At 39.9% G+C, this 144179-nt stretch overlaps 1 protein-coding gene and 1 long non-coding RNA gene across 21 annotated transcripts in view; both read left to right on the forward strand.

The window, feature by feature from the left end:
• Positions 1–31780, forward strand: part of NRXN1 (neurexin 1) — a 676327-nt gene extending 644547 nt beyond the window's left edge. For 19 of the 20 annotated variants that reach the window (XM_077781934.2, XM_085577093.1, XM_085577083.1 and 16 more), the window contains 2 exons: positions 12451–12538; positions 28401–31780. In XM_077781934.2, the coding sequence (XP_077638060.1) occupies positions 12451–12538; positions 28401–28708 (396 nt within the window). In that variant the 3' untranslated portion in view covers positions 28709–31780. The remainder of the gene's footprint in view (positions 1–12450; positions 12539–28400) is intronic. The other variant, XM_085577079.1, reaches the window with a different exon arrangement.
• A 15705-nt stretch (positions 31781–47485) lies between these two features.
• Positions 47486–106985, forward strand: LOC146768018 (uncharacterized). Its single transcript, XR_014953958.1, has 4 exons — positions 47486–57736; positions 80795–81092; positions 88231–88286; positions 101800–106985. It is a non-coding gene; the product is annotated as an uncharacterized LOC146768018 (long non-coding RNA).
• The last annotated feature ends 37194 nt before the right edge of the window (positions 106986–144179 follow it).

A 144179-nucleotide genomic window follows, 5' to 3' on the forward strand; every position in this document is an offset into this window, starting at 1 on the left:
ATCTAAGATATCTGGGGAGTCTAGTAATTGCATGTTGTTGTAAAGATGTTTAAAAAAAGGGGGAAAAAGGAAAAAAAACCACCTTTGGGTACTAAGGTGCTGTGCTGCAATGCTGAAAGGAGACAGTTTTGAAGTTTCCTTAGACTCATAAAAGCTTGAGACTTGAATGTCACCCTTTGACTACTGTCCAACAGGAGGAACCCAGGGCATGCTGACGATGACAAACTGCCTGGGTGCCTCATGGTGCAGCAGTGGGGGAAGAACTGCAATAGTCTGATTGAATTCAGATTTTCTCACGTTTGCCTGCATCGTTTTGGTCTCAGTTTGCTCTCCTGACAGCAGTACATGGCTATCAGAGGCGAGAGAGCTAAACCCGAGGAGCTGCAGGGTGGTGGAGTCTGCTCTGCAGTCAGACACAGCGAGATGCTGGTGTGAGTGTAGCAGCTGGTTTCCGTGAAGGGACTGACACATCCCACTGCTGCCATTACACCAAGCCCATGCAGCTCCACCTCCCCCTGTGCATGCACAGAGCAAATCCATGGCCTGGCTAGAGGGTCCTGCCCTGCCCTCCAAAGCTATGCACAAAACATTTGGTCTTTTTCCAGCAAAATTTATGCACCTGAGAGTTACACTAGTTTTAATTAACTTCATTTATATCACAGTAACATTCCCATATAGACAAGAGTGACAGACTCAGGGAGTTTAATTATAGCCTTTCCTGACATAGCATGCCTATTTAGGGAGTCAGCTGAATGTTTTAGTTGCACCAGCAAGAACTTCTAGGCACCCATGAGAGTTTTGAGTCTTATGAAATTCTTTTTACTTTTAAAGAGGAATCTTACACTATCGTGTGTTTGCACTCCAGTCAAATGAAATTTCCCTGCTTTGGTATTTGTATTTTCCTTGCTATATTTCAACAGCTCTAAGGTGTTTTGAAAAGCGATTTTAACAGATAACTGATAGGTTCCCACCAGGAAATGGAAAGACCTTGTGAAAATGCAGCGCCATACTGAATAACTGGGGTGTGCATAGATGGTTAATTTCTCATTTTAAATGAGAATCCTATTTTAAATTCTCTGCCATATTCTTCCTAGCTATTGCTCATAATCTAATAATGAAGGTCAAAAATCCAGACTTTATGTGACTTAATAATTTTAATTTATATTTTTTTGGATTACCTCATGGCAATCCTGCCTTTGCAGTATGACTCAGAAGTGTGCCATTCTGCAGTAAGAACAGTGATTAGTATGTAGCCTTAGGCATACTCAAGTTTAAGATAATTCCCCATAGGTTTGGGCTCTCAGTTTTAAACAATATCACAAGAAATTGTGGACCAGATGCACAACCGAAGTGTGAACATTTTGTTTCTCTGTAACTGTGTGGTTTTACACCAGCTGACATTCAAATATGTTATTATTAATCTGTACCAGCATTTTATTTAAGATGGCATCAGATTGTGCAGACATAAGCCATGTGAATTAAGGCTTCGTGTCAGACTTGAGTTCTGGCATCCCCCCGTTTCTGGGTGTTCATTCCCTTTCACACTTGAAATTTTCCAAATCAAATGTTTTGTATCATGGTTTTCTGAGTTCCTTTCAAAACAAACATCAGAAACCTGTTCCACTATGCACCACGGAACTGACAACCTGAAATGGACTGCTGGAGCCCGTGGATTCATCTGGCAGATCTCTGCTTTACACTTGTGTCTTTTAAATGATGGATCCCAATGGGACAGACATCTGCTGAAAAATTGAAGTCCTTGCTAGAGTGATTAGCAGATTATGATTGACAGTGAAAGGAAAGCTGATATCTTGGTGCCAATTCCAATGGCTACAAGTCTGTAATTTTTCCAGTCTGTAATAATTCCAATGATTGGTTCAGCATACTTTATCCTTATCCCAAACTTCCCCATGCCCACAGTTCTCCATGGCTCTCCATGTGCCACTTTGCTGATTTACTGTAGCTCTTTTTCCTCTCATCCTCTCTTACCTTTGTAGTGGTCTGTGTCCCCCCAGACTTACAGCAGGAGCACAGTGTTTCATTTCTCTTCCCAAATCCTCCAACATCTTACCTCAGTTTCTGGCCCTTCACACTTTCACACTTTCCTGGCCCTTCATCTCAGTATCCCATCTTGTCATTGTTCTGAGACTGATTTTTCGTTCCTTCCAGCTCAAGTCTAGCCTATTCCTTCCTCACCACCCAAATGCCATCAGCAGCAATATGGACAACTGAAGAGAAACTGTCTTCCAGGCCTCAGTTCCTCTTTGTTATTGGAAAACACTACCTATCCTTTAAAGCAAGACGATATTTTTAGGTCTCAAACACAAATACTTCCTGTGTGAGACACAGTTTTTCTTAACCTGCATAGATTTTCATAGATGTGATGAAAAAGGGAGCTTCCTGGTCAACAATGTGGTTATAAATAACATCTGCTTGTAAATAATATCACAGCAATCACCTGGAGCATCTCCCAGCTGTGCAGAGCTTCTGCTTTCCTGGAGCATGTCTCTCACCTGAATTTTGACTGCTCTTATGAAATAAAATCATCATTAACAAACCCAAACACCTCTGTGACAAATGTATACTTTCAGAAATTGTGTAATTAATAGTATCTCTGAAACAGTGGCTTTAATGAAACTTATTTTAATTGAAAGGCAATTAGGCATTGTCTTTTTCCAGATTATGTGTAGCTAACTCTTAGTATTACCAGGCTGTACCTACAAAGCGTAGCTCCTCTGTAGAACATTTCTCTGCAGAACTAGTAGGTTATTTCCTCAGTATGTTCCCCAGTCCTGCCATTGTTATTTGAGTTTTTTAATTAAAACTTTAAGATAAGGAAATGTGGGACTTTTTTAGTAGTAGAATTGAGTGCATTACATTTGAAAAGGCTGTGCTTCAAAGACAGACTTGTGGAGAAAACAGCTTCAGTTTTGCTTTCCCTGCTCTGGGGAACCTGTGAAAACCAGTGACAATGGGGATAAAATGTGATAAAGGGTCTAATATCTGGGGAGCAACAATGTGCCCTCTTGGACCCTGAAAAAGTTTAAATTTATTGTAAAACTTAAGGAAGGAAAGTGTTGACAGTGGGACTGGTGCTCATTTTCCTTCAGGAGAGGAAAACTGGACTTGAGAGAGGGATAGTAGCAGATTCTTGCCTGATCAGACTGACTCAAAATAATTTGCCTTGAGCCAAAGATATGCTCAAATGAACTTGAAGAACATGGTTCTTCAGTGTTAAATAGAAGATTCCATATTTCCTCTGTTGTCTCACTTGTCTCTGGAGCAAGATGAGATGACTGGCTTACTTAAATGGCTAAAAAGCAGTCTAGTAGTTCAAGCAGTTTCCTACAAGATAAGAAAGCTTTTTCCACCCTGAAAACATGCTGAGTGAGAACAGAGACTCCATGTGAGTTTCAGGAGGTATTCCTTCTGAAGGGTTTTCCTTGCCTTCCATTCTTTTGAGACACGTAAAAAAATTTCCATGGATATCAGTTGACCAAGATGCTCTTGTGTGACACAATTTAATAGTCAGGGAGACTCCCAGTAAGTAAAACTTTCAGTACTGTAATTGTAAAAAAAATATGAAAGTGTGGTTCATAGTTAGTACCTTTCTAACTTTGCAGTATTTTCATAACTTAGTGAATCACAGAATCACAAAATACCAGGTTGAAAGGGACTTCAAGGATGAACCAGCCCAGCCAAGTTTTAAAAGTGTCCAATGTTGATTTCAGTCGTCTCTCTAACTTAAAAAATTTTGCTAAGAATAGTCTTAAAACTTTTGATTAAATTGCAAAAATACCCAAAGCTCCACAATAACAAAAAAGGCTACACTAGCAGCTCAATGGTCAATTAAAAGCAGCCCCACTTCCCTGACAAAAACTTAAATTGTCAATTTTGAAGGCTTTAATAATACTATGCCTGAGTTTTCTGAGATAAATACAAATGCAGCAAGAATCATATTCCAAAAATTCAACAATCTCTGTACATGTCATTGGTAATACAGGGATATAAATTAAAAGATTTGCTATCACTGTTGTAATGTTGCTATTTAATAAGCACATTCTCTCTCTGAGTTAATATGAAACTGTCTCCTCTGTGTTTTGTGAGTTCAGAATTAATGGAGACCAAAATGTTTACTTCAGCAAAAGGGATGGCTAAAAATAAAATGACACCAGAAAATAAAAGCATAATGCCCAGAAACATTTCCCTCGTACTTAGAGGCAAAATAATTTTCTCGCCTAGGAGAAAATAATAGGATTGCATTTCATCAACCCTATTCTATTCCATATATTTTAGGCTCAGTGCAAATATAAAAACAAAACAAAAATCAAAGCGAGTTTTTGTTGTTCTTGCTGTGGAATGAGCGATGGTGTTTATGGGAGAGGAATATGGATGTTCTGTAAAGGATCTTGGAAAGAAAGAACAAGAGACTTTTAAAGAATTCACAGATTATCTGTCTCTTTCTTTCAACCTGTTTTCATTACCTGGGGGAAATAAGGGTGAAACAGGTAAGTTGAAAAGTAGCACAACTTCCTCTGATCAGTATGATCCATGGCAGAACTATTTGTAATTGCAGAATGAAAATTAGCCAACAAAATTATTTCTGGATCCAGAAATGTTACACCACTGTGAATCTAAAAGTTAGATGAGAAAGGAGTGAGGTAGTGACTCACTTGTTCTACATCCAAGCAGCCATGGCAGCTTTCACAAATGGCGCAGTATAAATAATAGGCATTATGTAATTAGGTGTCCATGGTTTTGGTAACTAGCATGTTGCATAGCAGTGTCTGCTTTCAGGAGATAAAGAGCAATTTTGTGCCACATCTCTTCAACTGTTTTTGTTTTTGTTTTTTTCTCCAGCATGAGAGAAAACTAGCTTTGGGCTAGTTGTGCCTGCATATCCATGCGGATTGCTCCAGGCTCTGGGTCAGACCAAGCTCAGGGGTCAGCCCAGTTCCCAAGGGCCCTGAGAGCAGGAGTGAGCTCCTGTTTCCATCAGCCCCACTGCAGAAGGGAGGGAGAGGGCAGGATGGAGCAAAGGGAGCAGTGAACATGGTAGAGAGCTTATACCTCGCTCATTCCCAGCCAGCCATCCCAAATATTTCCAGAAGGAAGGTCAGAAGCAGTTGTGTCTTTTTACTGTACCTATAGTTCTGAATCAGTCAGAAGCAAGACAGTGCCATACTGTTTTTTCTTTTTTTTTTTTTTGGAAAGTAATTCAAACCCTAGTCTGTTCATCTGGCACTGCAAAACAAATTTAGGTCTTAATCAATGCAAAGATATCCAAGATGCTGACATGACTTCTTGTGCTAGGGGTTTATGATATAAGTTGGCCTTGATGGGAAGGGTGTGGAAGATGGACAATTCACTCTTGATTGCAGCCAGCATTGCTTTGAAGCATTAGACCAATATTCATGGTAAACATCTGTTGTTCCTTGATGCAAATATTAAATTACCTCAAAAAATAACCCTTCTCCCATTCTTGGTAGTCTGTCGCTGTGTGGCTGCTTCTTGCTCTGCTTTCAAAAAGCCACAACTAGTGCAGGATTAATTTTCAAGAAGGGAAGCTCAAAGTAGCCCCCACTGTTAAACAGTGAGTATTCTATTAAATATCTCTTTGTAAAGCCTTTAAATATGGAAAAGTGGCCAGTGAAAATGTACTAATGGAGATGTGTGCATTTTCATTTGTTACCAAGCTGGGAGAGAAACACAGAAGAAAAGCAGTGGGATAATTTTCTAGGCATCAAATCCAAATAGTTTCAAAAGGGGTCAAGAAATGTGATATTTTAAAATAAAATTAATATAGAAATTGCTTTTGGTCTACATCTGTGAAACTAACTTAATCCATATGTTGCAGAAGGTAAGAAACATGACCTGATAGGAAAATGTTTGGATTTTTTTCTTATTTTTTAATTAGTAATACTTTAATTTTTAAAGATTAGTGCAGAGTGCTGCCTGGCTATCTGTCCAGGTTTGCTAGCATGTGGATTTTTCAGTTCTGCTTCTGCATCTTTACAGACAAGCTGAGCAACTCTAAGACTTTGACCCAAGTAATTAACTTCAAATTCCGAGCTTAAAGGCACACAGTTTTGTTGACATTATTTTACTATAAATCTGTTTCTCAAATATGCTCCTGCTATTTACAGCAATTTTGCCCATGACAATTTAGATGTTTGGGTGGAGAAGGGTGGCTGGAGAAAAAGACAAAAGTTTTTATGCATAGAATGAATACCATGGATTTTAAGGTTATTGTGTGAAAAGATAAACTGTCTGTATGTGGAGAGGTGGAGGCTAGAATTGAGGTGACTGTTTTTCTGTGTGGAGCAGGTATGTTCCCATCACTGCTGGGATTTGAGGACAGAGACTGAAGGTGTCCTGCAGGGCATCTGAGGCATCGTCTTGAGCTTTTCACCTACACCTCTGAGATTGATTTCTGCAACACTCATTTCACTGACTGAAAGGCCTTGTATTTGGTTGCTATATCCTCGAGGTTTCTTTTTTTTTTTTTTCCTGTGAGAAGAACTTATTAATCAAGGCTTTTGCTTTCTCTCAGCATCAAACACTGACAATTCAAGAAATAACATGGTAGTATTAATTAGATCAGAGCCAGTTTTGAGAAAGTGTTTCGATTTTCAGTTACTGTATTTTCACATTACGGGGTAATAACATGTCAGCAGTTAGCGAAAGATTTAATAAATATTGTGCATGTGCTTGAAATATTAGCATTTTAATACCCATGTCCAGAAATAACGTTTTTCAGTAGCACAGTGCTGAGAAAGTACTTTTTGGATGTGGGTGGACGAGCAGTAATTGATGCACATGTACTTGTTTGACCTATAGGAGGTTAAATACAGCGTTAGAGGCAGTTGTCTAAACAGCAAATCATCTCGAGCTGATATTACTGTTACATCACTATTGCCTCTTTCCCAGCAAACTGCCTCATGCAGTGGCAGGTTATTAACACCAGATGAGGAGTACACCTGATTAATGTGACATATTCAAGTTTCTTTCCACAACTGTCTCAATAACCAGTCACAAAGACCTGCTTCATACACCGAGAATTAAATTCAAATTATGCAGTCTTGGCTAGAAAATTGTGCAGTTAATCCCATCCTGAAATATGAAATCTGAGTTTTTCCACATGAAGTCTTTTGTGATGTTTCATACCCTGTTGGTTTCTGCCAGCACTCCCATTGATTTAGGTTACTTTATTCCTCCATTTAAAGGGGAAAAAGTGGGGAAAAGGAATATATGCAAGGGATGGTTTTTGGGAAAGTCCCTCTCTGCCTCAGAAACTAATATATCCAGTACAAGAGTACAAAATGACTACTCTATGCTCTTAATATCAACTCCCTTGTACCCTGGCCACCCTCCCCTTTTGCCACCTTGTCTCCTTTGCTCCCATGACCTCACCAATAATTTTTCACTACCTTTGTTAGTTCCCCTCCCAATACAACCATGCTCCATCTTCCCATGCCTTGACCATGCCCTCGACCCTAGCCATGGGTGCTGCCTGCCTCTCTCAGTGCCGCCCTGCCTGTCCTCATCTCCACGCTCTCCAGACATTTCCAAACACGTGGAGTTTCCTCGGAGAGGCTTTGCAGCCTCGGCAGTGCTCGCCAGGCACCATCTGTTCCCAGCATCTCCTTGGCCAGCCACAGGCTCCTGCCTGGCTTTCCTGTGCCTGCTTTCTTTCTGACCTTCCTTCCTGCTCTATGGGAGCATAATTTTGGGAAATGTGCCTGTGTAACTGCCAGCACCACTCAGTAGCATCCTCACCTGACCCTACTCATCCTCTGCTCCCTCTCCCACTCATTTGTTGTTCAAAATCAAACTCAAAGCTCCCCAGAGTTTTGTCATTGCCTTCTAGCTGCCTTTAGCACCAGGCACGATAGCCTGCTATCATTCGGCACCAGAGCTGTACAAATAAATAAGAGTAATTCTGAGTTACGCAATTGAAGTTCTCGTCTAAAATAATTTAAAGAGTAGTCATAAGGGGTTGTGCTGGTTATAATTCATATAATAATTTAGGACTGCTACTTTTTAGCTATTGTGTAATTTGGATTTGCTTGCAGTTCTCATTGGATAAAGTATATTCTTGAACAAGAAAGGAATAAACTATATTCAGAGTAGCTGTAGGGTGCTATGATTTAAAGGAGAGCTGGTGCCATACTACAGCAGAAAATATGCAGGATCCATTATATTCTTAATGAATGCACAGCTCAGATTGGTGATTTAATTTTTAGGTCATATTTCTCTCATACCCTCAGGTATAGTAGACTTCATACATAAAAATCAGAGTAAGTTGGTGTGTATTTAATCACGGTCATGCAAAAAAATGAATAATAATAAAAAATTACTTTCCTGTATTGTTTATTCATTTGCAATTATTTCTTTTAATGACATAGCATTCAAAGAACACTACTAGAAGGGCACAACCATATTTTCTGGTACTAGTTTTGAACCAGGGATAGTAACCTTTGAGGCAGCTTGATATTTATCCATAGCTACAGACTGTCACTGCATTTAAGCCATGACTACAGCATCATTTTTTCATCTGGCCAGGAGCTTTCTTGAAATAGTCACCATTTCCTTCCTCAGGCAAGGTGGCAGATTGGTGATATTTTAAACTGTCTCTTGGCTGAGATACAAATCCCAATTTCTTTAATTTTGCAAGTAGACGTAGCTGATGTAAGCAAGACCAATTCCTGCAGAGGCCACACCGCTGAATAGTTGTCAGAACCAACATTCTGCAATGACTTCTAGTTTTACTAAATATGGGATATATATGGCTCCATTTTTTTATTGTCATGTTAATTTTTTTGATATGTGTACAGATGTCCAAATTTTTGAGAATCCACATTTTACAGTGGACTGCATTTCAAATTGTACAGTCATAGCTCCAAACTGAATCTGAAAATTCTCTGAAAATACACAAATAAAAGAAGTAACAATTAAGAAATTCTGCCTGATCTTTTACACTGTACACCTGCTATTTTAATCTTGTTTTAAATTTCTTACAACTGGAGTATCACCTCTTAAATGAATTTGAACAACTCACCCAAGACACATTCTAATCCAATCATGCATGATGATGATACCAGTTGGATGTTATCCTATTAGGCACTCACTGAAATAAGGGATTTTCCACTGACTTTTAAATCCTTGATTAATGAGAATGTTTGAAGCAGTGTCCTGTAAATTAGCCATAGTGCTAGCAACAATGGCAATTCACTTAGGAGAACTGATTTGTTTTAAATCTTCCCATCCAAATTAAAAAGCATTAGGAAAAGATAATGTCAAGTAAGTAAAACACATTACTCTATCTTGCATTATTGATCTGCACTCCATGGCTGTCTGACACCCTCAGGTCTAAATCCTGCTCTCTCTTCAGGTAAATTTACATCAGTCTGAGCACTTCTGGAGAAAGAACTCCAGAAAATAACTGGACCACAGCATTTAATTTATGTGTTCGCTATATTCTCTAGTGTTTTAACTAGTTCTGAATCCTTTTTTGAATTCTGTCTGGCAGACCAATAGCTTTCATTTGTACTTTGGTCACTGCTATCTCACCTGCCTTTCACAGCTCCTTTGCCCTTTTCTCTGAAAATAGGTCTTAGTAGCAGCAAGGGGCTATTTGGATTTGGAGAAAGGGGTAAATAGAGGCAGGTTGTGACATGTCTTTTAATTGGTACTTAAACTCAAATTCTTCTTTAGATATTTTTCTGAAGAAAAACACTTTTCACATCATCTTATCACTTTGCTTCTTATTCAACTACTTATATTTGATTATTGCTTGTAAGAAAATTAATTTTATACCAAGTATTGACTTTGAAACACACATTACTTCCTTTAATATGCCGAGATATTAATGAGGTCTTTCTCAACATTCTATATTCACATTTATTTAAAGTATTATTCATTTCTGTACCCATAATATGCATGCGTTTTTATCATTCAAGAACAGTTTCTTCTTGTAGAAGTATGAATACTCTTTCTATAGATTGGAATTAGTGTCACTTTATGAAGACAGTTTTGCCACCCTCTTTTAAGTAGCTGAGCAAAGTATCTCTTGGACATGAAAATACTTAAAGTTCATTATTTTTGGTGATTTTGAATTACCAGAATTTTGAATGTACCACAAATTGTACAAAGAAGTACCCTAATCAAAATTCCAGTTAGACCAGTAGGTCTGAGTCCACTTCTTGCTGTGACTGTTGAGTATGCATGTGGTCCTCTCTGTTTAATGGTATTTGTGTAGAGCTCCTCAGTGATCATTGATAAATATTCAGAATTCTGGCTACAGGTCATAAAAGTATTGTATTTTCCAGGGCAAAAGATAAAATTTGACACTGCTGCTTCACTTAGCAAATTGAAACTCTTCAGAAGATACATGATACTTTATGTACTTATCATTATGTTTTTATACCTAATGATTGTGGGGTTTACAATACAGATATTTTCTTATGGGCAGGCTTTGTTGGCTACTTGGTTATTTTTTCTTTATATTTTAAAAAAAAAAGGTAATTTTCCTCAAAGAGGGCAACCTACTGGTTTTCAAGCTTAAATGGTTCTCATCTGGGGTAAAGAAATGGACATTGAAAATTCAAGAGGATGTTTGCAGCTGGCTTTTGTTACAACTTTGGTTTTCTACATGGTAGAAGTGGAGGATAGCTAGAAAGCTTTTTTTGGGATATTTTTTAAATTTTGCAAATCTGCCAACTAATTTTGGCAGTATTTCACATTTACAGTTATTTCCTCTAGCTACAAATTTTCTCAGCTATAAGGGAAGATAATTTTTGTGATTATGGCATCCAAACATAGCTGTTGTCTATAGCCTTTTTGATTAGCTTCAGCAAGTTGTTTCATTTTGTTATGCCTCAGTTTTTTACCTCTAAAATATATTATGGTTATTATTATGGGCTTTTCTTTGTTATGCCTCACATATTAATGAATGTATTCCTGTATCACTTTCCTACTTCAGAGAAGTGCTGAAAGCTTATATTCATTAATATTCTTGAAGCATGACAAAACAAAGCCTATTACTGTAATATGCTTCACTTTAAAACTCTGGTTAGAATAATAATGATAAACAACATTGGTTAGCCTTTGGCCCTGCTGCACAGCTATAAATTTTTTATATCTTCAGATTTAAACTGATGAAGGAAAACTTCCATGCATTTCATGTCCCTCCTCTATACCCATGGATAAAGGATAAAGGAAGAAGGTTTCACATTCACTGAAATGGGTTGTTGGCATATTTATCATACAGGATGCCAAGAATGGCTTTTTGCCTGCTTTTGTCCTTAGCCTCTTGTTTGAATATGATGTAGTATTTTATTCTCTCCATGTATTTCCTTCGGTGAGGTGAACAGAAGTTTGAAATACACAGTTATGATATGCCTTGGCCAAAGGAAAAGTGTCTTCCTAACCTCTTTAGTAATTTCTTGAGAAATGACCAGGTGCATGACAGGTTATATTTCCCTTGTATTATTTACCTGAATTACTGTAGACATTCTTATTACATTTCTAAATGACTGTTCTCAGAGGTGGCTTGAAAAGATATTAATTTTTTTGTGTTGACTGATTGTTTGCCTCAGTGTTTCATTGAATATCTCCTTGTTCTTGCACTGTAAGAAACAGTAGGTAGGAATTCCCCAGTTTTTTTTTGAACTTTTATGGTGTGTTTTACTATACATCCCCTGGTTTGTCTCCTTTGTCTTGATTTATATAATTTCTTTATACAAAAACTTGTCCAAATGCATTTTGGCCTTGGGACCTAATCATAGCACTCACAATACTTCACTTATTCATCATCATCACACTCAAAATCCTTCACTTATTTAAGAAAATACCATAATAATTTCTAGCATACACACATTTATTATTGGTTTTTTCCTTGACTTTCTTTTCATTAAATAGTTTTCAGCTCAGTGAGAGACGTGTTTTCTTATTTTCCTTTTTTTTTATTTTTACTCTATATCTGAGAAAGCAAGTGCAGTTAATGGAGAAAACATCACTACATTTATAATAGTTTTAACAGCTGCACTGCAAATAAATTCATTATTTTGACTTGTATTTTAATGCCCTCAGTGTTCTCAGTAATATTATAGTAGAGATATTGGAGATAAAGAGGGAAGACCAGAAGCCTCCTTCTACTTTCTGTCCTTATTACAAAAAAAAAAAAAAAGAAAAAAAAAATTAAAATGTGTAAGCACCCACACTGGATATCTAACACAATTCTAAATCCTGACAAGTGCAAATTGAAAAGCAAAGTCCCATTAATACAGAGTTGGGGAGTGTCACTGCACAATTACACTTTAAGTCTGGAATGCTCTCGGCATTGCATAAATTCCAAAAGAAAGAAAATAATGAAGACATGCTGGTGATAATCTTACAACATGTTCAGTCAGTTCAAGCGCATCTATTTGACTCTTATTTTCCTTGCAGACTACAGATGACATCCTGGTGGCCTCAGCTGAATGTCCTAGCGATGATGAGGACATCGATCCCTGTGAGCCGAGCTCAGGTGGGTTAGGTTAGTCAACTTTTTTTATTACTTTATTTTCTTTCATATTTGCATGCTCCAGTCCCCCAGAGCCCCAGCTAGCAGGGCAGTCCTTTCATGCATCGCAAGGAGAGGTTGAACTGGGCCCCTTCTACATCTGGTGGTGTTAGCAGAGAGGAAGAGTCAGCTCCAAGACATCAGATGGGAGCACATGTCATGGTCTAAGCAAAGTTATGGCTTGGCTGAGGACCTGAGGATGGACTAGGAAGGGCATTCTAGGGCCCCTGCAACTGTGTTGTGACAAAGAAAGTGCAGCTTTATTTAGCAGGGGGGTGTTGCTATTGTTTGTGCTTTAAGCATTGCCCTTAATAAGATAAAAGTATCACATTGAAAATGTCATGCTATGTCATGGAATCATAGAATGGCCTGAGTTAGAGGGGGCCTTAAAAATCATCTAGCTCCAATCTCCCTGATTTGGTCAGGGACACCTTTCACTAGATCAGGTTGCTCAAAACTCCGTCCAACCTAGCTTTCAACACTTCCAAGGATCAGGCATCCACAGCTTCTCTGGGAAACCTGTTCCAGTGCCTCATCACCTTCATAGGGAAGAATTTTTTCCTAAAATCTAATCTAAACCTAGTGTCTTTAAGTTTGAATCCATTTCCTCTTGTCCTGTCACTATAGCTCGTGTAAAAGGTCCCTCTCCATTTTTCATATAGGCTGTCTTCATGCACTGGAAGGTAGAGTTTAATTCATTTTTGTTGTTGTTAGTGGTATGAACTTTTGTATTGATAGATGAAAGCTGAAGACATAGAATACAACAGTCTCAAATTTCAAAATTTTAATTTATTTTTGCCAAGACAAGCCTGTTCAGAGTGTATGTTTTAGTTGTACCCAGAAACAAGATATTTTGATATTTTAGTATTTGCCATGAAACAAAAACTTAGTAGTGTTTTGGCCATGTATTTCCTACACTGCTGAATAGTGGAGATTTGGTAATAATTCTTCTCTGTGAAATAATGGAAAAGTTTGGGTTGGAAGAGGCCTTTGATTATATCTAGTCCCAAACCCCTGCCATAGGCAGGGACATCTTCCACTAGACCTGGTTGTCAAACCTCATCCAGCTGGCCTTGGACGCTTCAGGGGATGGAACATCCACAGCTTCTGTGGGCAATCTGTTTTGAAGGTTCAATTATACTCAATTATATTTAGTTAAATACTACTTACCATCTCTAAAAATCCCAATGTTTATCATTGAAGTGAAAGGGCTGCAAAACTTCCTATCAGTCTGAAAAATTGTGTTACTCTATATCATTTAAACTAATTCTAGATAGTCCAATGAATTATTCCTGCTTCTTTGTTGGTTTGGTTCAGGTTTTATATTTCCTATGAGTGAGAAGCTCATGGTACCATTTAGATATATCTCAGTTTTCCTTAGAATTTTCCCCAGAATTCCCTTGAGTTCTGTGCTGTTTGGTAGCATGCCCACTGCTAGTTGTGTGAGCTAATTTGGTAATCTTTGGTACTTGCTACTTCACTTAATAGTAGAATTAAGATCTATTTGTTCTGCAGCAACATAGCTCAAGTAGAAACCAATTTAATTTGAGATTAATATATTGATGTAAATAGCAACTAAGAGCCAACTTAGTATGATGCCAAAATATGGGCAGGAGAAACGTCTACATAGCCCTAAGACAAATGAAATTTTTCTTCATATGCACATACATGGTTCCTATTTTAAGTCACAGAGCTTGATACCCACATGCAAGAATTATTTACTTAAACTGAAGTAAAGGCAGAGACATATATGACTTGCCTCAGTGTCTGACAGACATGCAGGATGGCACTTCAGCTCTTCCAGGAACCAATTTACAGATTTGATGACAATACTTCAGGATTATTTTCTTTTGCTTTCCAATTAAAGGATTTCAGAGTAATTTTCCAAATTCCATTAAAATTGAATGATTGTTCTTAAAACTGAGCAGCAGCAGGTACACTCATACAGTTTTGTCCCTCTCAGAGAAATATTTCACTTGCAGAAGTCTCAGACACTATGATCAAGATATACAGGATTTTTTTTTCCATCTCCTTCATTCTCATTTACAAATTCTTAAGTTTAACAAGAATTTAGCAAGAAACTGTTCTGTCCATGAATCAGTGCAGTAGCTCATATGGCTCTCAGCTCATTCATGCCGGTTGTTTCCTTGCTGTACTTAACTCAGGCAGTGCTGTTCAGTAGATAAATTGACATTTAGGAGGGTGTTATTTTATTTTATAAGGTAATTTTAAAACAATATATTGGTTACGTAGCACTAAATAATTTTCCAAATCATCTGGGAATGCAGCTTTAGTATTAAATTCGTATTTTCTCAGGCTTACAGCTCATTGAAAGCCAATGAAATTTCAGAATAATTTTTCTCTGAGGTAGTTTGAGCTCCGGGTCTGCAGTGTTTGGTAGTCCTGAGCCATGCGCAGTCATTTAGCTGGTGGGTGCAAGAATGGGAGAGGTGAAATGAAACTTTCCAACAGCTTATTGTTTCTGTCCAAACTATGGTTCAAGAGAGGGATGTGAATGTTAGTCTTTTAGCAAAAAATTGCCATTAGCTGTACATGCTGGTGTTCAGCTTTCCTATTTTATCTTAGCATTTATCACACAGCTACACTTCTCATTTTTGTTTATTTGAGAATGGTTTTATTGTTTCATTTGTCAGATCCCAACTGCTACTGCTTAAAAAAAAAAACGTGGATTGGCACAGAAATTATGTTCTGCATAATCCCAATTGTCTGGATCATTTTATCTGTCATTCTTCTCATCAAAATGTCATTTGTCCTCCCACTCCCAACTTTTAAAAGCTGTTAATTTGCCTTCATCATCCTTGTCATTTTATCATACTCGAAAATACCTGAGCCAAAGGGGTTACTGAAAGTTGTAACTTCTGGCATATCAGTCTCTCTGTTTTAGTCTTAGTCACTTAGTGTTATGAATAACCTTTTTCCATGAATAGTCAGGTAGGCATTGCTCAATCTCCATTGTACTGCAGTCCCATGTGGGTTTGAGCTGCTTCTAACAGTAGGCTGGAATTCAAGGAAAGAAGCATAGTGTTGTTGGCAGTGAGAGTCTGATGATTGTTTTTGTTTTCAGTTAGAATTGGAGATACAGAAGGATATGTCCCTCCATTTAAAATATCCCCATGGTTCAGTTCAGCTTTTTCCTCCTTAACCATTTTCACAACCAGACTCTCCACAGCTACTCCTTAGTGTCCTCATTAATGGTGGTGAAACTTATCTATCCTATCAAGTAATTCTAGGAGGCTGAACATACGATGGTTAGGGCAATTTTATTTTTATGTTTTCACTTCAGAGGCTGTAGTCTGGCATCCTTAGCAAAAGAATCCACCTCATGGCAAGAGATTATGTGCTCAGAGCTGTGTGATCAACACTTTTCTACAAAGAATTCAGTCAAGGGATAGCCAAAGCCCCTGCAGTTTTATTAACAGAACCATAACTCAATATTTCTGTGATGACTGGCCATAATATGCCTATTTCTAATCAATGTTCTCAGCTCCAAATGAGAGCCTATTCAACAAACAGTTTGAATATGGTATGCCTATATCTCATAGAAAATACTGCTTATCCAGATTTTACTAATTAGTGAGATTTATGCGTAAAATAGGGCTTTTTTTCCTAGTACAAATATGTTGCAGTTTGTAGTGGCTAACAAGTCCCGCTCTGCCACCACCAGCTTTGCTTTCTGTGCACCTGTCTGCTAAATAATAAATGGAAAGATGTAATTTGCCACAAATTTCATATAGGACATAAAAATGTAAACCTGATTAGGAGCTGCTGAGCAGCAATCCCATCATCTTGTCTAGAACATAAAGTCACAAAAATTAGAATTGCAGATTTCATTGTGGTATACAAACTGCTAAATATGCCATAATTGGATGAAGTCATAACAAATTTATTAGCATGCAAAACTTAGTCAATATTTTTTTTTTTTGCATTATGTTTTGTGTAGTAAGGCAACAAGTATTGCTTTCATGGTATCTCCACCTTCCCCTAAATACCAATAACAACATGAAGATTGAGGATGATGATAATAATAATAATTTTTTTAAATAGTTCATATGTACTCAACTTCATGTTATGGAGAAAACAACAAAACCTTTTCATTTTGTAGTCAAGTTAAAAAAAAAATTAGTGATAACCTGTCCAAAAAAAAATAGAACCTGGGACAATTTACTGATTTTACATGAGGAGTTATAAAACTGCAGGTGGACAAATTGCCATTCTTCACATCAGGACTGCTGTTCCAGCCATTGCTGATCTCTGTAGAGAGCTCTGATTTCTGCTGAGTTTCAGTGAGCATTTGTGCTACACAGCTTATTTGTTCCAGTTACTCTGGGCTGGTATTTTATTTGTTAGCTATTATCTAACCACTTCTGTAGCTATTGAAATGTTCCAAAAGGCAGAGAGGTCTGAGCTGGGTCAAACGAAGTGAAATGACTGAGTTTAATGGCAGGGAACTCTCAACCACGAAAAGAGTCTTACAGTTTTAGACAAACACACAAACAGTTCTTTTTCTGCAAATGAATTTTAAATCTTTCTCAAATTTGTGACTCAACAGAGGTTTAAGATCAGAATTATGTTAAAACTTCTCCTGACAGCCCCAGCTGAAATGGGATAAGTAGAGGTTTTGGTGATCTTAAAGCCAGTATATTCACTGTCTTGGAAATTTTAGCAGAAGGTAACCTTCAAAGAGAAAGAGGGTTTTTTTTTCAGGTTCAAACAAGTGTCTTTCAACCAGTGGAACTCCACATGTTCCAACTAAAGAAAATACTCCTTCACCTCTTGATTTGGCAGTTTTTGGCTTCCACTTCCCAGGGCAATGTTTGATTGGTGGCAGATCTTGTCCTTTACCATTCTGTGGGTAAAAAGAATAATCTGAATGGTAGCACTGGTTAGCTTTCCTAGCCCTAATTCTTAGTTCAGAGAGATAAATGAAATAATTTATTTTCCTATATTATTAAGTAAGAATGGTTAATTGGATAGATGCTTCTGGACTGATCTTTGAGCATGTTTTTAATTCTTTCTGCATGTTGGCCAGACTAATTTCATTGCAGAAAACTGGTGACAACCAGAAATCTCCAAAGCACCAGTTTAGCCTAGAGAGTGAACAAGACACTTCTGAAGATGACTCTTAGAGAGCAGTCACTGCTTTGGGTTAGGCTTAGTCCTGTGAGCAGAACAGTGTGGAGCTTTACATGCAAACTTCTTCCTACACATGCATGTCCTCTTCTCTGTGACAACAGATGAAGTGGCTCAGAACCCTACATGCTCAGTCACCTTGTGATAGTTTAGGTTTGGTCCCAGCATTGATATCTGTTTTTCTAACAGGCAGAGCTGTGAAATATGGATTGTGAGTGTTTTATGGTCATTACTAGAAGTTTTGCTTTCTTTTCCTGTCACGAAGTACTGCACTGTATTCCTGGTGCATCTGGCAGCAAGATAACATTGCAGTAGGAGGTGAAGCGACTCCTATAATTTATACATCACTGCAAGTGCCCTGTTTAATGCTCTTCATGGAATTCATTGTGCAAGAAGCTGAAACAAAGCAAAATAAAATTAAAGTTAGTTCATAGGGTTACTGTGTTCATTATGGCTTGAGACATAAAGGGAATATTTGTGCCTCAGTCCAATTATCCTGTAGTTCTATATGCATTTCCAGTGCCAGAAAGATCACTGGGTTGTCTTGAATTAGACTTTTAAAGTGTTTAGCTGTGATACACATAGTCATCTCTGTATAATCTACTACAGGGTGAAAACTATGCTTTATTTCCAAACTTTCCAAGTGTTAGCAATTACCATGACTATGCATAAAAGAACTGAGGGGATTAATATATAGATTAATCTTCCTTGAACTGAAGATAAAATACTTTTCAAGCTTATTTAATTTTTTCTTTAATAAATCATAAAGCCTTCTCCAGAGGAACAGAAAGTAAATGCTGCATTTTTATAAATTATTTTATCGTTAACTGAACTACTTCTTTTTCAACAGGCTCAGGTCCTAGTGCTTCTCACAGTGAATTACAAATATGGCCTTTCTAATTTGAATTTGATTGAAAATAATTTTTTTCCCAAATTATCTAAAGAAGTGAGGTTAAAAATCATGATTGATCCATTGTGTCAATGCTGACCTCTACTCTTGATCAGCTATGCCATTGAAATTTGGGAATACTGAGTAGAATTGGAGGTTCCTAACCAGTCCCTGGGATTTTCATACATGTCTAGTGTCAGACAGAAGAATATAGATGGATACAGGGGAGCTGGCTTTTTTTCATGCACACAGTGGTCTCCTGGAAGTGCAATACCAGCAGCTCAGTGTGCTCTGTGGTAAGAAATATTGGCATCAGACTGCTGTAAATCACACAAGGCTCTCCGTTAACTTGTGCAGGAGCCTCTCCGCTGGTGCATAAATGATAAATGGTTTTCCTTGGGTGTGAACTTTGAGGGTGCATTCACATTCCATGCATGTCCCCGCTAAAGCTGGATCTTCTCACGTCTATAAAACACAGAACAGTTAAATAAGTATGGCTGCTGTGGTTTAATCCTAGCTAGCAAGCATTCACAGTGCAAACACTGGGGTTATTATTTGTGTGGAAACACAAATCTCGATTTCATGCTTCAGACATACACAGATAACACAAAAAGGCAACTCTTGTGCAAAAATTTGACTAAGTGGCAATTTTTAGTACTGCTGTTACACGTTTGGTGGTTTGGAGTTAGACATCTGGCAGAACAGACAAAACCAAGTGGCAACATTTCAAGTAGTTTCAAGAAATGTACTCTTTATGAACAATAATTCAAGAAAAACGGGTACATTACTTAATGTGCCAGAAGGAATGTCCAAAGAAAGAGAAGTCTGTTATTTTTCTTTCTTGTAAAGAGGTAGAAGACAGCTAGTGAGTCAGTGCTGAAGGTATTTACAGACAAAGCTCCAGCACAAGATGCTGCTGCAGTACCAGGACTGAGATTTGTCCATAGAGAAGGAAACCAGGCCCTCCACATCACTCATTCACAAATCCACTGACTTCAGTGGAACTCCTTAGATTTTTCAGTGCTAGGAAATTCCCTAGATATTTCCATGAAATGTCTGTGAATATCACATCCTTTAATTCAGTTAATTGGGGATTTTCTTGATTTACCCTATAAAAATTTGCTTGTATATGAGCAGTTGCCTGACCTATTCTTTTTTATATTCTCAAAAAAAGAACCTGTCTTACAGATAAGGTATTGGATAGACCTTAAAAATTAATTGTCTGTGAGTGCAGTTTTTTTGTCAGAAAGGAAAAAAAATGAAATTTGATCTATGTCCATGCTCTCTTCAATGAAGCAGACATGGTTTTCAAGACTAGTATTCAAGATTTTCAGTAATAAAACACATTAAGCTCCAGTGGCCATCCATGTATCATTAGTAAAGGAAAATAGGTTCTAGACAATTCTAAATATTTTGTTATTTTTTGTTGTTAGCCACAGGAATAAAGATGTGTGTTCTTTGGCAGCCTCCACTATGAGAAAGTTCCACCATTTCCAAAAACAGTGTAGAGCTTTTTAATCTGGAACCAAAGATTCACTGAATTGAAAAGGAGCCTGCAAAACACATTATATTTACTGAAAAAAAATGAAATAAGGCCAAATATAGATAATATGGACATTCAAAAACATTTTCCTCAGGTGAACTTCACACTGGATGAAAAATGTGGAAAATAAGTAAGATAGTAATTGTAAAATTGAGGTTTTCAGAAACAGGCAAGTAATTTACTGACTTGGCTGAGATTTTTTTTCTAATTCAATAAGGAATTTTGGAAAGACAGAGGATTTACTTACACAAGGATGAAGTAGAATGATGATTGAGTCTGGAACAAGTTCCATTAATTTTCATGTCAATCTGCCTAAAAAATCCTAAATTAAAGTGTATAATCCTAAATATTTGTCCATTAAATCAAGTTTAAACTTAGGATCAAGAGTGCACATAGACTGTTGAATAAATAAATGAGTTCTAGTTTGTTTGAAATTAGTCTGTGTGTTACTGGTGCCTTGATTGATGCAACCTCATTGTTTTCCTTGAGCTACATTTCATTTTGGTTTGATTTGCTACATGTAGTGCATATATTTTCTTGCAGACTCTGGACACTATACTGAAACTGTTTCCTATAGCATTGTAATGCATATGCATTGAATTTCTTATTTTTGTGAAGGAAACTGGCTTTTCCACAGTACTATTTTTCATCCTTGTTTTCATGAAAAAGGTAGAATAAAGACCATATCTTGCAAAGGTAAAAGGTTTATAGCCAAAATACAAAATTTAGCATTGTATTGCTCAGTTTCTATGCCAAGGCTTTCTCAGACCAAACTTGATCAATAAGATGTTAAACCACATGTTTCAAATTCTATAGGAAATTTCCAATACCTGATAAGTTAAATCAATATGGTGTTCTAGAGCAGTTGGTGCCTGTCAGCAGAAGGTTCTCAAACCAGTAACTATCATACCAGACTGCTGGCAGTGAACTGGTTTGCTGACCCCTCTGCCAGACAAGGGAAACAAGAACAAACTGTAAACTTCTTGCTGGTCTTTTCTAGCAGCCAGTAGAGTGTGACACCCATTAGCTCTTGCACACCAAGTACTAAGAATGCTGCTACTAATTTTCAACCCCTTGCTCACAGCTAATTTAAACCTGTGCAGAAGCACTGGGGTATTGTAGTGTGTGAGTCACGTAATTTGACAGCCTGCAAAGTGGTAGGAGAATGCTGACAAGTTTGAGAACTAGGTATTCTCCAAGGATGTTGTTCGTAAATGGAAGCAGGAAAAATTCAAGGCAAAAGTAACCTATAATGAGGGTGCAGGTACCTGAAATAGTCTAACCTTAGGCTATCTCCTTCTGACTATATAAAGAACTGAATGAAACTTTCTTCTGCTGTGTTGACATGCTATTCTATATAGGTTTCAAAACCAGCCCTCTCCTGAGGTTAAGGGCTATGGTTTAGATCTGGGACTTCAATGGTTTAAATGTGAACTGGCTTAAACAGTAGCTTCAGATCTAGAATACATCATATGTACCCTTTAAAAAGTTTAATAAAAGGGCCAAATGAAAGATGAAAGAAGTGAGAACATAAGAATTATATTCTAAAATTAAACTAAGCTTTATAGATATCTCAAACTTTTTGTGTACCAACATCATAGACATTGTTTTATAGACTATGATGAGAAAAGCAAAGAAAAACAAGGCAGTCTTATTAATTTTAATAATTTTATCAGGAGAAAAAGAACATTCATTACATCAAATATAATTTATATCCATCCTGAATTCCACTTGTTTTTCTCTTCCCACTCCAAGAGAAGCATATATGGCTTAGGCAGTAATAGGATTCAGGCTGAACAAGTGTAGCTGTTGAATTTGAGCCTTTGGGTAGCAGTAGTTCAGTATTTATAGCAGCTGCACCCCCAGTGTGTGTGCAAGTGTATTCTGGATGTCTTGAAAGCCTGGTCCCTTCTTCTCCCAGGCATATTATCAACTTTGTCAGTAATGGGGTCTGACTTGATGACAGTGCTTGCAACAAATTGAATGCTGTGCTTTCTGCTTCAACATTCAAGCCATATATATATATATAATGTTTGTGGCATAGACATTTATCTCTTCATGTAGTAGTTGCTTAGTGAAGGAGGAAAATCAGGGAATCACCCACAGTTGTGAGATGAATGTGGGTGTCTGCACCTCCAGCTCATTTCATGAGCAAGAATCATTCCACGCTCTGCAGGCCAAGCCAGCAGATTCCTCACGCTTTACAACTACATTTTGGTATTCTGCTGAAAACTGGTTCCTAGATAAGGAGGTTTGGGGTTTCTTGCCTTTTTTTTTTAAATGAGATGACTATGTTAAAAATAGCAAGCAATGAAACCTTGATCTGGCAAAGCTCATAGCAAAACTTTTCCTGAAGTCAGTGGAGCCCAAATGTCACAGTTTTGGTTCAATGCAGCCAATCTTACTGTTAGCTGCCACCAAAAATTTATGTTTCCAGTTCCCCTGCTCTTTCCTTGCTTTAACACTGAGTCTTCAGGGAGCAGGAGCAGCACGCAACTCAGTGAGCAAATGATCCCAGTTTAGCTGTCTGAACTGGTGGCCCACAATTGCAGCAGCTTAGCTCTAGCTTCAAAACATGCTGTCAGTAGTGTAATATTTCTGTTTTGTCTTGCTTTTATTATCTTATTTGCAAAAGCATTCCCCTACCCCCTCCCCTGCCCCTGCCCCTGCAACTTAGGAATACTTCAATTTAAAATATAGACTAACTACTGATTCTGCTAGTCAGTCAAAACTTCTGAACAAAGCACTAAATCACCAGAGAGTTCTCAGAATACATACAAAACCAGGAAAATAACTTATATAAGTTATATATATAATGCATTATTTAACTTATATATATATATATAAGTTATATATATATGTTATAAGTTAAATAATGTACAAAATAAATAAGGAAATATACAAAGCTGAATGACAAATATAGAAGTAAGGAGAGGTAGGACACCTGAACTGGTAAAAGGAAAATGAACCCTTGTTTGGAGAGAAGGGATACTAAAAGAGAAGCAATGAAACTGGTATGTTAAAATATGCTAACAAAAAGGGTGAGATCACAGGGATGAAGGCTGCTAAAAACATTAGGTGATATATTAGTTTACATTCTCTATTTTGGCTAAAATGAAATCTAGTTTTGTGGAAAATATTTTCACAAAATCTTCTTATAAAACTGTGAAATATTCCCCTCAGCACTGCAAAACATGATAACTTCTAAACCCCATTGATTTGGTATGCTCCTCAATTGGCACTGTACAACGAACTACCCTACCTCCCTTTAGACTTGTGATGACATTTTAAAAGGTTGAGAAAACAACCTTCCACCTCTCAGCCACAGGGGAAAAAGAAGTTACTTGCAAAACCTGCAGACCTAAGGAGTTGGTAGGATTTGTAAATGATTCTAAGTCGATATATGACAAATCATTACACTTGGAAATAAGCTCTGCTCATTGCTGAGAGAATGTTTAGCTTCTTAGCAAAGCAACCATTTTAGCTGTGGATACTGTTCTACTGTTAGACTATTTTTATAACAAGCTAAGTTAGTTGATGTCACTTTAGAGGTATCTTAACGCATTATATCCTGGGTTTGCACACCTAAGAGTAGAACAGATACCTTAAAAATTTTCCTTTAAACACAAGTCTACAGCAGTTTTTCACGCTGGTTTTGAAGCTGGGCTGCATCTCTCCCAATTCTGCAGAGGAAGTACTGGGGTTTGTTTTTCAGAGGTATTTGCTATAAAGAGGTGCTGAAATTGCAGCAAGCTCAGAAACCAGTTCACCAGACTACAACAATGCTGCAGAAAATCGACCACAAACAGGTCTACAATGATAGCACACAGAGTGAAAATTAATATGTGTCCTGTAAATAATTGCCTTCATGCCTCATTGCAAATGCAGTAGTTAAACATTTCTGTCTTGTGAGTAATTTCCTATTCACAGTTTGTGGGAAGGCATAAATGTAAAGAAAACAGGTTTGGCATCCTTTTGTCTTTTTCTGTTTTGTTTTGTTTTTCAATCTGCTAATTTCAATTCACAAACACCATGGGAACCTGCAATTCCAATTTTCTTTTTGCAGTATTAATGAAAACTGGGCATTGAAAATAGTTAAAATTTTTTCCCCCTCTAAATCTTAAACCACTTAGAACTACAGTCAAGAATAATAACTTTCTAATCCATTATTACACAATGTAAAACTGAGCTCAATTGCTATTATTTCATGCAAAGCTTTCCATAAGTGGTAGAAGAGGCTTTTAGAACCCAGTTTCTTCTTAGCTGGTCTTTAAGGCAGTACAAAAACACTGGTTCTATGCTGTTGAGAAGAAGAGCTGTGCATCAGAGAAGTTGTTTTAAGAAGGAATGCTTGCACCAGAAGATGACAATCATTTCCTCTCACTGTTATGGCAAGGTTTGAGCATATTTAGTGCCTTTATGATTTTGTCTTGTTCCTAATCAAACCAACCTCAATTTATTGTTTTAATAAATAGATAGTTTCAGGATTTGGGTTTTGGGTATATTTTTGAGACAACTGTTTACTCTTAAAAATCAGAGTAATATTTTATGTCATTTAATCTTAACATACTCCAATGAGGTATTTCAGTTCACATTTATAATAAGATATCTAGGATGAAGTTAATATCTTTTTCATGCTGCAGACACTAAGAGTGGCTGCAGCTGAGTAGCAGACAAGGTTACCTGCAGACACACCTCTACTGCTGTGCCAGGAGCCAGTGGCTCTGCCTGGTCCAGATACCAAGGTGCTGGGAAGAAAACTTCATCCAGTGTTTCCCAAAGAGGTGGGAAGAAAAAGCATGACTTCTGTAAATTTATAATCTTAATTTGTTCTCCACTGAGATCATCTGCCATCCCTTGCAATAGTTCCTGTCTTGCAGGGGAAAAAATATAGGTGAATTCCCCTTGGAATAGACTCCAGTCCTAGTCAAACAAAGGTACTGTTTAAATAGAATTGCAGCTGTTTCAGCAATGTTATGGATGTGGATTTTTTTATTTATATAGATTTCAGATGAAATTAAGGCTGGCTTTTTTCCAGTGGCTCTTTCCTCCCTATGTCTCAGAATAGGACTCTTGCTTTGGTGTGTACTCCATTAGCCCTTCCTATCTAACATGCTCACAGGCAAACCTATATACTTTGTAAAACTTTTCTATTTCCTCCTCCTTAGTTTGTCTGGAGAGGCCCTGCTAGGTTAAAAGTACATTTTAATGTAAATGGAACAAAAATAGCAAGTCCTTTTCCTTGCTGAATTGCTCCTTTTCCAGAAGTCCAAAAAAATGCAACAGATGCTTTGAAATGTTATAAGTTTGAATAACATCAATGTAGTCGTTGAATATTTCTCAGACACATGGGTTAAATGAGATCATTGTGAAAACATTCTTAAAATAAAAGGAAGCCATCAGGTGAGAGGCAGGAATTTAGGTAACATTGAAAAATATACCTTAGATGTTCCTTTTCTCTGAGCAAACTGTTAACTGTCATTTAGTAGACATTAATTGCAAAGTTAGTTGACAATATATGGCCCAAAGGTAGGTATCTTAAAGAGAAAGAGCAGCTGCTACTCCATCAGGTATTGACAGTGTATTCAGGGGCTTCTATTATTTTTCAGACAGAAATTAATTTCCTGAAATCACATACAGTAAGATAAGACCGTCTCATTTTCACTCACTATGGAAATACTCAGTCTTTGTTCTGCACACAATGCATTGTCTCTCATAAAACAGTAAATGACACCCTAGGTGTAATAGAATTTCCATTTACTACAATAGCTACAATGAACTAACAGGATCTAAACCAGTCACTGAATACTTTGGAACAGGGCACCTTTCTTAGTAGGGTGGCATCTGCCCTGAAGTGACAAAAACATCTTAAAACCTTCAAGATCTCTTGTGTCACCATAGAAAATACCAATTGCACCAACTCATAACAAGTAAGAACTTTCAAAAGGATACGAAAAGTTAAAAAACTATTTGATATGGGTTGGTTTTTTTTTAATTTTACCATTTTGCCTCTGTTCTTTCAGCTGAACAAAATGTCAGCTTCTTTAAACCTGTTTGGAATAACTTCCAGGAGGAGGTGTTTCAGCAGTAAGAACACAAATCACCAATAAGTAAATTATGAGTAATACCAGAGAGGAGAAGGAACTTACTCTTTTGCGGAGTTGTGACTTTTTCACTACGTTTTGTTATTCATAGGCCAATTGTAGATGTCTGTAGCTGGTGGCTGCTTTCAATACTAGTTGTCCAAACTTGTTGCAAGTTTTTGGCCAGCGTTGATATTTTGACTTTAATGTAGCATTTTTAAAATCATCATTGTCCTATTATGCCTTTACAGTGCTTAAAAAAGTGACTATAGAGCACAGTGTGCTTTTGTGGACTTTTGAGCAAGACACTTTTCTACACACCTCAGTATAATGCTACCTGTAGGCATGCTCTGATAAAGTTAGCATCATGAATATATTGCAAAACTAGCATTTAATACTTTTAGTTAGCATCTGTATTTTACTGATTGAATTTTTAGCCATGCATAATGGTCCATAAATGCAGTTTCTCTAAGCCAGCCTGGCTCTCCTGAGCTCGGCCAAGGCTGGCAGTGCTGAGGACACACAGCCTCCCAGAAGTTTGGAAATGCTGGTGTAATCAAAGGAATACTGCATATATACAGATAACTTCATTTTTGTCAATGACACTTGTAAGGTTAGAGAGGATCCATCTCAGCTATCACCACTTTAATTTAATTGATTCTATCCAAATATCTGCCTCCCCTCCTGCTGCAAAATTCAACAAAGAAAGGAGAGCTTAGAAAACACAAAATCACTGTGTGCACCGAGAAGGTTTAAACTATAAATTCCTCCTGGAATTAGGGTTTTATTCCTCATGGCTGTGCAAGAGGACAAAATATGCCAGAAAATGAAATAGTTCATAACAAGATTTTCCAGTACGAAGACACAGGTCAGTTCTATTAATTTACAGCTGAAAAGACAAGAATCTGGCCTCAGAGGTGGGTTCTGAGGGGGCTGAGTCCTTGTTGTGTGCAATTTGAGAGGTTTTCTTGGGGCATAAAGCTATCCTTGAAGGAACATCTGATAATGGCATCAATGATGAAAAGAGGGAATGGGAGAAGTTGAGTGAAAAAATGCTCTAAGGTGTAGCCATATTCAAGGAGGACTCTGAAGTAGAAAATGGGAGTTAGGGTTGGATAGTTCTCTAAAAGTACTAAGAGTAAATATAATTAATTTTTAAAAAGTAAAGAAACTATTAGAAGGAAAGGAGAAACTGAGAAGCTTCTCCTGAGGGAAGTGTACAGGAGAGCTGAGGATACCTTATTTGTAGGGAATTTATTGGCCTCTATCAGCCATTTTCTTTTTCTCCCCCTCCATTCTGCCTTATCATCACTGCCTTCTCAATAAAGAGTATGGTGTCACTTTTTGTTCCTTACAGATGGAGAGTAAGAGAGAGAGAAAGAGGAAAATTTTTTCCTCTGAAATATTCATGTCCCTGCATTTAAATTGTGGCACACAAGTTATTTTACATTATTTGCTTAACAACACACTGGGACAAAATATACCTTTGAAGGCTAGAAAGAGATGCTCTTTGTTGTCCTTTTCCTTGTTTAAAAGCCTGAAAAAGGGATGGGCTGCAACCCTAACTGGTTTTAGACTGGTAGAGGGGAGGGTACCGATGCCTTGTGAAGGTTGACCTAGAACAGAGGCTAGATGCAGCTAAAGAATAAAGTAGGGATTTATTAAGAGGTCTCAATAGAACCCCCTTGGGCAGCGCAACCCAAAATAGCCAAAAAAAAAAAAAAAAAAGGACCGCCAGTCATGGGCTCTCACACTTTTATAAGTTTTGTTCCATTAGCATATTGGAGCTAATTGTCCAATTACAGCTTTAGCCCATGAAGTCCCATCCTTCTTGTTTTCTCTCTTCGGTCCACCCTTGTTTATGCTTTTGGGTCTGAGATCTGGATCGGCTGTCCTTGGTCCCCAGCTAGAGAAGGAATTGTTTTGTCTCCCTACTGTGTGAAGAGAGCTTACCATTCCCTATTATGAAGCCTAGACTTACACACTAAAGCAGAAGAGAATCTGAAAAATATAAAAGCTAACACCTGACGCATCAGCAGTACATCGCTAGGCTGTCCTGGCCCAGTGGGTGCGGCTAGAAGGGCATGTGACCGTAGCAGCAGACATGACTGACTGCTCCATGTGCAAACTCAAGGATAACCTCTCCTTTCTTTCATTGTCTACCCACAGCAAACCCCACCAGGGCAGGAGGAGGAAGGGAGTACCCCGGCTCGTCCGAGGTGATCCGTGAATCCAGCAGCACGACGGGCATGGTGGTTGGGATTGTGGCGGCGGCGGCGCTGTGCATCCTCATCCTCCTGTATGCCATGTACAAGTACAGGAATCGAGACGAAGGGTCCTACCACGTGGATGAGAGTCGAAACTACATCAGTAACTCAGCACAATCCAACGGGGCTGTGATCAAGGAGAAACAGCCCAACAGCGCTAAAAGTTCCAACAAAAACAAGAAAAATAAGGATAAGGAGTACTATGTCTGATCTCAACATCTAAAAGAACGCTTGTATAGAAATAGTCTTCATTTTATCTGAGACATAATACAAACTTATTTACTTTACTTTTTATGAAGCACATTCAAAAACAAACAGAAAAGACAGGGAATGCAATCAGAAAGGAAAGACTGTTTTTAAAAACAAGCATTACATGCTCTTGTTTTTCAGAAACAGGAGCTGATAAATTCCCTAACATCCACAGTGTTTTCATTTACTCTGCCTGTCTTTATGTTGCTGGAACGTTTCTGAAAGACAATGATGACACCACGCACTCATAAAGCAAGGAGTATTACTACAACATCGAGGCACAATATGAAAAAAAATCCAATTTAAAAAAATAAAACAGGAAAAAAAAAAGAAAAGAGAAGCTACCTATGATTCTGGATTTAGCCAAAGTGCTAGCGCTTTCTTGAGAAGTAAGTTAGTCTTATTGTCAGAGAAGACTGTCATTATATATGGTGACTCAACAAGCAAACATAAAGAGTTTGCCGTCTGGTGCAGTGAAGCAGTGATTGGAAACTTGCATTTTGAAACAAAGTGCTGGCTTTTCTGAAGACTTATGTAGAAATACTTTCAAAAAGCCCCTTTCTGGTTGTGAGGAAAATAGTATGGAGGCCTTATTTTCAAAAACAAAAACAAAAATCTGGAATATAAGGCACATTTCCACAAAAATATAAAAAAACAAAAAAAGAAAAAAAGAAAAATAAGAGGGCATAGATGCAATCATTGGGAAATTTTCATGCACGCTTAATATGTTATTACATATGTTTATATAAAAACACATCTATATGTGCTTTCTGGACTGTGATAAGTGATGTTTTATAGCCTGTTGTATAGAAAATGCAAACTATATCTGCTCTTCAGCCATTTTTGGTAAACTTAATGTTATAAGTGTTGCTAGGTATAGAGAGTTTTATGACATCTGGAGCAACAGACATTCTTCAGTTTTTTTGCAGCCATTATAAATTGTCCCAGATTTTTTCCCCTTTTTTTTTTTTGATTTTTAATTTACAGTGTAGTGGTTATACAAAGGGGGATGTGTATGAATGTATATAAGAGTCAGCTAATTTTTTTCTTACCTGTACAGCTCTATTATGTTGCAATTAAGTTTCAGTAGTTTGTATGAAAGAAGTGGACTAGAAAGCAAAAATATATCTCTACTGTAATTTGTCTTCTCCCTCCTATCCCCATCTCTTGCTCCTGATATGCATCAATGAAGTTGATCAGAATGGCCAATTTTCCTAGAAATATACATTCATTAATTAGCTAAATATTTAGTGACCTAAACTGGCCTTTGGCTTCCAGTCAGAGCTTCACTATTGGAGAGCATGGTTTGCCTTGTTCTTAGAAATTACGAGAATGATGATTTTCTTGAGAATCTTAGGAAGTATCATATAGTGTTTATCTGGCATTCGTATGAAGAACAGCTACTAGAGCACTGGGTGATAAAAGATCTAAAAATACCCATTGTAGTTATCCAGGCTGATTCTATTGCAGAATTTATCCCTTTCTCCAAAAAGGAAATACTCTTGAGGTGCACGATAGTATTTTTCAATGGTGGGCATTTTGACATATGAAAAAGTATTTTTAGCTATGTTGATTGTGTAGTATTGCAAGACATCATAACCAGACAGATATAAGTTCATTATGTTTTAAAGTGACACAGCTTATCTTGCATATATAAAACATTAATGCATTTTAGTTAAACACATAAAATGTAATGCTGTAATTTACACGTTAAGTTTGGAAGTTTTTTCTAGTAATATTTCATTAGTTTCACAGCAATAAATCATAACATAACATTTTATTTACACAGAAGTTCAAAGGAAATACATTAGACAGAAAGAGGGTAGTTCAATAGAAATCAACCAAATCATCAGAAGGCCTCCTGGGAGGGATATAAATATTAACACTTTACCAACAGGAAGGAGAAATTTAAAATTAGCTTTAAACAGCAGACACAAAACATTTTGTTGTGTGTTACTCACTGATGAAAAAAAGTTGGGAACTGGTACAGCTATCTATCTGGGAGTCAGAGCACTTTAAAAATACATGTAGCTGACATGACAACACCTCTCTTGAAGTTTGCCAACCACATCAAGGTGTGCCATGTTGCATTTGTGAAATGACTTTTTATTTTCATTAGCATTTATGCAAAAAAATGAAGAAAAAAAATCACAAGAAACCACAAAATCCATCTGATGTTAATTTCTTAGACTGTTGTTCACCTGTGGCACTCATCATTTCTCCCACCTTTACAAGACAGCTGTACTCAGGGAATGGCAGGGGCAAAGAGGTCATTGCTGGAAGCAAGAGACTTCAGCTGGAGGGGGGAAAGAAGTTGAAAGCCAGGTGGTGTTCAGATTTCAGTGCTTGAAGATACCTAGAAGAACAAGAATAATCTGTTGACAGGAGACTGGACATGACAGAATATGATTTGGATGAGATGAAATGGTCTTTTCTGCTTGGTATTGATTGCATTAATGAAATAGCGTTGTCAGGCCAACTTCCAGGCAGTTTGGTAGATCAGTCTTTAACTAAATCCATACATCAAAAAAAAAAAAAAAAAAAAAAAAAAGAGAGATCTGCTACTATTAAAATAAAAAACTACAATTTTAACACTGTTTCTGAAGGTTCTCCTTTTTCCTCTTTAATTTCATAATTTAACAAAAAAAAAAAAAGATGGATGTATCAGAAATGCCAGCAAGTGGATTTAAAATTCTTTTTGATTTAAAAGCAGCAGCAACAAACAAACAGATATAAACCAACTACCTAACATAAAATTGGATCCTTTCTCTATAATAACCTAATTTGTTTGATTGAGATGGCTTCATTTCTATGACTGTATTGTGTTGCCTTTTTTAACAAAACACTAAATAACGTGTGAAACTTTCAACCCTAAGACATCAAAGAGAGGCCCAATGCCCCTAACCTTATAGTGCTTTCTGTGATAGATATTTACAATTTTTTTATTTGTTGCAAGGCCAATTTATTCATTATTGGAAATGCTAAGCAAGTGGAATTTACTGTTTTGTTAATAAAAATGTTTCTTAATACAAATGCTGGCTTGTTTCTTGTCTTGCTCTTAGATTGTGAGTACCTGCTCATCATGAGGCTGTGAAAAAAATTGGTAAATTGGTATGAAATTACATTCATGCCAGGAAAAAGTAACCTCAGGGCTCTTTATACACTTCAGTGAAAATCTTCAAGTCTTGTGTTCAGCTGGCCCAGTTAGACAGTATTAATGACATCAATGAATTGGTTTTACACATACTTGCTTAATGTGAAATTTTCTAGTATTTTTTTAATCAAAAAATTTAAAAGTTTATGTTCTCTTCCCCATCTGTATGAAAAAAGAATTCTCCTTTTTGCCATTTTTTGATTTCTGTAGTGGAAGTAAGTTGGAAGGGAGGGTAAGGCAATGGGATGAAAAGTTAAAACATTTGTTAAAAGTGAAAACATTTTCTCTTGTCTAGAAGATGATTTAAAAATTAATGGGAAAATGAGTGTATTTCAGGTCCTTTAAAACATTTCTAGATAATAATTACAAAATTTCAACAGGAGCTAATCCATTACATAAGTGCTTTCCTACTTAGTATGGCATTTAAATTCATGGGCAACTTCAAGCAAACATCTAATCCTATTGATTTAAGCAAGTGTCTAAACTTGCCTAAATGTACTGCTGAATGGGGATAGAGTTAAGCTTTTGGATCTAAGCCCCAAACAAAATTTAATTTTGTATCATCTTAAACACATCAGCAGCTTTTAGACTTCAGTAAGATTTATTCATCTGCTTAATTACGTATAGACTGAAGTATTTTAGATAATTTAAGCTCAAGAATATATGGAGAAAAAACAGTCCCTATCTTCCATTGGTATAAAACACTTTGAAAGTTCTAAACTGCTTTATACTGAGATTAGTTCTTGTGAGAGTACTTAAATAAATACTGAATATTCCATTTAGGAAAATGCTTTATGCACAATTGAAGGAGCTATAACAATAGTGATTTTTGTTCTACTACTACTACTACAAAGAAAACCCCAAACCAAAACCAAAAACAGCTCACATTTAATTATTTTAAATTCTACAATGTCTTTGTTCCTTTTTTTTTTTTAATTTACATTTATACTGTGCACTCCCTTTTACCAAAATCCTAATGGCCTCTCACTACCTGCATCATTCATCATTATCTGGCCACAATAAGTAGTGGCCTCCATCATCAATTATCACTGTGGTCAAGCAGCTAAAAAGCCTTCACAAGATGATGAAAAAAGAGAAGAAACTAAACAATGTCCCCAAATGTGACTTAGAATAAGGGAAATAAAGCTCACATAGGCAGTAAATGACAACTGTGTTTGTTAATTCCTCCCGTGTGACTTCTTTATAGTTCAATGAAACAGTTTTAAATTGGGGTTCTGGATCTGATTTTCATTTGATTATAAAAATTTGATTTTAAGTTCAGTACAGACCTCTTTAGAGGTGCTTAGAATTATTTTGCTGAGTTGAGCACTCTTGTCTGTATAATTTTATTTGGAATGCAGACTATTTGGTTCATTTTAAGCCCCCATTTTTAAAAGTCTGTAAATATTTCAATGTTAAAATGTTTCTGGCTCTCATGGGAGTGGGGATAAAGAGTAATCTACACTGCATTTTATTCAATTTATAAATTGATGAATGCTTGGGTATGATAAAACTGATTGCCTGTCAGCCTCTGATTCATCTGGATGGACTGCAACACATTTGGTTGGTCAGTACTCTTCATGAAACCAGAAGCATCCCCCACAGTTTAAGCTTTGAACTAGAAATTCCAGAAAATATACAGATGAGCTCAGTTTTGTCAGACACAGGGCCAGAACTCAACCAGTCCTTTAGTCCTTTCCCTGCTTACTTTGTAGGTTTCTTCCTACCTGAAGGTTTTTGACAGACTTCAGCTCTAACTTCTGTAAAAGAAATTCTTGCCCCTTGCTTTTTCTTTCTCAGCCAAACACTACTACACAAATATCTTAATTTCACAGAATCACAGAATCAGCTGAGTTGGAATGGACTCATCAGGATCATTGAGTCCAGCTCCCAGCCCTGCACAGGACAATGCAAGAGTCACTCTATGTGCCTGAGAGTGTTATCCAAAAACTTCTTGAACTGTCAGGCTTGTTGCTGTGACCACTGCCCTGGAGAGCCTGTTCCAGTGCCCAACCACCCTCTGGGCAAAAAACCTTTTCCTGATATCCAACTTAAATGTCCTTTGACACACATCCATGCCATTCCCTTGGATCACTTCCCTGGTCAGCAGAGAGAAGAGATTGGATTCTATCCCTCTGCTTCCCCTCACGAGGAAGCTTTAGACCTCTGTGTTCAGAACAAACAGGTTTCCATATGAAATTTCCATTGCTCCACCAGTTGGATTTGACTCTGGTAGACAATCTTTAAAAAACTGAGTTTTTTTAAAGAAGAAAAAGGGTGACATAAGGGGTAGAGTTATTTCAAAGGCTGTGGTATTTTCAGTGGGTAAATTTCATTTAAGAACAGTAATTTCATGCTGGCATACACTTGAGAGATTTATAAATCCAGGTCAGTAATCTTCAAAAACATCCTTTTGGTAAACAATAAACGCATAAGCTCATTTATCAGCAAGCACAGGGACCAACAGCAAGGCTATCAAAATGGGAATGTGTCAGTCTGGTTGCAGCAAATAACACAGGGAAATGGAATTTGGGCAGCTAAAAATAACTGTTGGCACATTGGCTGGACTCTTATGAGTGAGTCCAACTACAAGCCAGTAAGCATTTACTGGATGATAAACAGCAAAATACTTCTATGATAGCACAGTTTGGGATGCAGCTGACAGAACAGAGGCACAGGCTGTGGGGCTGCATTGGCTTTTCCAGGACCAGCAGTCAGATTGCTGTTCAGGTGTCCTCCCAGCTGGGAGCTGGGCAGGCTTCACACAACCACCTGCTGCGCGCCAGCTGAGCAGCCGTTTCCAGAAAACCTCCCTTTTCCCTTTGAAATTGAGATACATTTTGTAGGAATAGTACAGCAGCTTGTTCAGTGGAACACACTGAGCAGCTCCCAAAACATGTCCCACCACAGCCAACATCATCTTCAAGAGAAACTATGGCTGCAGTCCAGGTGAGAGATCTCCACTCTGTTCAGGATTGCCTTGGCCTCGGGCCCCCTCACGATGGGCAGGTGTGAGGAGGGCAGGACATGAGAGCTGCAGGTGTTGGTCTGGTGTGGCTACAGAAAGGGGGGAAATTCAGCCCTGAGGGTCTCACACCCAGAACTGCTTGGGCAACCTGCCCTCATGGCCTGGCAAAGCTAGAGAAGGCACAGGTTTTCCTAAGTGACCAAATGCCTCGAAGGAAAAAAAATGTCTCTTAAAAAGGTGGTGGTGTAGAGAGTTCAGGAATTTCATTAGGAGTTACTTCGGTGTTCCTTTAGCACTTTCTTACCTGTGCTTCACACCAGGGAGGAGAAGCTCAGGCCTCCTGTGCCTGGGGAAGGAGGCCAGGCAGAGAAAACCTCCCACACGCATTAAACTCACCCCACAACCATATGGGATCACTAACTTTCTATGACACCAGGTCTCAAAGGTTTAGACCAGAAAACTGGCTCAGGATGAGATCCAGCAACAGACTTTATTAAACCAGAGGGACAGAGACAAGTTTCAGCAGAAGATGAAAAAATCTTAAAGAAGAAAATGATAATGCAGACACACGCCCCTGGGAAATCTTACCCCATCTGCCACTGTTTTCTAATCAGCCTTTCAGGTGGTTTAATTCCTCTCTGATTACACCTGGAGAGGGAGCAGGTTTGTTACATCAGCCCACCTGGCAGAAGGGTTGTCCTACTAGCAAGCACAGAGCTCACCGGAGTTACCAGACCCTTCACTCTACATGTGAGCTACTTGTACAAAGATGTTGCTGTACATTCAGGATTGCTGGCAACCAATACAAAGACAGGTATTTAGTGACTCTTATTTGGTTTATGGGCAGGTCCAGGGAGCAAGAAAAGGATATCATCCAATAAGAGAAATGAAGGAAAAAACCCAAAAGCCAAGCAGGTATCATCTCATGCTTACCAGCAAATCTCCACGTAACAAGCAGGGGAATTTCAGGTAATTAATTTAAGTCTTGGTGTGTTGCTGGATTGTGCTTGGGAAAGGCAACTTTTTGCTCAGTTTTCCTTAAGGCTAAACTTGTTTGGAAGCTCATTTATACCTGTCTTCAGGCCCTTTTTAGGGAAGTCTTTCAAAATGTTGGTAGTACAAGTATAGCAGTCATCCCCTACAGCAGTGTCTCATCTATTTTAAGAGCTTTGTCTAAGTATGGGTTGCTGGATTTGACTTATAGGTTAGAGTAGATTTGTACTAGCCAGCATAGCCCAGAAAGAATAAATTTGTAGGTCATGGTAGCTGATGTGGTGGACCTGATGTCTGTGTTATATTTCAGGATTTTCTTTGGACCAGTTGTACTCTGGTCACACAGACAGAGTGCCAATTCGAGGTTAGGTTTTTCATGAAGTAAATTTGACCTGCAAGATTCAGTCCCTGATGCAGAGTGCTCTGTGAAGTTAATTGTAGGGAATGGGAACAGCTGAGTTACTTCAGAACTGTATGCCTGATCTTAAATAAAACTTTGGTGTTGAAAACCTCCTTTGTGCATTGGTATATTCCAGTGTGGCTGTAGCAACTCACTGCAAGATAAGAAAAGTAGGGTGTTTTTAGTACCCAGCCCTAGATGATAATTGCTGTAAGACAAAGGCCTTCCCTGTATTTTCACAAGACTCTGTCTTTAATTCTAGCCCTCATCTTCTTCTTTAACCACCACACTGCTACGTTGCATCCCCTCAACCCTTTTCTTCAAACCTAAAGAAATCAATTTAAAAGGTTTGTTTCCTCTGAATAGGTTGAGATAAATGGGGAATTATTTTCAGGTGGGCACTGTCTGAGGGAGCCATGTCACCAGCATTGAAAGCAGCAGTTATGCAATTGTAACTTGGAGAGTATTGTGGAAGCAAACCTGGAGCTGCTGGAATGTGTGAACTGGGAGAAAGGGCTGGGGCAGAAATGGATTCAGCCACTGGTCAGAGAAGGAACTACACTGAACAAATCCAGTCTTTTGGAAACTCTACATCCAGATTTTTCAAGACAGGTCTGCTTTTAAACAAAGTTTTGACAGTCTTCTCTAACACAGTTCTCACCAAACTAAATTCATTCCTGTATAGGATTAATTGCAATGAGTTTGCCAATGTAGTCAGTGTTAAAAATATAATGGGAAACCACAAGAGATTGGGCTACATTTTGAGATGTTTTCTTGTAACTGTTGCAGACAGGAAAGCTGCCATTTCCATTAAGATTGAGACTTCATTGCTGCTTTTAACTACAGAGTGATTGCACTTCTCCCTAGCACACTGCATTTTATTATGAACATTTTATACGAGTATTCTGAATAGTCATCATTAATGCTTTTAGATTTCTAAGTGTTAGGCATCAAAGACTGACAGTATAGACTGGTGCTACAAGATTTGCAAATCTGAGTTCTTGTAAATGACCATATTTGTGTGTAAGTAGCTGCTTATAAGTTTTGCCTAAGTTCTTAAAACCATCTTGAGATGTCTATTTTTATTAGTAAGTTTTGCCATAAATTGATTGATAATTATAGAAAGAAACGGTCTCTGTTAACACAAGTTTTTTCTCAGTAACAGTTCAGTTTAATTTGAGAACAGTTCAATTCAGCAATAGGAATATGAATTTATTGCTTTTAGACATACTGAGATTTTGCTATCACCTAAGCCTGTGGGAACTCAAAATGTCTCTCAGACATTTTTAGATGTTCCAGGCCTTGGTCAGAAGCATTTTAGACCCTGGCAGGCAGCTGGAAACAGCTGTGATTTTGAGTTTGAGCCATGGAATGAGTTACCAACTTTGGAGTTGGAACAAGCAGTCACAAAGGGTTAGATAATATAGTAAAAGTAGTTACAAAACAGAGGGGAATTTTTTTTAGTATTGTACAGGGGGGTTTTACTTTGTACATGGGGGTCAGAAGTTCTAAGATGGAGGAAAGTGGGCTGATCCTGTTCTTCCTCCTTCTTCTTCCTTGCCTCCATGTTCTTGGTGATGTTGGCACTCAGATTGGTTTAGAGTAGAAAAGCAATTTGTAGTACTGGTAGTAGGTATTGGGGGAAGACTATAAACATGTAATACGTAATATATCATATAAAAGATAGCAGCAGCCCTGGGTGGGGAGAGAGAAGAAGAAGACGCCAGACAGTCAGGGTGTCAGGACTGTGTGTATCTCTGCCTGGGCCGCTGACCAACAGCCGCAACCCGAGAACATAATCTGTTAGATAACCAGCAATAAATCGTCTTGAGACCAAACAACAAGAGCCTGCACAGTTTTTCTTTGGAAGCACAGGTTGGAGGAGAAATTTCACCACCACATGGGAACCCAGAATAAGGCTGGGGTTCCCACATAAGCCAATTTAGAATTTTAGAGACTTCAAAAATAAACTTGAATCTAATTCTTGGTGGCAGTTACCACATATCCTGGGTGAAGGTTTGAGTGTTTGTGAAGAAAATTGTGGCAATAATCTGGTGCCTTTCTGGGGGGCAGCTTTGCCACACCTGCATGTGAGCACATCTTTGCATCTTATGCTGTTCTGTTCCCCACTGAAAACATCCAGTGATTACTAATCCCTGAGACCCATTGCAGACACTGCTGCACACTAGGCAAAGCCCCTGTCTCAAAAGCAGAACTTGGCACTAATATATACTTTGAGGCAAAATTCCCATCCATTTCAGTGGGAGGAGGGATTTCTTCTTTTTTTTCTCTCTGGGAGTCCATAGCCCCTAAAATAAATCATAATATTAGAAAGTGCTACAGAGAGCAGATTGAGAGGAGGCTACATTCCTGAACAAACATCCTGAATGCTGAATAAAGAAAAGCCAATCCAAACACCCTAAAACAAATCTGACTTCTTAAGATGGACAATAGGTTAGTGTGGACACATAACTTACTTTTGCAGTCCTCAGTGGCCTTTCATAATTTCCTTTTAGTTTGGCAGATTGGCGAGATGTGAAAGTCCTGAAGTTGCAGCCATAAATAATGCATAAATAATGCAGACCAACAAAATGGGGACTGTGCAAAGAGGACACTGCTTTTCAAAGTTGTTTCACAAATCTCTGCGATGTTATGTATGGTCTGACTGCTAAGCAGGGGGCTAAGACAGCCTGGGATTGAGGGTGGCCCTGAGCTCAGTGCAGGATGGACAGCCCAGCTTTTCTCACTGCTCCAACAGGGCAACGGGGAGAAAGACACAGCACCTCTAGAAGCAATAGCAAAGCACCAGCAATTTCATTTTTATGGGGCGTGCTCACTCTCCACTACAAGGTGATCCCAGAGCTCCACTTGAATCTGATTCATTCACTTCTTTCAAATGCAATTGAACACTGTCAGCTGGAGCTCCTTCACTGAACAACCACATTTCCTTAGTACTCCCACTATCACCCACCAGAAATTTCTGGAATCGGAGAATTACTTATGTCACTGCATATGCTTTTCCTGTATATTTGCTTTTTTGGGGTTTTTTGCTTTGATTTTTTTCTAATGCTGGTAAAGAACAATGGAATGATAATCAATTTTGGGGTAAATCATAATAATCTTTCAGTCTCTTATATGATATAAACAGGTTTCAAATAATTGATCATTAGGATGGTAAATCATTCTAACTGGAGCTTTAAAGTAATCTGGGAAAATTTACACAAAAGGCCCATAGAAAAGTAACACCAACAAGGAACCTATTAATACTGCACAGTAATTTTTTCTGTTGCTACAGTGGTGTCCATTTCAAGGACTCTAAGTACATGACTCAGACTGCAAAGCCCAAGGCTTTCATTAAAATAACAGTATTTGCATCATATGAAATGTTACTGTAAGAGACAGTCACTTCTTCTAAGCTTTTTACCTAGATAAGATTCAATAATTGTCTATTGAATTTTATTAACCAGCATATTGCCATTATTGAGTATGTTTAGAGAACATTAATTTTCCTAATATACCTATACCTGTGTAACGATAAATGTGGAAAGGAATTATAATTTCTGCAGCATCTACTGCTCAGTCTGATCTTGCTGCCTCTACTAGCATGTGCTTGTCCAGGCATAGACACAACTTGTGCATATGAGTACAATTGTAACCCTGCTGGTGTGGGACAAAGGAAGCAGAAAACCAAACTGCAGCAAATACTTCAGTTGCTACTTAAATTTTATGTTTCAATTTGCACTGTTCAGGAATAGGTATCTTCTTGATTATAAAGTTTTCCAGTGTATGCAGTGGGAAACGAAAACAGGAATGAAAGGAAGATGCTCTTAGTTAACAAGGCTCCTGCTGCAAGCAGAAGTTTTTATCCACCACCAAACATAGGAGCCATTGCAGAGGTAGAGTTACTGCGTCAGGGTGGGCCACAATAGGTCTTCAGGTTAGCCCACAGGATTAACAGCCAATGAAATTTAACAGAAGTTAGATATTTGATTCTAGCCTTGTTCAGAGGATTTTATGTCAGCATAACTCTGTGGACTTCATTACAATTTTTTGTGACTGTACCAACATGAAACTGAGCCCAGCAGTATATGTCCATGTCAGGGGATTTAAAGTTGAGACCTTCAACCCCATGCAATGGAGAAAGTCCTGTTTTCTCTTTTTTTTCTTTTTATTTCAGAGGGAACATTAAAGTTCCATTGTTACAGCACTGCAACACAAAGAATGATAGATGTAATCAAAGGGTATTTTATCTTCCTTTTTTTTTTTACCTTATTAGAAAAGTCAGCAGTTCTGCAGAACTGATTCCTGAAGGTGTATAGCACTACTGTGTTACTACAGCAACAGACAGCACTGACAGGACCAAGTTACAGATGAACTGGGTTCTTTTGCAAGATCACAACCAAAATGGTGGCAATAAATCTGCTGCATGTACAGTTGGTGGGATTAAAAGGTTAACAGGATAAATACAATACAGGAAAGCACGTTATTTTACAAAGAATCTTCTGCAGTGCTTTACAGTCGCTTTACAAGTCAAAATGGGTGGGAGAAATTAAATCAACCCTTCTAGTTTTGTTTTGCACTGTTTCACAAAGGCTTGTCCCATCTCGTGTTTAGGGACTGAGGCAGACCTCTGAGCAGGTACCTATTCTACAGGAGCAGAAAAGGATATGTCTGAGGGAAGGACAGGAATTCCAAATAAGAGATAATGTTAACTGCCTCATCTTGGATCAGCTGCTTCCTGCCAAATCACACTGCTCTTCTTTGTTCTCCATCTCCTTAGAGGGTATATATAACAGACACACAGGGGAAAGAGGGTAATCTCACTTTCCTTTTTCCTCCCTGCCCTTCATTCCTCTTCCTCCATGAAAGACATTCTCATCTCTATTCTTGCTGAAGCACCTTCACGATAAATTAGATTTGTTTCAAACCCTGAGCCCATATAGACACCTTAATGCAGTCCAGCTTTCAAAAGCACACAGTAACATGAGCCATTATGATTTGAGCTCTTTAGGAAGGCTGATTGTAAGTTCTATTTACTGGTACCCAGTCCAAGCTAGTGTTTGTGATGCAGAAATACTTTAAAAATTGTGCCAACTCATTTACTAGCAGAAAAGCTGCTTAGACTGGGCAAAACTTGCTTGTAGCAAGAGAGTTTAGGAAGAAATGAGGGATAAAATAACAAGCACAAAGCATTATGTCAGTGTAACTGTATCGAATTTAACTCCAATTACTGATAGTGGGGCTTCTTCTCTTCTGCCTTCTTCTGCACAGGGTGACAAAGGAGCATACCCTAGCACAATACTGCTGTCAGTGGCAGTTTCACATTGGCTTTGCCTCATCAAAGGCAAGATGAAAGCCAGCAGAGTGGCTATGAAGAGCTAAATTACTGAAGAACAATGGCAGTCTGTGTTGAAGTAGGGCCATAGGATTGAATTCCAGAAGCCCTTTAAAGATATTATGTATTAACTGAGCCACTATATCTACATGTGGCTGTGCTTGGAGATTGCCTCAAGACCTCTGTGTCTGAGCTTAAGCAATAATGAATGAGGTTGAGGCTCATGCACTTTGCCTTGACTTTGAGGGGGAAAAAAGCCCAACCTGTGATGGAGAATGGTGTCAGCTGAGGAGATTGGTGGTAACTTGTTAAACCTTTCTGACTCATCCATGTTAAATCTCCTGCCTGTGCCCTTAGCTGCAGCTAACTGGACTTTCAGGCAAGTCAAGAAATTAATGCAGAGACAGAGAAAAAAAAAAATAGTCAGCTCTCCAAACACACTTGGCTAGTCAAAAACATGCCTAGAAAAATTCTCAGTTAAGAGAGACACCTAAATAATTCACCAACTTTTTAAAGTTTTACACTCTCTGTCATTGATTTCTGACTCTGGCATATTCATCATTATATGGCATGTTATTGAATTACTGACTCTCACCAAACTGAAACAAACTGGTCAATTCTTTATGTTCTTAAGAGCAACAGAAAAACACAAAGAGGCTGATCTCTGCATTATCCCGGTTCAACCCCTGTTTTTCTTGCTCTTTCAAACTTTTGCATGTTATTCAAATGAATATTTAGGTGTCAAATACTTCCAGCTTTCATTTAGGTGTCAAAGGCTTGACCAAGTTAAACCTTTCCATAAGTTAAGGTCCTTAAAAGTATGGAGATAAACACAGTGATTCTTGGAAAGTAGAATAGGATTCACTTCACAGAAAAAAGTATGGAGATAAACACAGTGATTCTTGGACACAGTGATTCTTGGAAAGTAGAATAGGATTCACTTCACAGAAATTCCCTGTATATTTAACTATCTCCATGATAATAGTCTAATCTAGATAATTATATAGTTATCTGATAAAAATAAGCCCTTTCAGAGGGTAATATATAAATCATTTTAGATATTTGTTTCAAAAAATATAAATGTTCTCCACTTCCTCTTGAGAGTCTAGACAGCTCACATTACAGTTTTTTTTTTTTGCTTTCTTTGAATTAAAAAGCCTTACTTAAATTATAGCAAAACTTTATTCATCATTTTCCATCTGGAAAGTCTTCCATTATAAATACATAACCCAAGCTCAAAAAGAAAAAATCATTTTCTCCTATTTTATGTGAGGCACAAAGGCTTCTTTATTGAAGACGCATTCATCAAAGGGGCATTCCCTTAATGAAATGCTAGTCCTGTCAATATCCCCAGCTCCCAGTGTGACCAGTGTGCTTCACTGGAGGGCACTAGAGCCTCTCTCTGCACGAGTTCTGGTGGCTCCCCTTCATTCCCAGGCTCCTCTTGCTGATCCTGCTGCTCTCCTCTGTCCTTCATTAGAAAGCTCCTTTTATTGACTGAGGTTAGAGGTGTTGCCGTCAATGCTGAAAAAAAACATTCACCAGCTATGGAAAAAGATTCCAGAGCCCAGAAAAGGTGTCCACACTGTGTCATCGTGTTCTGGTTGAAAAAAGCCTTTTGCTGAGCTGGTCATCACACACAAATTTGCTGAGCCTTAATCTTAATTCCATAAATCTTCCCCAATTCATGATCTTATGTACAGAACAATAGCCAGTCTTCTGGACAGCAGAGAGACCACAGAAAAGCAAGTCTATTTGTTTAATTCTTGTGCATGAGAACTATGAATACACACAGAGCCTGTAATGCCAAGATTTATTTAAACTGGGAAGTTCATAAGGTCTTGATCAAAACAAACATAATTTCGTTCATTGAGCAGCATCACTGGGGTGCACTGAACTGATATTCATCTGATTATAGCAGCATTAAACATTTTGATCTTGAAGATTTAGGATGTTAGAGATTGAGGAAAAAAGCAGAGATGAGGCCCACTAGTCTACAGAGTGCTGGATAGCTTTTTGTATTCTCCTCTTTTTCTCCATTTTTTAAAGCTTCTTCCCTTCTGAGCTTAAATTATTAAAGACTACAAGCTGTTCTGCATAACCTGCAGACACAAAACAATGTAGATATGCTTGTGTTGGTTATACCTTGCTCCATTTATTAAAATACTGTTTTAAGTATATCTGGTTTAAATGCAACTTTCGTTATTTAGGGTTTTTTTCACTTGGGTCTAAGCATTATGTATTATAGAGCAACCTTGTGTTTTTCTGTGCTATAAATACCTCTTTCATGTCTTCACATAATCTATTGCTGTTTACCTCTTAAAGAGGGAAAATGGAACAGATCTAGTGAAACATGCAGTTGCAGGGAAAATAAACATTTATTGTGCATGTCTTCCTCAAACTTTATGAGCTGCTTCAATGTAATTAGTAAATAAGCTAATTTTCAAGATCTTGGCTTTAAAAAACCCCCAAAAAATAAAAGTTTGACAATTGCAATTAATTATTTTCAGAGAAAGATGAGAGTTATAACTTTATAGAACCCCTTTCAATAATAGACTATGACCAGCACTTACTGGTAGCATAAGATGATTAGTAACATCCTTTAAACTTCCAACCATAAAAAGTCAAATGGCATAAATGAATTCTCACAGTGCTTCCTAGAGGAGAAAGGTCTTAGGTCTCCCCTCCTAAAATATAGACCACGCAGATCTAGCTTTGATTTCACTCTGCTGTAGAGCACCAGATCATCTTTCTAAGGCAGCTCATACTTGCCTCTCCCACCACCCCTATCTTGACTGGCCATTTCAAGCTTATTTGCCATTTCTGGATCCCCAAAAACCAGAGTCATCTTCTGTGGTGCCCTGGCCACCTTTACCTCTCCTGTTCTGGTATTCTTTCTGCATCTTCTTGTGTTCCAGTGCCCAGCCAGCTCCACCAGCTCCACCCTGTTGCCCCTTGCTCTCCTGAAAATTTTGACAAACAGGAGCTGTAGTGAAATCACTGAGTAATGGTGCTCCCCAAAAGTATCTACCCAAAGACTCCTAGAGATTTGCCTCTTTCCTTACTACTCCAGAGAGTGTATCTGATTCAGTTGATGAACAAATGAGCTCACTGAATTGTGAAACCAATTTTGGTTCTTGTTCTCTCTGCACCTTCTCATCTCTTGACTGATTGATTGATTGAGTCATCATTAACAGCCTGAACCTTTGAATGAAACCTGTTGGAGTCTTACCACTTTTACCAGCAAGAACAGGCTGCTGCACAAGTTTCCCATATGAAACTACAATTCACTTACACAAAAAAATCCAAAAGACTGAGATCACAGTTCATAAGTCAGTTTAGTATAGAAATCTTGCACTGAGGCAACCATTTGAGTACAATAAAAGAAATCTGTGGATTGTCTTTCTGTTTGTTTTATGCCCTGATTTTAGCTTGTATGACTTCATCTTTTTGCTCAATATACTTCATTTTTTCTGTGTGGACAGAGACAGGGTACTTTTAGTGTGCCTTGGGAACTACCTCATTCTCCCATTTTTTTCTTCTCTCTTTTCTCATCCTTCTCACCACCTCATGTGGCACCACCTTCCTTGGGACCACTGAGGATAGGACATCTTCCCAGGGAGCCATGAGCAGTCTGATCTCATCACCAGTCTGTGGCATACTTGTGGACAGAGATGTGTTGTGTGGCAGAAAACACTGGGTCATTTTCAGAATTCTTGAAAATATAACCTGAGCCTGTTACCTAGCAGATAAAGGACCTACCCACCAGGCTACTGAGGCAGGCTAACCAACTTTATATATGTTTTAATCTCCCAAAATCCCAGGCTGGATTTGAACATAGAAGCAGACTTTTACAAAGGCCTTTTGGAGTACCCTTGATCTCATCTGTTATACTTCAGTGACCATCCTCATTTCTTGGTCATAATGCCAAGGAAAGATATAATTAGATTTATATTTATGTGCTCTGTGTAATATAGAGGGTTATTTTCTGTTTATACTGTTACTGCTTTGGGAGTACAAACAAAACTGATGAGCACATTATTACACCTTTATGAGGGCAAGTTATTCAGTGCATGAATGCTGGTGACACTTTCAGTGCTGTGCTTATTCTGATCAGAATGGTTTAAATAATACATGAACTCATGCATATACATATTGCAGATCATCTCTTTCATTAGCCACCTTGCTAAATTCTCTCAGCTAGTTCTCCCAAGCACTCACATGTTTTTAGGATGGAAGTCCTTTTATTTGTTGCAGACAGGTTGCAAAATCTTGCTGAGATATCATTTTAAATTTGTTTGGCTGTGCAACCTAGTTTAACAAGGGTGGATTGCAGCCTTTGCTTTTCGTATTCTTCCCGGGGGAAAACAAAAAAAAGAGAGAACTTATGTGAAGTGTTTTAATGTATGAAGAAAAAACACATGAAAGGAGAAGTGGAAAATTGGATTTGGTAATTAAGAGTTTGTGTTGGGACCACGGTGCTCCCAGTTCAGTCCCCTACAGTTTCTCCATGACCTTGGGCAAGTCATGCTAATAGTCCCAAGTCTCTGTAAAGTGGGCTCCTTCTTTTCTTTCCCCTATGTCTTGTCTGTTTCACTCAGGTATGGTTTCTGTTTACATCCATTACTCCAAACATATTCAGGAATTTTTATACAAACCAAGTTCTGGTAAAGCAAACACTTTCAAATTTATATACTTGGTGCTCCATTTCAGGATAATAATTTTAAACAAATATGTTGAAGAGTGTATCTTTAGAAAGAAAGCTCCTGCTTCAAGTGATTTTGGGAAGAAAAGTAAGATTCTGTCTTGAGAGCAGAATGGTATCTGTGCATTAAATAGAGCTGGCACAGAGGAATTAATCAATCTCTTACATCTGCTCTAGCTCTGTTTGTCAGGAGAGCACCTGCCCTCAGTGTCTGCAGTGCTTCCACACTGAGCTTAAGTACATGGCTTTGCACTGGAATGGCTGAGAGAATTTCTCTGCCCTTCCTGCCATCCACTGCCTGCTCTTTCCGCTGAGATAAAATGCAAGATTTCATCAACCCCAGCCAAATCAAATTATTATAATTAAATAGAATTTTAAACCATGAATCACATACCAGGACACCGGGGCCTGCTACTGGGGTACTGCTGTTCATCACCTGGTGTGAGTGCCCATCTTCTCCAGCTCGAGGTGGTCCAGGCGCATCACTTCCACAGATGCTGATCTCCAAGTTCTCTGGGGTCTGCAGCTGCACATGGGGGTCGTTCACACAAAGCTGGGCTCTTTCTCTGCATTTTGCAATAACCAGTCTGTGCTGCTGCTCCTCATCCTCAGGGGGGACAGCCCAGGGCACAGCACAGGCCTGTGTCCTTGGAAGTGTCCCTGGTTCATGAGCTCTGATTGCTGCATGAGATACGCCCATGCCCACCTAGTCCTGGTACCATCCACCAGGCCAGACTGACCTCCCTGACCAGCAGCAATCATTGCTCACTCTGCTCTGAAGAGAAGTAGGTGGGGCAGCTCACCTGGGGTTGCTCATCATTTTTAGTGTCTTTTTTGTAGTTGTTCTGTGTCATAAGCCATGCTTTTCCTCAAGAATTTGCTGCTTCAAAGGTGCAGTGACTTGAGCAAAACTGGGGACTAATCCTGTAACTAAGGACTTTCCAATCTCTTTGCTGTCACTGGTCACCCCATTGGAAATTGTACAAAATCTGAAGGAAAAGTTTAAAATGGATCTACCTTGCAGCTTCCTTGCCAGGTTCGTGTCTTTCATGTCTTTGAGAGCATCACTGGCACTGAGACTTTGGTTAGAAAAAATTCTGTATCCAATCTATGCTCAGGATCCTGTTACACTGATGTATCCCAGGAATAAAATGCAGTCCTGCAATCTCTTGTATCAAGAGGGTCTGTGAACCAGTGAATGAATGCCTTAAAGCTCTGCTTGATGCTCAAAATGACCCAGTGTTTGGCCACTTGCAGGGGTCAGAGAGTTCAGAAAGGCTCTAGACCAGGAAATGTTCCCTTGGGTGATTATATTTTTATTTTGAATCATGTGTGTTGTCCTGGTGAGTTTCACACAATTATTTACCTGCACGTTAAAGTGCTCCAAAGAGCTTTCAATAAAGAGCTTCTTATTTCTAGAAGCAGTGAAGGAGCTGTAGAGGAAACGTGAAGACTTTGCCTGGCATTGTTATGCTCAGCACAGGGAGGCTGCTCTAGCTGTGAGAATTTCAGAACAGTTTTTGTTCAGGACAACCTGGAAGGGAGAGAGACAAAACTGATCAAAGACAAAAGCCAGGCAGAGGTTTGTATGGAACTTCTCCTTCTTCTCCTTGTTGGCTGTGTGTCTGCTTGTGCCACTTGAAGCTTGAACGTGAGAAAAGTGTGAAGTGGCAAAAGACCCTAAACAAGAGTACCTGTCTCATATCTTTTTATCTTTGGAACTAATTACAAAGAGTCTGAGGCAGATAATCACCCCAGGCTCTTTTCTAGCTAACTTCCTACCCTCCCTTTCTGTGCAGGTAATGTTCAGGAAGCTCTTAATGTAACAGAGGCTCTGCCATCCAGTCTGCAGTTGATTCATGTCATCCTCTTCAGGCTTTTTATGTTATAAACATTTCTTTCTAATACCTCAAAGAGAAATACTCTAGTAATTATAGCAGCAATTTCCTTCCCTAGCTTTACTGTTTCTTCTCTCCTGTGCAGATTATTTCATTTAAGCCGATACCCTGAGCAATTATAGTACAACATCATTTGAGACGTAATCACCTCTGGCTAACCTCTTCAGGATCCTTTGGATATAAATATGTTGATGTCTAAGCACCCCAGTGAAAACATTTCAGTGAGAAAAAAATAATATGAAGCTTAATATTTCCCAGAAAACTTGGTCAGGAATAGAGCAGAACAAGTGCTTCCTATTAGGGGGAGGAAGGAATATCAGAAGAAGATATTACATTGATTTTATGATCAGAAAGAATAACTGTGATCGTTTATTCCCATCACCTGCAAAACACAGACCAAGAATTTGGCTGCAGCCAGCACTACTGGCTGTAATGAGCCACATCCGAAACCCTGTGCAGTCACTGGGAAAAATGCTGTTGGCTGCAGTGAGAGCTTTGGATGATGATTAGTGTGAGCAGAAGCCCAGCAGTGCAGCAAAGCTGTGGGGAAATCCCTGGAACACACTGAGCAGTGATCATTTGCCAGTAAACAGGGAGCATCAGTGGTTTCCTGGAGGCAGGACATTGCCTCTTGCAGAATTTCTTCCCTCTCTCTGTAGCTGTTCTCACTGGGATGGGAAGGAAACTGGGGTGAAATGGCCAGGGAAGAAACAGTTTTCCCTGCCTTTCTGCTCTGTCTGGAGCCACTGCCTCTGGGACTACTCGCAGCAGCAGTTCCTGTCTCTGCTGAACACCTGCACAGAGTAACTTCTCTATTCCCTGTCGTGGATGATATAACAAAGACAGCTCAAGTCTGGTATTCTCAATTAATGTTTTTGGGGAAAAAAAAAAGCTATTTAACTATTTTGTTTAAGAATATCTCAACAAAAGTTGAGAAATTTAGTGGTGTTTGTGAGTGGGTGTAGGTCATTTAACAGGAAAAAAATCAACAGCAACAAATTGCTTTATCAGGAATGTATTAGATTTTCTGGCTAGTCTTGGGGAAAAATGCAAGCAATCTAAAATAAAAAAAGTACTCAGAAGTGTTCCTCTTGGGCTCCTCTGGGGCTTCAAAGTGCAGTAATTCCAAAACACTGCATTTTGTGACAAAATTGCAGTCTGCATTTTAACAGGGGCAAAACTCAGCATAAATGTATAATCAATGTTTCCACTCCTAAAAAAAAAAAAAAATATGAAAACAAAACTAGAATCAGATTCTGAAGGAGATGGTACAACAGGATAATTCCCAGTGGTGATGTGGTGATGTAAACTCTTTTCCACAGTTACGACTGCTCTGGTGTGCATGCTCCCAGCACTACTCTTTGCAGATACAGGGAAGTTGAGTGGAAGCCTGCAGGATTTGGTATTTTACATAAAAATATTCATTTTCAGAGCACAGTTTAATTCCTTCCCAGGTGGCTAATAACTAAAAAGGGCTGGTTGGGGTGACACAGAGGCCACTGAGTCCTGCTGCTGTCCCTGATGAACAAACCCATCAGCCAGGCTGCCAGCTGACCTCTTCAGCTGAGACAGCAGCTGCTGCAGTGCTCACTGAGAGGCAAAAGCTCTCACTTAGAGGATGCTCCCTAACAAGAACATCCTGCCTGCACTGGCCTGAAGCTATGACAAGGCTGCCTTACAAACAGGCTAAATAAAAGCCTCCTCTCTCCTTTCCCCTCTAGTCTCCTCATAGATAAGTGAGGGATATTTAAAAATCCTTTTTTTTTCCTCTCCCCCTTTATGAACTTTTGCTGTAAGACTGCCAAGCAAGTTGCCCAAGGCAGAATTTAAAGTCTGAATTTCCATTGATGAAATTACCTCAAGGACACTCATATCTGAAAATTCCCCATTGCTGGGCAGCAGGACACCCTGAATACAAGTGTCTAGTACCAATCTAAATGCCTTCAGCACACTGACTTACCGATGCCTCATTTCTTTCCAGGCAAAGCAGGAAGGACTAGGTCAGGCTACATATTAAATCTGCTGCTTCTTAGAAATACAGCCTGTCTGCAGCTGCTTGTTTCACTTGACATGCAGCCTCTTGCAGCAGCAAGACAAATGGCAGGACAGCCCTTTTAGGGCAGAAGGAGTGCCTACTGCTCTTTGTGGGCTTTCATTGGCATTTGGGGGCACGTTTATTTCTTTCTGATGAGTTTTGAACAAACACCAGCATGAGGTTATTAGCAGCACCCCTATTATGTTTCTAATAGTCTTGTTAACACACAGGAAATCGATGCCAGGAAATGTTAAGGAGTGTACAGAGGAAAGTTAGTGCAATATGCTTGGAGGCCCATCCAGATTTTGCCAGCAATCTCTTCTCCAGAGATCATGGGGTTTTTTGTTTATCCTGGGCAAGAGCGAGACAATAATTGATACTGCTTGAGCTCTTTGCCTCTTTTTCAGTTAGCTGTGGTCAAAATGTCCTAGCAATTTGGGACGTTACAGTATTATCTTAGGAGCAGCATTACAGTATGGAAGTGAAGAAAGAAAGTGTTTAAGATAATTATTTGAGATCCAATGACAAAAAAAAAAGGTCCCAATAAAAAATTAATTAGCATCACATTTCAGAAATGTTTTTTGACCCTTTCTAAATTGCAGGCTTACTCTAAGGCTCTTCATCCATTTGTTTCCATTCTGCTCCCATGCTGTTAAAAGTGGACAATAGCCCTCTGCCACACAGAACTATTGCAAGGTACTCAGGTTTTAAGCAGCTGAATGCCACTCGAGAATATTAAAGGAGTTTCCTTCTTTAGTCTCTGTCACCCAGATTGCCGAGTTTGGCCAGCTCAAGTATGTGCATGTCACAGTGGACACGTTCTCCATTGCGATGTGGGCTTCTGCTCACACTGGAGAAAAGGCTCGCGATGTCATTGCCCACTGGGGACAGGCCTTTGCCGTTCTGGGCATACCTTCTGCTGTGAAAACCAACAATGGTCCTGCTTACACATCGCAGCAGGGTGGCAGTTCCTGCAATTGTGGGGGGTGTCACACAAGTTTGGTATCGCCCATTCTCCAACTGGCCAAGCTATTGTAGAAGGCGCTCATGGTACTCTGAAGCGGGTTCTTCAAAAACAAAAATGGGGAATGCAGGGTGAGACCCCGCACAGTCGGTTGGAGAAAGTGTTGTACACCATCAATCATCTTACAGTGCAGCAGAATTCAAATAACCCTGTCATTTTAAATCATCATCTCTCGTTGCAGGCTGCAGACGAGGCACATCAGCCTTGAGCAAAAGTTTGAATGTGGAATTTAGTCACCAAACAATGGGAAGGTCCCTATAACCTTATCACTTCAGAGCGCGGGCATGCTTGTGTGTCCACAGATACTGAAGTACGCTGGGTACCTTCCAAGTGTGTTCGTCCTGATCTGCAATCACAGAGATAGAACCCAATCAATGGGCAACATAGAAACCGTGACCAAACTAAAAGGCATCAAATAAATAGATCATTGAGTAATAACTCAGTTGAAGACAACAGCAACTAATCACTCTAATGATTCCTCCATAAACAAACGCTAATTCTTATTCATTTCTCCTTTTCTTTTAAATTAAGAAGGTAAGATGTCGCCCTGATTCTTAAGATTTTCTAAAGCCTTCTGAGTTTACATTCTGTTAGAAAACTTTCCCACACATTTTCTATAAACAATATATTGTTTTGCATTCCTTCATGGAGGTGGAGAAGCTTGATGTACTAGTAGTTTCTCCACTGTCTTTGGAGAGGTGGCCCATTCACTCTCCAATCCAATGTCACCTTTAGAAAAGTATAAAAGTTGGAGTCAGAAAATAAACTTACTTCTTTACCTTGCAAATAGTAGGTGGCTCGCATCGTGCTTTCACGTGTCCTATAGCGACAAGTCTCCACCCCTGTTCCTTTGGACTCACTCATAAAGGGCCTCTGCCATCCTAAACAAGGAAGATTCAGAAAGCCTCTCTGGCCTCTGGGAGGGAAAATTCCTCATGCTATATCCCTGGAGATTCAGGCAGTGATACGTCCAGCACTGAATAGTAGACTCCTTACATGTATGCCCTCAGTACACTTCTGAAGAGTAACACTTCTCCCAGCATTCCTATTCAGAAGGCATTCGTGAGGCAGGTGTCTGCATTTTCTGAGTATATAAGGGACTCTGAAATACTTTGTAGCAACGCTGCAAAACCCCAGAGGGATTGTCTGTAACCCCCACTGTTAGCACTGAAAGGGGTAGAGCTGAGGAAGGACAAAGCACAGGCACAGGTGCAGTGAGTACACTGCTGGATGTGCTGCTCCTCTCCTGTTTTCCTTGCCCCAATGCTGTCTCATGGAACAATCACTTCATTTTTTTATGCTGAAGAAAAGGAAATGTGACACTGTTGATCAGCACTGCTTCTGCAGTTGGAATAAAATGAAATGAGATCCAATGTACTCAGCTGTTACCTGAGCAAGTCAGACTTACTGACCTTCACTGTGACTATTAAAGTGCAAAACCCTCTGTCTTCCAGCTGTGAAAGCTGTTTCTCATTTCTGAAGTGAGAACAAGGAAAGGAAAAAAGACAGAAGGACAGAATTTTGCACGTGTGATGCCCCTACCTCCTTTTTTTTAACTAACAGTGAGTATTTTACCTCAGTCACTGGTATCACCTAATTCATGCTCCCATAGGATAGAGAAAGCCTTGCTGTTTGCACATGCAGTTCCTAGCAGCCAAATAACTTCTCACAGACACTAAAAATACCTCTGTATTTTCAGCCAGCACCGGGGTTTCTCTAACAACCACAAGTTGTTCAGGATTTGTCAGGCTGCCAGGTGGGCTCTGCCCTGTGCTCACAGGGAACAAACCATTCTGGGGCAGAAGAGTGCAGTGGGATGAGCAGCATTTAGGCTGGTGGGAGAAGCCTCCTGAATGGAGGCACTGCTCACTACCCAACGTCATCATTCTCCTGGGGAGATGTTAATGAGGCTTGCTCACCGTTTCATGAAAATTTCATTTGCTGCACACAGGGTTCCCTGACAGAAGGAGCCATGGTGAATCTCACAGAGGTGGTTTAAGCCATTACAGCCTCCTGCTATGTGCTCCCTCTGCCCATGAGGATTCTCATCCTCCTAGCTGTGGTAGCTGGATAAAAAAGGGGCATAAACCTTGCTTGTAGCAGTTCCAGGTCTAATGTGTTGTATTATACTGTCAATGAAGGTGACGTGCACAGGGAGAGGGTCACACCATGATCACACCCTGACTCTGCTCCAAGTCAAAAGGGAGGGAAAGGGGTTCCCCTTCCTCAAATTCCTGCTGAGTCATAATGAAACCCAGAAACGGAATTATTGTTTTAAAAAGTATTATTACTTTTAACAGCATGCTCTTGTATGTGTCAAGGGACGCTGCAAAAAACCAGAAAGGCTCACATATCCACAAATCCTCAATAAACTCCAAATTTCCTTGAAGACTAGGAACTCCACTTCCGTTGTCAAAATCAACTTGAGTGGCTCAGGCACCTCAGAACACCTCACCTTGGAACAGTCTACTTCAGTCATCAAAATCAGAAGAGTCTGAAGTAAAAAACAACAGCAGTACCACAAACAATTTTCCTGGCTCTTTCATTTAACTGAAACTGCTGAGTCAAGTAAAAATTAGGGCTTTATCCTCTGCAGTGCATGATCCATCACACACAGCTGCATGTTGACTGTGCCTGCCCAGTGCAAGCGTCTCAGCTGCTGTCCAGGCTAATGTATGTCAGCACATCCAGACTTTTAAACCCAGCCTTGCTGCTGTGGCTTAGAAGATGTTTAAAGCTGACTGGGTGCCTAACATCTGGCTGGGAGCATATTACTGACCCTGGAGCTCCTGCAGAGGCTGTAGCCAGGTGGTCCAAGTTAAACATGGGTGGCTCATGAGGACCAGCATCCTATGCAGCTGTCCCTGCTAGGCAGGAGTAGTCTGCTGGGAAAGAGGGCTGAGAGAAGGAAATGTTCCAGGTGTCTGATCTGCATCTGTCACATGGCATCTGAGCTCATCTGGAGGAACAGGGGTGACATCTTCAGGGACAGATGATAAGATTACTACCTGTAGTTTTATCTACAAGACACCTGAACACCTGGGAAACAGCTCCTGAGCCACTGCACTTTGCAACGCTTCAAGAAAATCAAAACCACTGAGAGTCTCTGATAGATCATGTGGCTGGAAGAGCTAATTGGCATCCAGTGGGGTTAATCACACCTCAGCTCCAATAAGATGTCTCTCTTGGGCACTAGGAGCAGTGAAGCTGTGAGCTGTGTGCCTGGCATTACAAGGCTGCCTGCACATCTACCTAGCCACGAATGTAGTTATCTCCCCAGAAGTGAAATGGAGGTGTCATTTAAGCTCCAACCAATTCCTTACAGAATTATGCCAAAAGTTATGTGTCAAGTTTATAAAATCAGATTAAAAGCATCCATATTGTGCTTTGTTCCTGCATAACTATGTTGGTAACTGTTCTGGGAAAGTGGTGCAGTGTTGAATATCTTTCTGTAGTAATTACAATTGGGTATGAAAATGAGCTACATAACAGGGAAGTGCTTTTATCCTGATTCCACAGATGGAGAGCTGAAACACTAAAGGCCAAATCTAATAAAGAATCACAGTGCTGCAGAACCTGCCTTGCAGTCATCTGGTGCCCATATGGAATGCTGAACACTGTTAGACACCAAGTCCCCATTTAGAGGAGCCTCTGTTTATAGGGCAGGCTCATCATCTCTAAATGGGAGCCAAAATAGTCAACTTACTGAGAAAGAAGCTGCTTTAAGTGACTGCTCTTGTGTATCATCTGAGCTGTCCAGCTCTGAAGTGTTATGAGCAAGAGGAGGTGTTAGACTGCACATCTTGATTACCTCATCCAGGTTTTCCAGGAGTTTGTCTTAGGGTCATTGTCCATGCCCTCCTCTAGATGAGCATATCAATGAGTTCCCAATGCTTGGTAGACTTCGCTCAGGTCTTTCAAAAATAAGAGGAGACCTCTCCTTCTTCACAGTGCATTTAGTGCACAATTTAGTGGTCTGTTAAGGCAAGTTTAATTTCCTTTTCTTTCCTGCCAGCACTGAAGTTTTGCTCACACCAGAAATAATTTGACAGCAAGACAAGCAGCAGGAGGGAGTTTAGCTCTGCAATGTGCTACCTGTGGATAATATTTGGGGAATATCTTGCATTCTGGGTATGAACCAGAACCCACTTTGGTGCATCTTGATGAATTCCCCAGCTACAGTGGCATGGATACATTCTCCTCACAGACAATTTCCAAAATTATTTTGGCACAATGCAACAGCTGTAACATAGGTGTGAAGATCCTCATCTGTCCCTCTAGGCAGAGACGGCTCAGATGCTCCTGTGAGGTGACAAATGTGTCTTAATCCCTGTAACCAGGTGCAGAAATTGGACCTGGGAAGTTGGGTCCTTCCATGACTGTTATTTCAGTACCTCTCCAACTTTGGGAACAAGGATTGTGAATTGTTTGCGTGTAAACTTTTCCCAGATTCCAGTTCTGCCTCCTCCTCACTGTAGCTGCCTATATCTCATTTTGGACCTGACCTTGAGTAGCTTATTTAGGTACCCAGGCAAAATCTGTGGCAGAGTTGAACCCAGCCTCCAAAGTCATGATGTATCTTTGGATCTGTTTTTCCCATCTGATTTAAATGAAGCCTTAGTTTAATTCACTACTTTCCCAAGCAGAGCTTCTCTTGATTTTAAACTGATGGCCAAATATTAATTGGAGATCTAGAGACAGAAAAACAGGCCAATTATTCCCCATAAGACAAGAACAAAAGTACGTTAAGTGAAATCTTTCCACAGAAGAATCTTTAGTTGTTTTCTTCCTTCTAAAGCCACAAATACAACGATGGCAGCTCCCAGCAGCCAGGTGCACACAGTAACAGCTGCCACTTTTACTGGCTCATAAAAGCAGGACAAACATCTCAAAAGAAAGGTGTTATGTGTTGCATTTAACTAGGGAAACCTCTGAAATAAAAAATTCTGCAGGACATTGCAAAACAGGTGGACACCCTCTGAACCTCATTTAGCAAGTTCCCCCCTCACTGAGGCTGTGCCCAGCCCACCACTGGGTAAAATATTCCTGACTGTATGCACAATATCAACATTACAAAGGTCTTGGAGACAAATACTGCTGGAAACTACAATCCTTAGGGCTTTCCATAAGGGGGACTGATTAAACCAGATGGGGAGAATTTAGCCACAGCAGGCCAGATTCTCAGCTAATGTAAATCAGCTTCACTCCGTAGATGATTTGCAGCAGCTGGAACCTGGAGCTTCAAAGGATCAAGTTGCAGTCTCCTGAGCAATTGAGTCTGCATAGATTTTTACCAGTAAAATTAACAAGACCAATGTGTGTTGTGGGGGAGAACTAATCCTTAAATTAACAGAAATTGCTCAGACTTAAATAGTAATTTCTCTAGTTAGAGACTCACCAGGTTTTTCTCTTAGCTTCTCAGACCTTTTTTCCCTGAACCTCACAATATAATCAATACTGAAATAACACATCTGAATGGCCTTGGATGGTAGCAAGCCATAAAAGCTTCTGAAAGCTGTTAAAATTAAAATGTCCCTTTTTAAGTGGAAGAAGTTTTTAAGGACAAGACAGCAGCTGCTTTGAAATGTCTGTGAATTCTTTTCTCCTCGCAATTAGTAGCAAACAATAAAGGCCTCTTTTTAGAGTGCTGATGGCATTTCCCTGGCTTTGGCAGCTTTTGTCTTTTCTAAATGATAATAACTGTGAGTGTTTGTTTCTGTTTAGGAGGGAACATGTAGCCCTGTAAAGCATGCTGGTTCCACATGCTAGCTGTAGGCACCTTCTTCTGAGAAACTGTTTCAAGCCTGGGCCTCTGTAATTAGTATTTTTAGTGATCCATAATACAAACCTAATAGTGCTGCTATGCCTAGCTTACCCGAAATTGGTAAGCAGTGAAATTTCTTACTTGCCCAGCTGTTCAGCAGTTGTCTCTCAGTCCCCCATGCCCTGCAGATCTTTGTGCTTCTACCAGCAAGAAGAATTTGCTTTGTGTAAGCAAAGTAGAGGCACAGAGGAAAGTTTTGTTTGGCTGCTTTGAATCCTTTGCTGCTGTGCAAATGGTTTCAGAATTTTTCTGAATTTTTCTGAATGAAAAATGTCCGCTGAGTTCTCTTGTATCTCCTTTTGCTGGGGATAGCAGGGCATTAGATGGCAACTTAGGGAGCTGCAGCGTGTTCCAAGCTGTGCATGGACCCAGTGTAGAAAGCTATCTGTCTACCTGATAAGTTTACAGCCAAAATCCTTTTTTTTACCAAGCACAGTGCCTCAACTGCTTCAACAAGTGCAGCTCTGAGCTGCAGCTGATAGGTGTTTGTAATCTGCAGAGTCCTGAGCTGGGAAACTACTCAGGAACACCTGATTGCTTTCAAATGTGCCTGTGACTCCTAGCCTGGAGTCCTTTTCTGAGGAACACGTTGCTGGTCTTGCTCTTTGGGAATGGTGTCCACCTTCTATAGCCAGTGGGGTGACCTCAGGAAGGTAAAGCCAGACATTCAATTTTTAGTTCATGCTGTCTATAGAGTTTTCTTTGTTTGAGTCTTGCTCTTTGGAAGTGAGATTGTTGAAACTGGAGAGGTTTTTCAGCTGGTCTTTTGAAATGTGTTTCACATAAAAATGGAGAGGGGCTCTAGCTTTTCCTTTTAGCATTTCTACTTCTTTAGAAAGTGAGGTCAAGAGGAATTTTTGCTTCAGAGCTTGGCTGCTGAAGGCCAAGTTTGCAGGGTTTACCTAGAAGCTCCTCCTTTGCTCCTAGAGATGATGGCAATTTCCAGCAGGAGATTCCTCCTTCCAGTCAGCAATGCTGTGCTTCCAGTCCTATGCATTCAAGTATGTGATTCAGCTGTCTAAAATCACAAAACAATTTTACATATGAGGCTGCATTTTTGTGGTGCATGGGTCGTGTGTCCAAGTTTTATTGCCTACCATGAGAGCTAGAGTACTTCTAGAGGATGAGATTTTTTTTGTTGTCCTTTGATTTTAGGACTTGAGACTTTAATTAAAAGCCTCAAGCAGTTAGAGACACACACTAAAAGCATGAGGTTGCAACCTCGGTCTTGAGGGAGAAGTAGAATTTTTCAGTGTCTTAAGGCTACAAAGGCCACTTGTTCAATTTTAACAGGGTTGGGTTGGTTTTTGTGGCATGCTTTTCTCCTAGCAATAATCTCATCTAGGAAATCTGAGGGAAGTAGGGAAGTTGAAATGATTTTGAGATGGTCTGAAAACAAAATCTGTGAAGAAAAACATTCATTTTAAACACTTTGATGAAGACAGGAAATTAATTTAGCTGAGGAGCCTGAGCAAATACTTAATAAGGACAGAACAAGGCATAAAGTAGTGTAGTTTGCAAAGAGAGCATAGCAATGAAGGAAATAATGTGTTTCTCCACAAATTAGATTCCTATTTGTAAGGACACATGTCACAGAGCAATTTCAAAGCTGGGTATTTCCAGATATTCTGCCATTTGAAATATTTGTACCAAAAGTGAGCATCTTTATAAAGGAAATATTCCAGCTTAAGCAGAGCTTGAGGCAAAGACACAGGTGAAGTCTCCAGGGCTGTGTTATGCAAGTCAGACTTTGTGCTTCTTTTGGTCTTAACATCTCTCAATCTGCTTCTGTGCACTGGCAATGTTATGTGCACCAATTTTTCATATCTCCTTGGGAAAACTAATCCAAAGAAGGAGCCTAAAATTTCTCTTGGTTACAGCTTGTGGACTGTTTTAGGCTTTAGTGAAAACTACCATCAAAATTTGTCTCATTTCTACAAGACACAGATGGTGCAAAGAGGTGAATAGCACACATGAAAGGACAAAGGGAATTTTCTTTTAAATATACATTTCTATGCAAATAGATATTTTGTTGCATTCTGGGATTTTGTTTGCTTGTTGGGTTTTTGGTTTTGTTTTGGTTTTTTGTTTGTTTTGCTAGAATCTGAACTTCCAATTCCCAGTATTATTTTGTAATGTTTTTAGATAAAACTCCAGTATTATCTTAAGGTTTTTCCCTTCAGCAATAAGCAGCTGTTTAGGAGCTTTACTTTAATGAAAGCAGTTTTGTGTGGGAATTTCCTTTAGGCCTTGCTGACCAGTCTGTTGTCAGCACGATTTAGCACAAAGATGGGGAAAAGCCTGAACCACTCCATTTTTTAGGGTTCTGTCAGCTGCTCTGCCAGCACCTCTGCTACCTACTGGCTGGGTTGGGAGCTTGCTCTGCCATTCAGACAGAAGCAGGGGTGAGGAGCGAGGGTGAAAGCAGCATTCCAAACCCATTCCAGCTGGCACACTTGAGTCCATGAGCTGCTTCCCAGTGCCCGAGGCACCGTGAGCAGGCTCCATAGCCTCTGCAAAGGCAATCAAATGGAGACTGCAGAGCCCAGAGGGAAGAGAAATGCTCCTCTTGATTCTCACCTTACAGGACAGATGCAGTTGCTGGCTCTTAGAGCCATGAAGATAAATCATAAAACAAAGGCAGGGTTTTTTTGGTGGATTCCCCCACCCCCTCCCCCAGGATAGCTAAGTGGTTTGTTCATCAGTGTGCTTGAGGTGTACGTTTTCTTATAAAAATGTGCTTGTTTCACTGTTCATTTATCATAGGAAATAACAGCACTCACATGCCTGTTTTCTTCTATTTGAATCTAATTTTATGAATCTCTGCAGAAAACCAAATATACCTATTCAATTTTCACTTGGAAGGGTATTGCTGCATTTATAAATAATCTTGTCTTTTCTCTGTAACAATACAGATATTCTTCTTCTGGAATTAAAATGTATCCCAATATTTTGCTGTTTTGCAAAGCTTTGAGCATTCTCCCCAATATCAACAACAGGGCTTTTTCCTATCTTAGTTGTAGACCTCTATCTGGTCTTACTCTCAAGGGATCCTTCAAGGCACTGTTAAGCTACAGTGAAAATATCTATTTAATATTTTTCCTTTTCTTTTTTTTAGTTGTCACAAAATTTTTGAGCATGCTTCATAAATCTACCAAATGGCTGTTCTGCCAGCTGATGACTCATCAGCTTTTAGAGATACAAAAGAGAAAGGTGAGCTATATAGGCAGGTGTAGAAATGTGTAAGGAACAGAGTGGGGAAAATGCTTCCTTGGGAGATGTCAAGAAAAGGTGCAAAAAGCATTTTTTAAGCCCTCAAGAGGCAGCTATTTGTTCTAGCTCCTTTTTTTTTTCTTACCTAGAAAAATATTTATCACACAGTTTTTAATATTCCAGGTAGTTTAATAAAGTCTTCCCATGATAAATAGGAAAACAAGTGTCCTTTAATGTCATATGAGCCCAATGTGCATATTTCACAGTAGAATTTGGCCTACACTTTTAAAATATTTTTCCTTCTTTTCTGCATGCCAGGATTTTCTTTTATTCTCATTGTGTAATACACAAGTATGGTTACTGAGGTAGAGAGTAAGTGTAACAAACTAAAAGCAGATCTGCTTAAGACACACACTGATAATTTTTGCTTTGTCCTGTACTGAAAACCAGAAACATGAGCATTGAAGAAGGATTGCAAAATTCATATACTTATCTAAGGCGAGAATATTCAGCAAAATCTATTAGAAAAAAGATAACTGCTGTAATGGAAACTTGTGCTTTTAAGTCCTTTAGCACTGGTGTTTCTCTTGTGTTTTCAGCTCCTGGAGTCAGGTGATTACAAAATTATTTTTCTGAATATATGAATATATGTGCTCATGTGTGCGTATGTTTTCTTTTCCACACCGGTAGAGAAAGCTATGAAAATATGAATGTAGTTCCTAAAGTCTCAGAAATGAGAAGGTAAGAAGGAATTCAGACGTTTTTGTTTTAAATAAGATTATTTCTTTTAGAAATAGCTCCTGATTATTGTTTTAGGCCATTTTTTTTTTTGCCTGTTAACCTTCAGAGTTGGAAATACTTAGGCTGCACGTTGTTTCCAGTTACATCTGTCCCATACACAGCAATCTGTCACAGTGGCTTTTGATCTAGAACACCATAACTGAGAGGAAAATTCTCCCTTCAAATGGACTTAATTTTCTCCAATGCTGGCAGCATTTAAAAGTGATCTTCACCGTCTCCCTTTGCTTTATATTCAGTTCAATTTGAGGTGTTTGTTTTCATCCACCCCTTTATTTTATTTACTGCTCTTTTGAGCAAAGGAATACATATTTCTTTCTCAGCAGAGGAACAAACTGTGCTGGTTTCCAAGGTATTTTTGGAGAGAAGCAAGCCATGGCTTCTTGCAGGAGTACAGAAGAAGAGACTCAGCTACATCCTTATCTGGAAATGTTTGTGCTCATTAACTTAAGGTGCATCAGTGACCTGCTTAATTGAGAAATTCAAAAGGGAGAAGAAAAAGGCCTCTGCTTCATTCATGTTGTAGTTTCATCCAGTGAACAGCTTAGGAATAAACCCAGTGTTGTCCAACATTGCTGGCTGGAAGTGACTATAAATGCAGCCAGGCTTTGCTATGAATGGTGTGTTCACTGGAGGGGTGTCATTCTGGGGAAGAAAAAGAATAGCATAATAGGAAGGAAAAGAGGTAGTAACTTGAAGATAATTACTTGCTATCTACAACTCAGTGCAAGTATGGGGATAAAAACCCTGCTTTTGGCCCATGTGGAGTGCTTTGTTTAGTAATTTAACCATCAGCCTTTTGATGTACATTGCGTGCCTTTAGCAAGGTGTTCTAGCATCCTATTTGCCTCCTTTGTTAATATAGCTGCATCTCATGCTGAATGCTTCAGAAGCCTTTCTGAAATACCCACTAAATCTCTTTCTTGGACAGGATGTTGTAACATCTCTCTCTTTAGTGTATAATACCCAGTTGGAGTCGTTGCTACAAATCTCATTATTTTATAAGCCTTCACTGGCTGTGTGTGGCACTGCGTTAAGTAGGTGATGTTTCAGTAGTTCCTCCCTCTGTGCTTTTTTTCCTTCTGCTGGATCCAGCTTCTCTGTACAGTATATAAACAGAGATTATCACCGTGTCTTTTTCTTTCCTTATCTGACACATACAGCTGAAACAGAGGTGTCTGGAGAGCTAAAAATTAACAGGAACATGGGAAAGACTTCCATAAGATGACAGCGAGAGGAGATTAATACTTCTTAATGTAGAGACACAAGGCCATGCTATACCTATGCCAAATAATCAGTGCTACAGCAAAAGCAAATTGTGTGCATTTTGCTTCTCTCTGAGAGCAAAAGGATTTAATGCAACTGTCAAATTACAATAGAATTTAAAAATGCAAGGCCATACCTAAACAAAGAATGAGAATCGGGGAAACTTGACACTGTGAGGCAGCAGTGATTCTCTGTTCTACCCTGCTTTACACCATGGGAGGGTCTGGTTTATTAAATGTGATATTGCCATGTGCTGCAAGTCCAGTGGTGATGCAAGTCCAATGGGAATGGGGTAAATGTGGCAGCAGGGGTGCTGCTGGGTGAGCTGTGGAAGGGACTTTGTTTTCCTGGCAGGTGGTGTGCAGTAAATACTTGGATGGATGTTAGAGTGTACCTGCAGGTATATCTATACCTGTACAAACGAGTCATGCACACTCATATCTTCATCAGCCTTGAGGAACTTCATCACAGCCAAAACTTCCATACAGAATGGCCCAGGGGGCTGTTCCCAAAAGGAAACAGATCCATCCCCAGAGCAGAACCATGTTTGGTGTCACAGCCCTGGCAGTGCATATCCCATGACCTGCATCAAAGTGAGTATATTGTTTCCCAGCAACTGCAGCAAGACACCAGCTGTGTCCAGAGAGCAGGTTTGGGTTAGTGACCTAAAGGGTGGGCAGGCTTTGAAGTGCTGCTGACTGGCTCTTTCCAGATGCAGGGACTTTGGTATGGTGGATGTAACAGCAGGGACACGTTGTTTTGATAGTTCTTCAGAAAATGATAGAAACAGGCACAAAGAAACCACAGATGACACTTCAGTGTCCCACTGCTAGTGCTGCCACAGCCTGGCTCCAATGGAATTTTTTTGATGCTTGTCTTCTGTCAGGGCAGAGGCAAATGTCCTGGCATGTTCCTGTTGCTGAAAATCTTTTGATCCTAGTTAGCCAGCTTGCCACATTGCCCCCATGGTTTTGCATGGGTAACATGAAATTCTTTTTGGAAATCTGGTGGCAAATGGACTTCTGGCTTTGTTTGATGTCGCTGCTTTGTGGTCTGCAATTATGTCACAAAAGTCATTAGTGTTGAAAGCTCTGGGATATCCTGTTAGGTTTTCGCATGGTGAAGAATTAAAAATAAGCCTGTCCTCCTCACATACTGTTTTTCATCACTTTTCAGGATTTATATGCTACAGCAAGGGGTCCATGGTACGTTGTGTTTGCATTTCATTGAGGACTCTTGAATGCAGAAACCTACAGAGGTTTTGCTTTGGACATGAGGGGGAGGAATTAGAATTGCATGCAATCTGCAGGGTTTTCTTTCTCACTATTATCTAAATTAACAGTTTACTGTTTTCTTTGTGTCCCTTTTATTATAGGCTTAAGTGCTTAATCTAAAGCTTAAGGGTCTTACTATGAACAAATTGAGAAAAGTCCATAAGGAAATGCAGCTCTGGTTCCATGAAATGAACAGGATTTACAGGACCAACCACCCAGACCTCCCACCATGCCATTTTCTGTCACAGGGAGTGCTGGCCACGTGTGGTTCTGTGCTCCTGGCACACCTGGGGAAGGTGGGAAGCTCACTGGGGCGAGATAGCTGTGGTTGGAAAGCCTGGTGGTCTTGGGAGCTGTGGGGAAAACAGGCTCTCCCCAGGGCTGATGAGGAGCTGGCAAAAGTTAAATTAATGTTAAATCCAGAGGGATAACCTCACCCCACTCCAGAGCTGTAAATGCTGTGCACTCTCAAATACTCACCTGCAGAGACCCACCAAAAGCTGCTCTGCTGCTGAAGGAGAAATATCCCACCTCTTTAATAAGGACTGTGGGCAGAGGACACCAAGGACAAGCAACTCAGGAAAAGTAACTTCTTAGAAACCTTACATGATTTTATCTCTAGAAGACCTCAAAGTACCTCATATCAATAGGTTTTAAGAGTGAGGTTTCTAAATTTTATTTTATTATTTTATGTTTCTGGCTCCTGGTCTTGAAGAAAAAGCATATTGCCTTGTTTGTTTCAACATTACCAGCTATTTTCAGTTTTTGTTAAGGTGCATGAAGATGTCTGAGCTTGGTCAGTCATTAATTATAATTTATTTTAATTACTGCTTGAATCCCTGAGGAAATTGAATACAAACCATATGTAGCTTAGCCACAGAACTAGCCTGCAAATACACAGAAATTCAGGATGATAAAGCTTTGGGTTTGTGCTTCCTTCCTCTTGTTAGACTTTTCCTAGCTGAACTCACCAAGCATATTCATTCACCAAGCACAGTCTAGGGAACATATTAATGGTGAGATGGGCAGAACATGCTTCTGGATCATCATTCCATGTGTTGGCAACACTCATTTGCCCAACAATACTATGTAGTTACTTAAGTAACGTTGGATTCAGCAGCTGTTTTGTAATTTTTGAGGTGAGAAATATTTGTAACAGCAGCATAGGTTAATCACCTTGGGCTCATGAAAGACATATAGGAAAAAATTCTTTACCAGGCAGTGCCAAACTGTCATTAGAGGATTATGATAGAGACAAAGTACAATAATGCTGATATCAATCAAGTTAGAGATTCAGGGGCATGAGGAATGTCTCTCACATGAGAAGGCATTTCCCTTTCTCTGGAAATGGTGCTCTAGAGCTGTTAGTAAGGCAAGAGGTTTTCATGGTTGTAGGGATTTATCCCTGATGTAATAAGACTGCTATCAACTCCAGCCTGCTCAATGATGTTTCATTAGACAGGCTTTGCTGAAAGAAAGCTTTATCTTGTAAAATGTGTCATTATATCTTAGCTTTTTTTTCCCCCTGTAGCTTAGAGTGTGTTTTTTGTTTGTTTGTTTTCAATCTGAGCTTTAGAAAATAGCTCTGCTTTCTAAAATGTCACACAATCCTCCCTCAGAAAGTATTCTCTTCAGATCATATTGTACTTCAATTTTTCAAATCTATATTGACCTGAAATTTAATGCCATTGAACATTTTGAATTCACTTCATGTAATAAAGAGTTTTTACTTGTGATAGAAAATGTCTATAAAATAACGAAAGTACTTGATATAAAATATCAACCTGAGCTTTCCTGTAGCAAACAAACTATAAAGTTTGAAGTGATGATGCCCCACATACTGACAGCTGAAAGGTTAGCAAGAAGTGTTTAAATGTTTTTTGGGTGAAAATTCTGTTTGAGAATGCCGTTAGACCTGCCATTGAAAAAAGACTGAAAAAGAAACATTGTTGGAACAAGGAACAAAAGATGCTGTCATCAAAGGAATATAGACACCTGTTGCCCAAGCCATTCTCATCTTCTTTCTTTCTGGTATTAGCATAAAAGGGAAGCATCTCAGATAGCAGGTTACTGTGGCCAGCTCCTAAACTGTGACACCACAATTGTATCTGGTTCAGTCTGGGTGGGAAAATAAAGTTGCTAAAGGTTTGTTGGTTTGTTGTGGTTTTTTTTGTTTGTTTGTTTTTTAATGCTGCTGCTATGGGACCTATTGTTTGTTTGCAATTCAAGCTTCAGTTCCAGTGCTGAAGATATGAGAAGGTGACTTTCTAATCTATTTATTGAATTTTATCTGTAGTTTGAAGAGGAAAGTACAAGAAGAGAAGTGTTACGTAGGCAAAGCAATCAGAGATTGCACCACTTATTAGGGACAGGTGACAGAATGGCTGTCCTGTATGCACAGTGTCTGTATGAGACATTTGGGAAGAGCTTTTCAAAGGAGAGGAGTTCACTCTTGCTCATATTTGTAAAGAAATATATCTGTGTGTTACCACCACAGGTAAATTTAGAATATAAGTTAGAAGTTTGTGATTTTTAGAGAAGTGAGATTTTTCTACAGGTCCATTTCCCCAAAATTACCTCAGTTTAAGGGAAAATTGAAATTTATAAAAAGTATTTTACAGTATGATGCAAAGGGATGATTCTCAAGAATTGTCCTCTGGTTATGTTTCTGTAAATCTCAAGATCTTTGTGGTAGAGGTTCTGAAGAAACAATTCTTTGGATGCTGCTTATTTTTCCTGCCCACTTCTGATTTTTGAGCCTTCTTCCATTGCACTAAGCCCATTATTCCAGTACCCTCCTCTTCTGACAGATTTTTGGTCCCATTGTGGCTTTCCTTCAGCATAAGAGGAGCTGCTTGCAGTGCATATCACCCACCTATGCCAGAGTTGCATAGGGATCAGCCCTGTACCCTGGGGCTTTTGCTGCTTCTGCAGCTCAAGATAAACTCTCAGCTGGAAAGCAGTGGGATTCCTCAAAACCAAAGGCATGTGTTTTCCAGTCTGGAATTGAGCTTCCCAGTGAGACAGCATTTCCTTCAAGCCCTTGAAGGACTTAAAGTTTCACATTTCTGACATCTTTATGTATAAAAGAGTTATTTTTAGTCAGTTTTAATGGTTTTCTATGATTCCCTCTGAGCTCTCCATAGCTGGTAATTACACACCTGCTCTTGCAGGCAATAGAAATATGAAAGAGCTTCAAAATTTTTTAAACTGTCTTGAATTTCCATCAGATTGTTTGGATTTTTTTTTTTTTTTTTGACAATATGTCTCCTCCTTAAAATATGTAATGGTGGAGGCATCGAAGAAAAAACATTTTGGGTATTTTCTTTAGGTACCCTGAAAATGCATCTCTAGATGTGACAGGTTTTTTCTCTATCAAAACCTTTCCACAGGATTGTCTTGGCTTCATTCAATGAGTCACAAGCACTAATGAGGGATATTGGGGTCCTTATATCCAGGGAAGTGAGCAAAGCCCTTCCAGACAGCAGATCAGTGAGGGGGGATAAGAAAGCAATAAGAGAATTTGAATAAGGTTTTACTTACCCAGCTGTACTCATATTTAATGTTAGAGCTGGGGGAGGCTTTTGTGCACTTGCTGTGCTGTCCTGACAGCACAGACACCTCTGAGTGGTGTTTCTTCAGCTCCCACAATGCCTCCCAATTAGCCCCTGTGTGCTCTGTTCGTGGTGGCTTAACTTGTCCAAATGGGGGATAGGCCTAGGAGTCAAAAGGAAGGGGAAAGAAGAAACTGCTGCTCTTTTTCTGTTTTTTCCCCCCTTTCTTTTCTGTTTTTCCCTTTCCAGTTTCCACCTGTGGTTTTTTTGTTTGTTTGCTTTGGTTTTTGTGGTTTTTTTTGTTTGGTTGCTTTGTTGTTGTTGTTTGGGTTGCTTGTTTTCCTTCAATGTGTAGGCTGTTCTCTCTAATTTCCAAACAATCTAGGGGAGAATGTAAGATGAGTTCAGGATGGAAAACCTTGTTGGGAATATGTGAGGCTACTTTGAGTAGAGTCTACACCGTCTTTGTGGCATTTTGCACCAAACCATGTGTGGGCAGGCTGGTGTGGGAGGTTCCCTTATACTCAGAATTTGACAGTCAGTCCTATCCTTTTTGTGCCTATCCTTAGCAGATGCAGCTCCAAGGCTGACGGGGATCATGCAAATGGCCTGGAATTCCAATGAAAAGTGACTGCATGGAAGCCAGTAAGTGCTGCAATAAAAGCACTATTTAACCTGCTGGCTAATACAAAAATGTTATTTCTACAGCAACTGGTGGAACAATATATTTAGAAATTAAATTATTCCAAACAAATAGAGAATTTAACCCCATTGTCCTGGCTAAATTCCAGTTTAAGTAATTACATTCTGGCTACCTGCATTCCCTCTGGAGTTTCTGCAGGGTAAATCACAGCTTACACTGTGCATGTGTGTGCCTCCCTTGTTCAGAACAGTTGTGTGGCACATCTGGGAAATCCTATCTGGGGAAAAAAACAGGTAAAAGCATTTCAGGGGAAGCCAGAGCAACTGCTCTGTCATAGCTAACTTGTTAGGAGGACTGGTAGATGCTGCACTGTGACTGGTAGCTAGAGCTAGAGCAAGCAGTGGTTAGACACACACACACACAGGCTGGATTAGCACTTTCTCTTCTTCACAGCCTTCCTGTGCTAGACTTCCCTGGGAATCCTTCTGAAGCAGGACCTCTGTGCCAAAGCCAGGTGGAAGTGGCTGCCTGTATGCCTTTTGCTGCCAGTTCACCCTCCTGGTTCACAAAGTGTCAGATGAGCAGTGGTACAGGGGGAACTGAGAGGCGCCACTGGGGACAGAAAAGGGCCTGGGCAAAGCAGCATCCTTTTCCCAGTAGCACATGTGCTCCTGCAACCCTTTGGGAGGTTCAGCTGAGGCTGCCCCATTTCTGAAGCCCTTCTGGGGAAATGCAATGAAACATTGAATTCAGATCTAACTTACCATCTCCTTCTCAGTCCGATACAAGCCAGTGTCTGCCTGTGGCTTTGATGCCATTTTGAGCAGTCACAGAAATACCACAGTGATTTAATTCATTGTATTGATTGCAAGCTCGTTTGGAGAGGACCTTCCCTGTGAATCTGAAATGTGAAAGCATGATGTGAGGGTAATGTACTGCCTCAGCCATGATTTTCTGTTTCCTTTTCCTGTTCCACTTCAGAAAACAGGGCACACTGTGAGCTGACAAGATGATTAAGCTGTAGCCAGCATACAGTGGGCAGGTCAGGGAGTCCTTTTCCCCCCTCTCTTTTTTGTTGGAGTTGTGAAGAAGGCTCATCTTTCCAAACATGAGGCACTGAGAATACAAGTGGTTAAATACACTGATATGAAATCGCCAGGAAAATTCAGAATCAACAGCTATTTTAATAGTGGCTTTGGGACAGCTTTATCAAAATGCAGGCAATTTGTTAACATAACCTGAATTTGGCAGCTATCTTCTTCATGGTACTACTTGTAAAAAGTGAGGATGCATTTGGCTCCTGCTAACAGCTGAAATGACCCAAAAGTTTGGCATGTGCACACCACCCCGTGAGGAATTTCTGAGGGCATTCATTACATGTAATAGAGTGAATTGACAGGAATAACAACATCTGAGGAAAAGAAAGAGCTCCTTTTACCTGGACAAATGTTCTAGCAGCTGTGCAAAACACATTCCTTGGGAAAATTAATTAATAAAAATGAACTTTGGCAAGCAGGTTGTAATGAAGATTGCTTTTGATCAAAAAGATCTTCTGGTTATTAAATCCAAAATCTGAAAATTTTAGAAATAGTTTTTATTTATTTATCAAAGGAAAGCATTTTCAAAAGGATAAACAGAAAACACATTTAGCAGCTTTAAGCTCTTCTTAACATTCTCTTAAATGATTCAGATGTTACCATTTCTCCAAAGTAGATATTATGTTGGGGAAATTAATTTGAATGTGCATGATAGATGAACTGCATTGAAAATATCAATTTTTATCAGCTCTAACCCTTGATTTTAATTAACTTCATATCTGTTACTCCAGAAACCAGCAATACAATCAATAAGCTTGTATCAAAGAAGTATGCAGGAAAAAAAAAAAAAAATCAGTTCTTTGCTTCTGGCCAGTTTGAGGGATATACTGGCCTCAAAGGCCTGGCTGGCCCTGATGGAGGGCCTGATCCCTGCTAGAGAAAAGGACAGGATGTTGTGAAATTCCCTTTGCTGCACATTTAGGTGAGAAAGGTGCCACACTTATTTATCTTCTCATCCATTGACAGTAGTTCTGATGGGAACAATGGAAGGAACCACTTTTCACACGGAGAGGAGATTAGTATCCAACACCTGTTCCATGGGAGAAACTCATGTGGCTTATCCTGTGTCCCCAGAAAAAGGTCAAGGCAAAATGAAGGGTACAGGTGCAGTGTCCTTGGCAACACATCTGGCTCGTGTTCTCCAGATGCCTGAATACCTGCACTAGCAGCACTGGCAACACTCTCTCCCTTTTGCCAAATCCTATTAGACAGTGCTTAGATGCATGCTAAACTCTTGGAGGGTTAAAAGCAATAAATCCTTGGAATTCAACTCCTCCAGCAATTCTTGTAACCCAAGTGTTTTGTTATGCCATGTAATTTTCAGCCTTCATAGGAAGGCACTTAAAGTCTGTTAGTGGGCACTCTGGTGCACGTTGTTGCTGTTCAAGTCTAAGGTTGCAGAAATGTAGCTGACCCTAAGTTAATCCATGGTTGGACAAGGTTTCCTTGGCTTCTGAAAAGCCATTTCTCAGAAAGGTTCTGTAGAAAGGAGCTGTGCTCAGGTCTGGGATGAAGGGCTTATGGGGCTTGGTATGTTGGCATGGTGGAATGCAAGATAAATCAGATGCAGAGACATAATTGTATCACTTGGTAACAGAATCTGAAGAATATTTACTAAGTGGGACTTAGAGAGTGGATAACAATTTTTACAGTAAGATTTCTGTGCAAGGACCCTTGTATGTGACACACTCTTGCCAGTCAAGGCCCCAGCCCCTCTGTTCCAGGTTGAGCCAGGGGACAGAAATGCTCATCCTGACTGACTTAGCCAGGTCCTGGCTTGCAGCTGCTGCACATAACATTCCAACCTCCTTCTCAGCCTCCTGCATGGCATCAGGCAGCTGTGGGCACTCAAGCTCCAGCCTCATTAGGATCCCATCTACTCCACTGTGCTGATTATTTGTAATCCGATTTCAGCTGCATAGCTGATGTGACTGTGCCATGTGTAATTTTGTCTCTCTATATTTTAATACATTTTTGTATAAAGCATAATAGGCAGTTGACATGCTTTATGCATTTTTAATGCCTTGAAGAATTCCATGTTTAGAGGTAGGTAGTGCCTCCTTGGACAGAAAGAATGTTTTACTGCTCAGGGAGTTAACAATTGGCTCAGTCAAGCAAAAGAGGGCTGCATCCAGCCTGTCAGTCATATGGATGTTTCCAAAGAGGTGAGAGTAGTTAATAGTCTGATAAGAAATGTCAAATAATTCTATGAAGAAGGCTAGGGAAATAAGACTGAAACTCAGAAGCTCAATGAATCCCTGAGGAAGCTCCCTCCTAGGAGTGCAAAACCCAGCCTAATTTCCCAGACTAAGAGTCTTCTGTGACTCTAACTCAAAGGTAAAGCATTAATAGTGAATTGCAGCCTCTGGTGGAAGTCAGAGAATGTCCAGTAACCAGAGAAGCTGACATCATAAGAGACTTTTTTCCTAGAAAAAATACACACATGCTTCATAATGGTCTTTATATGCTTTGCATTTGTGTGAATTAATACTTAACATTTGAAGTAATTTTAGCCTGACTTGCATTCCGAGGGGTTTCAAGAGTTTTAGCATCAAGGTATCCTATTTCTGTTAGAGGGAGATCTTTACTGACATTGGGATAGTGGTTGGTATTTTGTTTTGTTTCTTTCCTACAGTAATTCTCAATTTCTCCAGTAACATCTCTGGTATATAGGGTGACTTGGGGTGCAGAGTGTGGATGGAAAAAATGTCCAGTGGGTAATTGGACAATGGGTCCAATGTTATCCAAGTCAGTATCCTGCTGTACTGAAACATAACACTGGAAGAAGTCTGAGGGAGTCTGACAGATATTGGATTTGATCTCATCTTTGTAAAAAAACGCCAAAAACAACAACCCAAAATCTCCCTAAATATATAAATGTACAAACACTTGGCTGCAGGCTCTGTGTTGCCCTTGGATGGTGGTGACAGTGCCCTGCAGTTTGGGAAATGTGATCATGGCCACGTGGGTCTTTCACAACACTGATCCAAATGCAAGTCTCATTTTTGTAAAGTATTTTATTACTGTTAATGAGCAGGGTGTGGGAGTCAGGGATGCAGTTACAGTGGCACAGAGGGTGCAGACAGATTTTAAGATGTGTGCTGTAATTACCACCAGAGTACCAGCAGGTAACACTCTCAGTAATGCATTTAGAAATTCAGCACTACTGTGGTGCTGATAGTTTCCCCACCATTAACAAGAGCTATCTCATTTTTCCAAAAGCTGTGAGAGGACTCAATGTGTGGAATATGCATTTGAGAAGGGATGCAATAAATTGCCCAGAAAACTGAGATTTTTTTTTTCCACTTTGTGTATTTTCCCCTTAAAAAATTCCCCTGGGTGTTTTTATTTACGCAAATGACAGCTTAAAGGCATTTGTATATGTTCATGTTTCTCTAAGTGCATGAGTCTACTTATTAGATTCTTTTTTTTTCTGTGCCATGGAGTTAGATATAATATGTATAATGTGTGTCCTTTCATGTATTACAGGTAGGGCTGATAAGAGTTTCTGTAATTAAAGTGTTCAAGTATGTCTTATTATTAAGAGAAACTGAAAAAAAAGGTGTTATAGTTTTTCAAAACATTATTTTGAGGGCAGATTTTTTTATAACAGGATCATCTAAATTTTATTTACATATACATATAACTTTTAACAAGAATGAGTTTTTTACATCTAAAATATGATAAAGCAGGTTTCTTTTTATTATTGTAAAGAAAAGTTGAGTGAGTCATCAAAACACTCTACTATTCACACTTTGAGTGAGGCTTTGAAATTTGAATGGAGGATAGAGTTGCTGTTCAAAATGCTCTTATAATGCCTAAAATCTACAAGCCTTTGAAAATACCTGGTTTGCTGCAGTTCAACAAAGTTCATAATTTTGACCGCTACATTTTCCAAAGCTTCTGCTTGGATGGGGCATGGTTTAGCACAGGACTGAAAAAAAACTGCCTGGTAATTATATATAATGTCAGTGCTAGCAACAAAAAGGAAGAATCTTATTTCCTTTTTCCAAGAAGAAAAGCCCCTCCTGATGGTCACAGGAGTGAGAGCTAGAATTTGCAGAGGAGGCAGGCATGTGCTGGTGACAACATGAAATAAGGGGAAAGAACAAAACCTAGAAGTGTAGGGGTGGTGGAAGAAAAAGAATAGGAATAAGGCCTGAAATCTGTGAGCTGAAATTTGTGCAACAGGGATGGTTCCATCTCCTTACCTCTGAAAACAGGTGGGAAGATAAATTGAATGATCTTTGTGAAGCACTCACATAGGCTAATGACAAGCAGCAAAGAAGCAGCCAGGAGGCTATTAATAATTCTGTCTTCAGAACCACATTTGTAAATATGCAGTAAATAAGGCCTGGGGCAATACAATGAACAACAGGCAGAAAACGAAATATTGAATTGCTGCTCACTTAGTGAGTGCAGTCCATTCTATGCACAAAGAGACAGGAAATATGCTGTGGAAAAATATGATTGAATTGTCAAAGGTTATATCCTAATCAGCACAGAAAAGTGAAACTGAGCTGGGGCAGATCTAGCAGCCTTAATTCCTTCCTCAACTAAGAGTGTTTTTCTTTATGATCTTAATACAGTCCTTTTAGCATTTTTGAGTTTGTGAAGCTGTAGATATGTAGCACAAAAAAACTTGAAAAATCACAGGAAAGCAACAAGGCTGAAAGAACAGATTTCTGTTCAAGTGGCACAAAAACAATTTCACTATTGGAATGAGGTTGGAGATATGTAATTACATGCTATCTGGCATGGGTGTGCTTATAATGGTGATATGAATGTCGTAATCTTGCTTTTCATGCCCATCCAGCATTCTCTAGCTCACCATTCTACTGTGTATTTAAAAGCTGCTCTAACGTGCAAGAAGGAATGTGCCAGAATATTCATGACAATTGGGATGTTTTCTCCCGCTAAGATGTGTTTTTTTCATAGGCAAACATGGAGTTGAAAGGGCCCCTTCTCCAGAAGCAGTGTTTGCAGTTCCACAGGTATTGACTTAGCAGCGCTACACTGCCTGGCTGAGTGAGCTGAATTCCTCTGAATAAGCACATGAAACGTGTACCTGGTGTTCTCATTAAAGCCAAGGGCCATTCATCTCTCTAATTGCAGCAATGCCCTCCAGCATAATTTCATCCCAAATGTACCATTCTTCTTCTGCCTGAACAAGTGACTTAAAAACCATCTGGAGCCTTGCCAAGCACAAACAAAAAAAAAAAAAAATTCACTGGCTGTGATTTCACACCAGGATATTAAAGGATGAAAAATGGAAGAGGTCAGGCAAGGTGGTGGGATTTTTCTATCAGGCTTCTGGAAGTATTGACACGTATTGCCTGAACATTAGCGGTAATATTAGCTAATGTTTCCCACAAACTAGTGGGAGTCATTGCTTAATAAGTAAAGATTTTCTAAAATGCTGTGTTAACCTTTGGGGCTGCCAAGCTTTTTCTTCTTGAGTAAGAAAAGGCAAGAGAATTAGGCCTGGGAGCAGGATGTGCAATCAAGGGAAAGCTGCAGTGTGCACTCAGTGGAGCTCTCTGAGCACATCTGATGAGCCTCAGGAAACTGGTCCTTTTTAAACCAGCCAAGCCAGTGAGCAAGAATCAGGATTATTTGGGCTGGGTTTACAGACTTCATACTCTCCAGACCCAGAATATATTTGCACTTTGTTGGACATAAAGCAACAGTGTCAGAAGGAAAAGACTGGTGTTTGTTTATTCTTTGCAGGTTAAGTTCATCACTGTCAACAATAGTTTGCATGTCAGATTGATTCATTTTAGCCCCGGGCTACCTGCAATACATTTTCACTGCTGAAGATTAAGAAGTAACACTAAATATCATTTACTTAGCTGAAGGACACGTACTAAGATGCTTCTTTTCCTTTTCAATGGGCAAGAATCACTCCATTAGCTTCAACATTTATCTCACGTGTTCTCTGAAGTGAGAATTTTCCTTCTGTGGTCTACCAAGCTATTAAAAACAGTGCATAAAATATTAGAAAGGAGATTACTAGAACTAAAGAGCTTAAAGGCCTTAGTGAGAGGAAACTGCATTTTATAATATGTGAATCTGATGTTTCTCTGTCATGTGCTTTCTGCCTCAACTGCTTATGCACTACTGCACCAACATGTGAAAGAGCTGACCTAAAACACAAATCCTAAAAGAGTGGTAACATCTACCACTTCCTAATTCTACTGAAAATTTTCTGGATTTACTGAAATTTTCACCCTTTGGGTAATGAGTTTTTTACTGATATCATCTATATTTAAAATGCTGGAAATGCCAGAATGCAAAAACAATATTTTTTCATGCAATTGAGTGAGTTGTACTAAAAAATAGAAAAAATAGAAAAATAGAAAAAGAGCCCTTGATCCCCTAAATTCTGTAATATTTTTTTTTCTTTTTTTCTTTGAAAGCTCCCAAATGGATCCTATACTACCAGCAGCCAGATCCTCTCTCAGAAATCAGTTTGTGCTTCATGGCACCATATGACATGACAGACGGGACCAGACATAAATGAATACAAACCCAGGTGCATCTTCATAAGAGCTCCTCTCCCTCTCCCTATCCTTTTTCCCTTCTTGTTTTCATTCCTTAAGAGTTGAATCTTGAAAAACAGTTTTCAAACTAGACTTCCTGAGTACATGGAAAATCAGTTGTTTGCATTGATCAACCTTGTGTTCAACCTTGGAAATATGATTTGGTTTTGGTTTTGCTAAGATGTGGAGATTTGATGACTCAGAAAGATCCACTGATATGTGGTGGGGGCTAAATTTCCCTATGTTTCTGGATTTTATTGTGTGTCCCCACTATCCAGGGAGATGAAGCTGGTGTAATTTCAAGTGTCCATAGGCAATTAGGCAGCAGGATGCCACCCTGCATGTATTAGTACAGGCAAAGGTCTTAAATAATACTTACTTAATAAGTACTAGTTGTTGCTGTATAATTGTACTCAAGGCCTGGGCTGCAGTCTCTGGTACTCTCTGTACTGTGAGTGTTTGACAATGGAATAGTGAAACTTTTTATCTTTGGGCAAATTTCAAGAGCAAGCTTCAGGTAATCTGCAGTGTCTTTTAATGGAATTTGTGACTTGTCTAGGAAGGTACATATGAGCCTGTAAAAATGCAAAGTGGAAACAACATATGACATTCATTATTACTAGAATATCTTTCCTTAAGTTACCCTTTGAGAGCTCTCATCATCTGCTTGGAGACAAAGCTTCAAGCCAAAGCAGGGTCGAAGCATTGCATGAGTCAAACATGGGTCCAGCTGGACCAGAGAAGTGTTTACAGCTGGCACAAAGCCCTCACATTGTCTTTGCTGGTCCCAACTCTGCCCTATTCCTCAGTGAATATGTTGCTGCCACTATTTGTACCACAATATCTGGGGAAGGATTGTGATCATATCTTGTTGTTAAAACTGTTGTTGTTTTACTGGAGATTCCTCCTTGATTTGCTTTGTCATCACCTTCCCTTTCAGAGGAAGGGAGAAGAAAGGTGTTTGTTCTTTCCTCTTCCTCACCACAAAAGAACTTGTTGTTGGATTCCACTTAGGATAATCTGGTGCCACTCCCAGAGCATGTGCTTGCCATCCCATTGTGTCCAATAATAGAACTGTATTGTATGTACCATTTTTTTCTGGAGAGATAACGTATTTGTAATGATCAACCTTATGTACACTGGAAATATGATTTGGTTTTGTTGTTGTATTCTCCTTTTTGTCTTCAAAAATACAGAAAGGTAACTGTGTTCTTTTCTTTATGGTCCTCCACGACCTCCTGCTCTGCACAGACAGAGATCACTTGTGTGGGAGGGAGAGCAATTGCTTATTGATGTAATGGAAGCAAATGAAGACAATGGAAAGGGCAGGTAAATGGCAGCATCTTTTTGAAAGATATGCAGAGTCTGTCCTGCTTCTTTTGAGGTACTGGCACGTCTGGCCAGTTACTTGCCCTGAGGGGAATCTGAAATGCACCACTAGAGTGAAAGTTCAGAATATGAGTAATTAAGGAAGTCCTTATCCCTGTTCTCATTTTATCTCTCTTCTGTTTCAGTGGTGTTTGTTTCCTTTCCACAAAGACAACAACAGCTCTGAGAGCTGATAAAACAAAGCTTGGCACAGTCCCAAGCCAAGGTATCTTGTTCTGGGGCTGCATCAGCCTAAGCTTCTCACTCATCCTGCAGTTATGTGATGATTTTTCATAGTCTGGATGGGCCACCATTGCTAAGAAGGATTTGGGATTGATAATTGTGGTTGTGCCTGTGTTTGGATACCAATACTAAATAGATTTAAAAGGTCTTTTGTGGGCAGACATGAGCTCATTCTGCCTGTGCTCCAAGACCACATATTAGTCTGCTAATGTAGGGAAAGAGTTTATCATCTCAGGCTGGTGCAGTATCAGCTGTGGCTACAAGGTCTCAGCTGGGTGTGAAGAGTGGATAAAGTCACCTGCTGCACAAGCTTAGCCTGAAGTGCTCAGGATCAGATCCTTCAGCATGGCAGTTATCCCTGTGTGGAGGGAGTGACTATGGATTATCTCCACATTCCCAACCTGAGATACTTGTGTGCTACCAGATCCCTTCTGAAAAGGGACCTTCCTCCTCAGTCAGAGGACAGCCTTAGCCTGAGGTGCTCTTGAGTTCAGCCCAACACTCTCAAACACAGAAGTTACTAGCTAAAGTTTGAGAGTAGTTTCTGGCACTCTCAAATTAACTTATTGATGATAATGCTTTATCATATTGGTTTTGGTGAGATATTTTTCATGGTTTATAGCATAGCGGAGAAAATGTTATTTTTTTGTTTATATACAAGGCATTTCAGTGCTGACTTTATAGCTTGAGATAGAAAGTTTTAAGAGAATATCAATACGTAGCTAATAGGTAGTGCCTTCTCATCCACTAAAAAAATAAATTCATTTGAGATCTGATTGGTGTAATATCTTATTGTATAACAACTTATAGTTCTACAATTAAAGGATAAAAAAAAATAGAGACTTGTGCTAGGTCATGAGACTATGAGACTGGATCTAGTAAGCCAGATACTCCTTGTGTTGAGAAAGATAGAAAAGGATCTAAAAGGCCCTGAAGGAATTTTTGTAGAGAAAGAAAAGGAATCCAAGCATCCCATATCTATTCTCATAAAGTTTTGATAAAATGAATACTGATTCATTTTTTACTGCTATAGCCTATACTGCACTGTTTGCAATATGTTTCTGCACATGGTCTTACATATGATTTCCTCTACAACTTGTATAAAAATCACAATATTCATCCCCTCCATCCCTTTCTCCTTTCAGATCCATCTTTAGATATCCAGCAGGAATGCTGGGTAACTTTTTATTTTGACTTTTCCGCAAGTGTCCTTTAAGAAAGCTCATACCCCTCTGAGGAATCCTAACAGTGGCTGAATCATTTGTAAACCACAAGTCATTCTCCATTTAAAAAAGTTATTTAAAAAACCAAAAACCTCCAAACCAACCCAGAACAGGTCTGCCAAGCAGAGAATACATCCAATAATAAAAAACTGAAGCACTGACCAAACTGTTTGTGTGCGATAATTGGGAGCAAAATCCACGCGCTATTCTTCTCATACATTTGTCACATGCAGAGTCTCTGTCTAATAGGTTTCTTTAGAATCAATATTTACAACAACAGCTCATTCATGTGTTGTTTTCCAGTCCTTGACAAGATGACAAAAACATTTAAAACACAGCATTATGGAATGCAAAGTGTCAGCGACTTTTTAAATCAATAAGATTCCTTGGTAAAGTGCATCGATGCTTTGGGGCACACTGGTTTTACAAATAGCAAGCATTTGTCTGACATCCCAACAGTGTAACTCCAGTTGTGTTTACCAGGAAACTTGTGGAATATTTTTATTGCCCAAAAATATATTTATGAAAGAGAATTTAAACCAGGTTGAGATACCTGGAACTTGGAGTACTCAGTGCATAATACAGAGCCTGCAAACTCAAGGCTGTTTATTACAGTATTTCTGTTGGCTGGTGCTTAAACAATTCCTTAAATTGTCATTACTGATGGCTCTGGTAATAAGATATCACAGAAAGCAGATGCCATAAGAACTGGGGCAGGCCAAAACAGAATACATAGTTCCAATATGATAGTCAAGATTTGTCTCCAGAATGCACAAATTACTTCAGGGAATCCATTAACATTATCTCTATGCACCCTACATGCAAAGTACAATGATTATAAATCCAGCAAAACATAAAAGACTGAAGCATTCTTTCCTGTTGGATTTTAAACTGGACTCTCACTCCTTGGAAAATCTCTGTGCTCTAAATAGCACACTGTCTCCATGGCAATGTGCAGTTCAGTTTTTAACTTTTCAGCACATAAAAATGATAATTTATTTGTTTTAAGAACTCCTGCAGTTGTCACAGCTATGAAAGTCTCAGGACTGGGCACTTTCCAAGAGCAGCCAAGCCACCAGGTTAAAGACTGGGTTAACTGCCAGGAAGTGCCCGACCTGAAGGTCATTGTTGCCTAATTATATTATTGTTTCCTGTCAGCTCAGCTTATGAAATGGCACTCCAAGCATTAGGCAGTCAGCACACTCAAAGCATTCACAGAAATTTTGTTTCTTTTGTTCTTGACATTAAGGACTTCTTTGTAAATGAATGCAGCCTGTGATGAAGTAGAAGCATAATAAATCCTGTGCCCAGAGTGCCTGACTTTCACAGCTGCTATGGTTACAACCTCTTTTTTTCATATTTAATTTCTGATAAGGGTACACATTGTCATCTCCTTGAGGAAGCAAGGCAATAAGTTTGTGGTTTTAGCATTCTTTCTGTATTGTTTAATCCTTTGATGGCTTGGCTGGCTGCTGTAAAAATCACTGGCCTTGAGACTGTCAGAGCCCTGCCTGGTGAAGTGCTAAGCATTTTGGTTTCAGTCCAACAGAGCACTCAGGCAGATGTTCAGCTTCAAGTATGCAGGTAATTTTACTGGAGACTAGAAAAAAAATCTCTTGTCCTAACCTTCTGAGCCTTTTGTGATTTTCTTGACTAGAACTGGGGAATTCAGTACCAGTGGGATTTAACCTATGGATCAGCAATTCCTCAATGTTGAGCTCTGAAAAGAGCTTGAAGGAAATTCAGCTTTTCTTTATATTTTGGCTAGTAATAGGGTTGTCAACCCTGACAGATAAATATTTTAATACACCAGAAAATAGGGTCCTGCCATAATGTATACTGCCATGGAGAAAAGGAAGTGGGAATGCTTTTTGCAAATTTAATTAGGCTTAGAACCAGTATTTAAGATATCCAAGTTTTGGATAAGAGGGTGAGTTCCTCCACATTACAATGACCTGCATCAGCACAACACTTCTTCCCATTTCTCCTCAGCTGCACTGGGATGATATCCATTAATATGTCTGGGGCCATAACAGTGAATTTGTTCAAACTAAGTGCAAAGAGCTTGAATCATGCTTGATTGTCTTCCTAAATCCCAAATAAATCCTTGGACAGTGCAGTACCATGGTTTACTTTCAAAACATTAAAAGAATTTGTAGATTATGTTACAAGGTACAGTTAAGGGACATTTGGAACTGAGATGGGAAAGTAATAATTTTGTCACTGATTCCCTTACATTTCTGTGCATGGGATTCTCCAATTGTGATTCACAGAACAAGACCTCTCCTCTTGTGGGCATAATTTGGTTGGAAAATTAAGAGGTGGGACACTGAGGTTAGGAAAGGACTGGTAGTAGTGTTGACTGTTGGTACCAACAGCACCAACCATAAATAAACAGATTATAGAATAAGCACTGAGGGACAAGTCAGGTCCATGGAGTTCAGTGATTCCCCATCCATCATCATGCACTGTTTTTTTATTCTCCCTTAGGCATTCCATCTGAACCGGATCATACATCTTTAGGAGAAAAAGAACACAATAGAATTTTGAGCAAACTGAACCTGGAAATGTTTCTTGCTCAGCTAAACAGAATGAAGTGGTGGCCTTGGAAAGTGACACGCTCTACAGGCTGGCACTGGGGAAAATGCAAGTACAGAATCAGAAAGGGTTTGAAAATGTGGGAAAAAAGATGGAGAAACAGCTTCAAAACGCTTACTCATCTCCTTCAAATCTTCATGGTGGACAATCAAGATATGTATGTGCTGTAAAGGAAGGCATGTCCCAGAATGTAAGTTTACTTTTATTTTTATAATTAGCCTCATTGGAGCAACAATGTAGACACTTCTGGATTTGGAGGCAGACTGGGCATTATAACTGAGCAAAACAAGGATTCATATTTATTGCAGTACTTGTTCATAGTGTAGATCCCAGCATGGGTAAAGACAGCGTAGAATTCAGTTCAATCCTGAGCCTTATTATTTACATATTTCCTCCTAAGCACACACTGTAAAACCTTCTCATAAGGCTGGGAGGGGCATTTGCAGTCCATTCTCAATAAATGAACATCTGCCCAAAGCCACTACATTTCCCAGATCTTTATTTTTTAAAAATCCTAGAATGATCATGGATTCTCTGGAAATGATGGGGAGGTGGGGGGGCTTTTGAGCTCTGCTAGTTTGTTTGCTTTTTAAGCAGTGATGTTGTCACTAAATATCTTGACACCAAACATCTTGACTAATATTTTTCCTACTTTGCCAACTTGTTCTATTAAAATACTTAGGGAAACTAAGGGCCATCCCTTTCTGTTCTCAAAGGTTATATTTTTTCAGTTTAGTATTGTTATTTGTTAATATAACAGTTGTTATAATGTTATGAAACAAGTCTGAAGAGCTTTGCAAAGATGTTAAAACTGGTACAAGTCACTTTCTTGTCTACAATGAGATCAGGATCTGGCATTTAATCCGTTGGAATACCATAAACCATTTAGGATCTCCCTGAATGTAGACTCTCTGATCTCTACCATTTCTAAATAAAGAGAAGTGAAAGGACATATATGCAAGCATGCATTGACAGGACACATATGGAAGAAAATCCAGATAAATCCAGAAATAGGCTACATGTTTTAAAGCTATTCTCTGGATTTAAAAGGTTGTGGGTAGATCATACTAAAATATTGGCATGAACAGAATAGAGAAAGAGCCACATCAACATGAAAAAGTGTTTAGATCACTTTTTTACAGAAAGATAACATTCCTGCACTTCCAGTCCTCAGTGGTTGTGAACAAAATTGTATTTCTATAGCAATGGCCATCACTTGCAGTTTAAGAAAAATTGCAAGGAAACATGCATCTCTGGAGGGTTCACTGTGTTCCCCACGCTGGTAGCTTTGTGCCTTGTGCTCATAATTAAATTTCATCTATGGAATGGTAGAGGTATGAAACCCAGTTTCTGGTTATCTGCCACTGTTCCTCGTAGCACTTGGGGGAACATCTCTGTCTTCTCCCTCCTTGGGCCACACTGCAGTATGCTCTCATATTCACCAACTAAAGAAGCACTTGTGATGAGCCCATGCCAAGATGTCAGTCAAGGACCTGGGAAAATAGCCAGGAAAACCTGTCCTTGTGTTAGGTTAATTAACTCTTGGCATATTTGTAATTATTCCTATTAGTTAGGGGCACTTGCTAGGTGAGGTACTAAAAAGATGGTGGCAGGGAACCAGATTAAAGGGATCTTTAGGGACCTCCAGTGTTTGAAAGACCAATAAAAATTATAAACCAGGACTACAACAAACTCGGCAGGGCACTCAAAAGAGTCCAGCCTGTGGCGTTTAGCATCACTTCAAGTGACTGCTATGTGCAAGATTGAGCAGCTGGCAGGATTGTGAGTGTGACCCTCCCTCGCCTCCCCCAGCACTCTGTGTGGTGCCAGATAACATATGCTGGAACATCATGGGATTCCCCAGCAAGATGTGCCCTCAAGGTCTGGGCAACTGTTAGTGACAGTTGTAAAAAGGGCATCACCATCAGTTTAGTGTCCTGACCTGGCACAAATGCTAATGGCAGATGCTGGTGGCCCCTCCAGTAAGGAAATATCTGTTTGCTCTGGACAAATTTACTGGAAAAGAAAAGGAACATCAAATTCATTTCCTGCTGATGTGTGTGAATCCATTCCAATCCCTATAAAGCAAAAGGAAATGGGCTATGAACATGGTAAATCAACATTTCGGCTTATAAGACACCAAAATGATCACAAATCATTAGGATGGCTCTTTGCCCTTCATAATTACAGTCGTGAGTTTGAGTCAAACCTCAGCGAAGTCAAAGCAAGGTTTACATTGATTTCAGGGTGCTCTGGATAGGATGAAAGGTAAAATAATATTGTGTATACCTACAAAGCAAAATGTATAATATGCCCCAAGAGCTTTCTCATGAAACATTAATGCACATGAGTCACTCCCCTCACGTAGACAGTTCCCCTATATGAAGATATTCTGCTGCATACTCTACCCACCCCTTACAGAAGCAGCCCAGATCCTGTTTTTTAAACCTCATCTTTGGTTATTTGTTTGTAGCTTGAAAAGTAATGCAAATATTAATATAGAATACAGGCAGAAATGAGGCAATTCATAAATGACTCCCTTCTCTGAATGTTACCTAGAAATGTATAACTTAAGGCACTGCAGCCAGAGAACTGAAATTAACTGCCCACTTGTGTGAGTCACTGAACATATTACCACAAAAGATATACATATCTATCTTTCACTCATTACAACATATTTTTTCTGAAGGTGTGTGTCCCTGCTTAGGCCTTGCTCAGTTCTGAGCCCACCTTTACAAGCAAATTATGCTCAGTAGCTTGCTGCTGACTCCCCAAAGGCAGGTTTTCATGGATTTTTTTTCAAAACCTGTCCAAAATGTTGCATGACTGTCTTTTGTTACATCTTCAGCAGGGTCAGAATTCCAGCAGGTGCAACACTGACATCAGAAATGCCAATAAAACTGAAATGTAGGAATAAATATTCTTGTAGGAGGAGTCAGTCCTAGCATTAGGTTCTTTTACATATTCATTAAAAAATAACTCACATCAGAGAATATAATGTTATTTTCATGAACCAAGAAAACAGGAGTAACCACAGAGAGGTCTGTTTGCCCTGCATGCAGATAAGGATCCAGCAGAACATTTACAGTAAATCCTCTTGTGTCCTTAGTGGGTAACATTTCTTTAAGAATCTCTGCTTTGTTTCTCCTCCATTTCCTCCAAGACATGGCTTGTATTTTATAGCTCAGGAATAGCAGATTACGATTAAATTTGTATATAGTGATTTTTAAATCTGAGATATAAAAAACAAAACCAAAAACCAACTAATACAAAAAAAACCCAAAAGCACAGAAAATAGAATATTTTTTCCCCTGCTCCTGTTTCATGATTCAGATTTGTAATTCTCAATCACTTCCATCAGCAAGACTGATGCCATGGTGTGTTACAGTAGATAAGAGATGCACTGTTGTCATTGTGTTTAAGATGTCAGGATTATCAGGAGTCACAGAGGTTAAATTTCACCCTTTCTACAGTGGCTCAACTGCTATACAACTTGATGATTAGATTATTTGCATATGCAGTAGATACATGCCAATTTTTTTGCAACAGAGTTAAGCTGTGACAACTTGAATTCTGAGAGATTTGCCTCACCCATTCAAACCCTGCACTAATTAGGCTTAAACCAACTCTCATGATTTGAGAATGCAATATGTTCATTGAAATCACTTTTCTCAAGTCAGTGTTTTACTTCTTGGTGTCTCCAATTAGTATTAAAAAAAAAAAAGTTAAAAAGGGCGTTTTAGGAAATGAGTACTTTCCACTGAAATATGTATACTTATAGAAAATTCCACAACTTTCAGACAGAACCAAGGTTCATTGTAAAGCATTCTGTATATAGATAAAGAGAACAGAATTCGGTCATTTTTGTACAAGCTACAGACAGTAAAAATACAACATAATCACCTTATTTGCTTTTTTATTTTACCAAAAGATTGTTCCTTGATCCCTGATTTGGGGTTTGTTGTGGTTTTTTTTGGTTTTGTTTTTTTTTACTTCAGTCTCACTCCTTCGGTTCCTGTGGTCAGTCCCACATCCTGCAAGTGATGAAAGAAATGAGGAGAGGTAATGACAGAGCTGGCAACACCTCTGAGGCCTCTAAAGTGGATCTTTAGAACAGGTGGGGTGGGCATCCTGCTCTACCAAAACTTTTAGAAGCACTTCTGTCCCATATCTGAGTATTTGAGATCAGCTGAGATAGTGAGTGGAATCTGGGTGGGGAAGATTGAGTTTCTACTGATTTCAAAGAAGTCCAAGTTGATGAAAGACAGAAGATCTGGAGATCTCCTGGGTCATGACAAAACGATACTAAACCCAAACCTACTTCTGGGAAGCTGTTGGAGAAGCAGGGTTTTATGGTGCTGTGTTTCATGTAACTTGGACAGATTCCAGCCACACTGAGTTCTAGAAACATTTTTAGTAAGTTATGTGATTAAATCCTCCTGCAAAGGCTTCAAAACTTACTAATTTCATTACACCTTCTTGAAGTCTGCTGTGGTATAAGTGGGTGTTTATAGGTGATGGGAGAAAGGTTGCTTCATTAAATCACCCAAGCCTTATGAAGTGTTACAGCACAAGTAGAGCAGCCACAACCTTGCTGTGACAAATCAAACCTAAGGAGTGAACAAAAGTATTATAGGTGTCTTCCAAACCAGGATAAATCATAATAAGAGCTGTCCAGCTTACACAGTAGTGCTCTGTCCCCATTTGCATGTTCTGAATTTCTTTAATGAATATTACTTAATTGTGGTCTTTCAGTACCTGAAGACAAGAAAGATGGAAAGAGACTTTTGACAAGGGCTTGTAGTGACAAGATAAGGGAGAATGGATTCAAACTGGAAAAGAGCAGGTTTTGGTTAGATATTAGGAAGAAATTCTTTACTGTGAGAGTGGTGAGGCCATGGCAGAGGCTGTCCATAGAAGCTGTAGTTGCCTCATCGCTGGAAGTGTTCAAGGCCAGGCTGAATGGGGATCTGAATAACCTAATCTAGTGCAAGGTGTCCTTATCCATGATGATGATCTTTAAGGTCCCATCTAACCCAAACCATTCTATGAGTGTATGAAAAAATTACTTCATTTTAATGATAAAAGGTCAGATTGTGCCATCAGTTGATAAGTGGATTTGGCTGTGGCCACTTTAACCTTCATTAGTAATAGGAAAGGCAGATTTAGGCTGATTTTAATAATTCTTAGAATTCATAAACAGAGACAGAAAACGTTTCTGCTCTAGATCAGTGAAAATTAGTGAGGTCCTTGATCCAGGGCACAGCTTAAGGAAGACTACCCAAAAAGCTCTCCCTTTGAGAGGAAAAAGGAAACAAGCTAACAAAAATATGCTTGATGTTTTTGAAGTTTAAAACCTCACTGCTTGTAGGAAGCTTTCAACTTTCTCTTTTGTTGCCAAATGCCAGCAGGCAGCCATAGCTATCAATTCCTTTGCATCCTATACAGTTGCATTACATATAATTAGAGGAGAGTGGCAGTTAAGGGGTTTGTTATCCCCTGGGACACTTCAATGGGAGTACAGGCTCCCCCGATTTGTGTTTCATCCTTAATTGCTTCTGAAATTACTTTGATGTGTGTAAAACTATCTGTTTCATGTGTCATGGAATCATATTCTTCCTCAATGTATTGCTTCTTATTTTTGGGCATAGAGCAGTGAAATTTTGCATACAGAGTTATCTTGCCAAAAGGTAAAAAAAAAAAAAATAAAAAGAAATTTTTAAAAATTCCTGGGGAATATGTTTCTTTCTAGTTAGCAGCATACAGCTGAATTGCCACAGTGAAGTAGCTAAATAACTGTGCTCTCATGGGTAAAGGAAGAGACCATTTGGTCTAAGACCTCTACCTTGTTGTTCCTCAACAGTTCATTTAAATGAACTTTAAATAGTTCCTTTAAAATTATTTTTGTTGTTGAGGTATGATGCAAAGAGACCTATTTTGGGAAATTAAACAGTTAAAATGATTTTTAAGTTGTCAACACGGTACACCAAAGCTTACAGGTGACGAATCCCTGGTCACCGTCCCAGGCTTTCAGTACTTTTGGTACAGCAAGGTTTTTCTGGGTGTAGGCTGTCCTCAGGGGGGAATCAGGACTAATTCCAGATGGTCTCCTTTTTGGACACCTGCAGTCTTGCCCTGTTAATTCCTGAGATGGCTGGCATAGCTCAGGTGAGGCTCCAGTACAATGTGGTGCTCCTGCACCTTGAACGATGCATTTCTGCACAGCCTCTTTCCTGGTGAATCACCGTGCTGCAGGAGCACTCCTATCAGAGCCAAATGCAGAATCCCCACAGGGACGAGATCAGCATGGGAGTAATACCTAATTAAAACTGCAATGAAGTAGGTCAGCTAATACTTCACAAACAACAGCAAGTGTTCTGATTGTTAATAGTTCAGAGCCCCTGTATTTACTCTAAGCAACAAAAAAAAAAAAAGAAATATATGTTGCCTAGAAATGTAATGAAAGCACAAGCTGAAAACACCACAATGGATTACAACTGTAAATATTCAAGGCCTCAAATAAGAGCTGTACCTTAACTCCTGCCAACACCTTCAGCAGTGGATTAAAGCTGTTATTCCCCTCCTTCCTCAGGATTGCAGAAGGATTGCCAGAGGAGGGTTAAGTAGCTCCAGGTGAAAGAGCAGATGAGAAAGCCCTGGTTTCAGCCACAAAAATTAAGGCCATAGTAAGGAAAGGTAATCCCACTCTCAGATGCCACAATTGCTATAATGTCATAGGAATGTTTTCAGAAGTCCCAGATTCAGATTTCAGCCAAATCTCCTGGATCTTAATGGCCTGAAAATGTAAGTGAGATCTGATCCTTTTCTCTGAAATTCATCACTTTTTTAACTTAGGGTGGAAGTAGCAAGAAAAGTAGGAGCATTTTCTATTTCAGTGCAGTCAATGAAGCTCAGCAACTGATGAAAATTTGTAATAATAGTATTTAAAATATTAATATTTTTAAACTCTCAGAACAAACATTCACTATTTGATTAATTGTGTGCTATGATTAATTAAACAAAGAAATATCTAGAGGCTTCACAGTGGCAGAGGACCCCATTAAGCTGGAAAACAGTACTTTGCATTTGACCATCTCTTCCCAAAAGCTTGCAACTTACGGAAAAGGATTTCACATGGGAAGCAGGTTACTTCACTTACAGCTGCTGCTGTGAACCCATGTTTCAGAGAAGAGCCCTATTTGAGCAGAGCACAAGTCTTTGTTGTGAAAATAATGCCCAAAATCTTATTTTAATTTATAAATCAATCTAAGACTAAATAACATAAAATCTATACATCAATTTTTATACACATGTATTCATATTCATAGGAAGGAGGAGACAAGAGGCTTCTGGAGTCTTTGTTAACCTCTGCCTTTGTAGCTGGGTAAGTAGGTAATTAATTTTTGCTGAGTTGTTGCATGTAAGAGCAGCTCCTTCAGGCATTTTGAAGGACCTCCTCACTCTTTTCTTCACAGGAAGTTTTTAAGCCTCCCAGCAAACCTGTTGCTTTTGTTAAAATGTGAGCTATTGGAGTATTATTAGCATATTGGCCTGATTTTGTGATTGGGTTTAGAGATTTTTGAAACAAAAAAACCCAAGCAGACAAAAAAGTGTCATCTGTGGTACCTTGAAGAAGGCAGGACTTTGGTCTCTCTACTGCTTTGCACTTGCTTGCTCTGCTCAAATGATGCAAATTCCCTTTGGAAGGAAATGGGAATCAAGTCTCAAAGAAGCCATGACATGCTGGAGCATATTTCATTCTGAAGGTGAAGGATCCAGCATTGTACCAAATCCACACCTCACCCTGCAGTGACTGTGCTGATGGGGCAGCCCTTGGGTGGGCACTGAAGGTCCTAGCAGGTGGCCTGAGAGTGTGTTTTAAGTTAAAAGCAGTAAAACAGTCTGTGCTGTGAGGAGGGGTGATGTAATGTTTCCCCTCCTCCCTGCAGATCTTTGTAGTGCTGATCTGATGGGCTGTTCACATTTGGTGGAATGAGTGGCACTTTATTACATGAGGTGATATAATTGAAGTAAATGTGGCATGAGTCATCCCAGTGGTTATGTATGCAGAGGAGGGAGACTTTAAAATTAAGTCTGTGAAGGAAAGACCTACAAGGAATGTAGAAGATTTTTAGCATTTTTTTTTTTTTTTTTTTTTTTTTTTTTTTTAATATATATATATATGGAGAAGTCCTTATCAGGAAAAAGGGAATTTTGCTAGGAGTCATTCAAGGGATTTTCTCTCCCCAGGTTTGGTCATTCTCCATTCATGCAATATGTGGGCTAGGAAAATGAAGTTCCTAATAATAGAGGGGAAAGTAGTGACTCTAGAATTGGGTTAGATTACCTATCAAAGGCAGAGGCTGACCCTGCCCACACATGTAGGAACTGAGTAGTTTTTGCTGTCAAAAAGCACAGGTTATTTCTCCAGGACTGGCAGAATTCCTTTACTTGTGGTGTACTGGCCCTGACCCTGCAAAACTCATACAAGATTGCATAGGTGCCATCAGAGGCTGGATACAATGCCACAGAGAACTTACTCTGAAAAAAAATAAATTATTTGAAACATGACTGGGGCAAAGTGGGAGTTACATGCCAAGTAGCTCCATCCAAGCAGCAGTTCAGGCAGGTACTAGAACACGGCATCACCAGCATGCAGGAACTTCCTATAAATACAGCACCAGCTCTTGCAGTGCCTCAGGACTGAAGTGTTTCTCTTTAGTTAAAATGACCCACATTTAAAGTGAACAGGATGGAGCTTTTCACACACTAATGAGAAGAAATCGCCTTGGCCAATCGCAGTGTGCCAGCCATCATGCCTGCTTTATAAATGAGATTAATGACTCAATTTGCAGTAAATGCTTCAGCAAAGAGAAACTTATTTTGTTATACTAATTGTGTCACATATGTGCCTCCAAACACCAACTGTGCGGAGCTGGATTTCCCTGTGGCGCGCAGGATGACGGGGCTCTGTGGGTTTATTAATGCCATTGCCCTGGTTTCTGTGCTGCAACTGATCATTTTGATCTTTGTGTTCAGTGCTGCAGCATAAATGCTGGTGATGGCAAAAATTATTGTTCAGTATAATCCTGCCCATTAGTGAAAGGCATAAGAGTCGGTCTCTAACATAAGCTGTTTAAACCTATTTTCCCTGCTATCATGAGCAAAACTCTAACGTTATTTACTTAGGCTTCCAATTAGTTTTTAATTGTAATGAAATGATGAATAATTGCCAGGGCCTCTAATTTGCTAAGTAGCTACTGTGATTTTAATGGCTTTTTACAAAACTTAAATGTTGTCCATTTATAGGACATATTACTTTAATGGAGTAAATGAATTCAGAGTTTCATTAAATTGATCATTACACTTACTTTTGCATTTGCTCCCATGTTTGTTAATGTAAGTGTGAGAAAACAGGATTTCTTGACAATGGACCAACATCCACCGGGGGTGTAAATTAACCCTGTTACAGTAAAATCTGCAACTTGCTTTAAACCAGCTAAAGCTCTGGTTCGGTTCATTATTCATCCTGTTATTCTGGTTTTGATATTTGATACAATTGTCCTCACATTTTTCATGCTTTTACACCACTGTATGTTCATGTCAGTAGAGTTACTCAGAACTCACTGTGGGGCTAGTAAGGGAATTGTATCTAAGGAAACCATTAAGGGACTTTCTTTCCAAATTTGACTTTTATGTCAAATTTTAAATTTCCTCCCCTCAACTTTTGTATACAAATACATTTAGTGAGAAGTGTAATGTAGGTCTGAATAGAATGTTTCGCTGTGGAATTATCTTTATAAGTTTGTTTCCATGCTTCATGCCTTGTTAAATGTGCTTCTGATTTCAGCTGAAACTATTAGCAGTTGCTGTAAACAGAGCCTCTCTGTGAGCTCTCTACCCATTTACAGTGAGAAAGGATGATGTTTATTTAATTTAATGTCTTCACAAATACTGAAATGAGGAGTACTGTCCCATTGTCTGGGGACCATTTGCACTTCCAGAGTGGTCTATGAAAAATCCAAAGTGCACGCTCCTGGCTTTGAAGCCTACATGTAGTATAAGAGCAGCCTCTTTGTTGCCCATCCTGAAAAGCACTGCAATATTGTGTCGGGTTCTTTATTGAAAGTTAGCATGCCCCTCAGCTTTATTCTACCCTCCTGAGCCCAACCTCGTGACAGCAGTAAAAATGATTGGTTTGTGCTCTGTTATATTTAGGTGACAGTCTTGGCCAATAAACCGCGTGTTACCTAGTTCAGGGGCTTTCACCAAGCGTGATGGACGGCCTGCAGATGGCCCTGAAGATGGGGCAGGGACAATTCCCTCCTGCAGCATCATGGTTTATGCCTGAAGCACAACTGTAAGGGTGAGCCTGGCTGTGCTCCCGTGCCCGTGTCGCACGTAGCCACGGAGCGGAGCCATGGAAAACATGGACTGCTCTCAGGGGGCTGCAGCGTGTGCCCTCCGCAGCCTCACCACGATCATCTCTGCAGCAAAGAGGTTATGGAATTTTGGGATCTGGTGGGTCTCTGTGTGTGCAAACCCCTGTTTATGATACGTAGAAGGTTGCCTTGCTTTATGGAAGAGCCTTGCAGTCTGGAATATTGCATTCTGGAATTTGTAATACACTGCTGTGCATGGTTAATAGGTTTCTCCTGCTTAGGGAGCCTCTCTGAAGGAAGAACAAACTGTATTAAAATGAACCTCCAGACTCTGACAATGTCAGCGTGGCAGATGAAAAGGTTTCACAGAGATGCAATATCCTGCAAGTGTAATATTCTGACTTCTTACAGTAAAGGCTTCTGACTGAAAGGTTTTCCTTGTCGGGGAGGGTATGTTTGTGTTCTGACCTAAAAGCTCTCTGATGGTGGAGGGAGGGCTCAGAATATAAAGAGAACTTTAAACAAATCATACGATACAGTAATTATTTTACACTATTTTTTAACTCTTGATTCAAACACTTGGTATGAAGAGAGCTGATTGCCAGTTTGTGTAAAAGAGGGATTCAACAATGTGGAAGTAAGGATTTACTAAAGGGATTTGGATAAGTTCCTCCTAGTATTCTACCTCACTAGCTCCCATCTCTAGATTCTGTGCCATGGTGTGAAAAGATCTGCATCCCCAGATCAGCATATGGATTTTTGTTCCAATGCTTCAGTCTCTTATGTTAATGGCAAGGAGATGGAGATAAATATGGTGCTGTGCTGAGCTGAGAAGTGTGTGTTTAGTGCTCTATATGCTGCTTTATGCAACGGATTTCTTTCTACCATGTAGCCCTATCCTGGGGGAGGTGATTTGATTGCAGCATGGTTGCAATTAACTCCAGAAAGTATCCTGGACAAAGCTAATCTTGTTAACACCATACTACTGGAAGGTGCTAGTTAATAGCATGCTAAAAGCAATGTAAAGACTAATATATTTGATTAAAAGAGTTTGTATATTTTATATTATTACTGCATGGGAAATCTCAAGTTGTACCTCTTTTTAAATGAAGTTGTACCTCTTTTTGACATTGACAACAATGTCCTTTTTTATTTGCATAGAAATAGAGATGTACAGCATAAATAAATACACCAGGTTCATAATTCTGCAAAGTTCTCTGATCCTTGTGCTCTTTTGTAGACTATCAGGGGAGAAAAGAACCAAAACCCAAGTGAATTGATCATCCCTTTACTCTCTGAATAATTTCAGTTAAGCACTATATTATTTTTCCTACCAGGTTTTCAGCCAAAGCTGGCAGGCGTCTTTCTCTTAATCTCTGTGGTTTGGTCTCCTATTTCCAATACATTTTTTAGCTGCTAGGTGGATGCTATTATGGCACATCCAACCTTTGGTATAAATAATTTATTCTGAGGGTTCAGTATGTTATAACGTGCATGAAGCATCTTGCATTTATTTTTAATGCTTTTGCTTTCCTGAGAGCTTTCTACATCCAAAGCTACCGCCAGAGAAAACTGTCAATCTTCAAGCAGAAGGGAGAAACTTTTAGACCATATAATTCTATTTTTCTAGCTATAAATCATATGCTTCTGGTGAAGAGTGGAGCAAATGGTTATTATTTACCATTTTGAAGAACCTGGCTTGGATGATGTGAAAATATCTGTTTGCATTTGGTGTGAAGTCTCTGTAAGCAACTCCCTGTGCTCACCAGCTTGCGAGTCGTGTGCTGGTCCCCTGTGGGAAGGCAGTGGAATTATGCAAATATTGAAGGGCAGTTGGGTGACTGTTAGATGTAAGTGCTAAAAACATAAAAAGAGGTGTAGCTGGGGCAGCAGTAGCCAGGAGTGCCCTGGAACTAGAGCACAACCAGGGGATGAACCCACCCCATATGACAGACAGAAAGACAGCTCAGTTCAGTGGGGGAAGGTGAGCTGATCCCTGCAAGGAGTGGGGAGAATGGTCTTAGGAATGATATTTTAAATATTTTAGGCATTATTTAATGAAAACATTCATGGTGGTGGGAGGCTGCTCATTTTTTTTTTGGGGGGGGAGAGTTGGGGAGAGTGAGATGTAGGGGCTGGCATTTTTTTTTAGATCTTAGAAGTTTGTTTGACATTCTATCCTTGTATTTATGCTGACTTACCCATAAAACTGTATTATGATTTAAAACTAAGCCAATTTGCCTTATGTGCGATGTATAAAACATTAAATTAAAATCTACCTTGTCTGCAGATAACACAGAGAATGGCATAGGAGTGCCAGAGACACTGTCTCTAGAGGCTTCCCCCGAAAACGGGAGCCTGCTGCTCCTCAGAGTTTCTATTGACATGCCAGGCTGTGACACAATCCTGTGACTTGCAGAGTTTCTCAGAAAAGAGGACTGGTAATAGAGCGAATAATGTCCAACGGAGATTGAAAGAGGATGTGAAATTTCGGGAGTGAAATCAATGGACAGATTCAACAATGATAAAAGGAAATGTTCCGTGCACACTAGTTTAGCATGTACAGGGATTTAACTATTTGTTGGCTTTTTAAGAAGCTTGTGCAATATGATGCAGTGCAATTGGAACTGAACCAGTGGCTGCAGCAGTTTACCACAGACTTTTGAACCACTTGCATGCCCAAGTCTCTTCAATAACAGCATTAGAGGGGCACGTCGTGGCTGGAAATCAGTCCTGAGACGTGGAAAGTGCCATGACAGCAGCTGCTACAAGGCACATCACAGTTCAGTGGCTGGAAGGTGAAGTTGAACTAATTCAGTTTCTGCATAAGAGGGAGCTTTTCAGGCACAAGGAAGGAGCAGGAAAAGAGAAGGTTCTCCATAGGAACAGGATAATTAAGTGCTGAGATAATTTACCTGGTGAGTGGACACAAGGAGTTTTTCAAATTCATTCCAAGGAGTATTTTAGTCTGGTCTGACTCTGTAGATGAGTAAGGAAGATAAAATTCTCAGCTTAGTATCAGTGTATTTTGTTTTTCTGTTCAGATGGTTACAGTATCTCATACTTCAGGCAATTGTCTGCAGGCCTTAAAGAGAGTGGTTTAATTTTTTTCCAATTTTAATTTTTTTCTCCTCCTTAAATGCAGAAATAGGGAGAGGCAATCAGAGCTGGAAAGAGACCAGAACTCAAAATGTGGATGGTTGTGGTTAGGTGCTGCTCAGTCCATTCTCTGTTCCATAATTCTTAGCTACCTGAGAATGATATTTCTCTCACATGCTCAAGATCAAATTCTAATCTATTTTAATGAGGGGTTTTGTCTCAGTGAATGGGCTGTGCTTTTCAGCAGATCAAACTCTATAATGTAATGGTCTTTTCTGGTCTTAGCATTACCAAAAAGAGCTAGTTCAATCTCTACCAAATACTGCTGTGTTTGTGTTGTTAAATTGCATTGGCTTGTACCAATACATTTCATGAAAATGCCATTGCTGAGCATTACAATGAGCTAATGGAGTTGTATTGAAATTAAAGGTGTTACACCCACTTAAATTAGTTGGGAATTTGATCTACAGCATATGATATCTAACACAGTGTTGAAAAAACTAAAATCCTCAAACAGCAAGTGTTACCAGGTCTCAGCTATGTTCCCTCTAAAACAAATTCAAGTATTGTGCCATGTACTCTTTAAAAAACCTAGCTTTTGACACAGAACACAAATATATCATGATTTCTGTATCTGTTTCCGCCAGTACTGTTCTTGCCTTGGCTTGATTGAACCAGCAACTTACAACTGGACTATTATTTTTTTCTTAAACCTTTCAGTAGATCAGATCTAATTCATACTTTTATGGCTTTGTTTGTACATTAACTTTAGTTAATTTACTCTAGGCTTGTATTGGAGTGAATGGAAACAGAATAAAATCTATAGACCTAAGCTTGCTTTTTAGATTTTGTAGTTGTTTACAAGAAAATCAGGCAAAATTAAGTAGAGAATGATATTAGAACATGTGGAATTACTTTCAGGGGTTTTTTTTAAGCATTATTTCCAGGAGATAAATCTTTTCATTACCATATTCTTTCATCCCAGTCATGAGTATAGCACTGGCTATTGCCTCCTCTGCAGCATGTGGATGCCATGAAATGTGCTGATTCCAATATGCAAGGTTATATTTACAGCCTTCATGCTCTCTAGTTGTATCAGTACTTTCTAAATATGCCATATGAATTACCACTTGGGAAACCATTTCCCTGTGCCTGTCCCATTTGTAGAATTTGACACAAGCAGCAAATGCCACTAGCAGTCTAAGACTAAAATGAGCAATTCTGGTAGGTCTCTGCTTTCTGTGTACTTGCTGTGCTTTTCTTGCCTCTGGCAAGTTACAAATGGGAGTAAAAAATATGACTTTTTGAGAGAAAACAAGTCAGAGTCTTATTAGAAAAGGAGGAATAAATAATCTGGGTAAATATTTCTTGCCATGCAGAATTAACTATACCTGCAGAAGAATCCTGCAGAAGCCATTTGTGGCACAATATGGGCCTGATTTTTCCTTTGCTGTGCTGCAGTGACTTCACTGAAGTCCATAGGCCTGTTTTTGCAGAACATGAATCTCCAAGTCTCCCTGTGAGCTGCCTGCCAGCTTTGATTTGGGAGCTGCTTAGACATCAGAGCATGCCCAGTAGCTGTCAGTGAACGCTCATGCCTAAAATCTCTATCACTGGGGCAGAACTTGTCACTGGCATACAGTGTGTGAGCTTCCCTGGTGCCATGAGCAAGAAAAACTATAGAGGTAGACACTGATAAATCCAAGCCACTCCTTCATATCCATGCCTTTATGGATACTGAACCTGTTATGGATAACAAAGGTGATATGAGCAGCCATACACAGTGATACAGCACAGACCTGCTGTGTATGTGCTGGCTAAGGTGGGGTTGAGCTTCTGGAAAGGAGCCCTTTTTGGAAATAATTGATATTCAACAGGCTTGCCTGCATGACAAGTGTTTGAAGTGCAGAAGTTGTGAGCACATCTCAGGAACAACCAGGAAGCAAAGAGTTTTTGAAGGCATCTGACTTTGTATCTCAAATAGATAAGTCTTTCTGACATAAGAGAAATCTATATCCTAGAGAAATCCCTGGAGGAAGCTGTGGTTAAATCAGCAGAATTTACATGCAGATAAAAATTGCTTAGCCAGCTGCACCATTCCTCCAGCAGCACCAGCCTGGTCCTTGAAGTTTATTGCCAACTGCTGTGTGTTGAGTTCCAATTGTCAGATGAATGTAGTTTTACTGCAGTCAGGCTCCTGAACCCCTGTTTCAAAGGGAGGTGGTAGTTTTCCTTTCACTGTTTTTTTGGAAGAGGCAATACACATCCATGCTGACTGAACTTTTATTGGTCCTCTGTACTGCTCATAAATCACTTCTGAGCCTGTATAGGGTTGCACAAGCTCACAGTTGTGCCAGTCTATCCGTGGGCCTAAGTGCAGTGCTGGGGTCCATCCCAGGGGGTTTGCCATACACCCCATGGTATCTGTGCCCCCAGGGATGAAGAAGTTTTTACCCTGAAATCCTGGTGACAGCACCCAGACCGTATCCTTAGCTGGGCAGGGAAGGCAACTGGCTCTGCAAGCATCCTACAACAAGTAACCCAGAGCCCAAAGAGGCCTTGCTGAGCAGCAGACTGTGTTTAGTTGTCTGTTCTCCAGTCAGCAGAGCTGCAGCACTCTGTGGATGGAGGTGCAGAAAAGCCCCATGCCTTGTGTTCAGTGCTGCTGGGCTGGACAGGACAGAAACCTCAAGACATTTTTTCTATCCATTTGTCATTTAACAGGATGTGAGCCAGCTGGCATCTCTCCTCTGTGGCCTTGTCAGCTAGCCTCTTGTTCCATCCTGAATCTATTATGGCCCATTTTCCCTTGACTGCATGTTCAGTTTGCTGCTCCTGTTGCTGTGCCTCAGCACAGCCCTTCTCTGATGCTCTGGATAACCTTTTCCTCTGTCAGTACCCCGGTGAAGGGGGTGTCTGCATTGTTCCAATGGTCATTGATGGTAGCAGGCTTTATTTATCATACTGAGCTCATGTAACACAAATTTTAAGTCTTGTAACCCCCTGCTTTTCTGCATACCACTGTAGAACTTTTTCTCCTGTGGTGTATTATTATTTGAGCTGCTACCTCTTATTCCTTCTTTGATGTCCTATTCACAACCACCTTGGCCCTCTGAAACTGCTGTCCTTAAAGGTTCTGACATCCCTTCTGACCTAGCAAGATATAAATGGGAAGAAAGCAGTTTGTCCCAATTTCTGTTTCAAAGAATCAAATCTTGTAGGAAAAGAAACTAAGCTCTGTTTACAGAAGTCCCAGATCAAACACTTTTGAGTGCTGCTAGAGCAAGGATCTCACTTTGGGTTTATCCCTTTGCTAATGATTTTGTTTTCGACGAGGGTGTTGATTCAGTGAGCATCTAAGGTTTTTTGGCCATCAATAATCTCTCCATGGCTTGCTTTCTTTCACCCTTGGAACAGAAATTCCCCAGACACCAGATGATTCATGGACACCTGTAGACAGCTGGAAGTCTAACTTAGCACTGCCATCATTTGCTGTTAGATCCATGATCATCTGTGTGTGTAAAATGCTACCGGTGTAAAGAGCAGAGCAACCTACAGACAGGTTCTAGGAATATGAGAGCAATAAGAAAGTAGTTTATTCCTGCAAACCTCTACCACTTCGGCTGTACCAATGCATCCCCAGTCCCTTATTTAAAGCAGGTGGTGCAAGCTCCAGGCATTAGGTGGGGATCCTGGATTGTCAGTCACAGGCACATCCTCACCTGGAGCATGAGGATCCATGTAATGAGGACCAAGCTCCTGACCCAGCCAGCCAAGCCTCAGTGCCAGGAGCTGGGAGGCAATGAGGCAGCAGCCAGAGCTGTCTGTCCTTTGTCTCTCTTACAGCTAACAGCTTTTATGCCTGAGGAAGGAATGAGAAAGCACTTTATTTAAATAGTGTGTTATGCAGCCTGGTGCGTGTACGTGCTTTCCCAGATGTGGGGAGGGCAGCTTTAGGGGGAAGTTATTTTCACCTCTGGTGTAAATAACTGCTTGTGTGCCAGCAAGCTTAACAAATTGTTAACTAAAACAGAATCCAGTCTATATAGAAGACTGACTGCTGGTACTTAAAAAAATGTAGCCCTTCAGCAGCCCATCTTGTGAACACAGGTCTTTGAGGCATAAGAGAGGTAAAGCAATTCCCATCTTGCCCTGGCTTGTTGCATTAAGGGACCTTGAGAACAGGAAATGGCTTCTAGAAATGTGGAGCTCTCCAAGAGACAGACTTTCCCATTAATGTCAATGAAATGATTCCTAGTTTCATAATAAACCCCTTCTGCATAATTCTTGCACTGTTTATATATCCCATAAAGATCCTGCCTGCATGAAACAAAAGGCAAAAAGGGAGGGGGGGAAGTCAGAAGGGAGGGGGGGGGGGGAACCAAATAAAATTAATCAGATTATTTGTAGACTGGGAAACTTAGAATGAGTGTACCCTGCCCTAGAAAAGAAATGGTTGAAACCACATCATATTTATTTCAGTATGTGGATGAGAGATGGTGTGTTGTATTATGTTCTCTACTTCATATTCCATTTTCTCCCTCTGCTGGCAGTCGGAGACAGTGAAGTTGTAGCTAATAGAAAAAAAAACCAAAATTCTCAAAAGGCTGAAGCATTCAGGAACCTCAAAACTCTGCAGTATATGCTGAGAAATTAGGTCGTACCATACTTGAGTCCAATTAGTGCTGGAAATGGCTGAGTATCATCTCCTGCACAGAGCAGAATAATTTCTATAATTCCTAGAGAAGATTAGTGCAGCTAAATGCAGCCCTCTTTCCTTTCAAGAGACAGAGGATGGTCCCACGTGTTCATGTTACAGTAAATATGGACTGCACAATCAAACCTGGAAGTTACTTTATTTTTTCTTTGAGGTTTTGTTTTGGTTTTGGTTTTTAAAGAACAATTTCAGGTCTGTAATTTTAGAAATAGTGTTTCTTGTGTTTAGATTACAATGACGTTCAGTGTACTTCTATGGGTTACTGATTCTTCACTTTGTTTTTGTTTGGTTTTTACTTTATTTTGAAAATATTTTTGTAATATACAGACCTAAGGGGAAAACCTTGCTAAAAGAGCTGTAAGAAAAAGATTCTGTAATAGGTATTAAAAAAAGGATTAATTTTATTCCATAGAAGTTCTTTAAGACAATGTGCTTTTAGATAAATTAAAGCTTACTGGTAGTACATATTTATTAATAATACTGTCCTATAGGAGAAAATAAGTGTTACAGGCTTACTTAAAAGGAATAGCTAACAAGTAAGAATATAATCTTGCCTATAATGCAGATACTACCTTCTGCTCCATAGGGCTGGGGTATTAACCTTGCAAATAATGTTATACTAATGACTACAAACCATAAACTATAAATCTTGTAAATACATATTGACTTGGCATGGAAATGTTTGTATATTCTCTGTAGCAAGACAGAATCAGTAGTATTGAATTAATAGCATTAAGCTTTTTAATTGTTCTTTGAGATATTGTAGTAAATATAACCATTTAATGGTTGAATAAATGGAGGCAGAAAAGAGTTTGCTTAACAGCCCAGAAGTTCAGATTTCTAATCCTTCTTTTATTGAAACACATATTAAAGACAGGTGGAGATTTTTTTTTTCTCTTGAAGGGTTGCATTTAGAGCAATAGCTGATGAGGCTTAGAGAAGTAAAGTACATTTAGTAGGAATTTAGCTAGGGGAAAATGCTGGCAGAAGCTAAAGAATATTCAAGTTAAACAAAGACATCTGTAAGCAGTGGCAGTGCTGGGAGAATAATTCTGTAGTCAGCAGTAAAGGAGACCTGAGTTAGAGTTGCCATGGCAGGCACAGGTTGGGGCTGGGATGTGAGGAAGATTTTCAGAAGTTTTGTAGTTCAGCTGAGGGAGCCAGACAAAAGCACAGGAAGTTTATAAATAGGGAAAGCTTTAAAACATACCATTAATAGTGGTAGAAAGTCTAGAAATAAGAACATCTTGAATTTTTTCATACCTTCTTACCACTGTTCAGTTGTTTGCCCAAACCTGGAACATCTCAATGGGTGGTGCTTCCTCAGCACTGCTGCTTTCCTGCCACGTGCAGTTGGTCTGTGGAGATGGATAGAGATGCTTCTCTGTTGCCCTAGAGCTGCACAGTATCTTCCATCCATTTGTTAACTCTCTGCCCTGGTCAGCACCAAAGCAGAGGCCCAGCTCCTTCATATTATGAACTGTCTTGCTCACAGAAAAGTGAATATCTTGTTTCGTTGTTTTGATGAAGAATCACCTTTATTGTAACAATTAGAGAGGTTCTATGTATACAAACATGCTCCAAGCAATGGATGGCAAAAGTTCATGCAGAGATTTAATACCTTTGCACTATTACAACTGTGTACAACAATAATTAACTCCTTCACTCTTTCAGAGACTCTTGCTGTGGCCTCAGCTTGCCCACAGCAACACAGGCTGGGAGTTTATAGAGACACCTCCTATCTGTTACTGTGTGTGCAGTAGCTACATTAAATCTGCATTTTTGTCTAGCCTAGATGGAAAGATCAGTCAAAAAATAATTGCCACTTTTCTCCCACTGTGGTTGCATACAATGAAATAATGTGTTAGATGCAAGGCTTTTTCCCTGCCCCTCTACAGACACCAAACCAGAGTTCCTGTTGCCCAAATATTGTAGCATCTTCCTGACTACAGTCTTCCAAATTTTTTTTGTGTGTGTGTTTTTTGTTTTTTTTTTTTTTTAAAAATGAACTGGTAAAACATTGCCATACAATGAGAAATATGACATGCACTCTCTTGTTCCTAGATTGATTATTGCTTCCTTTGGGAATTCTAGATTGATTATTGAATCCTAGATTGATTATTGCTTTCTTTCTTTCACATAAAGCTTGATGATGATTTGACAAGTGGGAGACTTCCAGAAGGGGTTTTCAGAGTGGTTATGCAAGGCAATAAAATATTGTTGTGGCTGGATACATAAATGCAACATTGAGGGTTGTGATAGTGCCTAAGAAAAGACTCTTAAACTGTGAATGGAGGGGTCCTGGGCACATTTCCACAAAACTTGGAAGATTATTAGTAGAGAATTTTGGAAAGTGGTTGGATATAATCTGAAGTGTGACTTCTAGATGAAACCATAAAATAAGCCTGATAAAAATTCAGCCATGTCCGCTGAAAGGATTTCTTTAACTGCTTTAATACTTTACATTGCATAGAGACGTTATTTGCTTTTTTGTAGACACTTTAATTAAATATATACTAAGCTATTTGTGAACTGCTACTGTTTATGTAGTATATATTGTTAGTCTTTCTTGTCAAGGGAGCAGATGTTTTATTCCTATTAAATTTCACCATAAATGAATCGCAGCCTGCTTTGAAAAAGACAAAACATTTTGGACTGGGACTTGATATGGGTTTGTAACAGTGACCTTTTCTTTGCAGGTGATGCATCTGTTGGTTGTGGTGATGTTCCCCTTTCACAGCAGAAGACAAAGTCTGGCTGCTCAGCAGAGCCAGAGTGTGAGCTCAGAAAACTAAACAGGGACAATTTGAACTTTTAAGTCAATATCATATGTCAAAATTCAGCTTTTTTCTAAATCATCTATTTACCTTCAATTCACTTCTGTAACTCTTTTGGAGTGTGTTGCAGCAAGCTGAGTTGTTTTTTGTCATATTCAAGCTGCAAGTGGAAATGGTGTGCTAAATAAACTCTGAAGTTTGTCTCTAATTTGTATTTATCAGTTAACTACCACCTCCAAAATACTGCTGTTGCAATTAGCACCATTTTCTGCTATGTGTTAGAAAATATATGCTGCAAATAATAAGATTTGAGGAGGGTACTGAAGTAATAAGACCAGGCCAAATGGATGTTGAATGCTTTCAGCTTCCATTGGCCTCTGGGATTTTGGAACTCAGTGCTTTTCAACCTCAGGCCTTTAGAAAGGATTTCTTTTTCTTTTCATTAAGCTCCTAGAGATGTGGGGGATTGTGCTTTTTTCCCCCTTCACCTCTTTCCTCTCAGAACTTTATGGTGGAACAGTTTTGATTTCCATGGTCATAATAACAGTGCCCTCATTCTATGCCCTGTGGTCAAATGTAGCTTCATATGTTGGACAGCTGATTGCAAGGATTTCCTTCACAAAAACTATGTCCTGCAGCACCCTGTAGTGTGGAAGCTGTGTAAATAACAATAGCCAGATGTGCAGTTAAACAGGAACTAACAGGAATTCAGCAAAACTAGTAAGAAAGCAATTTGGGAACATCTTGAGACAGTTTGTATATGGCTTTTAGATAAATGGGCAAAAATATCTTGCAAAGGAACCTCTCATTTGATCTAAAAACCTTTTACTTCTCTGTGTATATTTTTGAGGGGCATATAAATGTGGTAAAGAAACACTTTGATAGCAAAATCAGGAGGAAAATGTAGCCATACCTACTGAGATATGTGTGTATGACTGGTAGATCTGATGTGTATTTGCCATTAAAAGGAAATATATCTGTACATATTGCTGCCAAGCTCCTAACAGTGCTTTTTATTTTCCTCCTACTACATGGATGGTGTCATCTTCCTTCCCTAAACATTATTCTTACTGGAGCAAAAGCCTTATAGCACAAAATCTCAGTGTATGGAAGATTTGAGTGCAGGAGGTAAGCACAGATTTTTTTAAAACATTTTTATTCTTATTACTTTTGAATATTAAAAACATTGAAATAATTATTTATTTCCTCCAATATCCATACAAGTCATGCACTATAACTTCTACATATGTAGTCAAGTAGATGAGCAGCTAACTTTGGCAATTATCCAATTTTTCCAGACAAAAGGAAGTTTTGCTTGTGCATTGAGTATGTCTGCTCCCATAGATGGTTCTGAATGCCTTTTAGGCACTTGAAAAAAATGGGCCGCTAATTCACAGGTGGAATTTTTGGTTTTAGCCTAGCCTTCTGTTACTAGCACACACAAATTCAGTTGCTGAAAGGCCAAAAATATGGTAAGGGCTAGAATCCAGGGTTAAATGTTGACTTTTTTAATGCCTACTTGTGTTGCTCTATGTTAATGGTGTCCTTTCATGGTTTGTGGTGCACTCTATGTTCATGCTGACCCCGCAATTCTGGGTCATGTCAGATATTGGTAAGATGTTGTAGCAGGTGGATTTCATGTTAATAACAAGTAAATTTTACCCAAAGAAAGAGAAAAATTGTCACTTTGCCACATACCCCTGTGCAAAGTAGAAGATTTCTCCCTTGCTTTCCTGGTGCTAGCTGGTTGAGATATTTATAGGAAACTGGTTATCGTTTCACATTGTAATTCATGGTATTCAGTGTGGCCTCAATCATTTGTAAAGATGTGCCACAATTTACCTTAACAAACAAAGGTGTGATCTGAGACAACCTGCAAGTGGAGGAAGGGAGGGATGAGAAAGATGGGAGGGAAACACCAGGAAATTATTTAAATGTTCCCTGTTCAGACAATGAAAAAATATAGGAGTTATGCCTCAGCCATGAAGAGTTTCACTTGTACTTTAACTGGTTTCCACCTCTTTTCCTTTTTCCCCTCTAGTTTGGCTCATGTCCTGCTATGTAGATATGCCGCCTTATCAGTCCAAATTTGGTGTTTTCCTGTTAGGTTAGGTAGATTATTTCCCATTTGTCATGGAATAGCCTAACTCAGGATGGTGCTTCAGCACATGTGCAATGACGGCCAGGAAATGCCACATTTCCACAGCACTGGGTGTATTTGCTCTATTATGAGTCAGGAAGATTTGAAAAATTTATGTAATACATTTAAAAAAAATTTACATTATTCACTGATTATTTCTGATTTTCATTTTTGTTTTCCTCCAGGAATTCTTAAGCCATGCCATATATTATCAGCAAGTCAATATGTTATTAATCCAAATTGTTTAATTAATTTTTACAGAAATATTTTATTGAGAGAAGCTTAATTGAGAAATTTTTACCGAAATGAATCTGCAGTTTACCCCCTGCTTGCTGTCACATACAGAAATTGTGTATTGCAGAAGGAGAAAAAACACAGGATGTGATGTGGTTCCTGTCATCTGTTGGAAAGGTTTATGAGTAACAAGTGAATTTGAAATTTATGATCTGAACATAAATTATCAGCTGAAAATCATGGATTATGTTAAGTAAAGTATCACTGACATATTTCTGCAAATATGAGCATGGTGATTTTTCTGTTTAGTCCTTTCCAGGTAGTTGCACAATGAAAAGTTGTGATAACAGGCTTAGAATAAGTTAATGCAATAAGTTGGTCTCCTAAACCAAATTCCACCTCTGTCAGAGTTCTAAAACGGAAACTGAAACAAATTAAAAAAAAAAAAAATTGGTGTTCTCAGATACACCAATGTGTGGGAAGAAAGGAAAGCAAAAGAATCGTATATTTTTTTTCTGAAATTTATATGCATACATACTTTTAAAATTAACTTTCATTTAAAAGAAATAGAGGGAAATTTAGGTTGCTCTGATTTGCTAAAGCTGTGGGAAAGAAACTCATGCTTTGCATTGAATTTATATTGTTAGATTCAGCAGCTGCATATAGGAATTACACTACTATCTGTCATGGTGCTTCTGTACTAAATGTGCTTCACATTCAGCATCTTTCATTAGTTTTGTCAATCCATTCAGCCAATTTGTCATAGACAAAGTCGCTTGAAAATCTAGATAATCTTCTGTTTGGCATCTATGGGAAATGGTAAATGCTGTGGTGCTCACATTAGAAGCAATTTTATTTTCTACTTCTGTTCTTAGCCTTATTTACAGTTATTGTTAGTCTTGGTACTTCAAACATTTTGTTAGACTGCTTGCACACTAATTTTTTCCTACTGTCTTTACAATATTTTTTTTACAAGTTCCCCGGGAACAAAGTTTCTGCCTTGGAACTAGAACCACTGCACAAGGGATGCTTGCTGCTGTTGCAAGCATTATTGTTCTGGTGAAAGAGTTACTTCCTATGGCTAGGACCTCTCCTAGTGCAAAACCTGGGTGGGAGAGGAAACCTGGATTTAGAAGGGGGTGCTCTGCACTTTTGCAAGCTTGCAGCCTTGAAGCTCTCATTGCCTGCGACTGCCCATGGCAAAGAAGTGAAAAGAAACATTGCAGAGCTGAGGGGAGGAAAAAAAAGAAAACCAGACAAGTGGGGAGTCCGGGGTTTAATGCACAGTGATGCAGCTAGAGGACAGAAAAATGGGAAGGGTCAAACGAGGGTTCTGTGTCATCTCACCTGTTTCTTTAACTGCCCCTGAAGGCATCAATGTTCCCCTGTAATTCAGGCTTCCAAATGGACAAAGCTTGAAGAAAATGATCCAATTTTTCTGATTTATTAAGGCTTTGTCCTTGCTGTACATAAGGTGTTCATGTCACCTGCATTTAGGGGTCCTGTGGAGGCTGGTTTGCCTGTTTAAGGACTGTAGACAGATTAGTCTCCCAAGGAAGGGGTCTAAAAAGCTTGCCCACAGCTGAAGGCTATCCTCTTCCCCCAGCACAATTTCCTTTTAAGCCATTTTACACTGTGATATTTCAGAACAGAAATATTTTGTCTGGTTTCTCCCTTAAAGTTATATTTGGAGACTGCTGTACAAGGGAAAAAAAAGGCTCTGCAAACTGATGCAGAGTATTATTAATTTTTACCCTCATTATTTTTTACTTGCCTTGGCTTATTTTTGTAGTTCTGCCTTTCTTCCTCCTCACCAGATTGTTTATACTTAAAAAGAAATAAGCCTTCTGCTTGTTGCAGAGTCAGTTCTCTTTACATTTTTCTGAAGTTAACATTGGTTTCTGTTGTCCTTTTCCATGTTTAGACATAGCCAGGATAAATTTCAATGACAGTCTTTCCAACTGTTTCTAAATATTTCTCATTTTTCTTGCAGACCAATTTCCATATGCTGCAGGATTCAAAGCAAAATCCCATAAGGCGTGCTCTGCATCCCTCCAGCCATCCCCCCAAAAGTGGAGGGGCTCTGTTGGCTCAAGTGGAGCTCACTCTCCACACGCCCAGCAGCAGCAAGTCTGCTGGGAGTGGGAGGACAGTGGAGCAGCCATTTGCACCACCTGGGCTGCCAGAGAGCCCAGAGCCCTGCCAGAACTGTGCCAAGGCACCAGCTCAAGGTGGGAAGCTTCAGGAGGCATGGATCAGCCAGGAGATGCACTACTTCACATTTCTCTCTCTTTTGCTCTCTCCTTGGTAACCTTGCTGGCCTGGTGTTGCTTTTTATTTTTGGCAGGTTTTTTTTTTATATATATATTTTAAGTCTCCTTCATGGCAAATTACTTGCTTGCTTTACCTATGGACTCTGTCAGCTGTAAGAGTACAGCCTTGGCTTTCTAATCAGAAAATTGTGTGACACAGGAAGAATATAATCCCTTCCTCAGTAAACTATTTAGCAGTGTGTGCACAACCTTGCTATTTTAAATAATAGCATCTGTATTGTCACTGTCAGGACAGGAGGCTTCATCACTTCTACTAGGACATATTTTTTATGTGGACAAGGCCTTAAGCAAAGTCCTATCAAGGCACTTTTCTAGAAAAAAGAAACAAACCCACAAATGGCATCAAAGCAAAAACAACACACTCCACCAAAAAAAACTTACCAAGAGCCCCCCTCCCAAAGCACCCCCCTCTCCAAAAAGCCATACCACCCTTCAAGTCTCTTGTAAGAAAAATAGAACCTGCAGGGTCATTTTGCCATATAAGCACCTAAGGAGCATCAGCAGGTAAATGTGGCTATTCAGCTGTATTGCCTGCAGACTCTGCAGCTTTGCTGCAGCTCAACCTCTCTGATCTCTTAACAGGGACTCAGTGGGAGAGAGGCAGACCTGCCAGATCAGCTCCAGCTCTGCATCAAGAAATCTGGCCATGCATTATTGCAACCATGCTGTTTAAAACTGGAAATCGTGAGTAGTCTTCAAAGAGTTATTCTGGCATCCCCTCTCACTCACTGGGAATTGTGTATTCTCTCATGGAAGAAGCGAGGCTCAGAAGATAGAAATTAGGTCACTGATGGCTGTTGTTTTAATATTAGCTGAGCTTTCTACTCAGTTATCTCTCAAGTTAATTGCAATTCCATGAATTAAGTCCCCTGTAATGGTATCATTATTGATTCCCCAAACCTACAGTACTGTATAATGCCAGGATCTAATCAAACATCCAAATACAGATTGCCCCCATCTCTACCAGGAGAAAGCAGGGCAGCCTCCAGTGTCTCTTCCACAGCATGTTGGATTGTGGACACCTGAACTTGCCCAGAGGTTCAGGATGGCCTGGAACATACTGAAAGTGCCCTGTGGTTGAGTATTAAGCTCAGTTCTCCTGTAGCTATCTCAAAAAGCCAAGCTAATACCATCTCTCTTTGTCCCTTTAGCATTGTTCATTCCATTTTAATTTTTCCCGCAGTTTTAAAAATATCCACCTTTCCTTTGTGACTCTTTATAGCTGTGATTATTGTCATGTGGGCCATGACTGCTGTGTCTGGGACAGCTCTTCTAGTCTTGAACATCCTAACTGTACTTTTGTTCTTTGGGTAAAACCTCATGTCTATAGCTGACTTAGCAAAGAGACCTTGATGTGAACCAAACCCTTCTGCAGGATCAAACAGCACTGGGTGCAGGGGCAATGATGCAAGGCACTCATCAGACTGAATTTGGGCCTGGGATGGAAACTGTGGATCTTCAGGTGGACTTGATCACTTAGGAATCCTGAGCTGGGGAAAGAGGTGGGATACACATTTCACCATGCAGATAAGGGTGTCTTTAGAGAGAACAGGATGGTGGATGTATTGCAGAACAGCCTGTGTTCACAGTCACCCTAAAAGTACTTTATGGTTTACTCAAACAGGTCCTTTCCATAGACTTTGAGAGAAAAGCCATAATTCTCTTACTGTCTTTGTGAAGGAAAGTAGTCACTAATAATCCTTATCTTAAGTTTCACAGATCTTTATTTTTATTTTCTGGCTCACTTTCTTTACAATTAGCTAAAAGAGATTTCTGCCTTAAAACAAACAAACACTTATTTTGTAAGAGCTTTTAAAATATTTCTATTTAAAAATGTAAAATGTGGCAGTGAAGAGACCACTGTCTTAGCATAAGATATTAAGTACCTAAAGAATAGCATGAATTTATATTAGGCTGTAAAGAAAATAATGTTGAGAGGTTTACAATCCCTCAGTTTCTCAAGGATGTCTGGTAATGATGTGATCATTTCACAGTGCCTCCTATTTTCTCTACTTTCGTTGTCACATAAATAAGGAGTCAAAGTTTTAATGCCTTGTAAATAGTATTCTCTAAGTTATAGTAATGTAATATACTACCTTGACCTTTTCAATATTGTGTGATTTGGTTGGTTGGTCTCTCTATTTATAGCTGTGCTGAGTGGTATGGCATGAGTGAGTGAATACCAGCTAATGAAAATATAAAATAGTGGAGAAGCCAAGTGAACATACAAAATGTATGGCATTAAGTATTGAAATTCTGATAAATCATCCTTGTGACAAAAGGTATAATGAGATTAGAAATTGCAACAAAAAAATTAATCTTTTCTAATGACATAGATTGTGCCTAGGCGGGTAAATGGTGTGAATTTAACTTGATCTCATTATACTCCTAAATTTGTAATCTCATTTTCCTCCTCAGATGCTTCACTTAAAGAAGGCAGCAGTGTGTGTGTGTGTGTGTGTGTGTGATTGGGTGTGATGCATTCTATATTTGGGAAAAGTTACTTAATCCTTCAACTTCAGTGCACCAGGAAGTGAATAATACTCAAATCAGAGGGAAACTTCCCTCCAAAGATTCAAACAGTCTTTTGGTTCTTATTCAAAGTTCTGCAGAATGCAACCAGCATTGACTGGCTCCATAAATCTTCCCCGTTCCAGTGGTCTCAGGCCTTTGAAAACCTGTTCCAGGCTGGGAGGAGAGACAAATGCAGAATAATTAGAGCAGAGAACTGCACAGCCAAGCCATAGATTACAAAGATGAGGATTCAGCTGTCAGTGCTGATCAAGAGCTATGTCTTGAAGCATAACAGGCCTGCAGTGGACCTGGGAGCCTCTCTTAGCCAGCCATTACCCTCTGGATCATGATTTTCCACTCACTTGCTCCATGAAGCAGATGGAGGTGGAAGGGAAATAAAGAATGTTATTTCTTTGAGCAAGTTATGTCTTTTCTCTTTCCCTGTATACCATATTCTTTCAGATGTGCTGTCTGAGTACTAAATGTTGCACTCACACCTCGGACAGTATTTAGCTGTGCTCATTTGTCCTGAGAAGGTAAAGGACATAAGAATTACCTGCTTATTCCTGTGTATCCATAATCAAATTGTGAGCACATGCAGGAGCATCTTTCCCAACAAGTGGGTGCACAACTGAAATTACAGCCTGAGGTCTCCTGCCTCCTCACTATGAGAGAAAAAATGTAGAATCCAGGTTTTAAGCTGCTGTCAGGGCTGGATATGCAGTGATTTCTTTCTCAACCTTGGACTAGGAATATGCATGAGCAAGTAATGAGACATTTAGGAGCCCAAATTAGTCTTTTCTCTTAGCAACTTCCTTCTTCCCACACCTCAAAACACTCTAACCAGTCCTTCCCTCTTTATAATCCTCCTCCAGCATTTCAGCAACAAAAAAGCTTCCCAAATGCAAGTGCTTTCCACAGGAACCCATCTAACATAGGCATCTGGGCAGAGAGGGGAAATGTTGGGAGAGTTGGATGGGAGAGCCAGCCTCAGTGTCCCCAGTAACAGTCCCTGCCCATCCCTTCTGTTACTGCTGACACAGGGTTCTCTCTGTTGTCCTCTCTTTCCACTGCCCCAGCAGAGCAGAAATCTGCGCAGAAGATGAAATCTCCCCTGCCAGTCTTGTGCCCACAGACTAAGTCACAGTAGCCCTGGGACTTGAGGTGATAAACTGTAAGTAGCTTAAGAATAAGCATCTTGCTAGGGAGGGTTAGGGAAAAACACACAGAATTTTTTTAAGGTGTTTGATGTGGTACAGATTTTCACAACTACAGCAAGGACAGCACTTTTAGCACAGAAAAATCCTACCTCCTGCCATATTTCAGATGCTCTCATCAAAGCATTGCATGGATAACTGAATTTTTTTCAATTAATCATTTACAATTTCTCCTAATCTGGGCAAAGCTCTGTGGGTGCAGGGTATGTTGTGTTTATGTTCTACAGAGTTAATTAACTTGAGGCAGACTGGCATCAAACACAAGTTTGGCAAAGCCATTGGCAGCTGAATACACATCCAAAACGGAGAGTCTTGGGCAACCCCAGTATGATGTAGAATTAAGAGTCACGCCTGCATAAATAACTTATTAATAGACAGAGTGGCTGGAAACAGCATTCAAGGATATGTAGGACTGAGGGTTATGCAGAGTCAGAAATCTTCTTGATCAGTGAAAATTGCTAACTTCTACAGTTCTCTGTGTCTGCAAAGTTACCAAATTTGGGAGGATTATGCTCTGCTCTTACAGGTGACATGAGGTTGCAGATTTCCCTCCCCCACCCTCAGTTTCTGGAAGCTTGATGATTTTTAACTGCTGATGAGTTGGAAATAAGTAACAGAAAATATTTTTTTTTTTGTTAGGTATATTTGGATTAAAAAAGAAAAAAGTTGCCACACTGTCTTATCATAAATGATAAGTCTATGAAGGAAAAACTCTTCTGTGAGGGTGAGGAGAAGCTGCATCATGGGAATCTGTATTTTCTGTATCAGGGAAAAAAAAGTAAATGGATTTTAACTAGCTACTGGAGTGGCAGAAGCAAGTGACTACCATGAGGAAACAGGAAATATGAATTTTTGCTCTCCTTTTGTTCCACTTATGCAAAGCTGTCACATGTGTGCTGCCCTTCCTGACTGTCCTCCTCGGGATGGGCATGGATATCATGCATGTATCTATTCTTGGGTTTGTGTATTTGACACAGAATTCTGCCAAGCAGAGAAGAGGTCAGTCTTTCTACAGAAGGGTGGGTTTTTGGTAGAGAAGTTCAAAAAAGCCAAAGGTTCCGGTATCATCATATTTCAGTATCTACAGGGTGGCTACAGGGAAAGTGGAATCTGCCTTTTTGCAGAGGGAGATGAGGGGCAGTGGGTACAAGTTACTCCAGAGGATGCTGCTTGGAAATGATGATAACTTTTCCCAATGAGAACAATCAGCCACTGGAATAACCTCCCCAGAAAAGTGGTGGATTCCCCAGTGCTGAACATTTGAGTGCATGGGCAGGTTGCTGAGCCATCTTGTCTACACCATGCCAAGAAAGGTTCAAGAGACCTTGAGGTCTCTTTCAACCTGATAGTTAATGGTTTTATAAAATGTATTTTTTAAATGTATTCTCATTTTGTCTCTTATCTGCTAAACAGAAATCTGACTTGCTCCCTGTCCAGTCCCTCATGGCCTGGTTAGGTCTAGGTTTTAGAAGAGTGGCTCACCAGACCCAAGCCATGCAGCATTGTAAGCTCAGAGCTTTCACTTTTCCCCTCCTCTAGGCTCTTTCTCCAAAAGAAGAAATTTCCCAAAGCCATTTTCACCCTGATCTTACCCAGTTTCTACTGCTGACTGAGCCAACAGAGTGGGACCCTGAGCCAGGGACAGTGCTGAACAGCCAGGGTGCTGGGACAGACTCTCTGTTGCCAAAGCACTGTCCCTTTGAGCAAGCATTAGCAGAAATATTTGCATTTTCCAGATCTTGTTTTACAAAACCCCAAAGGAGAGCACAGAAGCTTTAAAAGCAAAGATAGTCTTTCTGAGGACAGATAAGTTGCCTTATGTTTTCCTTTTCACTTCACCTCTTGCAAGGTGAATCCTTTTTGCCTGTCTTGCAATAAAATTTGGTTGAACAGAAAGCAATTCAGAAAGCCACTGTGGCCTGATACAGGGCATTCAAGCCCACAAAAAAAGATGCCCCTTTTCTACCTGAAAGAGTTTTTCTTTGCAACGATCTTTGCTCTGGCTGCTGTCAAGGTGCTGGAGTTGAAATACTAAGCCCTGCTTGCTTTATTCTGTTCCTTCTATACCTGTGAACCCCAGTAATTCTCCCTCTGACAAACCTACCCTTTTCCACCACAGCAACCACATTTTGGTGAGGGTTTGTGAAGCAACCACATCTGTAGCTTGCGTGAAGTCTTCCACCTTGTTATGTGTAGTAGATATAATTTGTGCCATTTCTAGTATGATATATGTGATATTGAATATTTGTTGGAGTATACATGTTTGTATTAGAACTCCCCCCCACCCTCACAGGTGAAACCTGGTGTATGTTGAAACCCGATTTACACATAAACAGATGTGGTTCAGCCAGGAGATGGGGATGGGCCATGTCTGGAGAGATACAGGACACCCAGGCGCTGATCATGAACAACCCGAGATGGATATCATGGAAATTCTCAGGCAGATACATGTGAATGCAGCGTTCCCATAAACTTCATCAAGGGATTCAACAAATCCAGAACTGAATTGTTCAAAAGAAAATCTTATTAACTATGGACTCTGAATGGAAAAAAAGACTGCCGAAATCTTGGCCTCAGGCAAAATTTTCCCTATAAAAACCGCTTGTGCCAGGATGGAAGTGTGTGGGCATAGAAGAAAATCTCTGCTGAGGCTGAGCTCTTTGTTGCACACCCAGGGCCAATCCCGGGCTCAGCTCTGTTATTTCCTTGTGGCTGGCTAGATAGAATTTGATTGCAAAATAAATATTTTATTTTTCAGTTAAATTTGGCAGGACAAATTTTGCATTTATAACAACCTCTTGTCTCAAATACATGAGGAAATACTATCATTACCACTCTTGACTGTAGTGTCTTGCCATTCAGATGGAAACCCAAAAGGATATCGAGAAATTCCACAATTACCATGGATATGCGTGTCACATGCTGCACTATAGAAAGGTAAAACTGAAATGTATCAATAGATCAAAAAAATCTACTTTCTGGTATTAGGAAAACTAGTGGTGAAGGGCAACAGGGAGGGGTTTAGATTGAACTGGGTGGAAATGGAATGTATATTGTGCTACAAGCACAATCTCAGTATTCTCCGGTGTGCACTCACAGTTATCTCTGTGTTTAAAGAGAAACCTGCTTTTTGCAGCAAAGCTATCATTTAACACACACAGAAAATAGAACATTATGAGTTTTAAGTAAATATGATGCTTGTTATCTGTCCTTTTTCTGCATTTATGGGATTGGTGATGGCTTGATTTCTCTTCCATGCTGTTCCATTTCCCCTCTCTCTATTTGAGCCATTTTGGCAATATTCATACCTAACTCAATAAATGTACTCACAGCTTTTGTTTCAATACACTTTCATATGCTGATTAAGTAGTTCTCTGACAGCATTATGTCTCATAAAATATATATTTCTAAAACACTGCACCAAAATAAAAAGCAATAAACAGTACTAAATTACTTTTTGAGCCATTATCATCTTTTAAAAATACCAAAGTACAATTTTGAACTGTCTGCAAAATCCTTAGGAGATGTAGAGGTCTGTTGCTTTGCAAGAGTTCTAAAATTTTGGACCAAATTCAATACCTGCACTGACATGTGACAGTGATTTGGTACTCTAAAAGCAATGAGCCTGCTTTTCTTTGCTCTGAAAGCTTTTGCAACAGGCAATCTATCCTGTCAAAAATCCCTCTCTTTTGTCAGATCATTTTACTGTCTTAATGATGTTTGAATGTAGCATATACTTAGTGAATTTCAAAAACACTCTTGAACTGAAGTCCTTCCCAATTTGCCAGACACCTGAACAATGGAAAGGAATGCAGTGACAGAACTTATTCTCTGGCAGTGACCTTGAGCTGCTGGCAAAGATCTGAAATTATCACCTGATGTTCTTCACCCAAGACCAGTTCCAACTGTGCCCCTCAGACCTTTACTGTATCATGAGGGTTTTATTCACTGTAAAACAGACATATTCACCTCACTTACTCTGGTCAGAGCAGTCCTTCATCCTCTATTTCAGAAATGAGGATGACCTGCTCAGTTATCCAAGTTTATATTCAATTAGCAGCTAAGGATTCCTAATTTAAATACCTCTAGGAAAACATAAGCTTTTTCGAAGAGATACTTGGACAAGTTAAGTGTGATTCATATTAGCAGCAATTTGTAAAAGCTGGGTCTCACTGAAGATTACATCTGTTGTTAAGAAGTGTTAACTAGAACAGGCAGAGACTATGGTGATTACGTGTATTATCTACACCCTGGGGGAACTGTGCTGTTATTTGAGGGAAGTTCATGCTGTACTACTGAATTTGGATGGGAAAAAATTCCAAAACTATGGTAGTGTTTACTTGGAGTGCCAGAGTTTTGACAGTTTCCAAATCAGGCTTGAAGTGTTTTGCAAAAAAATGATGTGGGGTCACCTTCTTCCTCCATGAAGAGGTCTATGGACAATTTAAACAAAAACTGCAAAAGCTGGGCCATACCTTCAGTTAAACTTATTAGCTTGTAAAATTTTCTACGTTGAGGCATGGCAGTGGTTTCTAAAACATCTTTTTTTGTTTGGAAGAGCACATCTTTCAAAACCTGGGAGCTGATGTTGACGTAAATCTTTAGGATCTGAGCCAAAGGCAGTGTGGGTGCCAGGAAGGCAATCCTGCTGCTTCACCTGCCTCAGTGGCTCATCTCCCCGCAGGACCGGGACTGCAGCACTCAGTGTTGAGCAGGCAGCTAAACACTGGGGAACTGCTGATCCCTGGCAGACCAAACAGACCTGCTTTATGGCAGGTTTTTGGCTTGGGAATTTCCCTGTCTTTTCCAGATACAGATCCTATTTCCCACCTGTGCTGCAGGGCTTCACACTAACAAAGTGTGAGAACTCAAAATGTCCCTCAGACATTTTTGGAGGTTCCAGGCCCTGGTCAGAAGCATTTGAGACCCTGGCAGGCAGCTGGAAACAGCTGTGATTTTGGGTTTGAACCATGGAATGATTTACCAACCTTGCAGGAAGAACAAGAAGTCACAAAAGTTTAGATATTATAGTAGAAGTAGTCACAAAGTAGAGGGAAGAATTTTTTAGTGCTGTACAGGGGGATTTTAACAACTGTACAGTGGGGTTTTTAGTTTTGTACATGGGGGTCAGAGGTTTTAAGATGGAGGGATCTGGGCCTGTCCTGTCCTCACTCTTTCTTCTTCCTTACCTCCATGTTCTTGGTGATGTTGGCACTCACAGATTGGTTTAGAGTAGAAAAGCACCATTTAATATAGCTAGTAGGTATTGGGGAAAAACTGTAAACATGTAACACGTAATGTACCATATAAAAGATAGCAGCAGCCCTGGGCAGGGGGAGAGAAGAAGAAGTCAGGGGACAGAGAGGATGTCAGGGTGTGCGTGTGCCTCTGCCTGAGCTGCTGAGCAGACCACAGCAGCCCGAGAAGAAAATCTTTTAGATAACTTGCAATAAACTGCTTTGAGACCGAACAACAGAGACTGCTGAGCCTTTCTTTGAAAGCACGGGTTGGAGGAGAGATTTTTCCACCACACGGAGCCACCCCGTGACCAAGGGTGGTCTTTGGCACCAAAGAAATAGGAAAAAACATGAGCAGGAGTGACTCAGACTCGGTATACCTACTATGTTAGAAAATGCTTATTTTTGCCAGTGATCACTTTTATTTAAGGAAAAAATAAAGTAGCACTAAGCAAAATTTGAGCCTGGAAAGCTTTCCATAGTATATTGAAGTGTTATATCTCTAATGTGTGGTTCATTATTTTCCCTTGAACCACAGGACTCTGACTGGAGTTCTCAGGGAGTTCTTGCCTGGGAGCTACCACAAACTCCCATGTGTCATGGGATGTATTATTCCACTGAGAACCTCACTGCAGAGGCACAGATGGAAAAGAAACATGAACTATCTGAAATACAACTTCTAAGAGTCATTGCAATAATGTATGTTTCAAAAATCATTTTTGTTTTTTGCATGGTCTTTTTTATTTTTTTCATCTCCCCATCTTTATGTATTTCAGATTAGAAAAATATCCACTCTCTTCCATGGAAAGCAAAAACTCCTAAGAGAAAGGGTTAGTAGGATAGTGTTCTTGTGAAGCTTTACAGGAAACTTTTCAGCCATTCACAGTGTTAAAATTTCAAATTTTTTCTTTTCCTCCCTCTTATAAAATATGTTTTACTATTTCTTAGTAAATGAAAAGGATCAATGTGGGGGATGATATAGTAACAAAATAAAATTAGTTTAAGAAAGCCACTTCCTTATTTTTCCATAATTTCCCTTGCTATGTGTATATTACACTGTGCTATCCTTTACCAATGTGGGCCTGTACTGTGAAATTAAATCAATAACCGCCAACAATTGAACTCTGAGGGGTAAGAAAACCAGCATCTCACACTATCATTATTTTTTCTTTCATTTCTTATTTATTTCCCCTTGTCTTTGGGTAGTAATCTATGTTCTGAACAAGCACCACTGGATAGAATACAATATCACATAAATTATGTGATGCTGTACAGCTACTTTGCACTCAGAAGGTACTGTTGGAAAGGCTGAAACAATTCTAAGTGGTTTAAAAATTGCATCTTTTTCCATTGAAAATTACAAACCCTGCCTATAACATGATTTGCTGTGAGGATGAAAGGTGTGGTTGTGGTTCAAGAAAAAATGCATCAGACCTCCCTAACTTTTGTCCTTACCTTATTTTCTAGGATGTGGATAAGTGTATAAGCTTGAAAAGGAAAGGAAATACTGAGGGTTTTTGTACAGTCGGTGACATCACAGGCGAGGTGTGAGGTGAGTGAGCTCATGTGTGAATGTACTGGCTTTGCCCATGGATTGGGGAAATGCTGCTGGAACTTGCAGGGAGGTTTCCCATGCCCAGGCTCTGGAGTGCTCCTTCCAGTGTCCAGTCTCAGCGGGCACACATGCCCAGCAGGTGGGATGTGTCCTGGCTGCAGTCCACCCTGCACGTGCCAACTTCTCTGCAGTCACATTGTCCTCTTCTTGCTACCAAGAGGATTTTTCGCTTACAAATCTTGAGGCTTGCTTTGACAAAAATTCAGTTGGACAGGAACACATGTAAAACAAAACAAAAGTATGGAAAACCTTATAAATTACTGTGCCTGCTGCATATCATGCTCCAAAACATTAAAGACTCCACAGGAACAAGAGTTCACAACACACAGTGGTGTTTTGGGTTTTAGATTTTTTTTTCATGGTCTCTTTTATTTATTTCTGTTAGAAGTTACTCTGAAGCTGACTAAAATGAATTATTAAGCAACCTTGTGTAACTGCTGTTTGTGCATTGAATTTATAAACTGTTGTGATTGTTGTGTTTGTTTACTTTGTCTTATTGACATAGTTAACAAGTTAATAGTAATAAAAATAATCATCGCTATGAGTTTATGCTGCTCCAGAAGCTTTCTCTTTTTTATTTTTTTTTTCCCTTCTCCCCCTTTTTACTTGCCTTCCTGACCTGGACTTTATACTCATGATGTTTTTCTTCGAAAAACTGCAGAATGAGCTGGATGGAGGGGAGGGTGCTGCCCTAGACATGGATTTTTTTGCAGGTGGGCAAGTAGTCGGCACTCGCTGTGCACATTTCACCTCCTGCACTGACAATTATCCCTGGATCATGTCCCTTGTTCCTGGCATGAACACCTGCACATCAGAGCATTTTCATATTGGTGCTGTGCTCTCTCTGTGCAGTGCACACAGGGGGGCATGAAGGGAGTTCAATAATTGCGTGTCAGTGGGTAAGGTTCCAGTCTTGCTTTCAGTGAAGTGAGCTCCTGCTGTGTCCATCTAAAATTATGTCTTTTGGGGCTTTTATTGCCAGCAGGAAAGAACAACAACAACAAAAAAAAATGCAGCAGTCTGTGTCTCTGAATCTAGTTGCTCCTATATCTGTGTGTATGACTTAGAGGTCAGCTACCCTATACCCTCTTAACCAGGGCACTACAAATGTACTTTTCTTTACTTTGTGTCACCTTTTCAGCATACACTGAACCCTCAAAATAGGCTGAAACATCGAAAACATTTAATTTGGGTAACTGGACTGAAGAGTGTCTGCATTTGCAGTTGCATGATGCCTCCATGGCACCCTCAAGTATGATACAAAAAAATCCCAGGGAAGGGTGTGGGGTAAATATGTCAGTGGCAGCAGGAAAAGGACATGTGCCTACAGCCTTCCTCCATAAATTGTCTCAACTTTGAGTTTTTATGGTGATTCATGAGCTGCACACTGTAGTAAATGTTAAGCTTTTTGCAAATCTCCATGGACAGAGCTCCTCCAGCCTCTTGAGGCACTGCTTCAGTGGTGGACCAGCTTCATGGTGAAGAACATCTTTCTTTGCATCCCCTTATAGCTGCCCTTACTCCATTGCATTTATTACCTCTCATCCTCTCAGCCTGAGATGCAGAGAAATCTGGCTCCCTTATCTACAACTCCTAAAGGTAGCTGAAGACAAAAATTGGCTCCCTTCAGCCTTCAATTCTCCAGACTGGAAAACTCAGCTCCTTCTATCTCATGTCCACATTTAGTATACATGCTCTCAGATCTAGAATAATTATTTTCACATAATGCCCTATTTTAAATAATTAGCTAGAATTTTAAAATGCTCTTTTTTGATTCTTTTTTAAACTGGATTTGGTCACTTCCTTGAGTCTTTTTGTTCCTGAGGCCAAAAAATGGCTTCACTTGTTCCAGTCCATCCTCTGTCTAAGCACACCCAAAATGTAACCAGCAGAAGAAATTAAAGGCCATTTTCTGTGGCTACCTCCTGCCCTCCTGCTGAGTCTAAGCTCAGAGAGTCTGAGCTTAATGGGCAGAAGTCAAAGGCTCTGAGACCTTCCTTTTTCTCTCCTTTTCCAGCTTCCTACAGGCTTTCAAAGAACGCTATTACTGCCAGCCCCAGTCCACCCAGCCCTGCCTGGGAGTCCAGGTGCCTGTCCATGAAGATCTGGGAGCTCTGCTGATTCATCTGCTGCCTCTTGAGGAGCCTGACCTCAGGTCTTGGAGGATGCTCTCCTGGTGAGTCAATGCTCTGCACTCCTGCTCTGCGTGCCTGCTGGCTACAGCACTGCTCCCAGCTTCCTTTTCTCCTTCCCATAACTGCAAGATAGGATATCACCTCCTCCTTTAGCTAATAAAGATGCTTAGAGATCTTTTAAAAGTTGATACCTTTATGCATTATTTTCTGTGACTGGCAGCCTTGTTTAGGGCCTCAGCTCAGTTCAGCCCTACTGTCTGTGTGAAGGTGAGCATTTTATTTCCTGTGTTATTGCTGTTCTGTACAACATTGATGGACATCATGAGGTGTGAATCTGGCTGAACTTCATGAGTATGCTTCTTGTCATTTATTAAGGCTAAGTGAAAAAAAAATGTGAGGCCGTATAGGCAGTGAGAGCTGAAAGAGAAGTTGCTGTACAAGACAGTAATTAGTAGTTAGCCTGACAACCTCTAGCAAAAATTGAATCTTAATGGCCCAGTGGTCTTTTTAGTGATTGGATTCAAACAAAAAAAAACTGGGACATTTAATACTGCTGTGTGGGCTTCAGGGCAGGAAACAGAGAGGTAGCAGACTGAGACAAAGTTTAGCTTTAAGGGGAAGCAGAGCTAGCACAGCTTCGGGTGCTTTACACAACAAAAGCAGGTCTGAAAATTGTAGCTAGACAACTTGTTTCTGGAGTCATCCCTCAAAGGGCACCATTTTATGTAAATTGTTTGAAAATTCACGTGGTTGTACCAAAGGAATGCTGAACTTTCTGAAGTTCTTCATAGAGGATTCTGGTAATGTATGTACTGTTTGCTAAATTTTCCAAACTATGTCCAACATATTTGTCTTTCTTCAGTAATCTTGCAGTGCAACTTGCCTGTGAACTAAGACAAAACTTCACCCCAAATTTTGTTATGTTCTTTTAAGAGCTGCAATAATGGAACTCATTGCTTTGCTTTGGGTGGAAAGGCTGTTGACAGTGGGGGCACATGGGGCTCCAGCCTGTCTCCAGGATGGATAAGTTCAGCTTTGTGATTTAAGAATGGTATTTCCCAATTTAGTGTTCCCACTGAAACACCCCAGACCATGTTCTACCCACTCACTTCCACCCTACATTTCCCTGAGATGGGATGGAGAGGAGAATTGGGGATATAAAAAGGCCAAGATCATGTGTTGAGACAAGAACAGTTCACTGGAAATAGCAATGAGATAAGAAAACAAGCAGTAACAAAAACTATACAAATAACAGAGTGTACCAGACAGGCAAACCATCCACAGGTGATTGCTCACCACATGGAATCTGGCACTACACCACTGCACACACCAGAAAACCAGGGAAACACCACCACCCTCCCTTCCCCTGCCGTGGAGTGAGGGAGTATGGAATAACCCCAGAGTCCTGGCCTGGCCCCTTCTGGCTGCTGCAAAAGTTAACTCTGTCTTGCCTGGAACTAGGACACACACCTAGAGAGAAAACCTGTGCCCTGGTTCTTCACGGCCATGCAGCAAGCTGACTAGCTGACTGCAGTGGTTCAATAGTGACATTTCCAGGGCTTGATTTCTGCTCAAAATGAAGTTGAGAGGTGAATCTGGGCTTAAAGTCTAGCCATAGTGTGTGTCCTAAATGCATTCAAGTTTTGCACTCTAAAAAATTCCCAGCTTTAGACATTAAATTTGTCATTTTCCTCTTGATAATTCCAATATAAATGTATATATTTCCACTTTTGTCTGATTTTTAAACCTGTCTCTTCATTTGACTTCATATTGTCTTTTATCTGGAGTGTATACAGTGCTTCCTCTGTGTTTTCCTGTTCTCTGTCTTTCAAGAGACATTCTGGCTTTTGTTTTGTTCACATAAAAGTCTTAGAAGTGTTTCCTCTATGAAAATCAGAAGTCATCAGGACAGCAGTAACTGGTATATTATTATTTATTATGTTTATCTTGTATAGGAGTATAGCAGGTACTCTGAGTCTGGACTGTAGTACAGTGAAATCAATAGGAAATGATCCTTAATTAATTGGGCTTCTGTTCCTAAAGTAATTCAGTGCTTCCACTGAGAATTAACTCATCAGCTTCTCTTGCTAAGTAAACATCACAATAAATAATACAAACTGTTGCTTTCAAAATGTTTTGTTTTCCTGCAACGCAAAAGGAGCTTTTGTTTAAAGTTTAAAATTTTTATGGAGTTATGCCTCTGGGCATTTTAGACATCAGATGAATAAAAAATGATCTAGGGTTTTATTTAGAAAACCATTCCTGTGCATATATAGGCTTGTCATTTTGAAATGAAATTTTCATATAAACTTTCAGCCCAAGGGACCAAGTGGAATCTTCAGATTTAACAATTTATAAGTATTCTGCCACTCAATGGATCTAAACAATATGTCCACACCAAACAATTCCTGTGCACTTTGAGCTTTCCATATTTACTGGGAGTTAGCACAGTGTGTCTTTACATCACTTTCTGCGATCTGCAATTAATCCAGCAAAACACAGGCAACTTCACAGACTGCTAAGAGCTACTAATTAATTCTAACTTCAAACACCCATAAAGACACATTCCATTTGACCACGGTGAATCTTACAGCTAGGATTGCTATGTGTCATGGGAAAAACAACTTCCAAATTGTCACGTCTCTCCAACAACATGGTTCCTTCCCAAATTGTCAGTGCTGTGCTCTTTTCAGGCTGCCAGGTAGGAGGAAATGAGCTGGCTCATAGACACAAGCCCAGCCTGTTTCTTCCTTGCAGACATCCCTGGAAAGCCAGCGCGGCTGTGTAAGGATCTGTGCTCACGCAGCATCCGAGATGCAGTTTACTCTCACCTCCCTCCTTCACCCCCTTCCTCCGGGTCCTGCTTTTTCGTTTGTGACAGCGTGCTTAGATTGTGTGGGATGCCAGAGGAGGGGGGAGGAGGCCCGGAGCGAAATCCCAGAGGTAACTTCGCACATCGGCTGCCACCCCATGAGCACCATCTAGCTGGCTGCCAGCACAGCAGCACGGCAGGCTGAGACCCACTGGAGCAGGTTTGCCAGGCTGCGGCTTGGGGATGGGAGCTGTGCGATCCCGGGAAGCACCTGCCAGCCTGGCATCCCGAGAAGCTTCTTGCCACCAGCACGTCCGGCTGTGTCATGGTGCACGTGATGCCTCAGGTTTTGTCAAAGACCACCCTAGGTCGCGGGGTGGCTCCATGTGGTGGAAAAATCTCTCCTCCAACCCATACTTCCAAAGAAAGGCTCAGCAGTCTCTTGTTGCTCAGTCTCAAGGCAGTTTATTGTAATCTATCTAAAATATTGTCTTCTTAGGCTGCTGTGATCTGCTCAGCAGCTCAGGCAAAGGCACACACACACCCTGACATCCTCTCTGTCTCTGTCTTCTTCTCTCCCCCCACCCAGGGCTGCTGCTATCTTTTATATGATACATTACATGATACATGTTTACAGTTTTCCCCAGTTCCTACTACCTATTTTAAATGGTGCTTTTCTACTCTAAACCAATCTGTGAGTGCCAACATCACCAAAAATATGGAGGTAAGGAAGAAGAAAGGGGAAGGACAGGACCAGCCAAAATCCCTCCATCCTAAAACCTCTGACCCCCATATACAAAACTAAAACCCCCTGTACAAGCATTAGAACCCCCCTATACAGTATTAAAAAATTCTTCCCTTTACTTTGTGACTACTTCTACTATAATATCTAAACTTTTGTGACTTCTTGTTCTTCCTTCAAGGTTGGTAAATCATGCCATGGTTCAAACCCAAAATCACAGCTGTTTCCAGCTGCCTGCCAGGGTCTCAAATGCTTCTGACCAGGGCCTGGAACCTCCAAAAATGTCTGAGGGACATTTTGAGTTCCCACACAAGGTTTTAGCTTTTATATTTTTCAGATTCTCTTCTGCTTTAGTGTGTAAGTCTAGGCTTCATATTAGGGAATGGTAAGCTCTCTTCACATAGTAGGGAGACAAAACAATTCCTTCTCTAGCTGGGGACCAAGGACAGCCGATCTAGATCTCAGACCGAAAAGCATAAACAAGGGTGGACCGAAGAGAGAAAACAAGAAGGATGGGACTTCATGGGCTAAAGCTAAAGCTGTAATTGGACAATTAGCTCCAACATGCTAAAGGACCAGAACTTACAAAAGTGTGAGACCCTGTGACCAGTCATCCATTTTGTGCCTATTTTGGGTTGTGCTGCCAAAGGTGGATCTATTGAGGCCTCTTAATAAATCCCTACTTTATTCTTTAGCTCTGTCTAGTCTCTGTTCTAGGTCACACTTCACAAGGTGTCACAGTGACGTGGCAAAAGTATCTTCTGCTCTGGGGTGTCAGCACTAAGCAGGTTTCACAGGTCTGAGGATCAGAGGTTCTCACCTTTTGTGCTCCATAAATATCAAGGGTATTGCTCAGCATTTGTTTTCAGCTGATCAATTCTCTGTAAAGACAGCACTGTGCTGAAGGAGAAGCACTGAGCTGAAGCCCAAAAACCTTCCCTTGCCTGAATATGCTGTGGAATTCTTCACTGAATAACAGGATTGAGAAAATATATATATAGTTCTTCAAAAGCATTCTGTAAAGATGACTTCATTGCTACTTGCATAGTCATTTGGGAATGAAAAATTCTGTCATGTTCAGAACAAGAAAGGGCTTTAACTGCCTTTTGAAGGAAAAGAGCAGTTCTCTGGGTCATGGGGTATTTTGTGGAGGGGCATGGTTTGTGGTTGGGATTTTGTATTGTTGTTACAGATTTTACATTTCCAAACCTGTTGTAAAAGGTATTCCTGAAGAATTTCCTGGAATGATGACAGCCCACCATTATAGAGGCACTGCTTGTTACATCTTTGCACACAGGGGGGATGGTTTGTGTTGTGGATATGGGGAGATCAGGGATCAACTGCACTGAGTGTGGCTATGAACTATGAAATTGTGTTTTCTCTGTGTCTTTCAGTATCTGTTCATTCCTTTCTTTATATCCATAGCCCATGGGTTCGTATTTTCTCAGGCAAAGAAAAAATTCCTGGCTTTCCTAACATGTGTTCCACTTGGCAGTATTCAGTGAAGAATGGTGTTGAGAGGAAAGAGGCTGAGTGGGAATTAGGGGAACGCTGCAAGGAGGTGTGAAAGGATTGTATTTGTTATTCAGCATATGAAGAGCAGCTTCCAGTCTGACTGTTGTTCATTTATATGTCAGAAAAATCCTAGTCATATTATGCATTTCTCTGTGAAATTTCACATTTTAAATGAACAAAAAACACTGGGCAGTGTAGCAGACACCCAGTTATGTGAAACTTTGGTACATAAAATTGAAGAATCACTTATGTGTTCTGCATTGATGATCTCTGTGGACAATGCAGCTTGAAAATGTTTTTGTTATTAAGCCCAGGAGGAGATGGAACCACCTGAAAAAGTACATAGTGTCAGCTCACACATCCTCAGGTGCACAAATGTCACTCTCTAAAGTTGGTTGGAAGCTGAGAGTGAGGAGATAGTGATAGACTAAACCACTGGCAGTGACATTCAAATCTGTGGGGTGTTTTTAGGCTGCCTCAATGTTTTTGAAGAAAGGTTAATAAAATGTCTCAGAAAAATGATAGGTTTTTAGTGATAGGACCAGCTTTTACCTGAGAGGGGGAGCATGGTTGTGCCTTCGATGGTGCCAGTGAAAAGCTGTCTGTCCTGACAAGCCCTTCTCTGGGTGCAGCTGCTGCAGTTCCTGATCTCTGCATGGTGCTGCCAGTGAATTTATGGCTTGCCCAGTGCCTGCAGTCAGCCTGAACTGTTCCTGTATTCTCTAGCCTATCAAAATCAATTTGGTGAACTGTGCTTCATTTGAGGGTTGCTCTAGTTCATGTAGCAGTGGCTGTCTGCCAGCTGGTTTGAAGTGATTTTGGCAATTGTCTCCTTGCTCTGGCCAGTGTCATTGAAGCTGTAAGAGCTGGGTGTGAGTCAGTAGGCTCATCCACTGTGGTAAACTCCAGCAGTCTCTTCACATTAAACCAAGCAGAGATTCTTCAGAGATAAGTGATATGAGTGTTGACACCCCCAGCAAATACTTGGAGGTTATGTTACCTTCCTTATCCCAAAAACATGTCAGCAAAGCAGGCTTCTTGAGAACTGGCTAGCTCCTACCATCAAGAACATGATTCTTCAACCTGCAGGAGAATTACTACAGGGTTGCCAAAGCAGGCTAGAAAAGCTTAGTTTTTAAAGTTAATAAATGATAATTTATAGATGTATTCATTGTGGAATTGATGTCTTCCTTCTTTGAGAAAAATGAATGGTGTTTCTTCCTTCACCGCTTTTTCCGAATGCCTGCTTTAAAAACGAATTCCTTCATTGCCAGCCATCCCTTAAGTTTTCTTTTAAACAGAGTTGTTGTAAGCATAAAAAAATTGTGTGAAAGCCTGCAGGTGATCCTCATATTGAAAGACTGATGTGATTTTTATATTCTGGAATTCATTCCCTTAACGCCTCACCTGCAGTGTTGAATTTTTCCATGCAGGGGAAAAGAAGCAGCGGTCCTTTATAAATTGTTCTGCCTCCAGCGAACAAGCTATAAGCTGCATACACTCAGGTACGGTGTACCTAAAAATGTAAATAAATACCTACATGCTTAAGATAACAGTTCCTCTGACTTCATTTTGATATGTGTGGATGTGGGAGTTAACACAGACATTGTTCCAAATCCCCCTATCCTTGCACAATGTTCCATTCCCTATGAAGGGACCAAGTATAACTTGAGGGCTAGTGCAGGAAAACTGCATTTCACTCCTTATTTACGTGTTAAATTCCCTGTCTGGCCTTTGGGAAGTCTAATGATTTCTCCTGACTCTCTGCATGATTAAAGGCAGAGTGGCAATACTGTCTGTGTCCTTCCCTCAGCTGTTGTGAGGAGAAATGTATTGATATTTTGAGGTAGACAAATACAAGAACCGGGGCATGTAAAGTCTTTTCTCCTAGAGGGGCAGTCACTTATACACATTTAGGGAGCAAAGACTTGGTAAAGTATGAAACCTCTGTGAATCTATTCCTTTGAATTGTATTCCATATTGCATTTTTTAGTACCTTCTTGTAAAATGGTGCATAATCTTTAATGAATACAAGACTAAAATTTTCCTTTGGATCTATATTCTAAGTATTTGCATAAATTTACCTCCATAAAATTATTTTATTGTCAAATCAAAACTCACACACACATGTACCTTTCAGAGCTTAATTTTGTAATTAAGGTGTCATACTATGCTCTCAGTGAGGCTAACATAACTCTGTGGAAACATCAGTAGATTTACTTGAAATTTCTAGTTGGGTAACTGAGAGCTGCATTTGGCCTAAAGACTCCAGAGTGAGAAGCATGTCTTTTATTATCTGCCCAGTGAGTGCAGGCTTCCCAGAATATCTACAACTTGAGGAAAAATTTTGTGACAATCAATTTTTAGTCTGCTTTACAATCAGCATTTTTCATCCCTAGCTCATACTTTTGTTAGTTAAATAAGATTTTTTTTTTCTTGCATGCACATCAGGGAGCTCAGACTCTTACTTTTTTCCGATATAAAGTCTTAGTGCCATTTTTATGTGGACAAAACAAAGCACCATCCGTTTAGTTTAGTAGATTATCTGCAAACAGAGGAATGGTCTGATCAGGGTCTCAAGGGCTCTGAAATATTAGACTAGATTTCAGTCCCAAGTTATTCTGTTATCTGCTTCTTTGATAAGAGCATGTTGAGTGAAAGGAAGACCTTATAAACTGCTTCACAGTTTTAAGATTACTACAAAAATTCCCAGCTGGTAAATAGTGTATTGTGACTGCCAGTTAACTGCAAAAGACTATGTACACATATCCCACATGGCTCTAACCTTAATATATGGTAAGTAACTCCTTCCCTTTGTGCATGGCAGAGAGATTTCTGTTGTTCAAGCTGCAGAATACTATCACCTGCCACAGACTGGAGCTAAGTTACCTACCACTCTTTAATCATTTGGTAGCTCTGGCTGTCTAACGTTATCTGACTATCAATTTTTCTTCCAACAACGTAGGCTGGGACTTAGATTTTTAATTTATTTCAGGCACTAAAACAAATATACCGAAGGGAGGCAAAATTTTAAGTTTCAAATTATATGTATAGGCTAGAGGTAAAATCGTAAAACTATTTTGAAAACTTCAAGATTAAATCCTCTGAGTGTTCTGCTAAAATATATAGAGGCTACTACAGGCTAATGAAAACATGCTTTAAGTGACTACTAAGAATCCTTGGTGGAATAAGTATTATAGCCTCAAGTTCTGAAATATAGAGTCAATACAGAACCATTATCAGCACAGTGCATTAGCACATCCAGAGCTAATAGTGACCTTTGCTTTAAACACTGAATTTGAAATAACATTTCTGATAGGAAACAGATTGCTTTTTTCACAGGGAGGAAGGACACCCAGGCACAAGAAGGTAGGTGCCAACCTTTGCTACCGGGGTTGGTTGTAGAAAAGGCAACAGATCCTGAGGGTTAATCCAGGATCATACCTGGGGCAGATGTTGGGTCATGATTTTTTGAGTGCTTTTCACCAATCAGGCATTAAAAATTAATGACAAAAGGAGACAAGCACTATGCATAGACCAGGCATTGAACTTAGAGTTTATATCTTTGGCACATTTTGGATTCAGTATTGTCCTTCACAATCTTTGTATGGGAGTTTTAACCTGTGTTCAGTTAGCCTCAAGCATTTCCCATTCTAAAGACTGGAGTTCACACTGGAGAATGATTGTACTAAAAGTGGCTTCTTAGTGGATTTCTTTTTTTTTTTTTTTCTTTAATTTTAGTGCTTTTATGGTAGCTCTTCAGCTTGGGCACTTCCAGAAAAATGCAGCACAGTAAGAGCCCTGGGGTCAGCTGGGATCTCCTAGCAAGTCAGAGATCAGTGCCAAGACAAAGATCTCAAGGATCCCTCTCTCCTGCAACAGCCTGTCCCTGCCTGCTCCAAGTTAAAACAAGGAGAAATTGTTGAGGACCAAGACTCAGCACATCAGCTACGTTGTCTCAAAGTGAGCTTCTCTTACCAGTGCCTCCAGCAGTCTAAGTCTGCAGCTTCTCACTTCTTACATCCACAGATCTCGCCTGGCATCAAAGCTGAGTGGAAGACACAATCTTGGTTTTTGTTTCTGCAGGGTCTGAGTCCTTCCCTGTTATTTAACCTGTGGCATCAGCAGAAGTCCATGGCAGGAGATGACTGCTGTTTTGGAGGCTGGCAGAAGCCCAAAAGGGTCACACAGGCTGTGATCTGAGAGCAGAGCAGCAAGTGCTGTGCTGGAATTAGGCTAGGTTTCTTGAGAATTAATTATACTTTGGTCACAATTAGCATCCTATGCACCTTTGCTTTGAAAAATAAAAGATGGAGGGGGAAGGGAGAAAAAGAGGGAGCATTTCCCTGCTAAATTTAAGCTGTGGTATGATGACTCATATTTCAGTCTGTCCCATGATAATAACTTCTGAAATAGAGAAAAACACTGTGAAAATGATTGGACAAAGTGTGTATTGCTTGTTACACAAAAGGCTATTATTTCTCACTGCATGTGTACTTACCATTAGAAAAGTTTTAAGGATAATATTAAAAAAAAAAAAAAAATCAGATGACAGCTGCCAAAGGCATTTTAAGATTAACTAGCATAATTGTACTTCCAGATGGAGGGAAGTTCAGAGACAGCTTGCTATTCACTGAGCTTAGGAAGGTGGAGGTGATGTTTTCAGCTCCTGGAAGAGGCATTTACTTCTTCCTTCAGGAACCTCTAATCCTTCCCCTCTCACCAGTTTATTGCTGCAGCAGTGGCACTGGCCTGGCATCTGGAGGGAGCTGTTTGTCTGGTTTGGGAAGATAAGGTTGCATTGTGGAGGATGCTGAACAGGGGAGGAAATCAAGGCAAGGCAGTGGGGCAGCAGGTGCAAATGCAGTGAGGTGAGCACAAGCACTTGCTTCTTAAATGAATCCTTATGTTTGCAAACTGATTAAAAGCTGAGCTGTCTTCTTTATTGAGGTGAGGAGCAGGGCAGACTGGGACTCCACTGAAGATGATAAGGAGCAGTACCTTTTGGATAGCTGGGAGTATAGATATGATTATTCTTCTGGGAGAAGCTTTTCTGGTAATTGTGGGAAGGTGAAATCCTGTTCTCAAAAATCTCTTCTGTGTTGCCTGTTTATCCTTTCAGATAAAAGGCTCTTCTTCATTTCCAAAGAAAGCCCCTGTGCCCCCTTGACATACAATTATACTGATTGCTGGCAAGTAGCCTGTTTTTAAGGACAGAGCCTTTGATCAACTCTGTGTAAGTAACCCAAAGATTAAATTAATTCCTGGCCACTTAACATCAGATATTTAAGTAATTTTGGGATGAAGCAGTGCTGGTGCCTCAGTGTCCTTCTTGCACTTATTCTGCCCTGCCTTTTGCCTTCAAGGAGGGCAGTACTGGCTGCTCTCTTCCAGTTGTTCACCAGCATCAGGTGCCAGGGGTGAACAAGGGCAGGCACAAGGAGCAGAGGGATTTACCTCCCCAGTTATGGTAAACATAACCTCTACTGAGATCAGTATCTCTTCTGCAGTGATAAGATTTCAAAGAAGCATTATTTGTGGATTTCCTGCTGCATTCTTAAAAGTTATATCAATGCCGCAGTTCTCTGAAAATATAATTAGTTAGGATTTGAAGGGATGAAGCCTGTACCTTCTAGAATAAGAGAAAAATGTACAAAATATACATTCATACACATGGCTTCTAAATGGTTTATGTTTTTCATCAGTGTGTTGTGGAAACTGCTCTGCTGACAAGACTTCCTGCTCTGCTCTCTGTATCTCATGGACAAAAGGGAGTGTGTCTTTGGATGTTCTCAAAATGTTAGGGAAGAGAAACAGAAGGATCTCATTAACCTACAGTGATTAATGATCAAAAATAGAGGAGTTTTTTAGTAGCATAGCATTGGAAAATAATTTCAAGAAGCCAAGCCCTCTGTAATTTTTCCTTTTGAGTATTAGTTTTGCTTTTGAAGTATTACAAATGGTTATATAGCATTAAGCAATACTAAAAACTAGCAGCTTGAACACAGTGGAAGTCCTGGAGCTTCTTGTAGTCATTGTAGCTATTAGGCTATAGAAGCACAATGGCAATCCTCTAAAGAGGTATATATTTATAAATCTATAAAGTTTTAAATTGTTATTTTAGACTTCACACAGACACCAAGAAATGCAGTCATGTTTTGTTGTAGTACTTAAATTCCTTGAATAGTATAATAGAAACAAAACCTATGGTATAATTTTGAGCTGATATTCAGATGTCCCACTAAGGCAAATGCAATTGACTTTGACTTGTATGGTTTTTTTGGTGGTTTTTTGGGTTTGTTTTTTTTGTTTTGTTTTGTTGTTGTTTTTTTTTTTTGAAGACCTGCAAGGTTTTTTATTAAAGAAAAAAAGAAAACAGATATCCTTAAAATACAAATTTTGGTGCAAGGTGTACTGCAGCATCCCCTCTGTCTGCTGTGAATTGTGCCTCTCTTAAAGACCCTTAGTGTGATTCTATAAAAAACTTATTAGGGGATGGGGTCATCTGAAGGATACTGCATAAAACATTAGCAACAATAGGATGTGTCAATTGCACTGATCTTATCCTATATTCTGATTTTGATTTTATGATGAAGATGCACATCTTTATAGCTATATTGTGGATATATTTAATCACAAACTACAATGTTTTCAAAGATTAAAGAGGTTTCTAAATATTTTCTAAAGCACCTTTGAAAAAGGGCATCAATGTACTTTATGAATAGTGAATATTTGAATCTATAATGCATTTCTAAAAATTACAATACCATTATGACATTAGCATCTTTTGACAAAGCATAAGAGAAATCTGAAGATTATTTTAATATAATTTTATTCTTCAATTAAAATATTCATGATCACCTTTCATTATTTCAACTCCCTGATCATTAAAAAAAATGTAAATTATTTCAATTCCCTTTCAGATTATGCACAGGAAGGAAAAGGTATTGAATCCTGCTGTCAACTGACTGACCACAATTTTCATAGGAGTGTAGTCCCAGCCAGGATTCTAAATTTGGCTTCAGTATTCTAATTAAAATGTATAGACTTTCCTACATGACAAAATTACAAGGGCCAGAATCCTCATGTATGGCTCATCCTCAAAATGAGAATTGTTGTGACCATGTTCCATATTTTATAGGGTGTTTTATATTTGTTCCATTATATTGCAACCCTCACAGATCTACATCTCATCTTTATGAAGTTTTATGAACTGTATCTATGCATGACCCTAGATTTCATTCCCTAGCTCTCACTGCATTTAGAGAAAGGCTAAAAAATGGTGTTCAGAAATAGGGCTGTGGGACTGTTAAAGCTCTTTTTGGACTGCAGTTATTCACAGAGCTTGCTCCTTGCAAATTACTTCTTCTTTCTGCTGCTGTGTCCATTGCTCACTCATTTTCAGTTTTCATGCTTTCCAGCTCTTCTACCCAACCCATCTTTCAACCTCTAAGATTATTCTTTCTCTTTGCCTTTTGAGGACTTTTAGCTGACACCATCCTGGCTTTTCTACCCTCCAAAGCCCCACTCTACTGATCTGTGTCTTCCCACTTGTTTCTCTTCATTTTGCTCCTGTGCTTTCTCTTTCTGCAGTGAAGCAGAACGGCTCCCGGTGTGCCCATAACACCCTGAGACACCAGCAGGGGCTGAGCCTGTGCTGAGCACACCACAGCAGGGCTGATGCTGTGTGCACTCATGTCCCCAGCAAGCAGCTGGCTGAGATGGTCTGAGGAGGGGAAAGCTTTCGGAGAGATAGCTGCAGGTTTTGTCTTCTGCCACCATCTCTCATCTAGAAACATTAAACTACACAGAACTGCAAAGAGGTAAAGAGTAACTGCTTTGTGTATTTGGCTCACTTATGGTGTAGGATTCCCTGGGAAACTGAACTTAGGGACATGATTTTTTAGGGTTTTCTATAGGATGCAAAAGCTCTTGATGCCCAGGTGTAAGGAATCAGGAAAGGATGGCAAGAGACCTGCTGGGTTGAGACTAAAGGGCCAGAAGGAAGTGGAAGCAGGGATAGGTGACCTGGGAAGAGTCCAGAGACACTGTCCAACTTGTAGGGATGGGATCAGGAAGGCCAGGCCATGGATAGAGCTGAACCTGGCAAGGCATGCAAGGAATAACAGGGAAGGCTTCTACAGGTATGTATTTCAGAAAAAAAGAGTGCCAAAAACAGTAATTTCCCACCTCCCCTAGAATGAGCAACACAGGTAACAAGATATGAGGTAGTCAAATATATTTTTCTTGGGCCATCTCTCTTCCTGGGGTAGAAGGCAGAGGCAGAGCAGGAGGAGGAGAGATGTGTCCCAGCCTGGGACTAGGGATACAGAAATCTCAACATCCAGAAGATAACTGGTATAGGGCTTTGAGTGGCTTTTGCTTTTTCATAGAGACAGAGACTAGAGGCCTGGGCAGGAGAGATGGAATCACTTATCCAGGATGTGGAAAGCTTTTAGCAGCTGTGACCATCCTTGAATAAACTGTGTCATGTGCATCCATTGCTCCTAAAAACCATTCTAGAAAAGGATGCTTTCTCCTAGAAGAGACCTTTCCTGAGCAACAGGCACTAGGGAGGGTTTGAGAGGGAAGAAAACTTCACATAGCACAGGGAAACAGGTGTACAACAATTTTTTTGTTGTTTAACTTTTCTTTGTTTTATTCGTTTAATTAAGGAAGGAGGTGGAGGAAGAGACAGGAATGATTTGTCTTCATAACTCCTAAAACATGTATTCTAGCACTCGGGATGGAAAATGCCACCTGAGGAAACAATTTGGCTTATGGAACCTGATGAACCCTGAGGGAATCGGCTGATGTAGGATCCAAGCCACTCTCCACGAGATTGGAAAAGTCATGGAAGTCAGGTGAAGTCCCTGGTGACTGGGAAAAGGGAAACATTGCACCCATTTTCAATGAGGGGCACAAAGGAGGACCCTGACAGGTACTGACCTGCCAGCCTCACCTCTGTGCCAGGGAAGATCATGGAGCAGCTCCTCCTGGAGGCTGTGCTAAGGCTCATAGAGGACAGGGAGGTGACTGGGGACAGCCAGCACGGCTTCACCAAGGACAAGTCCTGCCTGACTGACCCAGTGACCTTCTGTGGTGGAGTGACTGCCTCAGTGGAGAAAGGAAGGGCTATGGATGTCATTTATGTGGATTCCTGTAAGGCCTTGACACATTCCCCTACAACATCCTTTTCTCTAAACTGGAAAGAAGTGGATTTGATGCAGGAATGAAGAACTGGTTGGATAGCTCCATCCAGAAGATAGTGGTTAATGGCTCAATGTCCAGTCAAAGATCAGTGGAAGTTGGTGTCCCTCAGGGGTTCACATCAGGCCAGGACTGTTTAGTGTCTTTATCAATGACATTGACAGTGGATTTGAGTGCATTGATGGCTGTCAAATGTCCTTTCCAACCCAAACTATCCTATGATTCTAGGGCTGGTACTGTCTGCTTTAGGCACCATTGGACAATGTACCTGACTCAGAGGAACACTCCATACACCCTGCAAACTACTGCACAAAAATTCAGGGTTTACAATTTCCTTTCCTGAGAAGAGAGAGTTTACCAGCTAAAGCTGTGCTAAATTATGGAAGAGAAAATCAAGTGCTATAATTGTGGGTGTTTATCACAGTTACAGTTTTTTTCTATTCATAGAAATTTGATTTGAACAGGGTAAATCTGTGCCCACAATACAAATGAGATCATCTTCAAACAAAGTAAATGAAAGAGGCACTTTTTATGGCTTTGTTTTATAACTGTTCTGCTTGAGGAGTTAGTCTTTCATTTTTTCTCTTGTATCTTCACATTAAACCAGTATATATACTAAACACAGTATAGTATAGCTCTTCAATATAACAGGGGTTTTGAGTTTTTCAGTAGGAAGACAGGATAGAAAAACTTGATTGACCAGAAGTCATGGTAACTGATTTGTGAAACAGGTAGGAAAAACATTTAAGGATGTTGTAATTCCAGCTAAGGTCTGTGATGGCAATCTGTCATCGATACAATGAGAAGTCCCTGCAGTTTACTTTTTGTTGTGGTAGTACAATAAAAGTATTTCTCAGAAGCCCACACACCTTTACACCACTTGAATAATATCCCTTTTAAAGAGCTGGATCTCTCCATCAGTCTGTTTCCCAGTGAGAAAAACTCTTGAATGGGAGAGAGCTGATGTACAAACCCATGTTTAACCCGCTGTGTACTGACTGGTGGATGGATAACCAATCCGTCAAAACCAAGCACACCAGGGAAAGGCCTCGGCTAAAATGTGATGTACATAAGCTATATTCCACTGAAAGATAAGACAAGGATCAGTCAGTTTCCTCTGGGGATGGGAAATCTGTAGCAAGAGCTATTGAACTATTAGAATGCTTGCTGTCTTCCCCAGGTCTTGGTGGCAGCTAGACAGCAGCTCAGTAGGCAAAGGCAACTGGAAAAAGCTGGTGGGAGGCATGTCGAGTCACTTCAGCAAACCCCTTACTCTTTCCCCTTTTCCCCTACTCAGAAGGTAAGTAACTTAATCTGTAAACATTTATGCAAGCTTGGCCTTCTGGGAAACAGTTTCCAGTTGGGTAGAAACTTGCTAAGCCTTCAGGAGGAAAGGCAGCATATGCTCAGTTTCTAAACAAAATCACTTTAATAACTTTAGGGTAAATGGACACAAGAAGAGACTCTTGTAAAACTCTTTTCGTTGTGTGGTAACTTGAACCCAAAACATTGTTGCTGGAGTGCCTATGGTTTATTTGTCTGGCCCCAAACTGGAGCTCCCTAACCACATTTGACCTTCTACCTTGAGGAAGAATAAGGGTTTCTTCATGATGCCCAAAACACTGGGGATGCCGGGAACCAGCAGAAAACTGGGAGAGCATCATAAGGAAGGTGGCAACAGGGCTCTGGGAAAGCCTTGTGTTCAGTCAGGTCCTTGAATCCCCTCCCAGAGAATCAGCATGTTCTAAAACTCTTTGGAACAACCCAACAGCATAATTCTCATTTTAAGATGATTACCCAGAAGAGCAGGAGGTGATAATAGGAGACAGATGAAAAAGCAATAAAAGTTTCATGGGACCAGAGAAAGATGAAAACAGAGCATGACTGTAATCCCTGGGCACTCCTATTCACAATTACAAATAGGAGATGGCAGCCTTTGGTTTTCTGAACCTTGGTCTCTCCCCTGTTTCTTCATTTATGTTGGTGGAGAAATGAGTCTCCATTATCACTTGGATGTGGCACTGTTTTGCTGTAGCCTGTAAAACTAACTACAGTGTACATGAGGACAGCTTTACCTACTGGGTTTCAGTTGTCTGAGATTAGAAGGTTGCAGGTTTCCTTTTTAAGTGCACCACAAGAGATTTTGCAGTGGTTGGTGCCTTAGGTTGAGGAGAGCAGTGGTGGCGAGAGCACACATCTGCCTCCTCTCTGCTCTTTCCCTCCCAAGGAGCTGCTGTCTGCTCTGCCTGTGCTGATTCTTGTTGGCAGGACTTTAACCCAAGGTGACCTCTGCTGTCTGAGGGAAACTCCAGTGTTGCTTTTGTCTGTTTTTCAGAGGATAAACATCTAAAGGGTACCATTATATGGTTTTGGAAATCACTTTTATGCTTGGTTGTGAGTTAGTCACTCATATTTTCTTGTTCTCACTATTGTCTGATATAATGCCTTAATGTTAAGAATGTTAGAGGTGGAACTAATGAGAAGAAACTGTATTTTAGAATGAAGACAACTTGCTGCTTAGTCTGGTAGGATGGGAGCCTAAAGCACTCTTCTATTTCAGTTTAAAAAATACCTTTCATACAAATAAGGAAACTTATTTAGTTTTCTTTTCTGCAGAATGTCCCTCCCTGGCTGACCCATGCTGCTATGCTTTTGTTATAAATCATAGCCAGAGTGGGAATATCAAACTATCATATACAGCTCTATTCAAATCACACTCACTTTTCTACTTCTGAGGAGCTTGCTTGTTAGCGAGACGTGTGAGTTATAAATAGGACAACATATAACAAGGTTCGTTGCAAAGATATGCCAGAAAATATTTTTGCTTTGGGGAGAGAATCTTTTAAAAGAGCTTTTGATTTTTTTACATTCCTTCTGCAGTTACCAAACCAGAGTATGCAAAGGCTCAACCAAGGCAGTAGGAATCAACTTTTCTGGACTTGCTGCTTCTTTGCCCTGCTTTGCTACTGACCTTAATGCAGCATTTCAGTTTGCTCACCTGCAGAAGGTGTTTGTCTCAACCTAGATTATAATTTGAGGGACTGTTCAGAGCCAGCATGAGACAGCATTACCACACAGGTAATGGGAGACAAGGACAAGGACAGGACAAGGACATCAGCATAAAGAATCTTTTAAGGCATCTGAAGCTTCATCATTCCTGAAGCAGAGGAGAAAACATGTTGTGACTTGAAGTTAAATTCTTTAACCAATCTTCTCTTTCTCCAGATATCCTGTGTAATAATTTTAGAGGTTGAAACTTGTCCATTTTATAATCCCCCTTTTCTCTGTGTGACTGACACCACAGTCTGAGCCACAGAGAAGAAAGGAGGGAAGGGAAAGATGGTCTTAGTGCCTGACCAAGGGTGAATGGAGCATGGGTACAGTTGTTACCTGGGACAGTTTAGTTGTCACTGTGAACTCTGGCACAAACCAGCCTCCCTGCAAATATGGTCCACCTTAAGGTTTTTGGCGATCACACTGCACAAGGACAATAAAATTAGCTTTATTAGATGATGAACAGTGAGAGGACATGGTAATGATATTGCCACTGGTTTGCAGAGTGATCTTGAACTTGTTATTTTATTTCTCTGGGGTAGTTTCCCTCTCACTCTCTGTATTTTGTGAATCTTGACAGGAAGGATGACCTCTTGTTCTGTGTTGTGTCAGTCTTACCTGCTGTCTTACCTGTGGTCTCCCAGTGCTGCTATGGTCTCCCAGTTCCTTATATTCACAGCAATCCTGCTACTGTTGATTGCAAAACTTTATAATTCTATTACTACTAACAGATCATTCACAACATTGTTTTTTTAGTTTTTGAAAATTTTCGTGTGAAGCACTAAATAGGAGAAGGGAACTGCTGAAAGTTCTCTAGATCATCTGGAGATGTGAAGGAAGTAAACATAAATCATGGAACAATAAAATCTTAATTTTTAATGCTTTTCCTTTTCCTGCTTTAGTAATGGATTTTATTCGTTCTCCTTAAAGTTCTAGTGGCAGTCAGCTATTACACACAGCCTCCATTAGGAGAACATACTTTGTTGCTATAGCAATTCTTCTCACAGATATTTTATTGCACTTAGATTCTGCTGGGGAAAAAAAAAAAGCAAAAAGGCAAAACCAAGGCACAACAAAATAAAAGCATTGCTGAAATGGTCAGCCTACCTGATCTCTTATTTCTGAGCAACTTTTGACTGTATCTCAGAGCAATCTCTATTCTGGTAAACACTTTGTGTGAGGCACTATCTGGGAAGGTTTATTGTTGCTTTATAAGTGGCATACGGCACACAGCAGGACACATTGCAGCACAGTGTCTGACATGCAGCTGTAGATTACTGGGAAGATAAATTCATCCTTTTTGATCTGAGCATTTCACCAGCTCCAATTTGAAGTCTTGATATCACCCTGTCAACTAAACGGGATGTTTTTAAGTAAGGGAAGAGTTATCAAAGGTTTACTCAAAGTTCCTTTTAGAATGGCTTCTCCAGGAGCACAGATATATATTTACTATGGGTGAATGTAGGGCTCATCAAAATTGCTGGACTAAAATCCCTGTAAACATAAAGCCTCTGTTCAGCACCACATACTGAACAGCAGCTTCAAGTTTTACCAGATGCCTAACCATTCTACTAATGAGGTAAGAAAGGTCATTAATTCTGTCTCCTGCTGGCTGCAGGAGGCTGAGCTCTCCCACCCAGAATGGTGCCATCCTCCTCCTGGAAATAGTCACTGGTATGGAGCCAGCGCTGCCTGCAGTCCCCTGGACATGTAATCCATACTGGGAGCCAGGAAGAGGGAAAATCCATGGCAGGAAAAAGGAGAGCAGCTAAGGAAAGCATTCTTCTTCCACCCCCCTGGCTCTGAAGGGAGCATCATTCGAGGGGTAAGATGGCTCTGCCTAGAGATAATTGTGGCCAGAGTGTTTGGGCTTGTGGCCAGCACATTCCCACTGCCAAAGGAAGGACAGAATCCAAGGTGAGTGGAGGTGGGAGGATACTGCTCCCCTTCCCTCAGCTGTCTGGGTGGGCAAAAGAAATGGGATGGGAGGGAGCAGGAGAGGTGGCTCCATATATGGACCACTGTCCTCACCAGGGCCTTGAGACTCCTGCCTCCACATAGCAGCATTCAGAGCACCAAAAAGAGATGTCTGCACCAGTGTGCAGCAGCTCCTGGTTTTCTCCTTGTTTTATATGTCCTTGTGATATTCAGACGTTCAAGTGGGGCTGGACATGGCCTCTGCATTGCTGCTGGGAAACACTCCCACCAGAATGGACAGGACAGCCAGAACGGCTCTCACCAGCACTGGCATAGCCTCCTGCCTCCTTCTCTTCACCTGTATCACAGCTCATCAGGGAGGCAAAAACGAAAAAGGAGCTATTTCACAGTCCAGTGGCTGCGAGACTGTGCTGCCAGAGGGCAAGGCAGGAGGGTGTGAGGGGGAGGGCAGCACGCCAGGTCGGCTGCTGCAAGTGTGAAAGGCAGGGAGGAAAGGGCAGTGCTGCCATACCTCGCACTGTGCTCTCACTGCACACAGCTCTGTCTGGCCAGGGACCTGCTCTGCATCCCTGAGCAGAGTCCAGGAGCAGGATAACGTGTTTGGAGGGAATTGGGAACAAAAGTGATGGGATTGCACAACAGCGCCGTGGAGTGCACCTCCAGAATACCCTCTGCAGGCTTTCAAATGGAGCCCTCGGTGCTGAAACAGCCACATCTGTGCTGGGCATCACCATGCCCAGCTAGGATTTATTGACTGATTGATTGCATGAGGAGCAGCTCAGAAGCATTCAACAGCAAACCAAAAGTTGAGACAAGGCTTGCAGCTTGTCTACATTTGAGTCACACGTTGGCATGTGGCCAGTTCTCATCACCCAGGTCCATTAAATCAAAGTGTTTGAATTCACCTTCCATTTTCAGCCTGAGGTTTTAATTGTGTTCATTGTGTCAGTGTACATATATTTACAAAAGAAGAATTTGTGAATGGTCCTAACTCAGTTTTCCTGCTGTTTATAGCACAGATAGGTGCAGGCTGCATCATTACCACAACAAAGCCCTTATTAATAAGGTGATTACAATTTTGGCAAATACTTGCAGGATGAAATTTTGTATGCTTGGACTTAGTCCACAGGCAGAGCTTTGGAAGCTGGAAGTAAAATAATCTTTGAATTTTACGTGCTTCAATGACGGGTATCTGCCCAAAACACAGCATGTTGTTGTTTATTCTTGAAGTAACATGAGAATGGGTGAGCTGAGTCACTTAAACTGTCTTGTTTCATAAATCTTATAAAGATTTACAAATAGAACTGAAAGTGGTGCAATTTTGAAATAAACTGCTTGCCATGATAAAACAACATATCTCTTCCCAGATTTTTCCCTCACACATACACAGGAGAGTGGGAGTGCCTTAATGGCTTAAAATAGCTGGGCTTTGGTGATGTGATGTCCTATTAATTTATTTGAAATTGTAAAAATTACTAGTGTTACCCAACTAACAGCCATACAACTCCTTAGGGGAATCTTTCCCAAAGAAAACAAGTGTCCATGCTGTTGGGCTCTCTGTTGTGGGATCTCTTCTATCCCAGCAGGCTTGTCTGGCACTTGCCATTCAAGATACTGGGTGTTAAAGCCTTGAGGGGAGGGGTTTCTAACAAAGCTGCAGCTTGTCCAATCTTTTCTGGCTGGCAAAAGAGTGGAACTACTGTTACTTGTTATTATTCATAAAGTGGATTATTGTCTCCCATTGAACAAACCCTACTGGGATCTTGGAATGCTCCAGCCAAATTGTGCTTCTTGCTCACCAGCACGTGGTTGAAGGGAAGAACAGGTGACCATGGTCCCAGAGGAGAGGTCTGCTCCCACCTCCCACCCTGGCTGGCTCCCTCAAACATTACTTCTTGCCTAGGATGATGCATCTTCAGTTTTATCCACTTCCTCGTGCAAAGTAAGTAAATAGAATTACTCCTGCTTTACAGAGAGTGACTGCAGCTTGCCCAAGGCCCCCTGGACAAGAGGCAAGGGAGATTGCGACTAGGGCTGAGATTTCAGCCTCCATTCAGGTTATTTGATTCCAGCATTACTGTTGGCTTTTTGCTGCACTCTGCAAAGAATTGAAGCTATATTAATTTTTTTTTTCAGGTGAATTCCAACTGAAATATGTAGGAAAAGTTAACCTCCCACCAAGATTTTAGATGGCAGCCATATTAAATAACAATACTGCCTGCCAGGAAAGGATATCTACTGTAATCTGCTGCGTAAGGATTATGACAGCTGCATTTCTTTAAGCAGCTGGAAAGAATGGACTTTTAAATTCTATTTTTTTAATTTACAACTTTATTTACATACCTTCTTAGAATTGCCACAAACCTTATTGTTGTGATTGCCATGGGGAATTTCACCAACCAAACCCCAAACAAACAACTATTTGTGATACTAAAACAAAAACTGTTCAGTTTTAATTCCATATATTTGTTGTCCAGCAAGGACACACTAATTAATGAATACTAATGAGTGCCCACCTCCAGCTGTGCTGCCATCTATGGTGTTAAATTCTCTGAACACACATCTTGCTCACCTATGGTCAGAGCAACCTAACTGGGTTTCTTCTCTGCTACACTCAGAGCAAGGAACTTCTCCAAAGGACACCATTGTCTCCAGGTCTTCAGTCTGATTTTGTGTCAAGTGCCAGGATTTGTTACCAGTCAGGGATGTTATCGCACGTGCAGCTCCTCTGGCTTTGTTCTCACCAAGAGAACACCATCCTTGGAAACTTCCTGCTTCTGATCTTCCATCAGGTGTGCTGTAGGAGAGAATGAAATGAGGTCCAGAGAGGTCCATTTGTATGAAAAACACAACAAAGGTAAAATCAACCATTAGCTGGCTAAAAGGGAAAAAAGTTCAAGGGAATAATATAAATTGCAAAAAACACTAAGACAAAGCTCCTTAATAAATGGCATGCCACAATTGCAAAACAGCAAGTGCCCAGATACCAATGGGTTTCATGCTAGATAATGTAGAGTTGATAAACTGATCTTAATGCCTAAGTAATTAACAGTCAATTATTTTAACATGATGACTAAAGCTGAGCAATGACTACTACTGCAGCACTAACAGTTGAGCAGCTGTATCATTATCTGTGTCTTTGCCTGGGTAATATTTTTAGTGGGAAATGTCTTTAGTTTTAGTTTGCTGAAATAGCTCTGAAGGGGCAAAGGAGTCAGCAGACACAAAATATCCACATTGGATATGGTTTCCAGTTGGTCATGCAAGGCATCAAGAGAACCAATTACCAGGACAGGAGACCTGTCTGGGTAGCTTATGGAACGTGTGCTTCCATTTATCTGTGGTGGGGCACGATGAACAATGGCCTCAGTTGCCTGAGGTAAGTTATGTGCTGCAGTTTTTCACACTCTGTTCCAGAAACAGCAACTATATCTGTGTCCAAACCCTAGAATATCCCTTTGTAGGAAACGCAGGAAGAAATAACAGGGAGTGTTTGATCTTACAGCAGCCTGCTCTCATGGAGCAGTCTGATGTAACAGGTATGTGGAGAGTGCTTTGAAATGATGTCTGTGTGATATGAGGCTGTGTTTACATCTGAGTACAGTCCCACCAAAAAGCTCTGTCTCTGTTCAGAAAACATGATTTTAGATGATTTTAGCTGATTAGTTAGAAGGTAGTTCCTAAAGACCACATTTCTGGTTTTAAGTTCTTGCAAAGTAAAGGCAAGTGAAAGGTATAGTTTCGAGTTTTGAAAGGATATATTAATTTAATATATCCTGCACTCGAATAATTTCTGTTAAACTTTCAGGAGCATCAACATGCAGAAATTCAGGGAATATCATGCAGTAACACACAATGATGTAGTTGCCCTGGGCTACCATTTATGCTGCCGAGTTGTTATCTATGACATTATGAACCATCAGTTTCTATCAGAACATAAATACCTGGTGCTGCAGCAACAAAGGAGCCAAGTGGATTATGTTTCTCTGTTCCAATGTTTTATTTTCTGTGGATTTGGAGCACAATTTGTCTTGGTTTAATTTTTATGAGAGCTTTGGGGCTTTTGTCTCACTTGGCATAGTGAGGTATAACAAGATTTCATTTATGATTGGATACTCTATGTTTTTAGAGAAAATATGGCAGAAATAAAAAAACTATTTTATGTTGGACTCCCTTTCTGCATGTGCAGCACATAAACTGAGGTTCCCTGAGCACCAAGCTCAGAGGCTTGGCTCAAACCTGGTTTATTCTCTGAGGGTTACAAAAACTGATGGTTAGAAAATCTGTGATTTGACCTCCTCAGGACCATGAATTACTTACCTGGGTATTCATGAGTTTGCATGGCATAAATATAGACATGGGAGGTGTCCAATTTTCCATATTCATCAAACAGAAGACAGTAGGATTTGGATGAGACTCCACTTAGCTGTAGTAGTTGGGTAGGTCCCGCACAGGAGACTTTTAGAGGCACTAATGCAGGACTGAAGGAACTTTGTATCCCCATCCCCTCATGTTTATCTGGAACAGATGCCTGACCCCTCATTTCTTAAGCCAAAATCTTCTACTTCCATTCTAGTCTTGATAACTACTTTTCCAGTGATAGCCATATGTCCAGACACTGTAATCTTCCCTAGCTCTTGGACTAAAGAATACATAAAAGATGGAAGCAAAAGAGGCTCATCTTCCCTTTACAACTTTTCATCCATGGAATTTGAAGGACATAAAATATGTTGTGAATTGACTCTCATATCTGCTGTGATCTTGTCTCCGATAGTAAACTTTGGAGAATTCCTTGTTCTAAATGTGCTCCTTCATTGTATAAATACATCTTCAAATATAGGTGATAAAAACTGAAGCAATACTAGAGTTATTGAGATTCCTGAAGGCAGAAATAGCAGGCAGGGAGAGAAGTGAGAAAGAAAATTGAGAAATGTTGGAGTGATGCCTGTGAACATTTAACTGATCTGTAGCTGGGCCATGTATTGGAAAATATGTGGTTTGAGCAAACAGTAGTCTACTTCAGGGGATGAAATGAAACTTTTGCTCTGAAACTAGTTTGTGAAATGTTTCCTTATGTCAAATTCCACTTATTATGTAATTTTAAATAAAGATTTCTTTACAGTGGTTTTCCTAGCGTCTTCCTGTGATTCCTCTTCATTGTTACCACCAGTAGAGAATAATTGTTGTGTCTCTGCTGGCCCTTTCATTGGAGATTACAGGCATTCCTGCAATAGTCGCCTCATCCAAGACAAGAGGCAGAATGTGTACTTTTAGACATCAGAAGCTTTGTTTCAGTGGGCAGCTCCCTGTCGCTGTGATTGTGATCAGTGCTTATGAATAGCAGGGCCAAGCTGTCTGAGATGTGACACCAAAGAGCTGAGGCAACAGAAATGAAAAGCAATACTGGAAATGTGTGCCTAATTAATTTTTATGAAAGCAAAGCTCATTGTAGAGGTATGACATACCTCTGCATACTCCTGATAATATTTTTGAACGTGACCTACATTTTCTGTTATATTCCTGTAGCTAGTGCTCTTTGTTTTGTGTTATGAATGTGTACCTGGGAAAATGTTCCTTATCTTTGCAATTCCTAGAGCAGCACAATA

This window comes from Lonchura striata, chromosome 3, assembly GCF_050655825.1.
Source record: "Lonchura striata isolate lonStrDom1 chromosome 3, ASM5065582v1, whole genome shotgun sequence".
NCBI lineage: Eukaryota > Metazoa > Chordata > Aves > Passeriformes > Estrildidae > Lonchura > Lonchura striata.